The 130,694-nt window shown below is 40.6% G+C and overlaps 2 protein-coding genes across 5 annotated transcripts; one reads left to right on the forward strand and one right to left on the reverse strand.

Moving 5' to 3' along the window:
* Window positions 1–6,701: 6,701 nt before the first annotated feature.
* NEMP2 (nuclear envelope integral membrane protein 2) lies at window positions 6,702–30,201 on the forward strand. Of its 2 annotated transcripts, none has more exons than XM_057746785.1 (9): window positions 6,702–6,932; window positions 15,497–15,612; window positions 19,785–20,016; window positions 20,154–20,226; window positions 21,287–21,380; window positions 22,190–22,304; window positions 23,956–24,181; window positions 27,052–27,228; window positions 27,954–30,201. In XM_057746785.1, exons 1-9 carry the CDS (start codon window positions 6,824–6,826, stop codon window positions 28,093–28,095), a joined length of 1,284 nt encoding a protein of 427 aa, XP_057602768.1. In that variant the 5' UTR covers window positions 6,702–6,823; the 3' UTR covers window positions 28,096–30,201. The 2 variants fall into 2 exon arrangements, with proteins under 2 accessions (XP_057602768.1, XP_057602769.1); XM_057746786.1 differs by lacking the exon at window positions 6,702–6,932 and adding an exon at window positions 14,191–14,241.
* A 4,417-nt stretch (window positions 30,202–34,618) lies between these two features.
* On the reverse strand, window positions 34,619–110,108 carry MFSD6 (major facilitator superfamily domain containing 6). 3 transcript variants are annotated; one of them, XM_057746369.1, is made up of 8 exons: window positions 110,027–110,108; window positions 109,357–109,695; window positions 81,302–82,886; window positions 55,312–55,409; window positions 41,391–41,552; window positions 40,385–40,483; window positions 38,865–39,145; window positions 34,619–36,879 (listed from the first exon to the last, which is right to left on the reverse strand). In XM_057746369.1, exons 3-8 carry the CDS (start codon window positions 82,831–82,833, stop codon window positions 36,676–36,678), a joined length of 2,376 nt encoding a protein of 791 aa, XP_057602352.1. In that variant the 5' UTR covers window positions 82,834–82,886; window positions 109,357–109,695; window positions 110,027–110,108; the 3' UTR covers window positions 34,619–36,675. The 3 variants fall into 3 exon arrangements, with proteins under 3 accessions (XP_057602352.1, XP_057602353.1, XP_057602355.1); XM_057746370.1 differs by lacking the exon at window positions 110,027–110,108 and having other exon boundaries at window positions 109,357–109,732; XM_057746372.1 differs by lacking the exons at window positions 109,357–109,695; window positions 110,027–110,108 and adding an exon at window positions 108,806–108,933.
* Between the last annotated feature and the right edge of the window lie 20,586 nt (window positions 110,109–130,694).

Genomic DNA, 130,694 nt, shown 5'->3' on the forward strand with positions numbered 1-130,694 from the left:
GAATGCTTTAGAATGAGGATATTCACTAAACAAGACCAATAGAAGGAAAAATACATGATTTATATGAGTCAATGTATAAATTTGAGTCAATGTATAAATTTGAGTCGATGCATAAATTTCAAAAAGAAAACACATTTATCAAAGTTGAGAATAATGCATAAAACTCATTTATTAAGTCAGCATAAAATTTCAGTCTGCCATTTTCAGACACTCATGAGGGCTTTTGGAAGCTGTCAAAAATATCACCCCAATCAACTTTTCCTTGTCTGTTGCTCTTCCAGTTTTTGTCTTCTATGAAACCACCTCCCATCATCGTGGCTGCAGATGCCGAACATTAACTCTACCCAGTTTAACAAGGGCATGGGCCAGTCACTTGCTAATGGGACCAGCGAGGGAGTCAGCTGAGAGGGTGAAGGTGAGAGCTTCTAAGAAAGACCTTACTTGTCTCTTCAGGAGACAGAAGGGATAAAGAAGACGTGGCACATATATACAATGGAATATTACTCAGCTATAAAAAGGATTGAAATTGAGTTGTTTGTAGTGAGGTGGATGGATCCAGAGACTGCCATACAGAGTGAAGTAAGTCAGAAAGAGAAAAACAAATACCGTATGCTAACTCATATATATGGAATCTAAAAAAACGGTACTGATGAACCCAGTGACAGGGCATGATTAAAGACACAGATGTAGAGAACAGACTTGAGGACAGGGAGGGGTGAGGGGGGAAGCTGGGACGAAGGGAGAGAGTAGCATTGACATATATACACTACCAAAGGTAAAATAGATGGCTAGTGGGAAGCTGCTGCATAGCACAGGGAGATCAACTCGATGATGGGTGATGACCTAGAAGGGTGGGATAGGGAGGGTGGAAGGGTGGCTCAAGAAGGAGGGCATATGGGGATATATGTATAAATACAGCTGATTCACTTTGTTGTACAGAGGAAACAGGCACAACAGTGTAAAGCAATTACATTCCAATAAAGATCTGAAAAGAAAAAGAAAAAGAGAGACAGAAGGGGAAATACTGCTCCTGCTTTTGGTTACAGTTGTGTGAGGACCTGATATCAGTGCCAGTGGCAGCTTTTTTCAATTATGAGGAGAAAAGCTTGAAAACAAAGTCCAACAGCTGAGAGTAGTGGAGTACAGAACTGAAAGCATCCTGAGACCTTGATAGGATGCTTAAGCTGCTGAATCAACCTGCCCTGGGACTTCCATGTGACATAATAAATGTCTACACTGTTTTAAGACACTTTTACTTGAAAATTCTGTTATTCATAGTTAGAAACATCCTAACTAATACATACTCTGATAATATAGGTAGACTTCTTGACCCAGTCAATAGGACAGGATGTAAATCAAAGCAAACAAAGGTATTTGAGTTGGAGGGAAAGTTACTGAAATATCCTAAATAATTATTAGTTTTTTCATCCAGCTTTACAGACTTTGCTTAACACAAGCAAAAATATATGTAATTTCAGGCAGATAGACTCTATCAGCAAAATATGATTAATAACGTTAGTTAGCAAAACTTAGAAGTACATTAGTTGAATTATTTATACTTTCCACAACCTCTATTGAAACATAACTAATCTAGAAATTATGATTTTGTTATAGAAACTGCTCAGAACAGACAGACTTAACCTGTGTCAATTTTCTTCAAAAAATAAAGTATTATTTAATTATAAATAAAACATTATAAGTTTCTTCCTAACAGTTAGTAGCTTACACTCTTTCCACACCCATGGTCACAATAACATCCTAGAAAAATGAGGGAGTCAAAAATCTGTGTGACAACTCCATAATACACTTGGGTCTAGCCAGATAAAGAATACGAAGAGATAGCAATCTTGGAAACAGAGGCTATTGAGATCTGACTTAAGAGAGGGGAGGGGGAAGAGAGAGAGCAGAAGAACAAAATCCGAGACTGTTATATTTATCTCCGTCTCCCAGCCTCCACATACCCTTTTTAAGAAAGATTTGAGTTCTTTCTAAAAACACATGAAAGAACATAAGTTGAAGAATTTTTCTGAGTAGACTTTGACCACTGGGGACATTCTGAAGTACCTGCTGGGAAACTGAAAGCAAGAAGAGAAAATCTCTGTTTTAACTGAATTGAAGGGCTCCTTGAATTACACACAGATCTTTTACATGGTCAATAAATGACTAATAAAGGCAGTTAAAGAACTTAACTAAAAGGACATCTGCAATTTATAGCTTTCCCTGAAAGAAGAAAAGACTTTCAAACAGAATTTTCTCACTATAAATTATTTTCATAGAGATTACTCTGGTGGGGCGGGGGCGGGGGGCACCTAGATTGTAGGGAATGGCCAATTAAGGAAAATGCTTCCTCACGGTGAGTTGGCAGAAAAGAAAACTTTGGCAGAGGTTCTTTAGGAATCAAGTCAAGTGGAGTGATGGGATTGGTTGCTGTCCAGGTAAGAGATAAACTAGGATCCCAGTGCTGGGAAAATGTATTTACATGCAATTCTAAGCTTACTCTCTGCAATTTAAGCCTGTCTCTTTTCTTTGAAAACATAACAAATAACTGGTGACTATTTTTCTGTATCCTAGTTCCTTAAATTAACTCTTAGAAAGCTGCAACTCTTCAACCTCCTTTTTCTCAGATTAACCAAGAACTTCAATCTTTTCCCATAGATACAGTACGATTTTCCAGCCATTATCAACTAATCATCAATCACTTTTGAATATCTTTTTCCCACCACTTTTACAGTATGGTCAAAAGACTGTTTGCCTTGGAATCATAAACATGAATTCTCAGGACACACTGTACCTACTGAGTAAGACTCTTTGGAGATGGGACTCTACGCCAAAATTTGAGAACCACTACTTTAAAGAATTCCACAGCTCTCAATTTGAATGGAAAGATTTGAATTGAATTCGACCAATTATCTTTTATCAAGGACTTTAGCAATTTAGTTTAGAGAACATTTGATGTATTTCTTTTTTTTCTTTTCTTTTTTAAATTTTTTTTGGTTGTGTTTGATCGTTGCTGCATGTGGGCTTTCTCTAGTAGCAGTGAGCAGGGGCTACTCATCATTGTGGTGCACAGGCTTCTCATTGCGTTGGCTTCTCTTGTTGTGGCTCTAGGCACGTAGGCTTCAGTAGTTGCAGCACTTGGGCTCAGTAGTTGTGGCTTGAGGGCTCTAGAGCACAGGCTCAGTAGTTGTGGCTCTCCAGCTTAGTTGCTCCATGGCATGTGGGATCTTCCGCGACAGGGATCGAACCCTTGTCCCCTGCATTGGCAGGCAGATTCTTAACCACTGTGCCACCAGTGAAGTCACTGATGTATTTCTTAATTACATTTATTCTAATCCCTGCCAACATCATTTATTCATACTTGAAAGCTACCTGTCTTTTAGTTCTGACATGAATTATTAAAATTACTGAACTAGTATATGGCAAGTCAATTTCAAAGTATTTCATAAATGAAACATGCTAAGAAAAACATAATCCAAGTCAACGTCTATTTTTATTCTTCTCTTTTATGGAGCAGTCTTGAACAGACTGTTTTTTTCTCTTGATATATAAAATTCTAAAAATGGAAATTTTTAAAAGGGAGAAATGATGACATAACTTCTGTAATATTCATAGCATTGGTGGGTATCGTTACAGTCTTTCTAAATCTTTATGAAAGAACCCAAAGTAGTAGAACTTTGCCTATTTTCTTCTAATTTATTTAATTAAATGTTCTACCTACCTAGAAACCAAGTGAAAGTTCCTAAAAATTTCTGTCATGAGCTAAATTTTACTTCTGATTCATAATGACTGATTATAACCCTATGACAGTTACAGAAAATTAATTAGTTATGAAGAGCAAGAACTCTAGAAATAAAAATGCAGAGGCTGAAATTTGAATTGTAATCTTTTTCACATCATGTGGAAATAGTCAAATGGAAATAAAGAACTTGGGTCACTAAAATAATATTAAGGAAGCTCTTTCTTTTACATTTTTTAAAATAAGTATATGTCATATTCTAGCAATATGAATTAATAAAATGCACACACAGTAGTTTAGCTGTGATTACAAACTTGCCCAAAATTCTACTTACTGTCAAGCATGAAACTTGTAAAACTCAAAATTTAGTCCTAATACTTTTGAATCACTTGGGGTACATATTAAGAAGAGGCAATTGGAGCTCCATGCCAGATGGACTGAATCGATCTCTGGAGGCTATGCTCTGGGAATCTGCATTTACAACATTAAACATTTACATATTACCCACACCACTAGCATTCCGGCAAGAGTTCCAGCTTCTTCCCTGTTTATGAGATCCAGATACCCCAAGTGGCAGTGCTTCCGTTTGTCTTACAGATGGACTTGGGGTGTTTCCCAGAAACCCATAGCTGAAATCTGTAGGCAATACAACTGGGCAACTTCTTCAAAGAGATAAAAAATTTTGTCCTTTTTCAAGCATCTCTCTTGGTGTAGAAATGTATGGGCTGCTGTGGAAATCCAGTTACAATTAATTGTCTTACATCACCTGGGCAAATTTAATGGCGACCCCCAACTACAACTTTCTCACCTCACTGACCCACTGATCAGCAAACATATTCTCTATTTTCTAACAGAAAGATAGAAAGTGAACCTGTATAATAATCCCAGGAGGCTTTGAACAGAAGATTCTGCAGGTGTCCTGTTTTTATGGGATTTGGTTTTGGTTTGGTTTGTTTAATCAGTAGAGTTCATCTCCTAGAAAGAGGCACACAAATGCTGCTGTAATTTAAGAACAATAGACGGCACTGATCACAGATTGTTAATCCCATCTGCTTCTCAAGAGAAGGAAGCAGTGTCCCATGATGATGTCAAAGGACCAATGAGTCTTCCTAAATCTGACCATGCTCCTTATTCTGTCTTCCTGGATTTCTTTCTCTACGGTTCTTTTGTGTCTTTTTTTTTTTTCCTTCTTCTCATTGCCATTGTCACCACAAAGCTTATCAATTTTCATTTGAGAGAAAAGTTTGGGAAGGTTAGGTCGGATTTCGTCATGGTCCCCCAATGACAAAACTATCACCTTCTAAGATTCTGTTATCTCTGGGAAAATATTCATTGCTATCGTATAAAGAGGAATGGGGTGTTTTGATTTAGCTTCTTTCCTAAGAAGCTAAAGGTATTTATGAAGGATATGCTACATGAATCGCACTTTAAATGTTAAATACACCACTTCTTTTATTCCTCTACCTGATACAGCTGTAGGAAAACACACTTACTCAAGAATATACCTGGTTCCTCTAAATATATGCAGTTTATTGTATAACTGTATCTCAATAAAAGTTCTTTAAAAAAAAAGAATATACCTGGTTCTTTTAGCCACGTTTCATAGTGCCATTCAAATTTAAACTAAATTAGAATGAATATGGTTAGGGAAAAAAGAAAATGTTGTGCAAGAGGCAAGTGGGGTCAGAGTCTCTGGAGATAGTCTGCAGGATCAGACAAGGTGGGAGTTCAAGTAGTAACAGTTTGTTGGTAAAAAATCATCCTCCCCAAGAGTCTCTTACAAGGAGATTTCTGAACTCAAGAGTTCTTGATAAGATTTCTGAACTTTCGAAAAGCCATATATGAGTGTGCACACAGCAGCAGGGGTTTGAAGGCAGTTGGTTAAATCTTACTTTGAAACCAGGGAAAGTCTAGTGAGTTCCACTCAGACCTTTGGGGAAAATGAGGCTAAGCTATTTTTAGAGGATGATTTCTGCCACAGTTGGCTTCTCTGAAGTACCTTAGCAGAAGCCCAAAATTAGAAAAGAGGAAATGACCTTTTGTTCTACTGAATGTTTAGTATGAAATATTGAATCATATTAATGGGTTTTCAAGGCCTGAGGAGGGCCTGTGCCTTAAAAAAAAAAAAAAAGCAGCATATTAGTATTTAAGACTGCAAGATCTATACTCATTATCGATATTAAAACCACTCAAGATATTTTTCCAGTTTTATTGAGATTGACATATAACATTGTATTTGTTTTAGGGGTACAATAATGATTTGATATATGTATATATTGCAAACATAAATTTATCTAACATCCATTTCTTTACATTTACACTTTTTTTTAATGATGAGAACTTTTAATGTCTACTCAGCAATTTTCAAATATTCGTTACAGTATTGTTAACTGTAGTCACCATTCCATCCCCAGAACTTATTTATCTTAAAACTGGAAGTTTGCCCCTTTTGACCACCTTCACCCAGTTCCCTCACCTCCCCACCCCCTCCCTCTGGCAACCAATCTGTTCTCTGCAGCTTTTTAAACGCACACACACGCTAATTTTACGGGATATGTTACACTGGTGAGGTAATGTTTTACACGCTCTTTATACTGAAATGTGAAAAGCCAATGCTATTTAAGCAACCAAACTGCCAATGTGTTACTGTTACGAGCAAAAAGGAAGATGAGAAACAAAAAGGAAAAATAAACTGATTTTTTTTCCTAAATAACGGGGTTGCTGAGAGGCCCTCGCCTTCCTGGGGTGTCACTCTCGGAAGCTCTGGAAACTGAACCCTAAAACCTCCCAGTCACCGGTCAGGGCCGTTTCAGGCACAGTTCACAGACGAGGGGTCTCCCGCCCGCGGCCTCCAGGGCGAGACGGGGCGGGGCCGGGAGCGGCGGGCGCGAGCTGGGAGGCGGCGGCCCGACTCTGCCTCCGCCGGGGGAGGCGGGGCCTCCGCCCTTCCCGCGCGCAGGCCGCGCCGCCCCCCGGGCACCTTCGGGGCCGCGGCCATTTCCGCTGCTCTGGGCCGAGCGGGCCCCCCCTCCCCCCACCCCGGGCTCGGGCCGCCGCCGCGCCGCCCGGAGCGGGCCCCCTGGCGGGATGCGGCCGCCCCCGGGCGCGCGCTGGCTGCTGCTCTGGCTGCCGCCCCTTGCCCTGCTGCCCGCGGGTGCGGTGCGCCGGGAGGAGGAGGAGGCGGCGACGTTGTCAGGTAACCGCGGGCGCGGGGGACGGGCGCGCACACGCTGCTCGGCTCCACGCCCCACCTCCCCCTTCCCCGCTCTCCCCGCCGGGCTGCGGGGCGCGGACGGCCGGGGGCGGTTCCCTGCCCGGCTTAAGGTTCCCTGCGCGGGCGCGGCCTCCCTTCCCGCCTGCTTGGGCTTTCCTCGTCTCTGCTGGCACTCGGACACTGTGATTTTAGGATTAGCAGCAACTGCAGAGTTCATTCTGGCCCAGTTCCCTCTTTTTACAGAAGCAACCAAAGCCCAGAGACGTTTTGACTTGTCCAAGGACACACAGTCGCTGTTACAGATGATCCTAGTCTCCCGACTTTCAGCACAGGGCATTTGTATACATCAGCTTAGGCTGGAAATATTATTTCTCTAGCTACAGCTTTGGACTCAAGACTAGGGAAGGTAAAAGCTTTGGCTTTAGAATTGAACTGAAAGTCCGCTGTCCTTACAAGCTCTGTGACCTTGAGTGAGTCGTGCTGCTGGTCACACGTGCAACACGGATAATAATATTTCACAGGATTATTGTGATGTTTAACGTGTGCACAACGCGTGGTACAAAGGAAACAAGAAATGGTAGCTATTCATGTTGTTATGAGCTATCTGTGGAGTGCTCTCAAGAGCCTGGCTCAGGGCAAGGCAGGAGTTCTAACTCCAGAACTGCTACTAATTTGCTATGAGCTTAACTTTTCTATTTCATTATTTTCCCCCATTAAAGCGTTTAAACGATTTCCTGGAATCACTGTCCACTAACTTCTTTTCATCTTATTGCCCACCTTTGGTTGCAAGGGAGGCAATGAAGTGTGGTCTTTTATCTGGGCACAACTGCTCCCCTCCAGTAAAATCAAGATTGTTTGTCTAAGGGTGAAGGCAATTATCAGATTCAGCTGGAGCTGCCAGCTCCTTGGACTCACAGTGAGGTACGCCTTGGGGGACTATTCTATACCAGTTTTCATTGAACTGACACTTGTTGAGTGTTTACTATGTGCTAGGCAGTGTTAGAAGTGCTTTAACTGCATTATCTTATTTAATACCCATAGTAGCCCTATGGGGTAGGTACCATTTATATACCCGTTTTACAGAAGAGGGAGCAAAGGCTTGGTAGTAAGAGAGGTAACCAGTATGTGCTGATGAAAAAATAAATCACAGATCTAAGAAGGAGGGTTTCTGAGCATGGCGGAAGCCAGAAAATTGTGAGTAGCCCTGGACCAGCATCCCAATCCGTGATTTCTAGTTAGTCATTACATTCAGCCACCCATTTGTAGAATTACCTTGGTCCAGGCACGTGATCTTTATGGGCCGTAGTTTTCTCATCAGTTTTCTCATCAGTAAAATGAAGACGTTCTATTACTTAATGTTCTCCAATATTTTCCTTACCTTTTATTTGCCTCAATGAACCCACTGTTTTTCAGGTTTTTATATTACCACATTTAGTGTTAACAGTGTCAGCTTCTTTATTTTGTTAATCAAATCATACATAAATGCTTCTGTTCTGCCTGAGACATGCAGGATGCCCACTGAGCTGATAAAATTCTAGCCCAGAGCTGAGAAAAATGGCAACTTCTGTAGCCTTATAGCAACACTTGCCCTTCCAGATGGGCTTTACAACTCACACTGTGAAACATCCTGGATACTGTGGTGTGCCAGTGACACTTCTGGTGTTGGAACCTCTGGACTAGACTGGGTCTGAGAACGATTGCTGCTCTAAAAGTCTCCGGTTTTATGAGGAACCCTGAAATCAAACAGCTGGTACTTCCTTTTCAAAAAATAGGGCCCAACTATAACATGAAAGGCTTGGATTAGATGATGCTTCCTGTTCGTAAAATTCTGTCTTCAATACACACACACCCTTCCATGGAATGGAGAACATCCAGACTGAAGCTATCTTTCTGGCTTCCTATTTGGTGGAAGATCAGAGGCAGTTGATACAGGAGGAGCAGAAAGTTGTTTGGCTGAGAGGAAGAGAAACTTCAAGCCAAGAGTCACCCATAGTTTGCAACCAGTGGGTGAGGTCCCTAGAAACCATGTGGTGTCCTGAGATGAAGTTCAGGCCCAAGAATGAACCATAGCAGTAGGCCATTTGAAACCACAGCTTTCAAATTCATCTGTGGAGAAGAAAATCAATACTTGAAGTTAAATTCAGACCTGAGTGTGCATTAGCGTGTGATAGTTTCAGTTTCATTCTCTATGCACATTCTTGGAAAAATGAAAATCAAGATTCATATTCAAGCCAGGTTAGAAAAACAACTGGGGTTAATAGAGAAGTTCCTTTGTAACTTTGATACTACATGCTAATTAATTTTAATTTACAAAATAATACCAAGAAAAATCCTCCCTTGAACTCTCAGGAGTTAAGGTTTGTTGCTTTTTGTTTTAACTATTCTCCCTGCCTTTCATTATCCCAAAAGGAAAGCAGTTATATAGGCCAGATGGAGAAAGTGGCAGTCTAATTTAACAAGTGATTTTATTATTCTGTTATAATTTCATCTGAAGTTATTTTTTCCCATAAGGGCCATGTAAGGTTAAATTTTCAGAAGGAACATTGATGAAATATTTTTATGTTGGAGATTGTTTAAGATCTGCTAAGATTTGAAGAGTGTTTGTGCTTTTTATTTTTAGCATATTCTCTAAGTAAGTTTAAGTACTACCTGCCCTTTTCTGAAGTTTTGGCTGAATATTTTTACCTTAAAATAAAAGGTAAGTTTAGTTTATGACTAAACTCTTTAACTTAATTATATCCTTATACATTTAGGAAAACTAATAAATGACAAAAGTAGTACAAGAGAGTAATTTTAAATTTAATTTCAGTTAAAGCAAGTGATGTACAGCTCTTTTTTTTATATATGATATGTAGTCCTCTCATTAGATTAATAGAATATTTTCAAATTGAGTGGTATTTTAAATGAAGTAAGGGATCTCAGTGGTAAAGGTAACCCTTACTCAAATCCTTTGGTAATGTAAGCAGCAGTCCCCAGCCTTTTGGGCACCAGGGACTGGTTTCGTCAAAGACAATTTTTCCACGGACGGGGTGGGGGGTTGGGGGGGTTCAGGCAGGAATGCGAGCTGCAGGGAGCGGCAGACGGGCAGATGAAGTTTCCTTCGTTTGCTCCCTTGCTGCTCACCTCCTGTGCAGCCCAGTTCGCGGCCCAGGGATTTGGGGACCCCTGATATAAAGGATTGCGCCTTGTCATAGTAGTTTGGGCACAACTGTCCAGAAATACACTGTTCTCTTGAAAGGTTCAAGAGAGCCTGTGGAGGACTGCAGGTAGTTACGGAGAGCCGTGCTGGGGCCGGGGCTTTGCTGGGGTAGCCACAGTGAGGAATGCCTGCGGGTTGGTCCTGCACGTGCTCCTCGGGGTTTGGGGAAGGCGGCAGGGCTGGGATGGCCCACACCTGCAGGCCCTTCTCCTGACCTAAATCAGGCTTGAGGAAGTGAATACCTAGGTTATGGGCGCACCCTCTGGGCACAAGACATATGTCAGCTCCAGGGGGAAGCAGTTGCCCTTCTAGGCAGGTGGTGGTCTCTTCTAATCAAATGAATGATTAGTATTACATTTTTCTGAATCCCTAGAGATTCCCTTTTGTTTTCTGGATTGCCTTGTGAGGGGATGTTATTGATATTGTGATATATGGGGATTTGCGCAGATCTACCACCAGGAAGTTCCAGTCCTGGCTGAATGAACTGGCAAAGACGGAGGCTGCGTGAGTAAGTGATGTCTGCAGACCTGCCAGCCCCTTCCTAGCCTTCAGTGTCAGGGCATGAACAGGTGAAAGAGTTCACCTAGGCAGTCAGGCTGACTACAGTTTCTGTGTCCCACTGTCAGGTGGAGATAGAGGAAGTAGAAACTGAATAATGAAATGTCTCTAGAAGAAAATTACTGAAGGGAGGAGAGGCCTAGGAACGACATAACCTTTATAAACAATCTAAGATTAAAAAATCTGGTTCCCTCTAGGAAGGCAGTAGGCCAGCTCTGATGAGAATCTTGACTAGTCAGTGTCACTGTCTCAATGCTGGTTCAACTAGCCCGTGGATTAGGAGTCCCGTGAACTCAGTTGGAGCCAGGGTTGTGGTTTCTTGTGGCTCTGAGTTTCTAGTTCCTCAGATAATTAGGAATTCTTGTGTGGGTTGATTGAGATGCAGTCATCTCAGGAGACAGGTGGTAACAGTGAGGGCAGCTAGAGGAGACCACGAAATTTGTTCACCCCTTTCTATAATGTCTCATGTATTGTGTGAATTCAACATCAGTTTCACCTCAAAAGCCAGAGGTCGCTCTGGAGAATTCCAAGGGAGACACTGTTTGCAACATGCTTTTAGTAGTGTTTCTGTAGGTGCCAGGAATCAGGGTGACCTGCCTCTATCTCTGCTTTCCTTAATCTGGTTAAAGACCAAGGTAAAATCCGAGCAAGTTCTTTCCTTCTAACTGGGAGGTCCTTACACGCGGTACACTGATGTACCATACAGAGTGCAGCAAAAACAAGCTGATTGCCACTTCCTGATTCCCCCTGCCCTCCTCTACCTGATGAGGAGAGAAGAGGGTTCCCAGCCCAAGGGATATGAATGGTTACAGCTCTCCACCCTCTAGCTAAGGGTACGTTGATGATGGGGTGGGGTAAGGGGGAAGGTGTAGCCTGCAGGTTCTCTGGGTGATGGCAGTGCCCCAGGCTGGACAGGTGACCACATCAGGTTGCTTCAAGGGCAAGACCAGCACCCCCTTTTATGGTGCTGGCACTGGCCAGGCTCTTACAAAGATTGGCCAGGCTTTCAGTGGGTCGGCTACACATCCCCAAATAACCCACCAATCTTCTCGAATTACAGCATACACATAAAAGACAAATATTTACATGCTGCGGATCTAGTAACGAACATGCTGTGTCCGTAACTTCATGGAGAGAGAGTATAAATTAAAAAATACATATGTAATATGAAGAGAATGCAGCAGAGGAAGAGGAGGGTGGGTGAAAGGGGCTGGGTTGTGCCATTTCAGACAGTGGGGTCAGAGAAGCCTTCCTGAGAAGGTGAATTTTGAGCAAATGCATGTATTATCTATCGGAAGGAGCAAGCTCTGCCAAGATCTGGGGCAAGTGGGTTGCAAGGGGAGGAAACAGCATGTAGGAAAGCTTAGGGCAGGGGCAGCTCAGCATCCTGAGGACAGGACAGTTGGTGTGGCTGGAGAGGCCAAGCAGGTGGAAAGGACAGAGGTACCGGGGTCCTAGGAAGGGACGGTGGGTTTTATTATGGGTGCCATGAGAAGTCATTGGAGAGCTTTGAGCAGGTAAATGATGTGCTCTGGTTGATGTTTCTAAAAGGTCCATGTGCTGATTAGAGGACAGGCTGTCGGGGAGAATCGTAGGGGCGATTCTGGAAGCAGACCAGCTAGAAGTACCTTACAGGAATCCAAGTGCAAGAAGACTGCGGCCTGGACAACAGAGAGGCTTTTATTCCTAAATTCAAGCTATTGCACTATACCCAGATTGTGTCATCTTGTTCTTATCTGAAGAGTTACAGATGTCAAATGATTTAGGAGACAGTATTAGGACCAAAATGGAAAAAAAAAAACAACCCCTCACTGAAAGGCAGCGTTTGTTTGCAAAGCTCAGGCTCCAAAGGGTTTTTCCTCAGACCGCTAACCACAGGGTAGTTCACGTACTTACGGAAATTGATTCATTCCTTGAAGTAGTGGAACGCTCTCTAAGAGGGGATGCAAGGAGGGACCCTGGAAGGACCACAAGAAAAGCCCCTGCAGTGAGCGCACGTATGGTGTTAGGAGTGACCCTGAAGAAAGAACGGGCTGCAGTTAATGTTCTCATAGTGGTCTGGGCTGCTGGGGTCTTCAGCCCATAGACCTCACGCTCTTCACCTGCCCCTCTGCCTCAGGGTGCACTCCCTTCCCAGCGATAGGTAGGAATCGCCTCTTTCACTGGGGACTCCCAGCATAAGGTTCGCAACTCTAGCTGCCCAATTTCACCCTGTTCCTGCTCAGAGAGCCCACGGGGGGCTGCAGGAGGCAGAACGTAGGATACCGGAGGGTGCGTCCAGAGCTGCCCCTGCTGCTCACTAGCTCAGGACTTTTGTTGTGCATGGTGTGTTCTCATCGCAGTTGCTCAGGCTCTTCCAGGATCCACACTGCCTCCTTGCACATTCATTTTTTGTACAGCCAGCTGCAGCCCCTTGGTGTCCCGGCAGGGTCCTCTCCCCTGTGTGGCCCGTGGCCAGGAGTCACTTGCAACTCAGGTATACCCAAGAAGGCTCCTCAGCATCTGCTGCTTTGTGTGTTGGTAACACTGTTCTGCATTCTCCTTTTCCCCTTGTGTATAAACAGACCATGCAACAATGTACTTTTAATTTTTGTATCCTGTATTTAAAAGAGAGCCTCTAGAGCTTCCTCCTCATGCCTATTTGAGATCTGCCTTTTAACCTATATTCTTATATTTGCATCTCAGACTCTCAAACTTTGCAAATTTTGTGGTATATTTAAAAACATGTATCACATTAATCAAAGAGTAAATATTAAATGGCTTCACAGGGTCACACTGGAGGGTCACAGTGGTTTCCCACGAAGCAGGGAAGTCACACGAGGATGCAGTGACCCTGTGAAACCCTGACTTTTATGCAGTTGTATTTTCAGAGATGATGGGCATTCACAGTGTCTGTAGCTTCACTTTTCTCCAGCTTCATGCTAAGGATGTCTCTAGGCAGGACCCGGACCTACCTGGGCTTATTTAGTGTTATTCCCTAGATGGATGTAATTGTGGACTAGTTATTACTGATTACCCAATCCTTCCCCAACTTTGGTGTAGCAGGTTGTTCTAGCTTCATTTCAGGTTTTTCTGGAGAAACAGGGGATCACACTCTCCTTAGAGGAGTCGGGGGTTGGGCGTAAGGCCCATTTCTGTTTGTGCCCATAAACATTCCCTGTTGCTATTTCATATCTGACAGATGTGGTTATACCCTATCCTGGGTCCAGAAGTATCTGTGACTTTTATCTCACTTCATTTTAAATTCAAATACAGCAGCAGCCGCAGAATAAGATGAACCCCGTTCCTTTGTCATTTTCTTGTGGCATTTACTACAGTTACCATCTGCAATGCAGCACCTGTCTCCGCCCTCCCTGTCTGTCTCTCGCTCACTCTGTCTCTCTCATTACATTGTATTTTATATTACATGCTATATATTATATATTTTGTTTGTATTACACAGAACACACACACATGGATACTATATCTGTTTCCAGCCAAATTCCTGTGCTTCAGACCTATCCATCTTCACCAAGTCCCACCAACCACAACTCAGTACGTCCAAAACGGAACTCATCCCCCTTTTCCCTGCACAAGCTTGCATCTTCTCTGGTGTTCCTTGTGTGGGTAAAGGGCCTCACCCCCTCCCCGCTCTCCAGAACCGTCAGGTCACCTCTGAATCTCTAGGTCTTTTGATTCCACTTCCTAGGTGCTCTTTCACCTGTTCTTTCTCCTTCCTACCTAGTTTGTTTCTTGTTTAGACGGCTTCGGGAACCCCCACGGTTCTGCTTTCGGTCTTCTCCCCCTTTAGCATTTTGCTTGGCTTATTCACAGAATGCTCTTGCTAAGACACCGCTGTGTTCTCTGTTTGCTCCGGCACATCCATCCCCTGCCCTGCCCTCGCCTGCTCCGTGCCTGGAAGCTGGCCTCTGTGGGCTTCTTTGCCTTCGGGCTTCCCGCTGGGTTTGGCCAATGAGGGGCGCTGACGGGAGGGCAGGAGCGAGCTCCCCCTGAACTTCTGGCAGGGTTTGCATCCCCTCAGACTGCTGCCCCCTCAGCTCCAGTAGCTCCAGTGACAACGCGTCCCCCCTTCGTCATCCCAGGCCCGGGGGTGTTGAAGGCTTTCTGCTCTTGTTGGTGCCTGGGAACCTCACGGTTCCTCGCTGTTAATGCCGTAACACTGCCTACGTCTTCACTGAACTCGTCTCAGTTAAAACCGTTTGGAATGTCAACAGTTTCCCGATGAGACTTTGATACTTACCTAAAATTCTTCAGTGCTCCGCTTTTGACGTGAAGTCCACACTCCTTGGTGTAATAGTAACCACGGCTTAGCTTTCCAGCTGCAGGTGTTGGAACGTCCGTGTGTATTCCCTACACTCCGTCCTCGTGAGTGGCTGAACCGCTTCCATGATTTCCCTCTCATCTCCGTGGTTCTGTACACACTTGTCACCGCCACCCCTTACTTCTGTCTTGTGGCCTCCAGCTCTGCTTCAGGGCTCCCCTCACATTTCCTCCTTTCTGGGAAGCCTCTCGCAATCCTTGCCCTCTGCTTCAAGACTGAAGACGTGCCTGTTCTCTGTGCTCTTACAGTCCCTCCATCTGCCTTAAGAGTATTGATACGAGACTGTACTCTTTTTGTCTGTCTCCTACTAGGCTGGAAAGACTAAAGGACTATAATTACCATGTAGAAGAATTTATTGGCCGTAGACTATAAAAAGAGCTGTCATTAACCCTGTGAATAAAAAAGAAAGAAGATGAGATTTTGAGCAATTACATACTTAGGAAATATATTCTCTTTTCCATTTCTCAGTTCTAAGATGTAAAGCTTTGAAGGAAATGGATTTAATTAAAACTTCTCAGTCAGACTGTTACTGCTACAATCAAAATTCCCAAGTGAAATGGAAGTATATATGGTCAACTGTGCAGGTAAGAGCCTACTTTAAAATTATGACTTAGGAACAGGGAGTGAAAAGGTACTCGTTCAAGAGTAGAGGTAGCTTTTGTATGACACAGAGCTGTGTATCAGTATGGAAGCTGCCTGGGGGATCACACACAGTAGCAAGGGGACGGGCGTGGGAGGGGACGTCAGCTCTCCATGCTCTTCATCAGCCCTTCTGCAGCCACTCCAAATAAATATACTGCCTGAGGGAGTGCAGTGTGCTTGCTGTTTAGACATGGCTCAGGACAACCTCTCGCCTGCTTTCCAAAATAATTGCTATCTCAAACCCCTCTATATAGAAATTCCGAAGTTGCCTCTGATCCCAGGTATGGTCAAGATAGTAGCTACTCTCAATAGCCTAGCATTTTCCTTCATTCAGCATTTAATGAGTATTTATGAAGCACCTATTAAGTGCCAGGAATTATTCTAGGTTCTTAGGATCCATCAGTGAACAAAATCGATTCTGCTCCTGTGATGCTTACACTCTCAGGAATGGGGGTGGGGGTAGAGTGGGGTTAGCCATAAACGTAGAAGAGAAGAGAACTGTAAAACCAGTAAGTGCTATGAAAAAAGAAAGTGTGCAGTAAGATAAGAGGAATGAGGCGGGGGGGCAAGTTGCAGTATCGAAAAGAGTGCTCAGGGTAGTTCTCACTGAAAAGACGTCATTTGAGTAAGATTTCGGTGGTGTGCGTTCCCCACCAGGGTGTCTGAGGAAAGAGTGTTCTCGGCCGAGGGAAGAGCTAGGACATCCCCGTTATCAGGCGGCACAGGGTGTTGCTTTGTCCCGTTACCCGTCGTTTACACCACTTTGGTCACTTGGTGAAGGTGGTATCTGTCGGTTTACAGTTCTAGCACTGTAACGTGACTGTTTTCACCTCTGTAATGAATGCATATTTTGAGGGGATAATTTGAGACCATCCCTCATCACACTTTTACCCCCTGGTTTTATTGTCCGCTGATGATGCTTGCCTGAATCGATTACCATCACTGTGTTTATCAAACGGTGGTTTTCTGATTCCACTCTTCCTTCTGCGTTCGTTGGCATCCTTCTGTTAGCAAGAGTTTTACCTCCCCGGTTGATTTATATTCATATAGTCGCATGGATTGCCAATTCATTCACTGGACTACAGTTCATTACTTTTACTATTTATTTTGATATTCAAATTGTCCTGGATTTGGCCAGTAGGAATCCCTTTGAACTAGCTGCTGTGTCCTTTAACGTGTGCCTATCGTTATTTGAGCACTTCTTTACCTTCTGGTAAACAAGATGTTCCCAGGCTTATCCTGCAATTTCTCAGCCACAGCTCTGGAGTCATGCATTTTCCCCAGGAGCGTTCAGTACTAGGTATGTTCATTACTACCGGGATATCATGGTCATGTGTGTATATTCACACACATACACACACAGCTGTGCACGTAGCTGTTTCTTCCTTCCTTCCTTCCTTTCTTCTTTCTTTCTGTCTATCTATGTCTGTCTCTCTGTCTGTCAAAAACCATGAATTCTGATCTCTCCCATACCACTGGGTTCACTCTAGTCTTTCTCCTTTCCACTCTCTCTGACTGTGAGAAACCTGATTCCCGTTATCCTCAATATACTGATTCATTTGCCTAGTCCCAGGGTAGTTTCAACGTTGCTAAGCCACACCATTGTGGAAAACAAACCTAGTATCAAGAGCTCAGTATTTGTTTACAGTGCGTTTTATCTTTAGTTTGGGGGTTACAGTCTAAATACTGCGCTCAAAAGTTACTTGGGTTAATTCATTCCCACCCATCCCCCTTCAATGTGGTTGTATTATCCATTTGAAATACATTTGTTTTTATTTGTTTCCATTTCAGAATTTTTCCTCATCCTGGTTGATTTTATCATCATTATTTTTTAGTGTGTAGAATATTAATATGGCTCAAAAGTCAAAACTACCCAAAGGTGTTCTCAGGGAAGTGTCACTCTCCCTCATCCCTCTAACCAGTTCCCACCCAGCCTATGTAGGTAATCCATCTTGTTAGTTCCTGGTATATCTTTCCTGTGTTTCTTTTTGCAGAGTAATCTGTGATGGGTATTTATAGGTGGTGCTTAAAGCCATAAGGCTAAGGAGTGAGTTTAGATGGAGAAGAGGAGAGGACCAATGATTGAGCCTGGGTCAGTCTGATACTAAGAGGTCAGGGAGGAGGAAGGGGCCGGCAGAGGAGTGAGAGAGAAGGAGCAACAAGTGAAGGAGGTGCCCAGGGAGCCCCTGGAAGTGTGACAACGTGGAGGGAGTGCCCAGCAGTGCCAGGCGCTGCTGATGGATCAGAGCGGATGACTAGGAATGAATTGACCATTTGGTTTAGCAACATGGAGGCCACTGGTGACCTTGTCCGGGGCAGCCTATTGGGAATGAAAGCCTGATTGAAGTGGCTAAAGAAAGAAACCGGGACAAGGAAGGAGACTGTAGAAGAATTTTATTGCAGTGGGAAGTGAGGAAAAGGGGTGATAGCCGGAGGGCAAAATGGAGTCAATAGAATTTTTTGTGTGTTTTTCTTTAAATGGGAGAAACACCAAAATGTTTGTAAGCTGATAGGAATGGTCTAATAGAGTGGGAAGAAGTACTGGTGGGATGTCCTTGAGTAGCAAAGGTGGTTCGGACCCAGTGCACAGGTTGGCGGCTTGCCTTTAGAATGGAGCATGTAAATCTCCTCTGTGGCAGAAACTTCCTCCGGAAGTGCAGAGGCCAGGAGCAGAGCATATGCCTTGACAGGTGGGTGGATATGGGGATAGGAGCCTGCCCAGGTTCTCTTCTGATTTCTTCTGTTCTCACTAAAGTAGGAAGGATCATCAGTCAGGAGAGAGAGGGGAGGAGTCGTTGGGGTATGGAGGAAGGAGAAGCTGTGAGGTCATCGCTGAAGACAGTAGAAGAGCGACTGGATAGGAATGTATGGTATGATTGCCTGCAGCCTTCCGGTCCCACTTCAGGTGCACAGACACGGGTTTGAAGTGAGAGCGCTGAGAGTTCTTCCAGCATGATCGGTGGTGTAAATGCAAAAGTGGAAAGGTGGATGGTTGAATTTTGCAAGTGAGTGGGCACAAACAAGTTAAGGGTACATATAAAGGAATGCTTTATAATAATTGGCCATGGAACTTAGCTGGAAAAGATGGTGCTGAGGACATCAAGGAGCAGAGGAAAGAGGCTTGATCCATGGTGGGGTCAATGCTTGCTGGGGTTGGGGTGTTAAGGGAGACACACTGGAAAGACAGGAGGTGGTGGTCAGCTAGTGGGATGCATTTCATGCAGCCTGTGTTTGGGACTGACAAAATCCAGCGTGTGGGCATGATTAGCTGAGGTAGGTGGAGGACAAGAGCACTAGAGGGGAGGAGTTCAAGGAACCAAGAGGACAGGCATTTGGTGTGTATATTGTGTGTATTTAATTCCAGAGACATATGACAGGAAATAGTATTGGAGAGAGAGCATCAGTGAGCCAGGAGCTAAAGTCCAAGGGAATTGGGGTGTAGGTAGACAGATAGTGGGTGCTGTCACTGATGCCTCGGATTCAGAGCTGGGGTTCTCTCTCCCCTGTTCAGGCTTGCCCTATCCTTGGACAAAGAAGAGAAATCGAGAGGGAAAAAGGCGGCAGCAGAATTGTCCTTCATCGATCCCTGGGCTGTTGTCATCCGCTTGGCATTGTAGATGGTTCTTTGCTGTGAGACTTGAGTAGGACTTAGGGTTGGGTTCTGGTCCTTCTTCAGAGGGCATGGTGAGAGAAGCCTGAATTACCTATGCGCAGCTGATCTGTAAGATAGAAATGCTTTTTCTCAGTCATGGTAGAAATGGTAGAGATATAAACCCTATTCTCATTAAGTTTATAACCAAATAGTTTGCTACCTATTATTTTCTATCTCATCCATTTTCACATGTCCCTTGGCCACAGTAATCTTCTGGAAGACAGAGTTAAATCAACCACAACTCAGGGGAAGAAACATCCGCTTTCAAAGTGTCTGTGCTCCAGTGTGTGTTAACTAAACAGAGATCTCTGGGTCTATCCCTGGGATCAGAACATCACCAAGTACATCTGAATGTTCTTTACTCAACCAGTTTTGGGCTCTCTTTACTCCTTTGCTGGTGATTTTAAGAAGCTTATAAGAAGTTTTAACTTCTGTGTTTGTGAATTTGTTCTTGTTTTGTAGGTAAAAATTACCAGTTCAGGCCAGCTCAGTATTGTATATACCACAGAAAGATATAATTGCCAGTATCCAGAAACCATTCTATCTGTTATCAAATGTGTGATTCATAACTTTTGGACACCAAAGGAATCTAATGATATAACCATAACCATCAATCCATATGGGGAGACTGTGTGCTTCTCTGTGAAGCCTGCCAGGAAGATATTCATCTATACAATAAGTGTGAATCGAAAGAGTAAGTCTGCTTTTATTATGCTTGATTTTCTGGATTCAGTTTTTCTGGAGTGACATTTCAATAAATTGAATTTTTTTCACTAGCACTACATTGACAGAAAATCTTTGTTTGTTGTGTGTCTGTCTTTTTTGCTCCAGTCGTGGATTTCAAACTCTTCCTTGTGTTTGTGGTGGGCATTTTCCTCTTCTTTTATGCAGAGACCTTGAGTCGGTAAGTATTCATTTTTACTTTCTTAATGTTGTGAATCAAAAAGAGTAGGACATTTTTGACCCTGTGCTAAATATTTTCAAACTAGTTTGTAGTTCTTGCTTTAGATTTTGCAAATGATAGGTCTGAAGATAGTGTTTGAAAGCTTTTAAAACCAATATAGTGTGGTACATACTGGTTACAGAGTGCTTTCACATGCGTTATTTTGTGTTACGTATCAATATACATTATTTTAATTGATTTGATTCTCAACAACTATGTGTGCTCTGGATTATTGTTCTCATTTTATAGGTGGGAAAACCAGCATCCATCATCACATGGTTAGTCTTGTCAGGGCTGAAATTTATACTCGGGCTTTCTGATGGCCCATGCCTTCCGCTTACATTTGTACCGCCTCCTAGATTTGTGGCTCTGATACAGAAGGTTAAATTTCACATGTTGTCCCCATACTTTGTTTCTTACAACATCTGGTGAAAAAGGAATTTCTTTCCGATAATATTTTACTTCTTAACTTGCTATTCTGGACATTGTTAATTTTTGAGCTTTTCCTTATGGCTTAAGAAAGTGTGTTTAATGTCCTCCATGGTCTTAATAAATTGGATATTGCTTACATAGCCTGAAAAGTAAAGCTTGGACTCAGAGTAGCTGGGCTGCAAGCTTGAATCCTCCAACAGGCAGATACTGACTTGGGAAAGTCTTTAACTTCTTGGTGCCTTAGTTTCCCCCCATGTAAAATTTAGACATGGATAGCTGTTTCACAGGGCTGTTGTGAGTGCATGGAAAGCTCTCAGACAAGTGCCTGCTACGTAATAGGTGCTCCAATAATTGGACCAGATTCTAAACACAGATGATAACTCAGACATTCTGTTTTGAGTTAGTGGCAAGTTATTTACCATAAATTTCAAGTAGACATTTCATTTTTTAAGAGTAGACGATGTAATTGAAGTTGTCATCTGAGTTTTTCTTCTTAGTATTCTTTATGACTTCTGTCAAGTTAAACATGTTTCTAATACTGAAATTGCGACTTGGCATTTAAATGGTTTTTATCTGCTTGTCTTGACAGAAGCCCTGTTTTCTTTTACTCCTCGGGGACTGTGCTAGGTATTCTAATGACATTAGTCTTTGTCCTGTTGCTAGTGAAAAAGTTCATTCCTAAGGTAGGTATACCTTGTACAAATGAATAAAAAATGAAAATCATAAACATGAAAAATTGATTAAAATTAATTCATGTTTGTTATGACAGTTCTTAATTCAAACCCTATTTCTACATTGTATAAACTGGCTTAAATTGTATCTTTTCCAAGAGATTCCATTTTTATTTGTTACTATGTGTAGGCTTAAGTATTAAGTTTTGACTATACTTTTTTTGAAATCCTTTTATTTTCTAGATAATACATTTCTCTCATGAGTGATGGGGCTCACTCTGTGCTGAGTGAAAATTTCTCTTGGCATAGCTGAGGAATGTCATGATGCTAAAACCATCGGGGCCTTGAGTAAGAGCATTGCTACATCTAAGAATTTCCTCATCATTATTAGTCCCCCAGGACACCTTCAGTAAGAGAATGCCCTGCACTCAGTTGAGGATACATATAGATTCGTTCATGATGCTAATGTTGTAGTTACTCTGATGAAAGCTGGCAACACCAGCATTATTCGGAGATAAATTTATTCTTTAGAAGAATGCTTCTCCAGCTGTAACGTACATGCAAGTCACCTGTTGAAATGCAGACTCTGATTCAGGAGTCGGCAGTGGGCCTGAGAGTCTGCATTCCAGCAAGCTCCCAGGTGACATCGAAGCTGCTGGTGCCTGGACCATACCTTTAACGAGACTCAAGAAAAGTATCTTGAATTGACTTCAGTGCAGTTTGATATAGACATTTTGAATACAGAGGGTTTATTTTTTACTTCTATTTTTATGAGAGTGAATGAAGCAAAAACTGTGTCATTTATTTTCTTCCACACACAGTATAGCACCTTTTGGGCTCTAATGGTTGGTTGTTGGTTTGCTTCAGTTTATGTTGTGTGGCAACTGACGGAAGATCTGAAGTGGCTGTGGTATGAAAACAGAACATATATATTAGGTAGGTAAAACTTCAAAAAATATGGTCTGTTATTGGTAAAGCTGAGAAGCACAGCCAGGGGCCTTCTTTTGATACAATGTTTCTCTCTAGCATCCAAATTTTCATTTTGAACTAAGGAGAAGAATGGTTAAAAATAATATTTTATTTTATTCCCATAGTTGGTGATTTCAGTTCATTAGTTCTCGTTTTAGGCTATTTCTCTGATATCCTTCCTAGTTTTCTATACTAATGACCAAAAGAGCAAAAAAGCATTTGCCCTTTTTGACTGCATATGCTTTTGAGTTGTGGTTAAGTTCTAACCACATCTAAATTGTAATGAAAAAATTTCTCTAAAATGTGGCTCTTTATTTCTTTTTCTTAACTCATTCAGGATGAAAGGTGAGAAATCCTACATATAAATGACTGATGAAAACTTGACTTTTCAGAAACAGAGACACTTGTTCTTCTTGTTTGATGTTATTTTAAGAAACAAACAAACCAAAAACCCCCAACTTTTTAAAGTGTTTTATTTGGGAAATAATAGAGAACGGGAGAATCAGTTTTATTCTTACCTCATAGTGCCAAATTTCTCACATAAGTCCACCCACCCAAAACAAAAGCAATTAATTTTTTATTTCACTTGAAGATTTTATGGTTTTAGCCCATTTTTCTTTTTATGCTAAAGTATTTTCAAAGTAAATTATTGCTATTATGGTATGTTTCCTTAAATACTTCACTAAGCATCTCTACAAGGCCAGAGCATTTTCCTCTATAACTATTAAACCTAAAAAAGTTAATAGTTACATAAAATTATCTATTATCCAGGCCATGTTCAGATTTCCTAAACATCCTTGATGCTTGTTTTGTATAAGGTAGGACATGGTCCAGAATCACATTTTGCATCTGTTGTGTCCTGTAAGTCTCTTTTAATCTATAATAGGTTTTTTGTTTTTGTTTGTTTGTTTGTTTTGTTTTCCCATCACAGTGATATGCTGAAGAGACCAAGTTAGTCATCCTATAGAATGTCCCACTTTCTGGATTTCTCTGATTATTCCTTTGTGGTGTAATTTAATTTGCTTCTCTCTCTGTATTTTTTATAAGCTGGAAATTAGGTCTTGAGGCTTACTTACATACAAATGAAGCATTTGGCAAAATACATGAGGCAATGTGCACTTGACATTGGATCACAGCAGGAGGTACCACAGAATATCTCATTGTCCCTCTTCTAGTAATACAGAAACTGAGCACTGGATTGCAAGGGTGACAGCCCGATCCCTGCACTGTAAAGTAATGTTTTCATTTAGTGACTAGAAAATTAAAATTAAAAATAATTTTTGTAGCAGACTGTGACATACAGTGAGGCTTATTCCTGACCAAAGCAACTGCGGTAACATTTGCCATCTAGGACTCTGGAACAGAAAACAGGTATACTTACATATTCATATTACAATAATTTATTATTATACATCCTTAATATTACAAAAGTCAGCCTAGTATCTCACACGGAAAGAATAACTAGCCCTAAATGCATTTTTCAACTTCACTGGAAAAAAGAAAACAAAAATGAAGGTTTTCTGGTATATTCTTAGCTCTACGTCACGGCTCTGCCGGGGGTTTTCCCATAACTTTTCAGTTCTGTGTTGTATTATTTTATATTCTTCTGCTTTTACAGGCTACGTCTTGATAGTTGGGTGTCTCAGCTTTACTGTTTGTTACAAGCACGGGCCTCTTGTGGAAGAGAGGAGCGTGGCCCTCCTGGCGTGGACGCTGCGGCTCCTCTCCCTGCTCCTGGTCTACGCTGGTGTGGCCGAGCCTCAGTTCGCTTACACAGCGGTGCTCCTCATCCTGTCATCCAGGAACCTGCGCTACCCATTGAGAGCGCTCGCTTATGTGAGGCGGTGCGTATCTTTTTTTTTTTTCATCATAAATTTGACATTTTGAGCTCTGGCTTTATTTATTCTTTGGGGGAATTTCTTGGACACGTCATATTTAATCTCACAATTAACTTTACTTCATCTGGAGATCTCCCTCTGATTGGGGGCAGGAGGGGGTTAAAGAACATAAGCATCTGGTCCCATCTCCGTTGCCAGCTGTTGTTAATCTTTCAGAGGTGCACCACCAATGACTAGGTAATGACAGCTCACCCAGAATTCACTAAAATCAGTGGCAAAATTACTTGGGCTCAAGGTCACCTAAAATTTCTACTTTCATTCTGCATTTCCTTTCTTTAGAGCCCAAGACTGCTTTTAGGGTATTTGTTGTGCTTATGAGATAAGAGGGAACAGGAATGACTCACAAAGGATTGAAAGTTATGATTCATATAATCAGGACTTTCTTTTTTTCTTAGGTTTTAAGGTAAGGCTTAAGCCTTTTCAAAGTACAGAAAGAAAGATGAGATCGCTTCTGTTGTCACAGCTTTATGATGTCCTCAGTCAGGGAGCCTGAGCACCTGTTTTCGTGTCAGGTACACAGGTGAAGGAGATGGTCCTGCCCTTGAGATGCACTTGTTGAGATGTAGGCGTACGTTGCCGCAGCTCTGAAGTGTTAAAGTAGGCTTGCCCAGGAACTATGGCGTGTAGAAAAAGTTCAGGAGAGTTCCCGGAGGAGATGTTGCTGGGCTGAATCTCAGTGAATCAAAACAGCCTGATGAATAAATGTAGGAAGGGCCTTCCTGACGGGGAGAAAGCCCAGTTTGGTACCATCACAAGGCCAGCAAGCAAGGTGGGTGTCGGCCAGGTCACAGAGGCATCGCAGGCTGTGCTGGAGAATCTCATCTGATCCTATACACTGTGGGGGCAGCTGACCGGTCTGCATTTTAGTCAGTGCTCTCTGACTGCTGCCTAGACAGGAGTTAGAAATCAAATGCCTGGGGCCCCAGAAGGTACTGAGTAAATGATTCTGAGCAGAGGGAAGGCAGTGGTGAGGACTGTGAAATTCCACAACGTTGCCTCATTGAAAAGGCATCAGTTACACTCAGTTTGAACGGACTGTTGTCATGTGGGATTATGAGCTTGCCTTGCCAGATCTTCTGGTTGCCTAGAAAAGGGGGAATGTGGATTAGAATGTAAATTCTTACAATTTTTAAATGTTGGCAACTAATGTGAAAGTAAGAATACATTCAACAAGCCAAAATCAAAGCTGAGACCATGAACATTCATCAGGTGGTGGGATGGGGCCCATCTGTCTAGTGGCACAGAGGGTGGAGGTTACGGGGAGGTTCCAGGGCAGGACACCTGTCGTCAGACATCTCAGTGGTCCAGGCAAGAGGTGATGAGGGCCTGGAGTAGGCAGTGAGATCAAGGCTGGAAGAGAGAGTTAATAAATATTTACGAGATAAACTTGGCTGTGAGGAAGGAGATTCTGGGGTAACTGATAGCTCCCGGATCTGATGACTGCATGTGTGATGACGTCACAGGGTTGAAATGCACCAGCAACAGTGCAGGGCCCCTCTGCAGAGGGCGATGGCGAAGCTGAAAGGCCGCAAGGTCAGAGGGACTGATGCTGACTGCTTCCCTCTGACCTGTCTCAGAGGCAGATGGTGACTGGGGTTCTCAGAGGTCCCTCTGCCATCCTCAGGCCTCTGGTCCTTTGCCAGGCTTGTGGCCTGAGGAACCCAAGAGTGAAATCCTTCCACTTTCCCTTTAAACATCCACTGCCCTGCCGAGAGCAAAGTGTGTTCTGTCACCTGCACAGAGTGATCCTTTCGTGCATTTGCTGTGCGTTCTCTTAACAGGAACATAATGATCGAAAGGTATTGTGACTTCCTCAACTTTTCATTTTGCTGGTGAGGAATTTTGCTGTGACGGAATGGCCCCAGTTCACACACTGGGTAAACCTCAACGTCAGGGCTGTGTCCCAGTCTTCTGCTCAGAGCCCAGGAGTTTTCCTCTAGGGAGACAGCCTAGGTATTCAGAAAAGGAGAAGGAAACAATGTCGGTGGTTCCCTAATCCAGCTCTTCAACTACCAGACAATCAATAAAAGTTTAAAGATTTTTCACATCCCAAACCTCAAGAAAATATATGTTTAAAACACCTCCTGGTAGTGCTGATGCTTATTTATATTTGGGGATCTCTGGTTAAATTTTAAACCACCTAAAAACATTTTTTTTAACTCATTGATAAATATAACATATGTTAAAACCTTTTCATCATTCCCATTTTTATGAGATTCTTCCCTTTAGGACTTTTTTGGTTGGAAAAAAATCCAATCATGAGCCCCTCATTCTGTAGCAAAGGAAGAATTATTATAAATTACAGTATGTACACAGCCCTTTTACAGTGTTTACTTCCTCTAAGATGAGTCAGAATCACCACCACTAGATGGAGGCGATATCCCACAAATCTTCCTGGCTTCTCTGTTTAGACTGAGTGGCAAGTGATTTCTGCTAGGTCTCCGTAAAAGGACATCTCAAAGGCTTGCTGCTAAGACAATCAGCAGGGCCAGCATAAAGAAGCCAGACTTTTAATTTTCTGATTTGAAGTCACCGAGGAAGAAAAATTCAATTAACATCTCTATCAGAAATTGATCCTCAGACGCCGTAGGACATTATTTCGGATGGTCCAGAAAGAGGGGCAATGTATTGTTAGACCCAAACTACACATTCTATAAACCTCAGTCATAATAACAATAGAGGAAATTAACTGTGATATAGAGGAAGTTAAGAATTGTTACCGTTACTATCTCAGAAATGTATTTTTATAAACCTTAAGTTGAATTGAGCGATCAAATATGGCCAGGAATCTAGCAACCAAATGCCGCCTCTTTTAGGAAAATGAAGAAATGGTTTACATCAGAAAAGCTGGTGGTTAAGTTTCTCACCGAAGACGAATACAGGGAACAAGTGGATGTCACAACGACCGGCGCCCTAGAGGAGCTGCGCCAGGCCTGCCGCAGCCCCGGCTTCCCATCCTGGCTGGCCGTTTCCAGGCTCCAGGCGCCTAAAAAGTAAGCCCCACTCAACTGCCCACACCACAGCTTGGGTTGGAGTTATCGTGAAAATAACATGATGGTTTGGATCAGATACTTTAGGCTAGAAACAGGCGACTTGCCTGGGTAACAGGTGACGTGGAAGCTGTCAGAGCGGGTTCTGCTTCAGTGCTTGCTCTGCCTCACCCCGTAGAACTGCCGGTGTCAGAATAGATGTTGATCCGATATGTTTTATAGGGAACGCCATAAAGATAACTCATAGGAGAAGGGAGATGGAATGGGATGTGTCACCTGCTTCTCATCCTAGGGGGGCGGAAAGTCATTTGTAAAAGTTCACCAAGACGTCCTTGCCCCAATGTCTTTCCCCTACTGCTTTCCCTTCTTCATAGCTTTGTCCAAACGATGGTGTCCTCAAAGATTGACGGGGGAAAGTATTGACCCTAAAATAATGAATAAAAAATACCTTTAATAAGAAAGAGAGAAAGAGGGAATTAGAAAGCAGGAGTGGGTATATTTGGCAAAACCGGGTGCTTCTAAGTCTGCCTACTTCTCGATCCATTCCCTGAATGTCTGAAGAAGGATCACATAAGCCATTCCTGTTTTACACCCACTGTGCAAATGCCATCCTCTATTGATGCAAAGTCAAATTTAAATAATGGGGATAAGCAGCCAGGGAACATGTTATCTTCCAAATAAGCCTTTCTGTGGTAACATTAACTTTATTTAAAACAAACCCTTACTAGGTTTGCAGACTTTGTTCTTGGAGGAAGCCACTTGTCACCTGAAGAAATTAGGCTGCATGAAGAACAATATGGCCTCGGGGGTGTCTTCTTGGAAGAGCAGCTCTTTAACCCGAGGATTCCTGACGGTCTGCCTGCACATTGACTTCATTCTGGACAAGGAAGTGGGTAGGGGCAGGGATTCCATTAAAGGTTGGCAGAGCGTCCTGGGGAACAGTGGCAGAAGTATCTGCTGTGGAGAAAAATCAAGTCACACTGGAAAGGAAAACTAAACTGTATTGAAGATAACTGATCCTCCTTGGCCAGTTCTGTGTATTGTACTGTAGGTGGCCACCAAGATTCTGTGACGGCCATTACCACTTCCTTGAATGAAGACTTTCATTAGGAACAAGGGAACCATGTTGATCTTAAAGGGACCAATTAATGTGAGTAGGTGCCTTGTCAACTCCGGGGCATTAAATCCTCTCAATCTCCAGAAACTGTGTCAAAAGACTCTGCATTGCTCTTCCTGCGTGTTATCAACGTATGTGCTGGAAGAGACCTGAGATGTGCTGAACCAGTATTTCCCAAAGTGTAGTCCACAGGATGCTAATAAGTGTTAGTAGGTAAAGGGATCCTGAGGTCAACTAAGATACACGATTACACAAATGTACTGCAGAACTTCTCAGAGCCTTTAATAATGCTAATACACATTGTGGATCTCCTAAAAGAGGAGAAATTGTATGCAGCAGTCTCTGACTTAATTTGACAACGGAACCCTTTTTCATGAGATTAATATTCCTCAGAACACATGTTTAGAAAATGCTGATGGTGGAGGAATGGAAGTTTGGGAAGGTTAAATAACTTGTCCAAGACCACAGAGCTTTTTAGAGGCAGCCCTGGGACTAGACTTCCAGCCCTACTGTTTCCTGTGACTCAGGTGGAAGAGACCTTTAGAAGCAAGATGAGGGGCCATCTCTCCACAGCCTTGGGTCTCACGATATTGGTGACTTATGTTTTTACTTTTTAATAATAGCCAACTGTTTGATAACTGCAATAAAGAGAAACATTTTCTAAGGTTATATTTTAAATTTTGATAAGAATTTCATAGATATATATAAAAATTAGAAGTTAGAATTACTTTTTATATTTTTTTGTATGTCAAAATTGAAGGCATTTAACTTCAAGTTGACTGGCCTATTTTAAAAACCTGTTTAATTATATATGTTTATAACAAATTCCTACAAAACAGATTTGTGATCTTTCTTAAAGAGAATGAATCTTTTTTTCTTGATTCATGATATTAGACTCCAGAGTGAAATGAGGGACTGTGAGCTTTGACCCTGACGAAAAGAGGCCAAAACATAAATCTGAGAACAGATCTGAACATGGCAAAGCAATCTAAGGGTTAGGATGTTGCTAAGTTGATTCTCTTTAAGAATCAAATGCAGGCCCTTTTGCTGTGGTGGGGCCAGAAAGAGAAGCAGCATAAAGAATGAGGAATCTCCCTTTTCTAAAAGGATTATAGAGGAGGGACATACGGATCATTTGGGCACTGCTTTCCTGAGCCAAATTTAGTAAGAGTTTTTCTAAATTGCTGAATAAGTGTGGCTGCCTATTTGGAATTTTTTAGATTAATTTCCAAATGATATTTCCTCTTTGAAACAGTGTGTCCGTGTTTTACAGGTCTCTATTTTTGCCAGACACCTTTTTAATATCAGGAACTTTGCTATTTTTGTGAAATGCACTAAATTTAATCTGTGCTTTCACATAGACTTTGATATAAAAAAAAAATCAAAGTATATTCCATTCAGATTTATGAAGACGGTGACTTTTATAAGTGTAGACCGTTTTAACAGCATTTTAGTTACAGTGTAAATCTATAATTTTTATTTTTTTGGAATTCTATTTATTGGTGCTGTTTTATAAACGTACATGTCAGATGTGTTCATGGTCATGCTCACCAAGAGGCAGTGTGTGTACTACAAGTTGTGTGTGTGCGTAACGCATGCAGCCTGCTGGCCTTCCCAGGGGGCATCCCAGCCAAGATGGCTCCTGGGCCTCACATTGGCCAGGGTGAACAGGTGCTGACAATAGAAAGAAGCAGATCCTGGTGGGCCAGCAACCTCAGTGTAGCTGTTTTTATTGTGATAAAAATAGCTAAAGGAGGAGAAAATCAGTCTTTGGGGATATTGTTTTTCATGTTTATTTTTGGAGTAAACTGTGGATTTGTCAGTTTCTGTTATGTAGGTGCTGTGAGAAGCTAAGTAATTAAAAGCATTACTTGTGATATATTGAGTGTATTTCTGTTGCGTTCATTTGAGTTGGGGTTTGTTATAGCACTGATCACAAGTCTAGTCCCCATCAAGCGATATGTATGACAGCTCCTCAAAGAGATCTGTTTTCTCTCCTTCCCTTCTTCCCTTCTGTCTGTCTGTCCATCTCTACCCCCCTCCCCACACCTTTTTTTTTTTTTTTAATTAAAGGCCTTTAAACTATCTAAATGACCATTCAGTAAAATGGCTGTAGCCTTCACAGGTGGTTGACAGTTGGCTCTGTGCCTGACTCCCCAGTAGGTGTGCAGTTCTGGAGCACAACAGAGCCTTTGTTGTGTTAGTGCTTCCACGAGGTGCCTCACAGAAGCTCACTGTTGTTAGGAAGGTGGAGTATTTGACACCAGAACATGCGGGTGAGATGTAGTGTAGGTGGCTGTGCTTAAACAATCATATCATTCAATGTTATTTTTTAAAGATTTAAAATGCATTTTACATATTACAAAAAAATGCTTTGTGAATTAGTTGTATAGTTTGCCAATAATACTTATGGTTGAATTACAGAGGAGTGTAACTCAGTTTTGTGGTTTCATGCCTTACATGTAGGTCTTTTAACCATTTTGAGTTTATTTTTGTATATGGTATGAGGGAATGTTCTAATTCTCATTGTGGCTGTCCAGCTTTCCCAACACTATTTGTGAAAGAGACTGTCTTTTCTCCAGTGTTTATTCTTGCCTCCCTTGTCATACATTAATTGACCATGGGTGTGTGGGTTTATTTCTGGGTTCTCTGTTCTGTTCTGCTGATCTATATGTTTGTTTTTGTGCCAGTACTATGCTGTTTTGATTACTGTAGCCTTGTAGTATAGTCTGAAGTCTGGGAAGGTTATACCTCCAGCATTGTTCTTTTTTCTCAGGATTGCTTTGGCAATTTGGGGTCTTCCATGGTTCCATCTAAATTTTTGGATTATTTTTTCTAGTTCTGTGGAAAATGTCCCTGAGAGTTTTGATAGGGATTGCATTGTCTGTAGATTGCATTGGGTAGTATGGCCATCTAATTAGTGATGATCCTTCCAATTTAAAAGCATGGGATATCTTTTCATTTCTTTGAATCATCTTCATTTTCCTTCATCAGTATTTTATAGTTTTCAATGTATAGGTCTTTCACCTCCTTGATTAAGTTTATTCCTAGATACTTTATTCTTTTTGATGTGATTTTAAATGGGATTGTTTTTTCACTTTCTTATTCTGATATCTCATTATTAGTGTACAGAAATATTTTGCATTTTGTGTATATTAATCTTGTATGCTACAACCTGCTGAATTCATTTATTCTAATAGTTTTGGTATGGAGACTTTAGGGTTCTCTGTAGAGTATCATGTCATCTGCAAATAGTGCCGGTTGCACCTCTTTCCTTCTGATCTGGGTACTTTTTATTTTTCTTGTCTGATTGTCATGTCTGGGACTTCCAGTACCATGAGAGCAGACATCCTTGTCTTGTTCCTGAATTTAGAAGGAAGCTTTCAGCTTTCCACCATTGAGTATTATGTGGGCTGTGGGTTTGGAGTAAATGGCCTTTATTAATGTTGAGAGATGTTTCCTCTTTACCCACTTTGATGAGAGTTTTGTTTTTTCCTCAGCCAACAAAAGACCCTTTACTGAATCCTGAGTGTGAAACTCTACCACTTAGTGCATTCTGCCCTCTCCCCATGAGATTCAGTTAATCTCTTGATTTGCATGGAACGTTGGTATGTCTGCTCATTCTTGCTATTGTATCCATTTTGGTGTTCCAATGAGAGTTTTTACCATGAATGAATGTTGAATTTTGTCAGATGCTTTTTCTGCATCTGTTGAGAGGATCATGTGATTTTTGTCTTTCCTTTGTTAATGTGCCATATTACATTGATTGATTTGTGTTATGTTGAACTTGATCATGGTGTATGACCCTATTTATGTATTACTGGATTTGGTTTGCTAATATTCTGTTGAGGATTTTTGCATCTGTATTCATCAAAGATATTGTCTTCTGACTTTTTTTGGAGTCAGGGTAATGGTGGCCTTGTAGAATAAATTTGGGAGTGTTACTTTCTCTTTAATTTTTTGGAACAGTTTGAGAAGGACATGTATAAGTTCCTCTTTATGTTTGGTAGAATTCCCTAGTGAAGCTGTCTGGACTTTTGTTTGCAGGGTGTTTTCATTATTACAGATTCTGTTTCACTTCTAGTGATAGGTCTGTTCAAATTTATTTCTTCTTGACTCAGTCTTGGCAGGCTGTATGTTTCTAGAAATTTGTCCATTTCTTCTGGGTTGTCCAGTTTGTTGGTGTATAACATTACTTGTCATTTTTTCCCTATCCTCTTCAACTTACGTTTGATTAATTTTAACTTAACTAACCCTTAACTAACTCATATCTCCAACCACTTAATGCTTACAACGCTTGTTGGAACTGAATGCCTTATTAGACAGCTTACTAGGTACAGGTAAACATTAAACAAAGCACTGTCGTTTGGGAACATGCAATATGGTTATAGACTTAAATGTCAACAAAATACTAAGAGAGAAATGAGACACCACTCCTCTTGCCATGGGCTATTTGCCACACAAAAATGATGGCAGTATTTATGGAGTGTGTACTGTGTGTCAGGTACGTCATTTAGGTATCAAAAGAACCTGTAAGGCAGATACTGAAATCACTTTAATTTTACAGAGGAGGTCCCTGAGGCCCAGAGAGGTTACTTATATAAGTTCTCACTGGCAGACGTGAGACTCATCCAGACAGTGGGGCTCCAGAGCAGGCACTGCACGGTCCTTGGTTTGCCATCTAAAAACTGGGACCTCCCTGGAGCTACGGTGGGGCAGGTGGGAGCCGAGTGAGAGTAAGGTACCTACGTGGACTGGCTCATCTCTTCCACATTCTAGACATCACCAAGTTTCCACTTACCCCCCCCTTTCTCTCATCCCTTTATCCTGTCCCCATCCAGGCACTGACCTCTTTCTTTATATGCCTGCTGGTTTGGAATTCTTGAATCAAGTATGCTTAGAGCTTTGCTGAAAGGGCACAGACGTGGTTTGGGGCTTCAGAAGTAGCTTTGTCTTGTCCCCCTGCACCCAAGGACAGAAGAATTTCTGAAGGGAGAATCACCTTTCACGTCCTTATCTTCACAGAATAACATTAATTTTAGGGTCCAGCCTTTCACAATGAAGATGAGAGCCCAGAGATCTCCCAAAAGTGATCTCTTCCTCTGTTCCTGCACTGTCCAGTATGGTAGCCAAGAGCCACATGTGGCTGTTTAAATAAAATGAGAAATCTGATTCCTCAGGTGCACTAGCCACATTGCAAGCAATAAATAGCCACCTGTGGCTCGTGGCTGCCACACCGGACAGTGCTGCTCTGCAAAGCGGTTGCCTCAGAGTACTGAGCAGTGGATGTGCCTGCTGGCCCTTCCCGACTCCCACAGCACCCGTCTTCAGAGTCCTGCCAGTCTCCGAGCGTTCTCTACACGGAACCTTCCCAGTCACCTCCGGAGTGGCACTCACAGCTCACAAAGCAGCAGGCGTTTGAAGGTGTATCTGGGAATATCTAGCGATCTTAAATGGAACTACAACCATGCAATGTGAGTATCAGACACACACGGTAAGGGTTAAGAATGGCCAGGGCTGGTTTCAGGCTTGTTCTACCACGACAAAAGCAGGGCTTGGCCTGGGGTCAGGGAAGGTCCTGGGTGCATCTGCACTTGGGCATCAGGCGGGTTTGAGTTTGAATCCTGGCTTTGTGACGTTGGTCCCATAACATAAGCCCAGTTAGCTCCAGAATCCTCCTATTTAAAGAGGGGATAGTGATATGTATCACATCGGATTGTCTTAAGGACAAAACGATAATGTCATCAGCACACAACAAGCAGCCAGTAACAATGGGTGTGTTTCCCTGTTTCCTGGAATCACTGCTTAACTCCAGACTGGCTGCAAGGAACACCGCTTAAGCAGCGGTCACGGCACCATCAGCAGCCTCCAGCCCTGGCAGTTCTGGAGGAACCGCAAATCAGAGGGAAGCACTTAGCTAGCTGTCTGCTTCGTGTGGCCCGTGACAAGATTAATAAGCCAGTCAGGCAGCAGTATTCTTCCTATGAATTCCTTAGGCTTTTCATAAGGTTTATTGGCTGGTAGAGGTACGTGTGTTATTGTCAGCTATTATTCTACTTAAGGCTTTGAGTAATAGTTTAATAATCAGTAATCTCTTTGGATCCACATGAGCTCAGTGCTTTGTGTAATTCACTTTTTCTACAATTATGGGGAAAAAAATAAGAAACAAGTCATTAAGGCAGCGATTACCAACCTGGGCTTTGTGACCTCCCTGGGTATTTCCAGGGGATCTCAAAAGGGATTATAAAATTCTCAAATCAGAATTTAATCTCAATTCACTTTAATTTTTTTTAAGTGGCATTTTGAGGACAGGAAGAAGTCACAAAATCCACAAACGCATGAAGGTGTCTGCTCTGGACACCTGGAAATGACTGCACTATTGAATCAGCTCTCACAGTAAATGTCTCATAACAAAGGCTTGTAGAATTTGATCTCATTCATTCCAGAGTGAAGGACTTTTATTTGTTTGGTCACATCATTATCATTTAAGAAATACTTAAAAATGGTATTTATTATTATTTCAACATGTCAACTGTGCATTTCCAAAACAGCAGGCTTTTCAAGAAGAATAAATCAGAACTGTAAACACAAGATACAGAAGTTTTTTGACCTCCTACAGTCAGTTTCACAAATCCACATACTGTACATCCATAGGTGAGGTTCAGCCTGTCACCCTTTTCTTTATGTCTATAATTACCTAAGCATAATAAATACATCTGATTTTTAAAGGTCACTTAAAATGAGTCATGATAATTTACAGTACAGTACATTTCAGTTCAAGTGCAAAAATAACTATTTGCTTAATTCTATTTCTTCCCATTATTTTTAAGCTGTGTTCTGTGGTGAAGCTGGATACCCAAGTGTAGACTTTCTTCTCCCAGATGCGGTTGTGGGCAGAAGTACGGTGTCATGGAGAAGCCCTCACTTTACAGCCGGTCCTGCCTAATCAGGGTCAGAGAGTCAGGTGAGTTGCTCATTGTTAACTCTTCTTTCCTCTCTCCTGTGTTCATCCACAGTATTGTACACACTATATAACTGACCTTCCTTCAGCTAAAGCAGTGTTCCCTGGTCCACGGCCCTCCCCCAAGGCTTCCTGTAACCTCGGCTTTCATTTTTAGCAGCAAGCTTTATGCGTGAGTCACCCAGCCCCTGTCCTGACTATAGTTGTAATATTTACAGTAGCATGCCCATATCTGAACCGTCCAGTGTCTGACTGTGTCTTCATGGGAAAGAATATACTGAGATTTGTTTCTTTAGTCATTGGAAAGTGTACTTACTTCTCATTTCTGTCCTTTCCATTCCTGGTTTCCTAGTCACCACCTTTTCCCCTCACCAAAAATAAAACAAAAACTGAACCGTTATGTGATTTTAAAAAATTGTATCCCTCCCCCAGGCACTTAAATCTTATACTGTTATTTGTAAGTCGTACTGCTTAATTAAAGAAACCCTTAGGAATTCAGTGATTTTGTGTGTCTGTTTTATTCCATCAGCTCATTAGAGCCCAAATCACTATAAAGTTGTAAATAGTGATAGAGGCTATTTACAGTATCAGTAAATTTAGTAAACCCTTGTCTATCAAGCCACATGATACTGGGTTGGTTTATTTTAAATATTCCCTCCTCCGGTCTTAAAGCCCATTTAAAACAAAAGGCATTTTAAAGCTCAGCTTAGCTTGCAGTAGTCAGGAACAGCTTTTGCTGCTCAAAGAATTGACTATTTTCATTATATACCATACACATATAAAAATATATTTGCTAGAGATATGCCAAGTTTCTGATGAAACTTTTTCCTTTTCTAAACAAAAGCATAGATGCCACTAACTTTTATGTGATTACTTTTAAAATATCTTATAATTTTTTTAATTGTTCTCTTTAAGAGAAACAAAAGTATAGATGTATTCTGTTTCTTCCCAGTTTGCATTAAGAACCAAATAATTAGAATAAATAATCAGAAGAGGGAAATTATATCAGCATTCACCTTGAAACACTTTCTTTCCCTCCACTCATTTAGTGTAACTGCTGGTTTCAACTCTTACTGCCCTGGCAGAGAAGTCCTGTAGTTCTTAACCTACCAACCCAAGAACGGAAAGTCCTCACGGAAAGCCATTTTCCTTCTGTGACTCCAGTGGGACGATAGAAGCTGACCTGTTTCTGCCAATATGTACTGTAGCGCCTGTGTGTGCGTGTGTTTCCATGTTGATGAGTTCAGGTACTTAGAAGCGTATGTGGTGCTGTGCTCCTCAAGGTGAGGCGTGTCCGAGGTTCGGGGCACCTCTCCCTCTGTCCGGGCAGAGGAGCCCAGTTCCATGCGGGGTGTGAGATGAGCAGGAATCCTCAGTGTCCCCCAGCGGCAGGCTGCGCCTGCTGGTTCTCACTCTCCTCCACGCATGGGTCCACACTGGGGTGAGCGGGGCTGCTCTGCGTCTGAGATGCTGCTGCTTGAGGGGATGGCTGGTTTCTAGATGGGTCAGAAGGAGCCTCACGTGGTCCAGGATGGGCTCCACCAGTTGGAGAATTTTCCCGATTCTCACTGGTCCCCTGGAAGGAAAAAAACAGGAGGTGCCCCATGGTCAAAGCCAGCAAACTTTTTATATGCTTTCAAGTAAGGTATAGGAAACATGGGGAGATCACCCTGAGGTAACCACTTCAGGAAACAATAACAGAGGAATAAGGATGGAACGTCTTACCTTTCATCTCCTTTCCTATGTGCAACTGTCCAAGCCGCATGAAAAACACAGACACTATAAGCAGACGTATCTTGTGGATAAAAGAACATTACTACCAAAATGCCTGTCACCCCTAGGAAAACAGTTTACATCTGCAAGTATTTACTGGGCCACCACCAGCCATTGTGGCAAGTCACTGGGCAAGCAGCATGGAACCGAAACTCCGCCACTTGATCAGACCAGAGAATTCAAGGCTGGAAAGCACCTCGTCTAACAGGAAGTGAGGAAGGTATTCTTGGCTTCGGAGACAAGGCCAGGAAAAGAAGGTCCTGAAATTGAGTCCTCACATATAGTTGGGATTTTAAAGTACACACTAAAAGTTAAATAAGACAGAACATCCACGTAAAAAAAGTAATGTAAACAAGCACTTCTGTAACCAACTGGTTTGAGTAACTGAGTACCGATCACTCCAGCCCATCACCTGCAGCATGTCTGTAAAATGCCACACTCCTGATTTGTAAAAATCAGGACACATTTCTTTTTTGATGGATTTTCCTCTGAATTAGTACCCATCACTTCAAATGGCTGAGCACCACCCCCAAAAAAGTTCTATTTCTATAATTGATTCTAAAATGTAAAAGAAAAAATATTAGTATGACTTCCTCATAAGAATAACTAAGCCATACCAGCCAGTTTTTATTAATCTTAACATACCAGAAAAAAATTTTAATGATACTTAAGCCTAATAGGCTTCTTTGAAAATGAGGCTAAGTATCCAGAGTAATGAAAACACTGCCATTCAGGCAGAACTCATCTTTCCTCCGGCTTCACCTCCCTGCTCCACATCCTTTATATGCTCCTCCCACCCTGAGAGCCTCCTCCTTGAGGTGTGAGCAGAGGAGCTGTGTGAGTTTATTATCTTGATAAACCAGCAGGATCACACACAGACTACACTGCATTATGGTTATCAGTGAAGAATCAGATTTGGTTTAAATTCTAGAAATACTGTATGTCAGTTTATGAAACTGTGATAAATTTAATTAAGGTAGTTCAAATTAAGGAAATTACTCAAACGACTCTTTAAGCCTTTCCCCTTTATTTTTTTTTCCTCCTGTGTCCTCTGAAGCTACTCTAGACATAGAGCTGACATGATTCATCAAGTGAAAGGGAGTGATTAATAAAAACACAGGGAACTAGACGCATTACTTTGGCCAAACTGTTCATAGAAGTCACACTTAAACATTTTCCAAAAGTATTATATAGCTTCAGTTGCAATTACCTACCGTGTTTTTATCCATGTGATTCAACTCTACTCAGGAGAGATCACACCTCTAGGGACAAGAAAAATCACCCTTTTTATCTCTCAGGTGAGCCCACTAGCAAAACCACATTTCCACTGAGTTAGGTGTCCTGTCAGACCCATATAGGGGCTCAGAGTATTAATTAATTGATTAGATATTTATTGAGGTCCTAGTATACAGAATGTCCCCACTAGAATTTTTAAATTACAGAGATTTATATATATAATCCACCAAGGCAAAAACCCATATAACCACACTGTAACTAGTGTCCACCAACACAGACATTTTAAACAAATATACAAAATCAGAATGGATTTATTTTCTTTCTTTCAAGAGGCACTGTCTTCTCTGTGAGGCCTTCTTGAACCCCATCAGGCAGAATTTTCCCTCTATGGCACCTTTTATACCCTCTATAACGCACTTGTCACAAAGCACTGAAATTACTTGTCTGCATGTCTATTTTGCCCTCCAGACTTCCCATAAATCTTGTTGAATGAATAACTGAATAATTCAAACAACTGAGCCTGCTTAAGGGAGGGCAGCAGAGGAACTTTACCTGTAAAGGCTGTATCTCAGAAGCACGGTTGTCTCTTGTTAGCTGCATCATCTCTTTAATTTGGTAGAGTGCGTAGACAAAGGTCACCCAGGGAGAGGAGCTGACCCCCCAGGCTGGCTTGTTCACATCCTCCTGTTCTTCCTGGTGCTTGGTTTTCTTGGGGGGAATTCTGGGCTCAATGCGTGGCATAACATCTTCTGTCTGTTGCTGGACCAAGTCTATGGTTGCTATGGGAACAGGACTGGAAGGAACAGGAATCCTTTCTGCCAACATCGTCTTGTCTGGAGAGAAAGCCATGTTTAAATCACTTGTCAGAGTTTTCTACATATTTAAACAGATGAATGTATGTATAAATAAATAAAAACTGAACAAACAAATGGACAACCTCAATAAGCCCATTCTAGTGTGCTTGGGCATGTTGATAAGTTGCTGTGTACCAAGGGCAGCTTCACTACTTGGTGCAAGTACTAAACAAATGAATGTGAGGTTTACCTTCCAGGGTCTCCTTGTAGGGTGCTTAACAGACATTAACTTATATTTATTTATGAAACGTATTGTTCACTTAACACATGTAACATCTGTGGGGCACAGGTTATAGTGAATGTTGCCTTAGGCCCACTTGCAAGATTGAGATTTTAAAGATAAGCATCAAAATAGGAAAAATCACTTGGTAGCTGCTTTTATTGGCTTTTGACTGAAGGCATGGACCAAGCTGTATAAGAGATGTGATCTAGTTAAGAATATAAAAGAACAAGAATGGAAAAAGTCAGTGTTGGTCTTTCCATCTGAGTAACTTGCTGGAATTAAAATCTGCCTCTGAGGTTTCTGTAACAAGGTTGTTTTTCTCTTAACAGGAGCAATTCAGGTACTTAAGGCAAATGCTCCTCAAAGGACAGGACACCACAGCAGGTGAGCCCTGTTCCAGGAACCAAGATCTGGGAGAGAATATCTGTTTTAATGGTTGGCCTTCTTCATTCAAAAAAAAAAAAAAAGTTGATTCCACCAAAAAGTTGAAAGCTTGTTCTCATCCACACGTTATACTGGATATAACCTTCCCATGTAATACTTTTAATGAAGGCCATGCCTAATCAAGGGAAAATTTTAAATTTAATGTTTAGACGTTTTTATCAAATGAAGGTAAAAGCACAGAGATTAATACCACTTCCCATCCCTAACAGTAAAATTACCGTATAATCCTTTATGTATTTGATTTAAATTTTAAATCTCTTTAGAATACCAGAGAAATTTAAAAGCAATGCTTTCCCCAGAACCTTGTACCATAGAACAAAACAAAAGCAAGAAAACCCCAAGCTACTTAAAACAACCAGGATTCTTTTCAGCGTCGCAAGTGGCTTCTCTCCAGCAATGGTGCACGTGAGTCCACTGATCCACCACGGAGGAAATCTAGCCACGCAGGGCTGTTTACACTCCGTCACCACCTCTGGGCTTCTGAGGGGTATGTGTAGAATGCCCCACGGCTTCAAGCTGTAGAACCACTGAGGAGCAATGAACATGTTTACCTTCCTCCTCGTCTGGCACTGCCAGCCACTGGATCAGGGCGAAGAGCAGCAGGATCACCAGGCAGGCCATGCCAATTCCTCGGAAGGTTGCCGCAGCCCCTGTGGAGACACACAGCACACTGGAGTAACTCCCAGAAAGACAGGTAGCCCTCATCCAGAAGTGTCAGTGTTCTCAAGTTCAGGGCAAAGGCAGCAGAGCAGAGAATGGTAAATGGCCATGAGCTTCACACGGTGGGAAAACACAGGCCTGGGTGGGTGTCAAGAGATGCAGATGCTGGTATTGGATATCTGTCCTTGATCACATTTTAAAACCGCATTTATAAAATGAAGGACTGTCTCTGAGTGCTTTTTTAAAATTCGGTGGTGCTCTCTTCATAAAGACCATTTACCTAACTATACATTAAACCCCCTTATTAATCTGTGATTAGAACAGCCGAGCTCAAGTAGTGCTATAAATTCAGACATCTCTGAGCCCACCTTCTAGGGATCTGAGTAGTCAAGATCCCTGGAGCAGAATAATGCCTTCTCTACCTCAGCCCCTGTATTTTCAGTAAGAGAGATCTGACAGGGCAGACAGACTGTGTTATCACAGATGCAGTGACGTTACAAAGGCAGCACACAGATTTTTTTGGTTCAAAATCTCCTGGCGGAATAAATGATGAATTCTCTTTCCTCTAGCATGATTATCAGCAGGTTTTGGTGCTTTACTTCAAACCAAAAGCACATGTGCTTATTCACTGGTTTGGCTCCTTTGAAGTAGCTGTGTAGCATCGCATTAAGCTGTTGTCAGAGAAGCGAGCACAGCTACAGGCTGGCTCTGATCGTCTTTACTGAAGCACACTGCTCTGCAATGCTGACTACCGTGAAAGCTAGAAAGACAATACGAACCCTGGAGTTTAGCTTCTGGCAATCTTCAGTAACAATTTGAGTGTTTATTGAGCTGTTGCTAAAAAAAATTGTAAGTTTTCATCAAAGAAGAAAGGGAAAAAGAGAAGGCCATTCTTACCAAAATAATTGACTAATACGCCTCCGATCATGGCTCCACAACCTCTCCCCAAACCCAGATGAAGGCCCTGCAGGATGCCCTGAGCAGATGTCCTCAGCTCTGGGGGAACCGCGGCGCTGAGATAAGAAATGCAGGCTGCCCAGATGGCCGCGTGTGTCACTCCTGGAGAGGAAGAGGAGCGGACAGCGTGACTGATCAGCACTCCTTACTTACTCTTTTTTGGAACATGAGTTATTTACTTAACTAGATACATATATATACACACACACACACATATATACATACCTAATAAAGATATATATTTGTGGTAAAACATACATAACAAAATTTATCATTTAATCATTTTTAAGTGTATGGTTCAGTGGCTTTAAGTACATTCATGGTGTTGTGCAACCATCACTACCATCCATCTCCAGAATTTTTTTTATCATCTCAAACTGAAATTCTGTACCCATTAAACAATACTATCTCCAGGCCCTGAGAACCACCATTTACCTTCTGTCTCTATGAATATGACTACACTGGGTACCTCATGTAAGTGGAATCATACAGTGTTTGTCCTTCGGCGTCTGGCATATTTCACTTAGCACATGTCTTCAGAGTTCATCCATGCTGCAGCATGTGCCAGGACTGCCTTCCTTTATAAGGCTAATGGACAGGCAGCCTTGTAACATTTTGTTTATCTGTGCATCTGTTAATGGACACTTGGGTTGTTTGCACCTTTTGGCTACTGTGACTGCTGCTGCTGTGAACATTGATGTGCAAGTATCTGAGTCCCTGCTGTCAGTTCTTTTGGGTATATACCTAAAAGTGGAATTTCTAGGTCATAATATATTTAACACTTGGAGGGACTGTTTTCCACAGTAGCTGCATTATTTTACATTCCCACTAGAAATGCACAAGAGTTCTAATTTTTCCATATCTCACCAGATGTTATTTTCTGTCTTTCATAATAGCAATCTTAATGGGTATGAAGTGGTATCGGATTGTGTTTTTGATTTGCATTCCCTAATGGCTAGTGATATTGAGCATCTTTTTATGTGTTTATTGGCCATTTTGTAAATCTTCTTTAGAGAAAGTCTATTCAAGTCTTTTGTCCATATTTGAATTGGGTTGTTTGGGTTTTTTGCTGTGGAGTTGTAGGAGTTCTTAATCTGTTTTGGATATTGACCTTATTGGGTACCTATTTTGACATTAAGAACAGATATATAGATCAATGGAACAGAGTAGACCCCAGAAATAAACTCATGCACCTACAGTTAATCTACAACAAAGGAGGCAAGAATATACAGTGGAGAGAAGACAGGTGGTGTTGGGAAGCTGGACAGCTACACGTGAATCAATGAAATTAGAACACTCCCTCATACCATACACAAAAATAAATTCAAAATGGTTTAAAGACCCAAATGTAAGATATGACACCATAAAATTCCTAGAAGAGAACATACACAAAACATTCTCAGACATCAATCATAGCAATATTTTCTTAGGTCAGTCTCTCCCAAGGCAAAAGAAGTAAAAGCAAAAATAAACAAATGGGACTTGATCAAATTTAAAAGGTTTTGCACAGCAAAGGAAACCATCAACAAAATGAAAAGACAACGTAAGGAATGGGAGAAAATATTTACAAATGATGCAGCCAACAAGAAGTTACTATCCAAAATATATAAACAGCTCATACAACTCAATATCGTAAAAACAAACAACCCAATCAAAAACTGGGCAGAAGACCTAAATAGACATTTCTCCAAAGAAGACATACAGATGACCAACATGCACATGAAAACATGCTCATCATTGCTAATTATCAGAGAAGTGCAAATCAAAACTACAATGAGGTATCACCTCTGACGGGTCAGAATGGCCATCATTAAAAAGTCTGCAAATAATGAATGCTGGAGAGGGTTGTGGAGAAAAGGGAACCCTCATACACTGCTGGTGGAAACGTAAATTGATGCAGCCACTATGGAAAACAGTATGGAGTTTCCTTAAAAAACTAAAAATAGAGCTACCATGTGATCCAGCAATCCCACTCCTGGGTATATATCCGGAAAAGACAAAAATCCTAATTTGGAAAGATACATGCACCCCAATGTTCATAGCAACACTATTTACAATAGCCAAGACAGGGAAGCAACCCAACTGCCCATCAACAGATGATTGGCTTAAGGAGATGTGATATATTGGGGGGGGGGGAGGATATTACTCAGCCATAAAAAAGAATGAAATATTGCCATCTGCAGCAACATGTATGGACCTAAAGAATATTATACTTAGTGAAGCAAGTAAACAGAGAACGACAAGTACTATATGATATCACTTACATGTGGAATCTAAAAAATAATACAAATGAATCTATCTACAAACCAGAAACAGACTCAGACACAGAAAACAAACATGGTTACCAAAGGTGAGAGGGAGGGAAGGAGGAGGGACAAATTAGGAGTATGGGATTAGCAGATACAAACTACTACACATAAAGTAGATAAGCAACAAGGATTTACTTATTATAGCACAGGAAATTATATTCAGTACCTTGTAATAACATAATGGGATATAATCTGAAAAAATATATAACTGAATCACTTTGCTATACATCTGAAACTAACACAGTATTGTTAAAATTTTAAAAGATTTCCAATTTTTTTATTATAATTAGCACTATGATTAACATTTTTGGAGATAGAGCTTTTTACATACTTTACTTACATTGGCTATAATTCTACAAGTGGGGTTAATGATTCAAAGAATATAATAGTTTTTTGCCCTTTAATATATAGTTCCAGCCAGTTTGTTTTCCAAATAGTGTAGAGACTATTTACAATGCCTCATTACCAGTTTCATTATATCTTCACCATTTGTTGCCAGGGAGGCAAGGGTGACGATAACAGGTGAAAAAATTTTGGTCATTATTTTGATGTACAACAACGGTGCATTGTATGAATTTAAATCTTTATTAGAGCACTGCTTTAAATGTAATAGGAAGATACTGTCATAACAGGATTTATAGATAGCTGGAAAGGATTAAGAAATCATCCGGTTCTGGTTTGCAAAGCAGAAATAGAGACACAGATATAGAGCAGAAACATATGGACACCAAGGGGGGAAAGCAGGGGAGGTTGGGATGGGATGAACTGGAAGATTGGGATTGCCATATATACATTACTAATAAGAAAAAAATATCAAATTGTACACTTTATGCAGTTTATTGTATATTAATTATATCTCAATAAAAGTCCTTAAAAAATAGATTCTAGTAAATCTCTTAAAACCTAGAAAAAAGAGAAATCATTCAGTTCTGCCTAGATTAAGTCTTGGACTTGCTTCCTGAAAAATAATCTCATTTAGAGATAGTATCATCAGAAATCTTTAACCTGTGTTTTGGAAAATTAAACTGAAAGATTAATATTCATTTAAGATTTAATCTGACATTAGTCTGCTTCTGGCCAAAATGGAATAACAAGGACTGGATTTACTTCCTTCCTGAAACAACCAAAAATGGGACAACGTGTATTAAACACTAGTTCCCAAGACACTGGATATCAGCAACAAGGACAGTGATCTCTGAGCGAGGGAAACAGTGAGGAGCCCTAGCTTACTGCCTCGTCAGGGTTTGAAAGCCGCAGGGCACAGAAGGGGAACCAGCGAGCTGAGACAGAGCTGACAGTCTGGGGAGACCAAGGCAGCTGGAGCACCAGGTCAGAGTACTAGAGAGGAGAAAGCTTCACAGAAACTCCAGAGATCTGCAGATGGTTTCCCTCAAGTATTCAGCAGAGCACTGATTAGCAAGAGCATGTATAGAAACTATCCAAAGCCAGGGAAAGAACCGCCCAAAAGCATTACAGAAAACATTCCTCAGAACCCATACAGGGTGGAAATAATACCTGTTTTACCAGCCAAACTGAAAAAACTCATGATTCCTGGGATTGACAGAGTACTCAAAAGGGTCTTGTATTAGTATTATGAAAGAGCCCTGGTTTAAACACTGCTCTGGTCCCAGCTAAGCAACGTTTAAAAGCAAGACTCAAGGGGATCATACTAGTTCCAAGTAATCTAGTGTCCCAGAGCAAAGCGCAAGAATATTTGCAGGAATACAAAAATATCCAGCACCTAGCAAGGTAAAATTCATGACGTCGGACATATAACCAAATTACCAGGATGATTTTAATTAAGTAGATCCATAACAGAATAAACACTATTTTCACTGGGTACATTAGATTATATGCCCTATCGTTAACTGAGAAATATCAAAATAATTTTTCTTATATATGTTTCAGTAATAATTCCAAGTAGGTTATTTTTTAAATAGAAAGATGGAAGAGGCGATATGCACACTTAATTTCCACAGAATTCAAATGAAGTATTTGCTTTATCTGACTAAACAACTGCAATACCTTAGATAATGCCAGCCTTCTCAGAACTGAATAATGCCTGGATAGAGTCTTAATTGTAAATGTTGACACAGTAGTACACAATTAAAATATCATTATCTATTTTAAAGAATATATTATTAAAGATGCTGCTAACTCCAGTTCTTTTCAGACATGCATATTTTTTCATTAATACTAAGGAAAAAACTTAAAAATATTCTAAGAAATAAAATGAAAATTATTCAAAATTAATTAGATTCAATAGTAACATCCAGCATAGATTTGGGGAATTACTTCTTAAAGATGAGTCATCAAAGACCTGAAACCACATCAAATGGTTGTCAATTAACTTCAATGGTGATGCCAAGTCTATTGTTATGCCTATTTTTAAGCAATCAATTACAGGATTTACAAGTAGACAAAGATGGGTCTGTGTATTTATGTGACCAAAATAGTAAGAAATATATTTTTGCTATAATTCTAGATCAAATATAATTCTAGCAGTTATTATCTTAAATGTGAAGGCTTGGACACACAAAATTTTCCAATAGTAGGGTTTCTTTTTTTTCTTTTTTTTTTTTTTTTAATTCTAAGGGTTTTCTAAAACTTTGAGTCTTCTAAGATAAAGCATTTTCCATCAGGATGACTTAAATTAGGATACTTTTAAACTATTGTTAAAATTTGTTGGCTGGTATTAAGTGGCAGTTATAAATGATTCTCTATGGTGAGGAATTCCAGTTTCCTTATTGCTTTTGGGGACTGATTAGATAATTGGAAACTACATTCTTTAAAGCAACTCAGGGTATTAGCTGAAGGGAAAAATACTAAGGCATTCAGTAAAAAATTTTTCTCTGATACTAAAAGCAAAAGCATAAAAGCCATTCTGCCTGTATGTTCCAACATTTTCCAGGGCAGATGTAGAATTAAAATTGGTTTCTCTGAAATACCTTATTTCAAAGACTATACTTTCAGGGATCATTTCTATAGTTTGAAATACCTTATTTCAAAACATCATGTAAATGGAAGAATCCATATTACTTTCTAGAATAGACCTAGCAAATCTGAATACACAAGAGGGGATTGGGTTGATAACAATACAAAAGACGATTGTGGAGCTGTGGTTCTTGTTCTTAAACTTGAATATGCAACCTAGTAATCATATTAATAATCTGAAACTCTTGCCAATATTTTTACTACACTTGTGTTCTGGTCCTCTAATTTTAAAATAATAAATCTAGAAATCTTAAAAAAAAATCCTACCATTTTCCATATTTGTAAAATTGTGTTTTAGGTATAAAACAACTTTAAAATTTAGAGGGTAAAAGATATCATAAGCAGGAAAAAGAAATGTTTCTACATTCTTTCCTTTTTATTCGAGAATCGTGAAAAAGAAGTAGATGATTATTCTCTACATGATGAAATAGATAAGCAAATGTATTCAGTGTTGTTGGTAAATGTGTTTACACTAGAGCTATATATTTTTAAGCCTTTTAGTAGGAGATAACTAAGTTGATGGATCAAACAGTAAGAGTGAAAAGATGTTACCTCCCCGACTGACAACAGTAACAAAGGCACATGAATGGACTCTCCTCGCAATACGTTATTAACTCTTCCCTGGCTGCTCGTCACAAAATTACCAATAATTTTGAATGGCAATTCAACACCAAATCCCATAACAGGTGCTTAATAAATATATTTGAGTGGCAATTCAACACCATATGTTAACTGACAACAAATGACTCTTGAAGACCACATGGGTCATGGAAACAAGCTTCTCAGTCCTTTCTTACCTTTACTGGGGTCCCTCAGGATTACCTTCAAGGCGAACAGAAACACAGAGATATTTCCACACTACCTACTGCCAAGACCTTAACTGTTTTGTAAATACACTACATTTGAATAACCTAGAACCATGAGAAATAATTATGATTAAATTTTTCTCATTAATAACGTTATTGTAGCGGCTTACTCTACCAGGAACTGCGCTAAGTATTTTACACAGATTATCTGCTTTATTCTTCCTAGTAATAAGTACCATTTTCTTCTTCTCCATTTTCCAAAAAGGAAACCAAGGCACAGAGAGATGAAAGTGACACAGACAACAGGGTAGCGGAACAGGATTTGAACCCAAGGTGTCTAAGTTTGGAACTTCAGTGCTTCATTCCTCTACTATACATCCTCATAACAACTATTAAAAGTATTCGGTAATAAACGTAATCATCTAATTTGAGAGGTTTCCGTGATAATGTCAAATAATCCATCAATTTCTTTAAAATGCACATCTTACGACCTTCTTCCCCTCCCTTCTAAATGAGTTCACATCACAAATAACAGCAAGTTCTTCATATGCCCCAAATGACTCTTTACCTTATACTAGTCAATATTCTTAACCTGATTCTGCAACATGAATTTCAAGATTTTTCAGTCTTAGCCCACAAGATGCCCTATTGCAATACATGGCATGTACGGATACGAACAAGAGAAAAATCCTTTCTTCCCAAGAAGTCAGCTGTTCTTTGTACCATGCTGCTTGGCTTGGGGAAATCACATCAGGATGGCTGGGAGAGGTGAGAACTGACAAAGTACTGGGGAACTAGGATTGTTTTGTTTTGTTTTGTTTTTCTTGCTCTGCCACTGACTTGTGCTTACCGAACAAAACATACACATGCTCTCAGCAGTGGTGCACTAAATCAGTGGTGGCAAACCTTTTCCACGGATGGATCAAAGCATACATTTCAATTAGTTCAGGGAACCTCTCAAATGCTGAGATTAAAAAAAGTTTCTGAAAGATCAACAACCTGGTAAAAACCAGTAAGAGACGTCTTCAAAGAAAACACAAGAAAACAAAAAACAAAACGTCCACTGGGCAGGCAATAAAAGGAGTCGTTATGGGCTAAGGTAATGCTACTGTTGTTAAGAGATAAACCTCGGAATCTCAGTGGTTTCACCCATTAGATGTTTTCTTTTCTTGCTCATATAAAGTCCAGTGGTCAAGGGATAAGAAGAGTAGCAGCTCTGCTTTACACAGTCATTCAGGAACCCCGACTGCAGAGACTCTGCCGTCTTCCACACCTGGTCACCCTGGGCACCGACACCCAGCAGAGGATGGCACATGGGAGATGTTATGGGCTGGCTTCGGAAGTGACACATCATTCCTGCTTACGTTCCACTGGGCAGAATCAGACATATGCTCATACCTAACTGCAAGGGAGGCTGGGAAGTGGAGTCTAGTGTGTGTCCATGAAGAAAAAGAAATAGCGGGCGAACAGAAAGCTAGTGTCTCTGCCAAAGTCAGGGCCACCAACAGCAACAGACCTTCCAAAAAGAGTAGAGGACCCCACAAACAGCAATGGACCTAGCAGAAGCTTCATGAACCTTCTGTGTGTCGCAGGAAAGACTTTATACACGACACGCAAAAATCAGCGCTCCCACACCCACGCATGTGCAGCACCGCAAGGATCTCCTTCATTCACTCGCTCAGCAGCACTTACTGAGCACCCAGACCACGTGCCAGAGCCCCTGCTCTGCACTGAGACTGTGACGATGTACAGAACACATCTTTAACTATGACAGGGCTTACAGTCTGGTGGGTGGAAGGGGGCAGGATTTACCTGAAGGAGGAGCAGACTGAGCTCCTTGAGGAGAACAAACATACCAGGACCTGGTACAGGGCTTGAAACATAACCGCAGCTACGGAAAGGAGAGCTGAAATGAAACTAGGTGGGCAGTGGCCTGCGGGCTGGGGTATGAGGAAGAAAGAATTTGTGGATAAAAGGTACCCTGGGTAACAATGGAAAAAAAGTCTCACTCCCATGTATGAGTAAAAATAGAAATGAAGTTTCTATAAGCTTCACCTTGCAAGTGAAAAAAAGAAAGACACGTAAGTTGCTTCAAAAAAAAAGGTCCATCACTAATACAACATTTGGGGGGTTTTTGTGAACTTTACCCTTGGCATACCTTAAAACAGGTTTTAGGAGACCACCACCCCAAACTGCCTGTGTTTAAGGTCAGCACTTAACAACACTATACGCTGTATGCTCAGTTTCCACACAGCAAGCCACACATGAAAATTGCTTTTACAGCAAAGCCAGTAAAAATTTCACTTCCGCAAAGATAACTTTAAAAACACTGTGCAATGACTAGTCATTTATGGCCATGCTTTAATGCATAACTGCAATTTAACCTCTTAGAGTTGAATCTTCTAAATGACATTTTCCCTGATCCTGATTTTTATTATATTATATTTTACTTTTATTGCATATTAGTTAACATTTATTGAAGGCTAACGATGTGCCAGGTAATATGCTAAATACTTCGCACAGATTAGTTTATTTGATGCTCATATCAGCCTATTCTGTAGCACTGAAGTCTAAGAGGCTTAGAGTGGTTAAGCAGCTTGTCTAAAGGACACAGAGCTCACAGACAGGGGAGCTCGTATACAAGACAGTCTAATTCAAGCCTAAGCACTTTATGGTTTCCAGCTTACTGCATATTTTGGTAAGCTGTCTCAAATAATTTATAGAATGAGGTGGGTGGGGACGTGATTAAGTAAATGATTAAAACACACGGATGTTTCTACAAATATGCAATGGATGGCAGGGTGGTACCCTAGGGGAAAAGCTGTCACATTAAAGACTCAACTTTTAAATTTAGTTTTCAGCTTTCCTTCGCATATTTATAAGCCTCTGAGACAGAACTTCCTGTGTTATTCAACAGCCTTAATAATTAGAAAATATCAACTATAGTACATTTTGCAGGGGACTGTGAAATCAAACAACAAGCATTTATAGTACATCTTCCTATGCGCATGCTTCGTTGGAGAATTCAAAAAGTGTAAGGCATTAGTCTTTGCACTTAGGAGTTAAAACTAAGTCAGGAAGTAAAACTAGTACTTGTTAAATAAAATAATTGGGTAACAATTAAGTGCTAAACTGTGTAACATAGTCTATAAGTTTGAGAACAATTCAGAAAAGGAAGAGCTAAGTGTCAGATGCAATTCGCCAGAAAAGGATTCTTGGAGCAAAAGACATTTAAACTGAATTCTATGGAGACAAAATAATTTCTACTTTGAAGAGAGGTTATATGAGGACGTTCAGTAACTGTGAAGCATGGTGGTGACAATAAAGCTGCTCTACTGCAATCTGATAAGAATATTCTGATTTTAAAAAATTTTTAGTATTTATTTATTTGGCTGCGGCAGGTCTCAGTTGCTGCGCGCAGGCTCCAGACCACGCGGGCTCAGTAGTGCGATGCGCGGGCTTAGTCCTCCCGAGGTATGTGGGATCTTAGTTCCCCGACCAGGGATTGAACCTGCGTCCCTGCACTGGAAGGTGGATTCTTAACCACTGGACCACCGGGGAAGTCCCCTGATTAAAAATCAACTTTAACAGTGACATCAATGACTTCTGTATGCCAATTTATCCACTGAAATACTAAGTGCATTTTGTATATCTTATGTATTCATGCAACAAGCTACTTGTGTTTCAAGGGTTAAGTTGGACAGAAAATTTCCAATATGTATGATAACAGATTGGAATCATGGCTAGAATTTCCACTGTCAGATAAGGGCTGCATAGTAATCTTTTCATAATTCCCCCATGTTCTTCCAAAACATGAGAAGAAGGGAAACATGCTTCTCGCTCGGCTGAGCAGGCATACTAAATAAGAGAGTAAAGCTTCATAAATGTCAGTTCAAGCCTTCCTCCTGGTGACATTAAAAAACTATTTTTCATCAAAATCTCAACCCAGATCCAGTGACCAAGCATCCTGCAGCGAAGGATGCAACACAGACCTCATTTTCACCCTTCAGTGCTTGAGCCATTAATTGGAGTACCACAAAAGGACCTCTTTAGTTACAGCAGCCCTGGTCTGGCTTTACTCTCCTTAAATACATTTTAATAGCAAGAATAATTTGGATCACATTCATCTCAAAGTCTTGCAAGGATTCACAACCAACACCCACATAAAAATGAGCATAACAGATTTGACCTTGATTTTTATCAAAAGTGTATACTCCTGATCGCAATCAAGAATATGTTTAAATGCTTCTGGTACAGAAGTAAAGGAGAAAACCTATGGGTTTTTTAAATGGGATCTTTGAAAGAAATATAAACTATCTCACTCCCTCCACTGCACCCAGCAATGCTTTTAGGTACTTAGACCCACTGTCTCTTTTTAAAAATAACTTACAGGCTCCTTATGAGTAGGAAATACATCTTCTGCTCCTTTATAAGATGGCCCCAGTTGCCTACTGAACAACATGTTTGCTGCAAAAGGTGAACTGCTGCAAGAGACACTGGCTACTAAATGTGAGAAAGATCACGCAGAAGAGATATCCTCATAATCCCCAACAGTATCCAACAGTCTTACCTCGATCCTGCAGTAGATACTCACATACCCTCCTTCCTAGGGGCCTAGAGAGGAAGAAGTGTGCTTCATCCCCATCCCACCCACTAATTATTACCAATGTGACCTGAGAAACAAATGCTGAGCTGATGATCAAGAGCTTCAAGGAATGAGGGATAACAAGGAATCCTCCTCCATCATTACAGGCAACCCCGAAGAGGAAGAGATGAGTAGCCGGAGGTGTAGCATAAAGCACATCCCTTTGTCTCTTCCCCTTCAGCTGCTCCACTAGGTGGTACTACCTCTCATGGTATTGTGGGGATGAGGCAAGGGTGAGAGGATGAAGAGCTAGACCTCATCTCTATTTTTTAAGACCTTCTGTATGGCTGCCGGACGGAAAATCAAAGACTGGAAGTGCTGACTCTTCAATGTCACGACCATCAGTGATGACAGACAACCTCCCACTCCCCCACCCTCCACCTCCTAAGGCTGGGTCTTTGGAAATGGTCAGGTAGCAGTTCCGCTCAAGGGATTAAGGGGCATCTATCATGACAGTGGGGCTGTCCTATAATTAAATCATTCTGTGTTTTGTCATCATTTCTTGTTTTACTGCATCCTAAGTAGAGCCGCCTTAAGCACAGGGACTTTAAAGTCATTTGGACAGCCTCGTAAATTTGGAAGAGTCCAGACTGGAAAAACAAACCTGTTCAGTCAGAAGTATGTTTCTATGACACAGGACTTATTCCTCATGGATAATCCACTGTTTTCCATGAGGTGGGCATGGGTCAAACAAAGGCAAGGGAATTTTTGTTGTACAGCCAAAACACGCAGCACTCACTTCTGCCAGGGAATGAAACCATCTCCTCCAGTTTTGGACACAAAGAGCTCTGTGTAACGGGTCACAGAGCTCTCTGTTAGATGAGAAGACGGCACATTTACAGATTCCCCCTTTTCACTTGCTTCAGATCAGTAACTAGCTTCCTACCAGCACAGGGGAAATAAAATGAAACACAGAGGAACACACTGTAGCCCACCAGGGGAAGCAGGGTGACTGCCCTGAGGGGCACATAAGCACATATTATAAAAGTATGTCCTGGGTCAGCAGCTTTGGATGACAAACCCGTTTACTCCTAGCTACGTCCCCCCCCCGCCCCGGTTCCCTGAGATGTCATTCCGCTCTCCATGGCTGTGCTCTGGCACGTGGCTCTTCTCCATGCCAAAGCGTCCGCTTCTCTTTAGGCCCGTGGGTGGAGTCCTAGTCACCCTTCAAAATCCAGCTCATCTGTGATTTCGTTGGGGAATCTTTTAATAATATCTTCATCCTCCCACTCTCCCCTTCACAAAGCTAATCATTCCCTCCATGGAGCTCCTTCTCTGTTATCTGGCATTTTTCTGATTCCATCTAACACACTGGGTAGCAAGTATGGGTTTACACAACTGGCTTCCAGAATAGACAGTGAGGCCTTGAGGCCTAACTTAATATATTGTTTTTTAATTACATTCCCAGCACCTAGCATGCTGCCTGACTCTTGGTGGCTGTTTAACATATCTTTGATAAATTAACAGGAAAAAAGAATTTTTTGTTCTGCAACAGCATTTGTTTTTTTCCGTCTTATAAAATTCCTCTCTTGTTATGTCTTCTTCTTTAACCATTTTTTAAAAAAGCTTCTCCCTTTTGCTCTATTTTCTTAAGACGCTAATGCAAACCATCCTTTTTCATCTACGTCATACTAAATTAAAAGGAGAGAAAAAGGTATATGCATATATTATTACAATAGGTACCAGTATTTTGTGGGTTTTTTTTTTTTTTTGGAACAGTCTGCACACTGTGTCATACCAATAAGCAAAGCAGGTAAGTCAGGCAAGCATCCTGCCTCAGAGAACAGAGTAGGAATTAGAGGTGGCAGACCTAAGAACTATATTGCATATACCTTGTTATTGCACATTTCTTTCCTGCAGTTCACATTTTGTGCTTTGTTTTTGTTAAATGACACAATACTGAGATGTATGCCCCACTTCAAGACTCATCAAGAGTTCTAATTACACAAACAATAATTATTATAAGACCAAATTTCCACTTTCTATATATTTATAAACAAAATCTCTTTTTATCATTTATACAACTGTATCAGACCTGAGAAAAGCACCTTTAAAGTGTGTACATATTTGAATTTTATAATTATAACATGACTATAAATTATGTCTTTCAATTAGAATAGGGTGTTTTCTTTTTCATTGCCACAATGGGCTTTGGTGAGTAAGCCTGCATGTTGTACATTTTGTTTAGATATATAATTGTGAGTCTTTCATCTTAGGTATTATGATAAAGAATTTTGTTGATTGTACTGCATTTGCATCCTCAGCATTAGGGAAAATGATAATAGCAATCTATAAAGCTAATGAAACTGTATATAGTCACAGACTAGCTGGTACAATTGATGATTTAGGAGCCTGGGTGGCCCCAGAAAACCTCAATTCCAGTGATGTTGTCCTGAACCTTTATTTTAATCATAATGCCGATCACCAAATGGTTTGGCTGAACTGCTAACAGAGCTTCTCAGGATACTGTCTGGATTATATGAGCTAATGAATAGAAATCAATGTTTGCACTGCTCTTAAGCCACATGGCAAGAAATTTTTTTCAAAGTTACATGTTGAAGGGAAACAGTCCAGTGAAGCAAAGAGTAGAACTCAGGTCAGGATATTTGAGCAAAGATTTTAAAGGTTCATGGGAAAATAACAGCCTGACTATAAAGCTTTAGTTACAAATCACTAGATGTGATCAAAGGAACTAAAGAAATAAAATAATTATGGCAACTTTTTCTTTTTTTTTTTGCAATAAGTATAGATAACCTACAAAAACACAAAAATCTTTAAAATATAAATCCTTTTATATTTAAAACCACCTTTGGATGTGTACACCTAACAATTGTACCTAAGAGTTTATTGCAGAGTTCCTCTTTCTTTGTTTAATCACAAGGGTGTGGGAAATAATCCAGCTTTGTTTGGCTCAACAAACACAGAACACTCAGAGGAACTGAAGAACCAGCCCCGCTGATGCAACCTCTTCCTTCACAACCACTTCAAACTCATATAAAACTGTGTGTCTGCCCTTCCTTTGTAGAGCCAGATGCTGAAGGCCACTGAACTTTCACGTAGCCATAACTCAGGTAGAAAAATAATTCTAACTCCAACTGTTAACTTACCTTGAAGAACTTCCATGGGGAGAACAGTCCAGGCATTTTCCAGGTAGGAAATATAAATATAGCGAGCCGTGTTGCAGGCCAGGCCAATGTACAGAACCCTGAAAAAAGCAAAGGAAAATAAGTTGAGGCCCTGGTAGTGATACAAAACATGCCAATATCATCTGCCCCAAACATCCATCACCCAGCAGACAGTGTTCCAAACTCAGGAGGGGGCAGGCTAAAGGACAATTAAATTTAACCATGAACTCTTAGGAATAAGAAGACTGCTTCTAACGTAGCTGCTCTCAGGCTTTTCAAAACGCTTGTTAATATAAAAGCGAACATCACCCTTCCTGAAACTTAATTGGTAGCAGAGATGATGCTTTTTTAAGATAGCCTGGGCACACTGCCATCGGTAATGACATTGCTGGCTTCCTTCCAGGTGGCTGTAGGGTAAATATGCCTGGGATTGTGGCTACTTCACTACGATGGGGGAAGGACAGGATAAAAATGAGAAAATGTGAGTATGTGGCCTCACTTGCAATACCCAAGACATCAAGCAGTTTCACAAGGAGACTCTCAAGGTCATTGAAAACTATCATCCAATGATGAATAATAAACTATATGGAAATCAAATACTTTCCTATCAGTTCAATTGATACAAGTTCATTATTTTAAAAAAAAAAAATCCATGATATCACATGGTTACAAAATTGATAAATATATATCAGCCTCTAGCTTTCACCGTCACAATCGCCACCACCTAAGTTACGAGTAAAAACAAAATAAACAAAGGCCTAAAGTGGTGAATCCAAGTATAAGGCTATGATCTCTCTCATTCTCAGCTGGACGGGCTGGTCTGGAAGCAAATGGTGGCTGCTTCTCCTCACAAAACACAACCTGAGGGATTTCTTTTTCTTGGTTGTTTTCCATTTTCTGTTAATTTTCCCAACCTTAATACTTTTCTTGTGTTCTAAACCCAAATGTATGAAATCTAGATGGTAAAAGAAATAAACCAATTTGACAATCAGTGGTATTTTCCTAATCTTGCTCAACTGTATTTTTATACTTAAATCATTCTTATCAACAGTGTTCTCTTTTTCCAACACTGGATCAAGGAAAGGAAATGCTCTGAGGCAACCAGCTGGTATTAACTGCAAATATGGAACAGGAAGAAATATAGGGAAAGACAAGAAAAGCGTTGATTGGGGGTGGGGATGGGACAGGAAATGGCTATTAGAAGGGATTTAGGTGACCTTCAATAATGAAAAGGTCTGGGTTATCATATTCTTTGCACTGATGTTTCTTTTTTACTTCTATGGTTTGAGGAAAAAAGTATGTTTCAAACCTGTTTGATAAAAAGTTTGCTGAACAAACTTGCTATAAATCTATCAACCAAGGTCCCTCTGCTAGGAAACAACAACAAAAAGCCCACAGGTAATTAAAATGCAAAATACACTATACAAACACACAAGTTACACAAATCTGTTTGCTTCCAGGTTTTAAAGCAGCTCTGCTGATGACATCAACTTAGTCTAACTCATGGTCAGCAAACATTTTCTATAAAAGGCCATACCATAAATAGGTCTTGTAGGTCTTTTGCAACTACTCAACTCTGCTGTTGTAGCATAAAAGCAACCATAGACAATACATAAATGAATGAGCGTGGATGGCTGTGTTCCAATAACATTTGAATTATGAACACTGAAATTTAAGTGTCATGTAATTTTCATGTATCACAAAATAGTATCCTTCTTGTGATTTTTTTCAACCACTTGAAAGTACAGAAACCATTCTTAGTTCCTAGGCCCTACAAAACAGGCAGCAGGCCAGATCTGGCCCCTGGCCATAGCTTGCCAACCTCTGACCTAGCTCATTAGTTCTTATTAACTCTGGCTGTACATCAGACTTACTCGGGCAACTGTTAAGAACTACAGATATCAAGGCCCACGCCACTCTCACTTAACGCATCTTAGGACTGAAAGCTCCCCAGGTTACTTAGATACTGAGGGGGAGAACAACTGATCTAGCTCATTCCAAATAGCTCCCAGTAATTCTTGCCCACAATCCCATCATAAAAAGATCTGGTAATACATCTTCTTTGTGTTCATATTGCCTGTCCTGAACCTCTCTTTTGAGCCCACTTCTGAATCAGGGTTACCATGACAACCACTATTCAATCCAGGCCACAGTCCACAGGTCCTGGCCCTAAGTAACCCAGAGCCAGTTGGCCCAGTTTAAGAGATAGGCTGTGCTATGCCTTCAAACCTCTAACCACGTGGACTTCAGCCACTGGAGTCTGTAACTTCTCAGACCCTTAGGTCTCAGATTGCCACCAACAAGCGCAGTGGCTATGGCTTGATATATCTTTCATTTCTTTTCCACATTTCTAATCTCACAACTGATAGTCCTTTGGGACCAAACAGGTGGAAGACACAAAATAAGCAGTATCAAGGACAAGTTACTTCATCTCTTAGAGCCTCAATTTCCTCATATATCAAGTAGACAATAACATCAACTCTGCAGGCTTGCTGTGATAATTGCCACACAGTGAGTTGCCCATAACAAGCACTCAATAAGAGGTATTATTATTACTATTATTATTATTTTAAAGAAAAGTATCCAAATACCCTTCTTTTTTCTGATAAAACTTTTATTCCAGAATTCCAACCATTCTGGGGAAGCTGGGGACAAAAAAATCAGCAAATGTAAAATGATGAACAAAAAGGAAGGCGGCATTTTGGTCTATGAAAAGGGAAAGAAGCAGACACATATTTATTGAATAATCACTGAAAAGTATTGCAGCAACCTAAGAATCTCTTTAATATCTGTAAAGGATAATTAAACTGCCATATTAGTCACTGTTATTGTGAATAATAACACAACAGAGGGGGCTGAACTGTGTTCCCTCTGAAATTCATATGCTGAAGTTCTGAGTCCTAACCTCCAGCACCTCAGAGTGTGGCTGGACATGGACACAGGACCTTTAAAGAGGTAACTAAGGTAAAATGATGTCATTTGGGTGGGCCCTAATCCAACAAGACTGGTGTCCTAATAAGAAGAGATTAGGACAGAGACAGACACAGAGGGAAGACCAGGAGAAGACACTGGAAGACAAGCCAAGGAGAGCAGTCCTCAGAAGACATACATCCTGCCAACACCTTGATCTTGGACATTTAACCTCCAGAATTGTGAGGAAATAACATTACTGTTTTTTTAAGCCATCCAGTCTGTGGTGCTTTGTTATGGCAGCCCTAGCAAACGAATACATGCACACTCGTGAAATTAAGGATTTGCTAATAAAAAGGAATTTATAATCTGTTTTACTAGATCATCTTCTGGACAATCAAATTCTTTATGCTGAATATAGAGCTCATGTTTGGGGTCCTTGAATTTTCCTGAGCATTAAGAGGTCTGGAAGTACAGAAGAATAGTCTGAAAAATGCCTCTCAGTGAGATACAGAGATCTACAGTGAAACAGCCCAGAAACAACATAACTGCTTTCCTACTTCACAACAGGAAGTCAGTAAGTATAAAAGTAGACAAGAAATAAAGACAATTTTAGAACAGGTGGTATAAGAACACAATTGATAAGGAGCAAATGATTCAGCAGAAAACACGACACCATGGAAAACCCAAATCACGCGTCAAACTCCTTGATTCTGTATTTGAGCAAAAGATAATGGTAGGAGGAAAACTAATGAGTTTCTAATTTCTTACAAAACCACAACCCACAGTATTGACAGGATACGTTGATTGGTGATTATCCTATAATAACACTGGTACTCTTTTTTTTTTTTTTCAGAAAGACAGTATTCAAGATAGAGATACAATTAATTGTGAGTCATCCTGCAATTCCTAACAGAGTGTGGGTTAATTACGATGCCCTGCTTTTCTAATTTAAACCATCTACAACATGGCTGAACGTCCCCTGAGAACATTTCTAAACCACAAAGAACATGAGTTTTGCTCAATAAACATTAACTGAGATACCACTATGTACCATACACTCTGCTGAACTAAAGGGGAATAAAAATGAAGAGAAATCCGCCTTACCTTCAAGGAACTTAGTCTAGAGGGGAGACAGGCACAGAAGCAAATAAGTTAAGTACAATACCCTAAGAGGTCTGCACAAAGTGCTCTGACCACACAAAGGAGAGGGCCTTAGCTACCTCTGGGGGTTCCAGGACACCTGGATTAGAAACGGACAAAGGAGGAGGGAAGAGCATCCCAGGCAGAGGGAACACTAGAAAGCTTAACCATAACCTCTAGCATTTGCAGGCACAGAGGGTATTTGAAAGATATAAGAAGGATCAACGTCTAAGGATTTATGAAGAGATGAGTGAACTTTTCAAGCCCAGATCCAATCTGGAAATTATTCTCTATTCCAGAGACAATACAGGTTATAAGCAGCAGAGAAAGACTTAAGTAGGATTACCCTACAACGCTCTCAGATGAAGGAGACAAAAGAGCAACACCACGCAAAGAGAACCCATTCTCTGCCGAACGAGTCACTGGCAGCAAGCATGTTGCGAAGCCTCTCATGGAGAAATAGAAAATTCCTCAAAAAGAAAAAACACTGGACGAAAACAAAATACCCTGGGTAAGGATAGTTTTTATCAACCAGACGTGGAGTATTTGCAGATGGAGACTGAACACATGCTCAACCAGTGGTACAAGCCCTCAGACAAAGACGCAGTGTTCCAACACAAACAAGTGTTGTTCCGGGGCTGGGCGGAGATGAGGACAGACTAGCAACAAACCAGGATTCAGAAAGTAACATTTTGACAGGTTACAGACCATTGGGACAATGTCCTCCGCTACACCTAGCTAGAGTTTCATTGGAACACCAGTTCCTAATGGGAAAGAAGTGGTCACTAGTACCAGATACTTGGAGCACAGTCTACTGTTTGCCACATCTATGAATCAGCTTAGGTTTTCTGTATGGTAAACAGTACATGGGCTCACCCTTAGGCTGGGTTCCATCATTCCCAGATCATCCTTTTATGGTCTATATAAACTTGCCAGTAAAAAAAAAAAAAAAAAAATTCCTTCAGATACTATTACAGATGTCTTTCTAGAGCAGGCAGACATCAGCTGCTAATTAAGATCAGGATTCTGGTGCTTAATACAAGCGTTCAGTGTAAGCAGTGCCCTCCTCCCCAAGAATGAAGCTTATTTTCAGCATCATCACCGATTCATACCGACAACCTTACAGTAAGATGATGCTTGCGACTGTCAGCTTTAAAAGGTAGGAAAATATAAATCCAAACTGTTTAGAAAATAACTAAAAGAGGAGGTTTAAGCCTTGAAGAGTTAAATTTTAGTCTAGAAAGTTCCTGTTTTCTCATACCAAGCCCCCTCCTCCCAACCAACCTCCATGATGTAATGTCACTGTGGGTGTCCTCCCAGAATTTCTCTGCTCCTACCTAGCAGAATAGGGTTTTACTGTCACTGTCTGGAATCTTTTGTCCTGCTTCCCCTTTCTTGTCCTCTGTACCCTGCGTCCCATACCCAGGGCTGGCTGGCTTGATCGGATCCTAGCTGGCATTCCTTGGAATTCCCACCTTAAGCAGGAAGCCCAAGCTACCATCACAGGACAATTCTCATGCCACAGTGGTAGCAAAAACAACCAGACAGAGAGTGAAGACATGACCAAAAGTCAAAGACCTGAGCAACAGGTGGCAGGAGCTTCCACACCTCATGCCCAGTGCTTACCTAGAAGTGACAGAGCTGATGACACACCTCTTCCTTCTTCCGACAAGACTCGGGCACTGGTAGCTCTGACTGTGAGAGTCCTATCCTTGAAAGGGCTCATCCCTTCTAAGAAACCTTCTCAAATGTCCCCAGGTATAACTGATCCTATCTCAACCTGTTCCTCTGTTATACTCTTTGTTTCCATTAGAGTACTTGCCAAAGTCTACACACAGTTACACACAGAAGACTGCGAGTTCCTGGGAGGCAAGGACTGTTCCTTTTGCACCTTGTACTCAAAAGGAGCCTGCTTGCTCAAATGCTCAGTGAATTACAGTAAAGTAACTGAATATAATCTTACGTAAATGGATAAAACATGAGGACAAAAAGAAGCACTATTCTCATGAAAACAGTGTTTCTCGCAGGGCCACTATCATTTTGGATGGTATCATTCTTTATCATATGGGACCCACCCATTCACCCCAGGGATGTTGAGGATCCTGGCCCTTGGGTGCAAAATGTCAGTCTCTGAAAAAACGAAAATGCACCCTTGCACATTTCTAAACACCTCCTATTGGGAACCACTAGATAAGTCCCTTAAAACAAAGGCTTTCTGGTCACTGTGTCATAAAATATTGTGTGTGTGTGTGTGTCCATATTTAAGTTATATTCATATACAAACAAATCTAGAAGAAGGCAGACACCAAACCATGATCCATGGTTATCTTGGAGACTTGGGATTACAGACCATTCATTGTCTAAGGAGTATATTTCTGTAGATTTTGAGTTTGTATAGTGAGCTCTGTACTTTTTTGATAATCATATAAAAATGAAGATTTAAAAGATGGGGAAAAAACTGTCAAATCAGGCATGGGAAAGCAACCATTAAAAACTTAGGTTAAAATAAAAAAAAAACAATAGAATTCTGTACTCAGATTGTTTTTAAAGTATCTTTATGTCTGTGTCACACACTAAAGAAACCAAAACTGATGGAAATCATAAACCCCAATAACAGAATCGTTTTCAAGGAAAAGGTTTGGCCCTACAACAAAAGATTAGCAAATGTTTTTATATTTTTGTGTTTTAAAACGTATAAGCTGTGGGGACTTTCCTGGTGGCACAGTGGTTAAGAATCTGCCTGCCAATGCAGAGGACATGAGCTCGAGCCCTGGTCCAGGAAGATTCCACGTGCTGCGGAGCAACTAAGCCCGTGAGCCACAACTACGGAGCCTGTGCTCTAGAGCCCGCAAGCCACAACTACTGAGCCTGTGTGCCACAACTATGGAAGCCCACACACCTAGAGCCTGTGCTCCACAGCAAGAAAAGCCACCGCAATGAGAAGCCCACGCACCACAACGAAGAGTAGAGTGGCCCCCACCTGATGCAACTAGAGAAAGCCCGTGGGCAGCAACAGACCCAACGCAGCCAATAAATAAATAAATAAATAAAATTTTTTAAAAAAATGTATAAGCTGTGACTATGTTCCATTTTATCATTAATTCACCAACCACTAGCTACTTGACGCTGTCACCTAAAGCGAGCTGAGAGTCACTGCAGAATAGTAAGTACAACATTCTAATCCTCACGTCAGAGAAGAAGAGTTACATATACACGTATGCACTTACGTGTGAAGAGATTATCTCTGGAAGAAGACACTAGACCCTCATATCACTGATGGGTTCTGCCAGGGGTGGGGGTGAGGGGGGTGGGACTGTGGGACTGTCCCAAGGGTGGGAGAGATACTTTACTGGATATCTTTTAGTATTCTTGAATCTCTTCCCATGTGTATACCTATTTTCTCAAAGAATAGAGATCAGTCACTGTGTTTTATGTCACTATAAATAGGCACAGTAAATGATGTATGATGTTTGACTCATGGTTCTCCAACCTGAAGGGATCATTTTATGAGTTTCTACTTTGGTTTAAAAACAATACAACATCCTAGCTTAATTAATATTTTATATTATTTCTATCTTCTGAATCTATTATGAGATTGGGTGTAAGTCAAAGAGTCACACAAACAGTTAAGAAAGGCACATGAAATACTCAGTACTGCCATGGTCATGTTCTTGCTAGACAAAGAAAATCAGCAGTCCGTAGAGATAAACTTAAGAAAAGTATTCATTTGCTTTAGGAGCCACTTGGATCATCAGAAAGTAGTATATGTAATACAATGGGAACCTGTGAATCAAAACTGCTAACAAGAAAAAAGATCCTATTATAAAACATCTCCTCCGGTAGCCTATCTGGCACAGTGCTCTGCCTAGCTCTCTGTCCTCTGGCCACATGAATTCACAATGGACCCACTGGGCCACTGTCCTCACCCATCCCTACCTGTGACCTGATGTCCTACTCCTCCTTCAGATCCCACTCAGCTCCTTATATGTGATCACAGCATCACGTGCTTCTCCTCATAACCCTTATCTCAGCTGTAACTGTACAGCAACAATCTGACTATATGCTCCACGCAGGGTGGTGTCTATGTCATATTATGTTGACTCAAGATTTATCTCCTGTGCTTGACACACAGCAGGCACTCAATAAATACTCATGGACTAGAGGGAAAATATAAGTATTTTAAATAGAACATCACACAACAAATATTAATTGAACATACTCTGTGCTAAGTGCCAGGCATATGGTAGTGAACAAAGTATAAATGTAAACTATGCACATACTACACTTGTAATTATATGTGTATGCAGGCACTATTATACTGGTAATTATATATGCATACTTGTAATTTTATATATATATGTATAATAAAATACTTGATCATGGTATAGGAATAAGTGATGGATATGTGAAAGAATGAAATGACTTATAAAAGAGGCCTAGAATAGGATAATAAAAAAAAAATGGATGTCCACATTTGGCAATATTTTTGATTAATGTTAACAGACTATGCTTGAAGATAAATATTCAGTCATTTATGTGGACAAACAATAGTTCAATGAATAGCTGACTATAGCTTTTTGGGGGCATCCTGAAGCACCATTCAACAGATCCTCAACACGTTCGCAAGCAGATAACAAGGATCTTGGGTACCCACAGGCCTATCTCACCAGAGTAAGAATTAACACATAAGCAACAAAGCTCAAAGAGTCAGTGGCATTGCCATACCAACCACAGCATAGCCACGGGGATCGCCAATAGAGACCCTGGAAGCCACCAAGCCACCAAGCTTCTATCGCCAAACAGATGTAGCTGGTCACTGGCCCATCTCTGTAGAACAGAGTATAAGAACCATGCTGTGTATCAAAAGAGTAAATGGGGGAGAAAGAATATTCATTTAGCTGTGTATGTTTTCTGCAGCTACTAATATTTCCTTCTATTTTTTCTGCTAGAAAAAGAAAAGGTAAAAGTGAGGTCTCAGTTTCTGCTGGTCTTAAGTCATTCTTTATTTTGCTGCCTTCACATCTTTCCTCTCCAAATGACTGATAAGCTAAGAGTATACTAATGGTAACCATCAGCCAGGCCAAGGTGCTGGTTCCTGGCCATGTTTACATTTCTCCACTGCTCTTTCAGTTCACCTGTCTACCTTTTCTTAGCCTGTGTATAGCTCTAGGCAGAAAAATAAGTATGTTTAAAGCAAAACAGAATCCTGATTAATGGAACCAACCACTTGAAAGATACAGTATACTGTTTTATTGTTATACTTTCTATTTGGCTAAAAGGCAAATGACCATACACACATACATTATACACACACACTCACATATACCATGATTTTTTTTTAAATTTTTCTATGAGATGGCCTGAGGTATACATAAAATACAAATTCTATAATTTCCAGATCAGAATCATTGACATTTGCCATAGCAATTATTTTGAAAAAGGCCTCAAGAGTTTTAGTTGAGCCTAAGCTAAATTTGAGGGAACTAAACAAGTTCATCACAATTCAGACTGAACGACCATCATGACCAAGCCAAAACGACACAATAATCCTACCGTTCTTGACTTTGGCCAGACCACAGCAGGAAGTGGGTACAATTAGGAGATCACTGACAAAAAAAAAAAAAAGTAAGAAAGAAAATAAAAGAAAAGAAAAGGAAAAAAAAGGAGTCTGAAGAATAAAAGTGGAGAGTCTGGGATGAGATGTTCTGGGGAAAATCCCTGAAGGAATTAGAGAAGCAAAGTTGTAGAAGGGACATTCAAATATGTGAAGTGCTTTTCTGCTGAACAGGGAATGGGCTGTGTTAGCCCAAAGTCATACCTGTGAACAGTCAGTACAACAGATATTGTTTTAGCTGCTAAGCAGAAACTAAGGGAATGCAGCATTCTCTCTTTTCAGCTGGACTTGATCCTGGAAGATGTGGACCTGCCTGGCACCTCTGGTGTAAGCCTAGAAATGAAGTCTACCCTACAGGCGACAGAGCTAGTAGATGGAGAGACCAGGCTCTGATCACACCATGTGAGACCTGGTTAAAGCCACACCTAAGGCCATTTGCTAGACTTTTCAGTTAGACCATACAATCCTTGTTTTGCGTGAGCCACTTTGGGAAAGGTTTTCTGCCACCTCAAGTGAAAGCATACTAAGTGACACAAGATCTTAGCTATCCTGCAGGTGGCAAGTTCCACATTACTGGAAGGGGCCAAACAGAGGCTCAGTAACCATCTGCCAAGGATTAGAGGGAAGTGACCCGAACTGGGATGAAGCTAGGCCTGCCTGACTGTATTATTTTGCTAGGGCTACCGTAACAAATACCCCAGACTGGGTGGCTTAAACAACAGAACTTACGTTCTTATAATTCTGTAGGCTCTAAGTCTGAGATGAAAGTCTTGGCAGGATTAGTTTCTTCTGAGGCTTCTCTCTTTGGTTTGTAGATGGCTAACTTCTCCCGGTGTCCTCCCATGGTCTTCCTTCTGCATGTGTCTGTGTCCCCATCTCCTCTTCTCATTAGACATCAGGCATACTGGGCTAGGGGTCTAGCCTATTAACCTCGTTTTAATTTACATCTTTATACACCCTATCTCCCAATGCAGTCACATTCTGAGGTACTGGGGCTTAGGAGTTCAACTTATGAATTTTCAGGGCACACAATTCAGCTCACAAAAATGATCTCCAAGGCTACGAACAACTCCAACATGAAACAAAATTTAGCAAAGAGTGCCAGTTTGTTTTACTCAAGAGCCATCTACTCTGTGGACCAGAAATAGAGCCTGTGATACCAGTGGCAGCTTCTTTGGGCCTCTAAAGTCAGAGTGAGTCTGCACTCTTAGAGGAGGACTGTTGGCATTTTATACAACCCAATCTGACTGTATTTACTCATATACTTTATCTAGGCGATTGTTATTTACTTTCCCAGTGGTTGATGTAAAATGAAAGGTTTTGACAAACAGTGCTAATTAATGCGTTTTCACAAGAGAAGGCATGGTGGGGCCTACGCTGCCCCTGGGCTGAAGTGGGGGGGACCCAGGGCACAGGCATTCTGGAAGCGGACTTTTCTCAGGAATGGTCCTAACTGCCTTGGTTATACTACAGGGGTTTTGAAAAGTTCAAATAAGTATGTCAAGAAAAACTGCAAGACACTGTGTAAATGTGTAAGCTACCATTAAATACCATGCAAATATTTCACCAAGAGCAGCCAAGTCTTTTACAAATTCTGTCTGAGCCTGCACATGGAGAAATGTCTAACGTTCAGGGTTTAACTTCCTTTCAAGTCAACTGGCATTGGAGAAGCAAAATTCTCTATACAGATCCCAGTGACTGCTATCATAACTCACATCCCCTACCACCAGCTAGACTGTCTGTTGTCATGGCATGGCCTGGATGAGCTGGCATGAATGGCTTTGTGTACACTGCTGACCTATCAGCAAAAACCATTCAAAGCCTGAGTCCTTGGAGGGATGGGCAGGGAGGGGTGAGATCTGATGTGTGGTTTTTCACATATTGAAACCAAGCAAAGTAAAAAGTTAGATTATCAGAGTCAGAACTAAACAGACACAACATCAAGTCCAACCCTCTTATTTTATAGACAAGGAAATAGAGGTCCAGAGAGGTAGAATGGGGTCACGGTTAATAGGTCAGTGAAGGTCAAGGTCCCTGACCCCTTGCCCCACAGCTCTTCTGGGAGGTAATAACAATGTGCTGTGTTCCTACTCCAAGGTCCCTGCATGAAGTCAAATCTAGACTTGGGCTTAAGGAAACGCCTCTGGGTTGGACCAGTGGAGACAAGGATTGGCCATGTTAGCAGTTATGCTTCTGGTAGCAGCTGTGCACTTGGACGAGGGAAGCTGGGTGTATGTTTGAGTTGACTTTAGAAAATGGTTCACATTTTAAACTTCAATGAATCGTTAGTAGGAATGAGGTAAGAGGAAAGTAGAAAAACAAATGCCACTGAACAGCTGTCCAATATCCTGGATCACAAAAGAAAAATTTACCCAGGAGCAAAATTTTCTTTTCTGAGATGAAATGGACCCAATGACCATTTCTACTGAGGTAGCCCCAGAGACCTCAGGTTTCAATGTTGTGGCAGGACCCAGGGTGTGAGCCAGGATTTCTGCCTCCACCTGTGGGCTAGACAAGGGCTGCTTTAAGCAAGCAGATTTTGAAATCCAATAATCAGAAGTTGACTGTATGGCGTGGGTTGGGTAAGGCGCAGAAACTATGAGGGGTGCATACCCCCGACCCCGACCCCTGACCCCACACACAGTGAACAGGACTGTGAGAAAAGAACAGAGACAGGCGCTCCAGGAGGCTACGTCTCGGGTAGATCCGACCACATGCACAGGCTCTGTTCACCACTCCTGCACGTCTCTTAGATGAGCCTGGGAAGTCTCCAAGATGGGCTCACCCCACGGAAACAGGAGGGAAGGAGGCAGGGCACAACCTCTGAATGAATGACATAGCCTGAGGACATAACATAAACCGATTAGAACCAAATGGGTCCAAGAAGGCGGACACGTCAACTTCCAGGCGCCATGACAGTTCCAAGGCTGAACACGAAGATCAAAAAGTGGGTGGTGGCCCAATTCTGGAATACTCAGCCCACTCATTAGCCTATGAAATCACCCACCCTCGCAAAAACTGACAACCCTCATACCCTGATGCCTTTCTCACCTTCTGAGATGGCCCACACTCTGTCTGTGGAGTGTGTTTCTCTCTAAATAATCTTTAAACTTCTTACCTATCACTTTGTTTCTCACTGAATTCTTTCTGTGATGAGACATCAAGAACCTGAGCTTCACTAAGTCCTGAAACCAGGTGTGTGATCTCAGTTGGAAGATCTTGGGTTTTGGCCGGGTTTGAGTCCCAGCCACGTGGGTTCGAGTCCCAATCTGAGTTTAACTGGGTTCGAGTCCAGGCACGTGGGTTCAAGTCCCAATCTGAGGGGCAGGGTTTCACCACCAAGGGCACTTAACGGCGCCCCGACCTCCTCCATTCCCCCATTCCTCAGGTGGCTCCACAGAACCCACTGGGAAGAGTCTTAACTACTCCAGCAACACTGGGTTTTGGGTCATCTCCCTCTCTTCCTCTCTTTCTTGTACTTTCACATCCAGACTTAATTCAATGTGATCCCAATTCATAATGCAAAACACCTTCCCTGAAGTGACAATGAACTTCTGGATTTTTCAGGTCAGGAAAAAATAGTGCAAATACAATTACAATAAGCCTCAAACTTGTCAACTAATAAATTCCTATGACTATAAATTTTGCCCTGTTCTTTTTTAAAACAGGGAACTTAACTGAAGAGTAGATGTTGTTCAAGCCACATCTATCCCCTCTTTTTCTGGCATTCAGGAAAAAGAGCATCAACTTCAGTGGTCTTGAGCCCTCTGCTTGCTGCAGGCCCCTCCCCATGCCCATCCCCCACACTAACAGTTCCGTAATAATTCTCCAGTTCTTTAGCATTTTCCCCTCTTAGTATCTGACCTATTCCTGCCAGTAATTTCTGAAGTAATAAGGCAAGAGTTATCATTAATTCTATTTTATAGCTGAAGAAAGGTTCATAAGCCCTGAAAGGTTAATAACCAAGTTGCCAGGGTCATGCAGCTAAACAAACCACAGAATCAAGACTCAACCTAGGTCTCCTGCCCTCAAATCCCAGGCCCTTTCCATAGTCAGCAGAGCCCTCTCCACCATGAGCGTAAGACTTTGAGGAAAACTGAGGGAAATTTAAAAGGTGCTCTTTTTCACACACAAAACATTGATGACCATTCTACCTTAAAAACCTTGTTTCACAGAGATCTGTTATAAGCTTCTACCTGTACCTGAAACAAAATGTTAGGTTTCTAACAAAACCTCATTAACAGTACCAAGAATAACTTAATTAATAGTAATAACTTAATTGATAGTAATGAAAGCATAATAGTAATTAATGGTAACTTGATTAAGAGTAATGAAATAGCAATCATACTAGTCTTCATCTGCTTTGATGAACACCGACATTACTGTCTGATCAACTGAAAAGAGCACGGGCGTTATCAGCCACAGTGCGATCTCTTATAAGGGCAGTAATCCCATTATGAGGGCCCTGTGCTCATGACCTCATCTAACTTTACTTCTCAGAGGTCCCAAGTGCAAATAAAATTACACTGGGGGGTTAGGGCTTCGATATATGAATTTGGGGGGGACACAATTCAGTCCATAGAAACCCACTTCTCTACCCTAATACCCACACTCTCTAACACAATTAAGAACAGACCCTGGGGCTCCACAAACCCTGACTGCAGGTTCTCAGAGGCTCCACCCCAGGCCCCTTGGGAGTCAATGTGGTTTTTTGCAAAACGGAGGATGTCAGGCTCTCATCAAACCACTTGTAAAACAAATATAAGAAAAAACTTAACTGTTTTGCAAGGTGGCTGTAATCAAAATATTGACGAAAACTGTACAAATTATAAAGCCTACAATAATATCATTTCCTTTTATTTTTATTAGTGACCTAGAAATTGCAAATGGAAACAATGATTTTCTAATTTAGCCTAACTAGGACACTGAGTGTAAAATTTTGTTCCCTATAAAAGATACAAGAATCTTCTTTGTATAATAAAGTATATTCCAGCTATGAGTAGCATTCCTGAGGTAAGGCAATAAAAAAATCCTACACTCAGGCATTTGTGTTAAAAATAACAATAATTGATTTGTTTGCTGGTCTAGTCTTGGTTTGTTTCCTTTCTCGGTTTAACTGCACCTAACAGATAAGCACTAGGGACAGAAAATCACACCTAAGCCATTAGGCTCTTTTGGGCATCATAGTCCCTCTGGTTCTGTGTTTCTCCAGACCCACAGAAATGCAGGGGCCACAGTCCTAAGGGTGAATGGAAGCTCACTCTAGGATGAAGGCCTTGAGTTATGAATGAATAACATTAAGAGAATTTTAAAGATACAGCCATGAAGACTTCATGTTCTGACTTTAGAATATAATTTTCATTCCCATCTTAGAAGCACTGAATTTGTCACTTCCCAAAAGACCTGTTCTAAAGCACTGCTTCCAGAAGTAACACTGAAAGCAACATGCTTCTTGTTTGAGGTAGACGATTTCCCCAAATAGATTTACTAGCTGAAGGGAAGGAAAGGGAGCAGAGTAGAGGAGGAAGATGGTTACAGAAGCCTCAGATCATGGGATGGACCTAGCTGTTCTACCTACATGCCAATGTTTCACACAGACATCTCTAGCCTCATCCTCTCTCCCAAGATCTAGACATATAAATACAACTTCCCAATGGGCATCTCCATCATCTCATAGAATTTCCACAAGTCCCACACTCCAGAACAGATACCCTTTCCTGGGTTCCCTTGCTTGGTGAGCAGCACCACCACCCATCTGGTATCCAGTTCATAAGATAACTCTTTCCCATTCCACCTACACTAAGCCCTGCCCAAAAGAACTCTCAGTTTTATTTGCTCTACTCTATTCCAACTCCCAATGTCTGATATGCCTAAATTAACACGTCTGTAGCACCCAGCTTTTTGGTTTATGGCCATCCACCCCCTACCAGAACGTGAACTCCATGAAAGAGGGACCTTGTCTGCCTTGTTCAGCACTGTATCCCAACAACAGAACCTGGTCATTTAATAAAGTCCTCTTTAAAGAAATACTGAATGAACACAATTCTTAGTTATGAATTAACTCTTTCTATATGATACCCAGTCATCATTAAAAACAGTCTTTGCCACTTATATTCGGTGTGAGTTGGTTTAATCACATTACTCTCTTCTTAACACTGCTGGAGGGTGGCTAATCTGGAGGAATGAGAGTTTCATTGGGGGTAAAAGGGATAATTTGAGAGAATGGGGCATTTTAAAGGAATGGAGATGTTACCAGGAAGACACAGGAGGGTACTTGCGGCAGGTGAAAAAGTCGTACCAGCCACTGGTCACTCAGAGCAGAAAAGAGTAAGATGAAGAGGTGAGACTGGGTTGCATAAAGGGACAAAATGCTGGCCAATCTAAGTGTATGTGCCTATGAATCTATCATGTCGCTGAGAACACAGGCTTTGGAGTCTGAGTGGCTTGGTTTTTAATCCTCCCTCTGCTATCGACTAGCTGTGTCACCATGGGCAACTTATTTTACCACTCCGAACCTCCCCTCTCTAAAACGGACGCAGCAATGCCTAACTCACAAGGCTGTGACAAGGATAAAAGGAGGGCCTGAAGGTAAAGCATTCAGCACAGCGCCTTGGTAAGCACTTGTATGTATATGTGCTGAAACAGCAGTATAACAACCACTATTATTTTTATTAATAACAATATATCCTATTATTAATATTATACTGTAATTATATTTTTTGTTAAGGTTGTAACTTTTTAATTTAAAATTTTTATTTTTTGTTTATCCTCTAGCGTCTATGGCTATTCTGAAATTTTGAAGTTGCTAAAACAAACAAACAAACAAAAAACCCTCCATCTGGGATTGGTGGAAGGCACTAAATCAGCAAAGGGCATGCATGAGTCACCAGCTTAAGACTCAAGCGAAAAAGAACAATTCATAATTTCTCTGAAACTCAGAGAATGAAGTAAAACAATACTAAACACTCCTCCACCCATGTAAGTGTTTTAAAGAAACATCAAAGTAGAAATCTGTTCATGTCACCTCTTGCCCGAAGTCACCAATGGCTTCCACTTCTCTTAGAAAAACACTCTCTCAGGGTGACCTGGAGGCCGTGCATGAGTCCTGCACACCACTCTGACTTCTATTATTCTTCACACTTGTGGTTTCTTCATCGTCACTGGGTGGCTTCTGTTCAAATGCCACTCTGCTCAGATGTCTCTTCCCCGGAGAGAGCCTCCCGGCTGACTCAAGCTGAAACAGTCACCTCTCCTCGGTCCTGCATGAATTTCGCCACGTATCACTCATCATTATCAGAAATGAAATCCCCTGTTTACTGTTTACTGTCTACCCCAATAGAAGGTTAGTCGCACAAGGACTGGCCTTTGTCTATCTTATTACACATTCCGTATATCCCCAGGACCCAGAAAAATGCCTGTCGCCTAGTGTTTGCTTAATAAACTATTTGTTGAAGGAATGAATTAATAATAACAATAATACTGGGTTGGCCAAAAAGTCCTTTGGTCAACCCAATGTCTTCCATGACATCTTATGGAAAAACCCAAACAAACTTTCTGGCCAACCCAATAATACTACCTATTGTTTACAACTGAGCACTTACGATGTGCTATGCATTATCTCATTAATCTTAACAATGCTATGAAGTTAGATACAAATATTGCCACCGTTTTACAAATGAGGAGCCTGAGGCTTAACAAAGCTAAACTGCTGACTTACCCAAGGACAGACATACAGTGAGTGTGGGATTTGAACCTAGGTAAAATGCACACATGTGCACACAGACACGCACACGCAAACATGTGTGCACTCTTTACAGGTGAACTGGCAAAGAGAAGAATACAAGAAAACAGGATAGCCTCCAGACTACCCAACACTCCCACCAGGGCTTGGGAAGATGACCAGAGTCAAAGCTGGAACAGCTTCCTGCTCTTATTCATTCCCCTAAATGGAGTGAAATGCTTGGCCAACATCCACAGTTATAAGCCAGGACCATGCCAACCCTCCAACGCTGAGGAGTCCTCACCGTGTCAGCAGTCCACAACACACAGTTGCATGGTCCAAAGATGTGGTCCCCAGACAAACATAACCTAACATTGATTCTTTCTGAAAATGTCTGAGCTTCCATCTACACGTTATCTTTTTAAAGGAAAGAAGTTAACAAGTTCCTGTTTGTTGGCCTACAGATTACTATTCAAAGATGTTGTTGTCAACAGAGAAAAGGCAAAAAAAAAGATGATTAACACTTGAGAATAAGAATGGAGTGGTATCCTTCCTTCCAGCTGGAAAGTTTTTGGAGGGGTATGCGATGAAGTAAATTCTAAGAAAATTTCTTTTCTTATCTAATTTTCCAAGTATCCTAATGAAATTATATAATTACAGTCTAACAAATATTCCAAGGGTAAGTAGAAATACAGTTAGCCAGATTGCATAGGTTTTTGACTTGTACAAAAAAGGCAGTAAATTCACACTGTATGACTCAAGATAATTACACAGTTGGTGTGAACACATACTTGGACTCACTGCCAGCAATAAACTTTATGATCTCTGGGACATCACTTGGCTTTTTGGTACCTTGGTTTCTTTTAATGTATAATAAAATCAATATTATAATTACTACCCAAATCAGGGTTATTGGGTACATTTTGATATTAATTCCTAATGAGGTATTATAAATTTGCACCTGATCTCATTTTAAAGAGAAAGAAATAAGACCTAAGGCCATGATAATTATGTAAAGTAGACTTTTAATCACTTAAATTTATGCTACTTAGGGAAAAATATATGGGCAATATAAATATTAGTGGCACAAAATCTCAATGTTCACCTGATATATGTGAATACAGTATGTCTCTTTAAAACATATACAGCTACACACACACACACACACACACACACACACACACACACACACACAGTTGGTCCTTTTATGGGAGGATAATTGTATTGATTCACTAAAGTAGACCTAAGCTTCAAACTATCTTCCAATATAAAATACACAAAAGGTAGGGAATATATGTATCTAGCACCAAGAATGGAAATTATGACTATTTTGCTATATTTCCTTAAAAAAAACAAAATGTTACAGATAAAGTGGGGGCTCTCCTTGTGCTCTTTGTTCTTTATCCCAGTCCCCTTCTTTTTATGTCTGTCCAGAAAGCTAGGGCTAATTTGAACTCAGAATATATTTTCCCTCGATAAGTTTACATGTTTTTTCTATACAATTAGGTATATCCATAAAAATATGTATAATTTTTGAAATGCACTGTTAAAATTTCCAGAAGTGTACCGAACTGTGTATCATTCTGAAATTTACTTTTTTCCATTGAGCATCATGTTTTTGAGAGCTTTCCATGCTGCCATATCGATCTAGTCCGTTCCTTTTAACTTCTGTATAATATTCCATCTCGTGACTATACCATATTGAAGGTACCCGTTCCCCAACTGACGATTATTCTCTTTCTCCCTGTTAGAAAGCCGCAGTAAGCAAGTAAGCATCCTTGTACATGTCTTTCTGCATGTGTGTAAAAGTTCCTCTAGGCAGGTGTACATCTTAAAATGTGATTTTCAAGCCATAGGACATGTCCACCTTGCGCATTACCATGGACTGCTGAATTGGTCTCCACAGGGGATATCTAGGTCATGGATGTGTAGGAGCTGTCTTTACTCTTGTCTGGTGCACACCTCAAGGATCACCACCACCGTGGCCCATGAGATGGTGAGGGGGGCCACCTGCAAACACAAAAGCTACAGCTTATATGGAGTTCGTCCTGCTCTCTTTAACTCAGGGAGCACTTCGTTCAACGCATCCACCAAAGGTGGAAGAGAAAACAAATCAGATATGACACCAATAACTAAAAGCCCTGGTTTCACTTACACTGCCTTGCAACAATGCCCTTTTGCTCTGAACTATGAATAGCTCAATTATCAGTAATGCTGTTATTAAGTCAGCCTGGTAGCTATGATATAATATGGTAATATATTTCTTAGCAAAGATGTTCTTTTCAGGAGGCTATAAAAGCCAAATTACTCCCTTTCAGCTCTTGATCATAAATTCTTCTACTATTGAGACTCTACATCTTACAGATTAATAATGAGAATCTATACTTGAAACAGCTCTAAGAGACTTTTCCTGTAAAAATGAATATCAACATTTTTAAGGTAAAGTGGGAACGGAATAGAAAAAATAGAAACCTACCCACATATAAATAATAATAGCTACAATTACAATCATTCTGTATACCGGCTATTACAGAGATGGTAGCTTATAGTCACCAAGCCCTAAAAAACAGCACAAAGGAGAATATAAACAATCTGCAGCCTTAACAACCTGTATGCTTATAATATTATACTAAGTCACTGTATTTATATCAGCTCCAATGGGTCTTGTACTTATAAACCACATAATGTATCAGAAGATTGGCTACGTAATAAAAAAGCAACTGAACTCCTAATATATGCAAGTCACTGTTCTAAGCAATTGCTGCATTTTCATCTCATTTAGTCTTCATGAAAAAAATTAGGTAACAGTGATACTCCTATTTACAGATAACAAAACAGAGATATAAAAAGTTATATAACTTGTCCAAGGCCACAAGGTTCCAAGAGGCAGAGCCAAGCTCTGAACGAGGCACCGACTCCCAGCCTGTGCCTGTAACCACTATGTAACACTACCTCTCATGAATAAGGACAGGGAAGAAACCTTCCCCTGGAAACAGCAGCTACTCCTTTCTCTCTTTTCTAACTTTCGATCTCTGCTCCTCATAGTCCCTCTCCCTTGCTTATGCCTCAGGTCCACTTATAAACAGTCCTACAGGGCGCCTGGCTCAGGTGATGGCATTGGAGGGGTGCCCAGAAAGTCATCTGCTCCTGAAGCAAGATGTGGAAACAGGTACGGTAAGGATCATACAACACAATTCCCCCTAAGCATTAGGATACTTAAAGCAATAAAACATGGACCAACATTTCAATAAGATCAGAGAAACTCAGAATAAAATCTTGGGGACAACCATAATTGATTTTCCTTACCCCATTTCTCTTCTTCCACCACAGATTTCCTTGTTGATCTTACCCATGTTTCTGGTTTTAACTGTCCCAAATCTGTATCCCAATCCTAACCGTTGTTGAGCTCCAAGTTTTATAATACTCAACTGTCTGCTAGACATTCCCATCTACATGTTCCAATTTTAAGCGAAACAAGCCCAACGCTGGATTCTGACTGCCTTACCACCCTCTCCCCATTTCTGTATCTCCTTGAATTTCCTGCTGGAATTTGTGGAACCACTATTCCCAAGTTGAAACATGGGGGTCTCTACGTCACTTCCCACATCAAACTATTCCCCTGATTTTAGCTCCCAATTCATTCCTTCCCTCAATTTCTGTTGCTACTGCTGCAGTCCAGGCCTGTATCACCTCTCATCTGGACTACTTTGAGAACCTACTTAGTGGGCTCCCTGCTTCAAAGTTACCCATCACACTGCAAATAAATGACAATCTGTGGCCCTTCCTGCTCTGAACCTTGCTATAATTCCCTACTGCACACAGGATAAAGCTTCTTTTCCTAAGCCCAGCATTCATCTCGCCTTCAATCTCCCTGTCTTTTCCAACTCCCATCCTTTTAGTGCTCATCCTTGTATCCTATTAATCTGGGGTTCTCCAGGCCTAAATAAACTGTTTTGTTCAGCTAAAGTTAACAAATATTCAGGGTTTTGATTTTTAAACAAGACAGAGTAATACTCCTTTAGATCATGTATAAGTTCTAACTTCAAATTTACTATGAGAAATGAGCCTTAACATTTTTTTCCATTATGGTAAAAGTCATTTTTTAAATAAGAAATAGTGCTCTGTTAAGAAATGAGAAGCGAGGGTTTCCCTGGTGGCACAGTGGTTAAGAATCCGCCTGCCAATGCAGGGGACACGGGTGCGAGCCCTGATCCGGGAAGATCCCACGTGCAGCGGAGCAACTAAACCCATGTGCCACAACTACTGAGCCTGCACTCGAGAGCCCGTGAGCCACAACTACTGAGTCCTCGTGCCACAACTACTGAAGCCCGAGCGCCTAGAGCCTGTGCTCCGCAACAAGAGAAGCCACCACAATAAGCCTGCGCACCACAACGAAGAGTAGCCCCTGCTCACCACAACTAGAGAAAGCTCGCACACAGCAACAAAGACCCAACACAGGCAAAAATAAATAAATAAAATTATTTTAAAAAAAAAGAATTGAGTTATTCTATTTCCATTCTATTCCTTCACTGTTGCAACTGTCATCAGAAATTCTAAGCAGCTAAGGATTGTGTATAAGTTAGGATATAATCAGGGGCTTGGTTAGATGGGTGGCGGAAGAGCTGAGAAGCCAGGGTACGGTGAGGAAGCTGCAGACAGCCTCCACAGGTCTGGGTCAGAAGGATGAAAAGGTGAGGGCCATGTTACCAGAGCTCAAGGTCACCCACAGGGGCAGAGCTACAGGTGAGATGCAGCAGGTATCAGAGATGCCGCCTGACAGGGCATAGAGGACTCCTGAGTTGAGAGGAGACAGGGCTGAGAGTCTGGGAGCAGGGCTGAGTACCACAGTAGAGGAAACTACATGGAGAGAGGGCTGCAGAGACCTGCAGAGGGTTCCCCTCCAGTCTCCAGCTGAGTACTCATCAACACCTGCGTGTGAGGAAACCACCTGCGGCCAGGGCAAGAACCACATGAAAGGATTAGAGGCAACAATCTCCAAAATGCACCCAAGAGCTGCGAGAGCTAGACTTTTTCCCCTTCCTCCCTCCTTCTCATCCTCCACCTGTGCCTCTCACCAGCCTGGTGGTTACCAACCCTGGCTGGAGTGACTGGGCACACCCCGAGAGTCTGATGTCATTGGTCTAAGTGCAGGTTGAGCATTAGGAGTTTAAAAGCTTTCCTGGCGAGTCTAATGGTTGAGCACCACTGCAGGAGGTGAACCCAGCAGACCAGGTCCTGGGAAAAGCAGTCTGTGGAAATCAGACCACGCCATGCGAGGCCAGGACAGGACCTGAGAGCCAGTGGATCCAGGATCAAACAAGATGGCACAAGAAGGGGGAGGATAAGAAGCAAAAAACACATAAACACGATCCTAAATTCTTCACTGGCTGGCTCAAATTCAGCTTCCCTGATTCCCGCAGCTGCAGAGTTTCCTCCCTCTTATATAATACTGATTGCTATTCCTCCAATGACAAAATGTTAACATGTACTACCTCCCAAGTCCTCTCAGCTGGTAGCCAGCGTCTTGCTGTCTGCTCTGGGTTTTCCTGCAGGGCCCACCAGGGGAGTCTGTGTGTCCCTCCTCTTGCTAGCTGCATCATGTACTTCCTTCTTTCCCGAACTGACCGGCTAGCTCATCTGGATACTTAGCGACTATTAAGCAGTAATTAATGGCTGATAATGGTTAATATGTTACCCCTTCCAGATAGCATTTGCATGACAAAACTAACTTTAAGAATTTCAGGGCAAAGTCAGAGTTGCTTGAGTAGATTTTTGTGTGTCCCTTACAATGTAAATAAATTTGAAGCACATAATATAGGTGATGGCCTAATATTGAATAGTAATGATTTACAAATTTACAAATGATTAATTGCAATGTATTTTGATCCCAACCCTACTCAAGGCTGCTGAAACATTCAGCAAGGTGAGCACAGCCTTAAAATACATTTACATCTCTAGTTAAAGAAATCTAGTCATTGTCATTACATAAATTAACCTAGAAATTTACTTGCTGTAAATTTCAAAGTCCTGTGGTTTTAAATCAAAAGAAATTTACTTTTTTTTAGTGGAAATAGTAAACATTATCCTATTTGCCTGAGAAAGCCAATTTGCAAAGGGGACAAAATCCAAGGTCAAAACCAGAAATCATTTACTGTGTGTGTGTGTATGTGTGTGTGTGTGTGTGTCCATGTGTTTAGACTCATAGATATGTTATTCGAAAAACTGGGCCCAAACTGCAGGGTTGTCATAATAGTAAATGGTTCAAAATTGGACATGCTGTTTTCAAAACTGTTTTCTGGTATGACTGTTTCTTCCTTATGAATCTATTTATATAAAGAATGTGTGACAGTCCACTTCTGACTACATTAGAATAGTTACAATTGTTGTGGTAGTGCTGACTCCTAGAAACAAACTCCCATCAGACAGTCACAGAACAAGGGAAAACACATGCACGCATACACAAGGGCCACACAGACCTCTCCCTTATGATCCTACGAGGAAAACATAAAGGCTGTGAATTCGTAAAAAGATGACTCATCTTCATCCACTAAAGCATGATATTCTTCCAATGAAAAGTTCAAACTACCATCACTACATTTTTAAACTCCCAAATCTCAACCACCACCACCTGGGCTCCAGAGACTCTCACCCAAAGAAACGTACTCATTCTCCCTGAATACGTGGGCATGCTCTCACGACAACTCCCGGAATCCTTTAAACATATTTTAATGGAGAGAATAAAAATCCAAAAGAGATAAACGACCACAAACTGATGAATCCCAGTAGGATTCTGGGAGCAACAATGTGACCACAAGAGCGTTCTTCTTCCATCACATCATTTAAAGAAGGAAAAAAGATGCTTTTGTACGTAAAACTAGAAAATTAAAGTTAAGCGAGCCATGGGTTTTTACGTAATGAATAACTAGTACTACTTAGGAAAGAAAACACAGTGTTAGTTCATGTAATTACCAAAATTAACAGCAAACCCGCTAGAATTTTATCATGAAAATATATCTCTCAGACAAAAGGCAAAGACAGAAAAGAAACGACACTAGTTTTCTTAGCAGGTGAGAAGAACCTAACAATTACTTTGAAAATAAAAACTATCTCTGTACTGAGTCAACATTCAATTAACACCGCTGAGTGATTAAATCATGACGTCTAGGAACTCCACTCATGGTAAGACCTGAGTACCTTTCTGGGAATAAATGGCTGTGGTTTTTAAATACACCATTAGCTGCGGTGAGATCTTGCGCGTACAACACAACCAAGCTGAAGAAACTCATCTCTGTGAGTCTAGTTCATCATGGTCAATCCACACAGCTCCGAGAATGTAAACATGGCCTTGACAAGGTTAAAGGATGTCCCCGACCCTTAACATCACAAAGCTCTTTTCTGATTGGTCCCACTGAGTGGGCCTGGGGACTGTGTGTCTCTGGGAACTGCCAATACAGTGCCTGACTTCGTGACAACAAAGGGGTCAAAGATTTGAGAAAGAGGAGGAACAGGACACAGCCTCCCAAAGCAAAACCAAACCAAACAAGGAAAAATAGTCACGACTGTATGGGGAAAGGAATGATTCTAGGTTAAAACTTCATATTAGAAAATATTTTCTTCAGTTAGTCAAAGGGAAATTAAAGGAAAAAAGATCAATGTTTCTCAAATCTTGTATCTCTCTCTCTGTTGTAATTTCGTGTAGAAACAGCAGATTTGAAGATTACCACATACACACAAACACACATGGTTGCTTTCTTTTAGTTATGGCAACTTCACATTTTAGGGACAGACATGCTGTACTTTTCTATGAGGTGAGAAAGCATAAGTATAGCTGGCTTTACATTTCAGAGCCAGCAGCAAAGTAGAAAGACTTATAAAGAGCAAGGTACTATTCAAACAACTTCAGACAAACATTAATGGTGAGAAACATGACACAAGAAACACTAGGCATTTACGGATGTTTTGCTTAAAAGGATTACATGGGAAATTTTAGGCAGAAGGAAGATTTTTAAATGTCCCATGTCTTCATGGCAGACAAAAACACAGAGACTCATGTAATAATCAGAAAAAATTATGTAAGATTCTCTTCCCCATAATATCATGGATTAGGGATTATGGTGGGTCACGTCACAGCTTTATTAAATATAATGGACATCTTCATACACCATATATTCAAGGTCTTTCTGTGTCAGCAAGTGGCTGAGAATAACTGAAGGCTGAAAAAACATAACCCTCTTTATCCACTCAAGCCCTTCTTCATAAATGCCTGAGACAGGTGGACCCTTCAAGGTCCACGGAATAATACAGTTGACTAAACTGGTGTTCCTATACCTGAAAACATGTAAGAGTCTCTTAGCATACAGAGCGGAAACAGCACATCTTGTTTGTTTGAGATAACTCAACTAGGTTCATCACGTCCTTCCTTTTATTTCTATTTGAAAGAGAAAGAGCAACAGAAATTCCCATTCCCACCCCAACCCTACGCCCAACACAAATTACAACATCCTTCAATGTGCTCCAAGGAGCTATAAACTATGAAGAGATAAAGTTCAATGGCTGAGAGGCAGCAACAGGACGCATGTTCTTACCTGATGTGGCCAATCAGTTCAATAAGCTTGTGGCTAAAAAAATACGCCGTCAGCTCAGACACGTGGCTCAGGACTGAACAGACCCCAAAGAGGGTTGTCGTTCCATTCAGGTCCTCCAAATGCCAGTAGAGAAAGGTGAACACAAAGCCGTACCCAAAACCCATGAACCAAGCCACGAACAACACGGAGCCATACTGCACACTGCAAAGCAGCCTGATTAAGTCCCAGAAGTTGAAGGCCTGTGAGTGGCTGGTGGTGGTTGGTGTCTCCTCAGAGGACTCCGTGGAGCTGTTCCTCTCCACCTGAGGGATCTCCACCTCTTTCCCTTTATCTTCACTGTTTTTGAAGTGGTTATAGCGGAACCGGAACTGAGTAGCAACGATCAAGGCCATGGTCATGAGGACCCCAAAGACTATGAAGACGATCTGGTAGTTCCGGTACTCGGGAGGCTTACACCCCTTCCCATCGATGAGCACGTCTATGTGGGTGTAGTCGATGCCGATGCCCACGGACAGCATGGCCAAGCCCCAGCCCAGGGAGCCCCACATGCGCTGCAGTCCGTAGCGGTCTCTGTGCTTTCCCAGATACTGGAGTGTGACCGTGTCCACAATCGTGACGGAGGAGGCGCTGAAAAATTCTCCGATTATGACAACTACCAAGATCACCAAGAATATAGCTTCCACCTCTTGCTGATCATAAACAAGAGTGACTTGGTCAGAAGGTAAAGATCTGGTGGTAGTGACAACAGAAGTGGTCGTCTCCCTGGTTGCAGTACTTGGGTTCAAGGTCAAGTTCATAACATGGTCAGTAATTTCATCAGTCTGAGGCTGTGGAGTGGGCGCACTGGTCTTGTTTGGAGCTGTCGAGACGATGACAGTTTCCATGACACTGGGCCCTTCTAACATCTCCAGCCCATCGTAAGGAAGCAGGTTTCTTTTCTCACGAATTCTTGGTGATGCGGTAATGGAAGAGACAATGGAGGAATTCGTTGGCAGGATAGTGAATGGGTGACTTGAATTGGTGGGACGAGCCGTTGGGGGGATCTTTGGTACACACCTCAAAGTAGCAGGTTTGACAAATCCGATGCCCAGGTTGAATAAAACCCAACACAAAAGAGAAAAGAGGAGGACAATTTTGCCTTTTTTAAAGCGATCTGCAACTACACCCCAAAAGGGGGCACTGCAGAATTCAATGAAGTATCGAATACCTACCAGCAGCCCACTCTGGCTTGGGGACATTCCCAGCTGCTTATAATACACAGGCAAGAGGGGGTAAAGAGAGCCATATGCAGAGTAAAAGAAAAAATAAAAGACCTTGGAAATTAGAAGGTCATTGTTTATTTTAACACAATGTTTCTCTATCCAGTCTATTTCCTCCTCCGGAATAGCAGCTGTTTCAGAGGGGGAAGGCGTTTCATGTGAAGGTGGTTCTGGGTCCCTGGAAATACCATTAAAAGGATCGTCAAGCACATATTTTCTCTTCTGTTCCTCTTCATCATCAGTTAAGATGGCAACTTTATCATCTGTCGCCATGGCTTCTCACCACCACCAGAAAGTTGATGACCTTCAAGATTTTGGTTGTTGATCTGCAAAGTAAAATGTAAAAGAGGGCTTAGTATGAAAATGAGAACTTTTAAACATAGAGCTTCATCTTGCAGGAAACTGAAGAGTTTCAAACTACAACTAAAAATAACCGTGAGCGAGAACTATCACCATTTATCACTTGCAGCCATACAATACTGATGACAAAAAATAGCTTTCAAAAATCAAGTACTCTCTTTGTGGCCACTGACTGACTAATTACATCTTCTAATGGCAGCTGTATAGCTCAGATTCATTCTCGATCTTTTCACTGATTCCCAGAGAAAATGTACAAATGATAGGGATTATGTCTAAACCAAATAGAGGGAATTGAAAGTAAACAGTATTTACAGTTTCTTGGTTTTACTTTTCAAACAAATCCACTGCACTATGAAGTTTGGAATTCTTAGAAAATAAAGGGGGACTTCCCTGGTGGCACAGTGGTTAAGAATCCACCTGCCAATGCAGGGGGCATGGGTTCAAGCCCTCATGCTGCAGAGCAACAAATCCCATGCACCACAACTACTGAGCCTGTGCTCTACAGTCCATGAGCCACAACTACTGACCCTGAGTGCCACAACTACTGAAGCCCGCACGCCTAAAGCCTGTGCTCCACAACAAGAGAAGCCACCGCAATAAGAAGCCCACGCACTGCAACGAAGAGTAGCCCCAGCTCTCCGCAACTAGGGAAAGCTCATGTGCAGCAACAAAGACCCAACGCAATAAAAAATAAATTTATAAAAAAAAGAAAAAGAAAAGAAAGGTAGCTAAAGCCGTTCAGTTTCTAGAGAGAAACAGAAATAAGCTCTTAGCCACAACCACAAATGTGATGAGAAAGAGGGAACCAACTGCACGTTTGCATCTCTGTCGGTCACTACAGCCATGATAATGATATCCTGGTAAGGAAGTAGTCTTTATGCTGCTTATATCATATACATTTTCCAGATGTGCTTTTCTCCCCCCTTTTTTGGTTGTGCCATGTGGCTTGCAGGATTTTAGTTCCCCAACCATGGGCAGAACCCGTGCCCCCTGCAGTGGCAGTGCAGAGCCCTAACTACTGGACCACCAAGGAATTTCCAGATGTGCTTTTATGGATTGCAGTTTAATAAAATGTCAGGAAAAAAATAGCAGACAGCATTTATTGAGCATGTATTCTGTGCCAGGCAACACTGAAAGATCTTTAAATGTATTAATCCATGTTCATTAAAATATCCCTATTATCTTCTCCATTTTCCAGATGAGCAAAATGAGGCACGGTGAGTTTAAATAACTCACGTGTGGCAGAGCAAGGATTTAAATCCTAATATTCTGGCTTTAGGACACACGCTCTAATACACCACACTAAACTGCCAAATACCACATTTTGGATAATAAAGTGCTATTAAACCTTTTGATGAGACAGGGTGTGTCATATGACAGATAAGCAATATATCAAAGGCATAAATATATAGGAACTGTACCACATTCCACCAGAATTCCCCCTTCTTCTATTATACAAACAGTCAAAAGGTCTTGCGTACATCAAGATTTGTCAAGTTGCAATGAATATATTTGGATGTAGAAGGTGTACACGTTAAATACTTATTAATTCCTTTTCTCTTCTTTACTAGCGAGAAATAACTCCACTTGCCACCCATTGGACTACATCCTGCTCTCCCTTTTCCCAAAATGAAGAATATATTTCTGAAGATCTTCCAGAATCATGCTTGTAAACATTTAAAATCTCTACATAGCTCCTAGGCAAACAACAGAAACATAACTCAATGAGGCCTGTGTAATGAGTCAATTTATCTTTTACCCCCAAAGTCAACTGTCAACATAGCTATAAGCTTTGAAAGTGTTCACGTATTCCCTTTTTTAGGTTAAATTTTTTTTATTTGAGGTAAAATTCATATTAACAAAAAATTAACCATTTCAAAGTAAATAATTCAGTGGAATTTAGTACATTCACAGTGTTGCGCGACCACCACCTCTCTCTAGTTCTCAAATCATATTCTTCTTAATGATAAGAGGAAACCCTTTTTTTTTCTCGCAAAACTTGAAGGAAAAGCAAAATCCAGTCTTTGGCTGCCAGGCTAAAAGACTTTCCTCAATGTTCTCTACGTATTTTTCTCTCATCATTAGTGCTTCCACCTACCCAAGTCAGCAGCTTCAATTCTATTTCATCACCTGAAAAGAACAGTAATTCTCCTTTGGACTTATTTTTTAAATTAATTTCATTTTGAGCTCAAACTTGAAAGAAATGTTTAAAGGTATAAAAGTGATATGACACTGCCGGGTAAAAATGGCAGATTGAGTGCATCTGGTTTTATTCCCTCTATTCCAACCCAACTAAAATGACAACACACACACACACTTTTTTTTTTAATAAATTTATTTATTTATTTATTGGTTGTGTTGGGTCTTCATTGCTGCACACAGGGGCTAGTTTCTCTAGTTGCGGTGAGTGGGGGCTACTCTTCGTTGTGGTGCGCGGGCTCCTCATTGCCATGGCTTCTCCTGTTGTGGAGCACGGGCTCTAGGCACGTGGGCTTCAGTAGCTGCGGCACACAGGCTCAATAGTTGTGGCACACAGGCTCTAGAGCATAGGCCCAGTAGTTGTGGTGCACGGGCTTAGTTGCTCCGTGGCACGTGGGATCTTCCCAGATCAGGGATCGAACCTGTGTCCCCTGCATTGGCAGGTGGATTCTTAATCACTGCACCTCCTAGGAAGTCCCCACACACTTTTAAAGTCACAATCCAAGCTGGGAAAATTAAAGGGTTCATTATAGCAATAAAATAAAATCTTGGAAGCCAGAACATAGACAACGCGTAAATAACTGTATATCGGAGAAAACTGAAACCCTGGTTGACAGTGGGGAAAGCCAAGAACTAATACAATGTATTCTTCAGAGTCCCTCAGAGGCTCATGGGTTGGCCATATTAGGTTTATCTGCAAGCATGAGTGTGTGTCTGTTTGAGGAGGGCGTGCTGCTAACAACAGAGTTAATGGAAAGCCTGGATCCCAACTCAGAATGCCCAGTCTCCTTCTCTACACAGCTAGCCAAACAACTAGAGGTTCTTCCCTCCTGAGAGGATAAAACAGAGGTTCCTGAGTCATAGAGCACCAGGAACAGTTGAGAGTATGGGGTGCCACACTGAAAACAGGGGGCATTAAGAGAACATACACAACCTAGATTCAAGCCCTGGCCCTCACCCCAGCCCCCAGCCCACTTCCCTCACTAGGTTCCCAGAGGCTGGCAAGGCTTTTACTCTGCAAGGCATTCATCCTCACAGAGGCTGGCAAGAACTGGAAGGTTCTTCCCTGGAGAATCTAGCTAGCCCAAGAGAAATGACCTCTCAATCCTGATATGAAGCCTCCCCAACTAAATAACCCAACCAAATTCACTCCACACAGGAGTTCAGAGTCTTTTCAAGACCTGCCACTAAATATGAGCGGTGACCGAGAATTATAAGACATTTGAGGAAAGTCTCTTACAGGAAAGATAGAATGAAAACAACCAGGAAAATAAATCAATGTGGAGAAAACAAAGCTCTTTGAGGACGAAAATATTTCTTAAATATACTATTAATACCTTCAGAAATAGGAAAAGAAATGCAACTATGAAATAAAATATCTATTTTTTAAGGAGGAGGAAGGAATAAAAAGAATGCTTGAATGAAAAAAAGCTATAAAAATGCATTATAGAAATAAACACAAATGAAAAATTAAGGGATGATGTGAAAGAAAAATTTGAGGCAAATTCTTAGTAAAAAAAAGACAATGACAAGAAACAGATACCTCAACCACACATCATACAAAAATCAATCCCAGATGAATTGTATACCTAAAAGTAAGAGATAAAATAACATAACTTTTAGGAGAAAACACAGAAAACATCTTGAAGATCTTAGACGACAAGAAAAGATTTATTAAATAGGACATAAAAAGTGCTAAGCATTAAGGAAGAAAAAAATAAGTTGCAGTACATTAAAATCAAGAGCTTCTGTTCATAAAAACGCAACACTAAATACTGAAATGGAAAGCCAAAGAGTAGGAGAAGGTATTTTGGTGAGGATGAATGTCATATATATTTGACAAAACAAAGTAACTGATCTATATAAAGAATCCTTCATAAAATTTATAGGAAAAAAGCAAGTAGCCCAATAGGAAAAATGGGTAAAAGACTTGAACAGGAACTTCACAAAGGAGCTTATGCAAATGGTGAATAAATATATAAAAAGATGCTCAACTTGACTAAAGTAAGCAGTGAAAGCAAATTAAAACCAGAATGCAATAACGTAACATACCCCCAAAATGGGTAAAATAAATAAGACAAATAATACCAAGTGTTGGTGAGGATGTGGAGCAACTGGAACTCTCATACATGGCTGGTGGGAATGTAAAGCGATTCACTAATAACTATTTGGGAATAGCTATTCAACCTGAATATACAGCCTGTGACAAGTCTTAGATGTGTATATTAAATAGTAATATATTCACCAAATGATATCTACAGAAATGCTCACAGCAGGACAATTTTAAATAGTCCCACGCTGGGAGTAACACAATACATAAATTGTGTTACATCCATTCAATGAAATGCTATACAGCAATAAAAATGAAGAAGCTGCAAATACATACATACATTTGGGAACAGCTATTAAATCTGAAAATATAGCCTATGACAAGTCTTAGATGTGCATATTAAATAGTAATATATTCACCAAATGATATCTACAGAAATGTTCACAGCAGGACAATTTTAAATAGTCCCACACTGGGAGTAACACAATACATAAATTGTGTTATATCCATTCAATGAAATGCTATACAGCAGTAAAAATGAAGAAGCTGCAAATACATGCAATGACAAGGATAAATCTCACAAACATAATATGGAATGAGAGAAGCAAAAACCAAAAGAACACACACTATATGATTCCATCGATACAGAGTTCAAAAGTTGGCAAAATTAATTTATGGTATCATAAATCAGGGTAGACTACTGCTTCTGAGAAGATGAAGCAGACATACTTTTCCCTATTACTCCTGCTACGTAGAACTAAAAATCTTGGACATTATATATAAAAGAAATATAGAAGACTCTAAAAGGTAGGCAGGAGACGGAAGACCAGCTAGGGAACTTGGTACCCAAAGAACAACACAATGATGAGTGGGGCTAAAGAATTCAGGAACATGAATGAGGATGCACTTTAAAAAAGGGGGGGGAGGCTCTCTAGCCAAAGGACTAGGAAAGAGCAGCCTAGGAAAACAGAAAACTATAGATAACAACTGCTCTATCCAGTTAAATACCACAGAGAAAGAAAAGTGTGCCCCACTCCCACCTCACTAGTAAAGGCCAAATGGGGGACCTAGACTTCCACCCTCAGCAGCTATAACAGAGCACCCCAACCCCTCAGCTGAGTTGGTGTCAGAGAAAGTCAAGTACAGAGCTGAGACGTCCATCACTGCCAGTGTGGTAATGAGGCCACATCCCCACAGCAGTGTCAGTGCAGGCCACAAGGGGAATCTGGACTTGCACCCCCACCTGTCCGAGTAATAAGGCATCCTTTCCCCACTGGGGGTGGTGTCAGAGGAGGCCCAGTGGAGAGTCAGGACTTTTACCACCACCCAGCAGTAACAAGGTCACTCCCCCCACCTCCACTGTGGTGTCCAGGGGAGGCCATGTGGGGAAGAGTAAAAAGGCACTCCTACCCCTCCCAGCCAGGGAGGTACCAGTGGACACCTAATGATGAGCTAGAACACCCATCTCTACTGCAGGTGTCAGCACAGGCTGAGTGGGGAACCTGGACTTCTACCTCCATCTGACAGTAATGAGGCAGCATCTCCCATTCCCTTGCCAGAGCAGTGTCGGAAAAATCCAGCTAAAATAGAAGGCTTAAGTAAGATCCAGAAACTCATAACATAAAACCCAAAGTGTCCAGGTTTCAATAAAAAACCCCATCATACCAAGAATCAGGACGACCTCAAACAGAATGAAGACAGACAGTAGATGCCAACACCAAAATGAGAGGAATGTTAGAATAACCTAAAAAGGATTTTTTCAACGGCTATCAAAAATGCAACAAGCAATTACAAACATGCTTGAAACAAATGAAAAATATAGAAAGGTGAAGCACAGAAATAGAAAGTCTCAGCAAAAAATATAATACATTAAAAAGAACAAAATGGAAAACTGCAAAATACAATAACCAAAATACAAAAAACTCAATGCATGGACTCAACAGCAGAATGGAGGCGAGAGAGGGAAGAGTCAGTGAGCTGAAGGAATAATAGAAATTATATAATCTAAACAACAGAAAGAAAAGACACTGAAAAAAATTAACAGAGCTTAAAGGACCTGTGGGACTATAACAAAAGGTTGAACATCAATGTCATCAGAGTCCTTGAAGGAGAGGAGGAAAAGGGCAGTGCTGAAGTCCTCAAAGAAATAAAGGCTGAAAACTTCTCAAACTGGCAACACCAGTTTATGTCTCAAACTGACATAAAACTACAAATTCAAGAAGCTGAATGAACTCTAAACAAGAGAAATCCACACCAAGACACATCATAGGCAAACCGTAAAAACCAAAGACAAAGAAAAAATCTTGAAGGCAGAGACAGGAATCACAATTTACCAACAGGGGAAAAACTATTCAGTTGATAGCAGATTTTTTACCAGAAACCATGGACACCAGAAGGAATATAATACTTTTTAAATGCTGAAAGAAAAGAATCCTGTATCCAGAAAAAAAAGTCCAAAACCCAGAAAACTACAGACCAATTTCCCTTATAAACACAAACACAAAAATCCTTAACAAAATGTTAGAAAAGAAAATTTGGCAATATGTATGTAAAAAGAATTGTGTACTATGACTATGTGGGATTTATTCCAGGGATGCAAGGGTGGTGCAATATTTGAAAATCAATCAATGTAATCTACCATATAAACAAGCTCAAGAAGAAAAAAGCATCACTGCACTATTACTTGATGCAGAAAAAAGCATTTGACAAAATTAAACACTCAATCATGAAAAGTGTCAGAAAAACAGGAATAAAGGGGATCTTCCTCAACTTGATAAAGATCACCCACAGGTAACATTACACTTAATGGGAAAGACTGACTGCTTTTTCACTAAGGTAGGGAAGAAGGGAAGACTTCATCACTCTCATGCAACCTAGTGTTGGAAGTTCTAGCCAGCACAATGAGGAAAGAAAGGGAAACAAAAGGCATATGGCTCAAAAAGGAAGAAACTCTATTTGCAGTTAGTTGGCATGATTGGTCTATGCAGGAAATCCCAAGAAAGCTACAAAAGCTTCTAGAAAGAAGAAATATTTCAATGTAAATTAACAAAACATTACAGGACTGTATGCAGAAAACTACAAAATGCTAATAAAAGAAATAAAAAATTTAAATAAATGGAGAACCATACCATGTTCATGGGTTGGAGCGTAGCACAGTAAAGACCTCAATTATCCTCAAATTTATATGCAGGTTTAAGACAGTCCCTATCAAAATCCCAGCAAGATTTTTTTGTGGATATAGGCGAGCTTACTCTAAACCTTATCTGAAAAGGAAAGGGAACTAGAATAGCTAAAGCACTTTGAAAAAGAAGACATTACTTAGCCACATACTAATCATGAGTGTGTGATACTGGCAGAACAGACATATAGATCAATGGGACAGAACAGAGAGCCCAGGAATAAAACTATACAAATGTGTCCAAGTGATATTTCACAAAGATGCAAAAATAATTTGATGGGGAAAAGGTAACCTTTTCAACAAATGGTGCTGATGCAATTAGACATCAACAGGCAAAAAGTGAATGTCAACCTAAGTCTCATACCTTATATGAATACTCACTCAAAACGGATCACGGATTTAAATGTAAAATGTAAAACTATAAAACTTTTAGGAAAAAAAACCTAGGAGAAAATCTTCAGGTTCTGGTGCTAGGCAGATGGTTTTTAGCCTTAATACCAAAAGCATGACTCATAAGAGGAAAAAAGGAAAAATCACTTTATCAAAATTTAAAACTTTTGCTCTGTGAAAGACTCTATTAAAAAAAATGAAAAGACAAGCTACATACTGGGAGAAAATATTTGCAAGCCACATAGTCAACAAAGGGCTAGCATCTAGAATATGTAAAGAATTCTCAAAACTCAACAGAAAATACGCCAAACAATCCAATTAGAAAACAGAAAAGCCATGAAGAGCCATTTCACCAAAGATAATATATAGGATACACAGATGCAAATAAACACATGAAAAGATGTTCACTGTCATTAACCATTAGGAAAATGTAAATTAAAAACATGATATATCACTACACACCTATAAGGATAGCTAAAACTAAAATAGTAACAACACCAAATTCTGACAAGGATAAAGAAGGACTAGATCACTCATACATTGCTGTTGGGGATGTAAAATGGTACAGCCACTCTGCAAAGCAGTTTGGCAGTTTCTTATAAATCTAAACATGTGACTATCATGTGACCCAGCAATTATGCTTCTGGGCATTTATCCCAGAGAAGTGAGAACTTACTTTCACACAAAAACCTGTACATGAATGTTTATAGCACCTTTATTTGTAATAGCCAAAACCTGGAAACAACTCAGATGTCCTTCATGGATAAATGGTTAAACAAACTGTGGTTCCTCCATACCATGGAAAATTGTTCAGCAATAAAAAGGAATAAATGATTGCCACATACAATAACCTGAATCTCCAGAGAATTATAAAGCGAGAAAAAGCCAATCTCAAAAGATGACCTACTGTATGATTCCATTCATGTATCATTCTCAGAGTGACAAAATTATTGAAATGGAGAACACATAAGTGATGCCAGGGTAGGGAACAGAGGTGGGAGGTAAGTGGAGGTAGCTACAAAAGGGCAACATGAGGGATCTGGTGGTGATAAAAATGTTTTGTATCTTGACTGTAGTAATGTCAGTATCCTAGTTGTGCTATTATACTGAAGTTTTGCAAGATGTTACCACTGGGGGAAAGTGGGTATTGGATAAATGGGCTATCTCTGTATTATTTCTTACAATTGTATGTGAATCTACAATTATCTCAGAATAAAAAAGGTTAATTAAAAAAATTCAAGATAGTAGTTACCTTTGGGTAAGGTAGTAGCTAGAAGGAGTTCTGGAGTCCTGATAATTTAGGAGGTTTTTTGTTTGTTTTTTGATCTGGATCTTTATTAAATGGAAGTGTTCACCTTATAAAAAAATCAGTAAACTATACTACTTTTCAACCAAAAATTGACCTTAAAAACTTAAAATATGAAGAGAAAAAGAAAAGGGATAAAAGTAGGAGAGAAAAGAGAAGACAAACATTGGATCACTCAGAGAGTATCTAAAAAAAAAAGAAGGAACTCCAAGACAAAATCGAGAAAATTAAGATATGGGAATTTTTTTAATTCAAGAAAATATCTCAGAACTGAAAGATATGAGTTGTCTGAAATGACCAAGGAGTACTTAACACAGTGGATAAAACAGACCCAAGCCAAAGCACATCATCAAGGTTTCGGAACACTAGAACAAACAGATGGCCCTACAAACTTTCAGAGAATAAGATGTGTCACATACTAAGCATCAGGGACCAGAATGTCTTCAGACATCTCAACAATAACATTGGACCAAATTACCGTTCAAGTTTATAGGTGAAAGAAAGACATTTCACATACGCAATTGCCAAAAAAAAATGCACCTCTCATATACCCTTTCTCAGGTTGTGCACTGCCAAAACAAGGGAATAAAACAAGAGAGAGTAAGACATGGAGTTTAGAAAATAAGAGAACTAACATGGGATAGAGGCAAAGGGAATACAGCATGATGGTGACTGGAGATCCCAGGATGACAGCTGCACACCAGACACAAAAGGGCAGCCGGTATAGCTGGGGCAGGTCTGCAGGCTTCAGGAGAAGCTCTGTCAGCACAGTGACAATGACAGAATACCAATACATCTGAATGTCCTAAGAGGAAATTTAGACCATTGGTGAAGAGTTTAGGGATGAATTACTGGTATGTACAGTGAAAGGTGAACAAAACACTACAAGAAAACAAAAAGTTGCACAGGAAAAGAAAAATAATCATAGTTTACTACACATCTCAGCTGCAATCACACAGTCATACTAATATAAGTAGTGACTACTGAACTAACCAAAATTGCCACGTAAGTATATTGGGGAGATAGGGAAATGAGAAGGCTGAATGAGCAGAGAGAGCCAGGGCAGGATGGAGAGTAACTCTGTATCTTCCATAGTGGGAAGACAACGGATAATGCCTACATTTAAAAATCATGAATTAAGAATATAAGCTTTTTATTTCAAAATGCATTGGTGAATATTAAAATAATCACCTTAAAGGCAGAGAATGTAGTTGCCTCTGGGAGGGAAAATGAGGAGGGATGTCCTAAAAGCCTGATTTAAAAAAAAAAATCGAGTCTTGTAAACTTGCTCATTTTTTAAAAAAAGCTTTGTACATGCATAACTCAAAAAATAAAAATCAAAGCTAAAAAAGAAATATGCAGTCACTTGAGCGCTCTCTTGGTAAAAGATAATCAAAAGCAGCTACTAGTATCTTTCTATCACAGACTAAAAATAGTTTTCAGAATTGTACAGAACCAATTCTGACTGCATGAATTCTAGTCAGGTGGCCTTTATTTAATTATCCTCCATAAATTAACTGCTCATTCTATAACAAGTAGGTCAGAGAAGGACATAAAGTTGCCTTAAAAAAACATAATTCCTAAATTGTTCAAATGCTGATGAAGAACTGATGCCCAAATGCCAATTCAAAGCTGCAAAATATATTACATTAGGAGGGTGATTTAAACCTTGATGAGTGACTTTCCCCTAAACCATTCTTTCCTCTCCATCTGATTCAAATGATTTTTGATTATCATAAGGTTATGCAAGGTTTCTCCCATTACATGAGCCCAGATGTTAAGTAGTTCTCAAAGTATCAACGAATGCAAAGCAGTGAAGAAAATGTTCCTGTAATATGACATTCAGTACCTTTTAGAAGAATGTCACATTCAGTAACTTTTATATGAATTTCAAATCTAAAAATACAAACAGGGCTTCCTAGGTGGTGCAGTGGGTAAGAATCCGCCTGCCAATGCAGGGGACACGGGTTCGATCCCTGCCCCAGGAAGATACCACATGCCATGGAGCAACTAAGCCCGTGCGCCACAACTACTGGGCCTGTGCTCTAGAGCCCATGAGCCACAGCTATTGAGCCCATGTGCCGCAACTACTGAAGCCCACGAGCCTAGAGCCCGTGCTCTGCAACAAGAGAGGCCACTGCAATGAGAAGCCCGCACACCATCAGGAAGAGTAGCCCCTACTCGCCACAACTAGAGAAAGCCCGTGCACAGCAACGAAGATCCAACGCAGCCAAAAATAAAATAAATAAATAAATACATTTTTTAAAAAATAAAAAAAATAAAAAATAAAAATACAAACAAACAAAAACTTTTAGCTTCACCTCAGGACATCAGTGTTTAGACTCAATATTTTCAGGTCATATTTAGACACTGATGAAAAGGAACTAAAATAATCACGTTGTGAATACAGAAACAAAATAACCTATAACAACAATCATCTGTGTAATCAAAGGATCAGGGACAGAAAAGAAACAAATGAACCCCCCCCAAAACCTCTACATCTTAATAAAACTAAAATATGTCCCAAAGCAGAGCATGCTTTGGTTACCTTAGATTACATTTAATTTGCCATAAGGATTGACAAAATAAGTACACGGAACAGTAAGGATATGGATATGCTGGATCTTGAGAAGGAAAGATGGAGATGGTGGAATCAGGCTTCTCGACTTCAGGCTATACTACAAGGCCACAGTGATCAAGACAGTATGCTACTGACACAAAAACAGAAATATAGATCAATGGAACAGGATTGAAAGCCCAGAGATAAACTATGGTCAACTAATCTATGACAAAGGAGGCAAGGATATACAATGGAGAAAAGGCAGCCTCTTCAATAAGTGGTGCTGGGAAAACTGGACAGCTATATGTAAAAGAATGAAATTAGAACACTTCCTAACACCATACACAAAAATAAACTCCAAAGGGATTAAAGACCTAAATGTAAGGCCAGACACTATAAAACTCCTAGAGGAAAACACAGGAAGAACACTCTTCGACGTAAATAACAAGATCTTTTTTGATCCACCCCCTAGAATAATGGAAATAAAAACAAAAATAAATAAGTGGGACCTAATGAAACTTCAAAGCTTCTGCACAGCAAAGGAAACTATAAGCAAGACGAAAAGACAACCCTCAGAATGGGAAAAAATATTTGCAAACGAATCAACAGACAAAGGATTAATCTCCAAAATATATAAAACAGTTCATCCAGCTCAATATCAAAAAAATAAACAACCCAATCAAAAAATGGGCAGAAGACCTAAATAGGCATTTCTCCAAAGAAGACGCACGGATGGCCAAGAAGCACATGAAAAGCTGCTCAACATCACTAATTATTAGAGAAATGCAAATCAAAACTACAATGAGGTATCACCTCACACCGGTTAGAATGGGCATCACCAGAAAATCTACAAACAGTAAATGCTGGAGAGGGTGTGGAGAAAAGGGAATGCTCTTGCATTGCTGGTGGGAATGTAAATTGATACAGCCACTATGGAGAACAGTATGGAGGTTCCTTGCAAAACTAAAAATAGAACTACCATATGACCCAGCAATCCTACTACTGGGCATACACCCAGAGAACACCATAATTCAAAAAGACACATGCACTGCAATGTTCATTGCAGCACTGTTTACAATAGCCCGGACATGGAAGCAACCTAAATGTCCATCAACAGAGGAATGGATAAAGAAGATGTGGTACATATATACAATGGAATATTACTCAGCTGTAAGAAGCAATGAAACTAGGACATTTTTAGAGACATGGATGGACCTAGAGACTGTTACACAGAGTGAAGTGAGTCGGAAAGAGAAAAACAAATATTGTATATTAACACATATACGTGGACTATAGAAAAATGGTACAAATCAACTGGTTTGCAAGGCAGAAAGAGAGACACAGATGTAGAGAACAAATATATGGACACCAAGTAGGGAAAGCGGGGAGGGTTGGGGGGGGAGGATTGGGATACCAAATTGTACACTCTAAATATATGCAGTTTATTGTAAAAAATAAAAAAATAAAAAGTTCAAAAATAAAAAAAATAAAAATAAAAAGAATATGGATATGCTGGGTGAAGAACTTAACCTGTTTACAAATCTAGGGGAGATTTTGTTTATTTAATAGTCCACCAACATGAACCCACAAAGCTAATATTTTGTTTTAAACTTCTGAATCTTAAACATTTTTTAAAAGAAACTTTAAAAAAGAGAGAAGACATTTCAAATTATATACAGAAATGAATCTGTGAACTTCCCTGGAAAACATTTCTATTATAGGTTTACAGTTAATCCTACTTGGATAAGCAGGACTTTCGTTTGCTTTTTAGAAAAGCATAAAAGTTTTCTCACCTGGCACTCTCCAACGAAAGTAATCAACACCCTTGCTGTGAACATACATTACACAGCCTTTTAAAACCTGGGACGGCATTCTACTAGTATCTGCACTGAGTCATTAAAAAATAGCAGGTATTTCTGAACTACTGATGAGAGGTGATGCAATCATTTTTGTTAAAATTGATAGCTTTCTTCATTAAATATTTAAATTAAAGCTGCTTAAACATATATTGAGTTATCCATAAATATATGAGTATGGAAATGGATTCAACTTTTGAAGAAAAAAAACCTTAAACCTGAATATATTACTTGGAATAATAATTGCCAAAGGTCAGATTTACCAACACTATGATAACGTGTGGTCTAATGTAGCAATGACATAACTACCAGTGACAGGAAACAATCCCTGGATTACACAGAAGGGACATTCCTCCTGGCACCATTGCTATCACAACCCAACGCTGCCCAGCGATCAGGACTGAAGCTGCAAAATGGGCAAGGCCACTTCTTGAACCCTCAGAGCTAGTTCTACTCTGTCTCCTCTTACTGCCCACCCTCTATGCCTCTGAGCAATGTGACTCCCAGAGCAGAACTCCAATCATCGTTGCAACTTATTCCCAACACAGACATAGAGAAACTCCTCTAAATGAGCTTTGCGTCCTGGTATTCACACACCACACTGTGAACATTCAGTTCAATCCCCAGCATTTTCCAGAACAGAGCTTTCCTCAGAGGCACAGTGCTCAATTTCAATTCCAACAGACCCTTTTTCAATAAGGATTGCTTTAGCATCTGCTACACATTTAGCCGATGTCACGAAAAAGAAACATAAGGTTGGTTTTTTAACAGTTACACATACTACAAGGGCATTAAGGTGTGCAAAGGTGAATGACTATTTTGGAATCTTCCTCTTCCTTCTGGAGCATTTCAACATGGCTCCTTTATGGCTACATCAAATTGTGAAAACATCAAACTCGCTCTTGTGTTGTCAGCCTTAACTCTCCTGTGTCCAGCTTGAGCCCTGCAGGCACTCAAGGCTCCCCACAGCTGTTAGCGACAGCATTCCCCCTGGACTGAAACTCTTCCCAGAGCCTAGAACCGCCGTCCTTGTCACTCTTGGTGGACCTTTCCCAAGCTCACAGCAACACTTGTCTGCTAGGCCACAGATCAATTCGGTGGTTAATTCCTAGCCTGTGCCTTGTCCCCCTTGGACAACAGTTTTGTATTTTAATAAGTTTTCAGTGGGCTATATTATTCTCACTATTATTGCTAACTACAACACAGCACTTAACCAATACTTGCTATGGGCTTAAAATGTACTAACTCATTATTCCTCACAACAGTTCTCTGGGGTAAGCATGACGACTTTCCCCACTTTACAGATGAGGACACTGAGGCACAAGGGAGGTAAATAATTACCCCAGCATCACACAGGGAAAACACAGCAGAGCTGGGATTCAAATCCAGACAGCCTGGGCTCTTAGCAGGTACGGCCTCTCACCCCACTGTACAGCTACTAGACAAAGACTCAGTCTTGGGTCTTGAAGACTTTATAGTCGACAAGGTGAGCCCAAACACAAGGAAGAGTTAAATGACAAGTCAGAAGAAGAATACAAGAGAAGTCACAGAACAGTGCATAATTAGCAAAAAATGTTACAGATAACAGGCATGCTTCTGGAGTTCAGAGTAGAGAGCCCAAACTCCAGATGGGAGCTGCCCAGAGAATGAGGGACTTAACTTGAACTGTGAAAGATGTATAGGGTTTGCCTTAGACAAAGGATGGGAAAACTACTCCAGGATGGGGGAAAGAAAAGACAGCAAGAAGTCCTTACAAAGTTAACACTGGGGCTGAAGGGCAAATGAGGTGAGCAGACAGCAATAGATCACAGATGCCCTCAAGTATCAAGCTGAGGGATGACTGAATAGAATACAAAATACACATTGCAGAATTATAGTGAAGATAAAGACATTCTTTTTAATCCCACAAATATAAGTTTAGCACAAGCCATTAGATGGGATGCATGCTTGGTGATCAATAACTCAAATGGTGTAAAGATACAGTCCCTGCTATCAAATCCAGTGGTGAGAGAGAGGCAGGAGTCTTTCCACAACCACAACCTACTGTGCCAAATGTTAAAATAGGTGCATGCATGGGCGATAAAGGAGTCTCTGGAGTGGGGCATGAGGGGAGTCTTAAAGGATGAGTAAGAGTAACCCACAAAGGAGGAGCAGAGGAGGTGCTGATGAAGAGATGCCTTCTGGACGATGCCAGGGTTCCTAAGTGGGGAGTGAGAGACTGGCAGAGATCGGGATCCTAGCTCTGCTGCTGTTGAGTTCTGTGGCCCTGGGAAGACTTTTAAGTTCTCTGAGTCTTACTCTTCCTCATCTACAAAATGAGGAATATAATAATATTTTTCCATTAGGGTAGCTGTGAGGATGAGGAAGGATAATGCATGCTGAACTCTCAGCACAGTGACTGACAGGTAAGAACCGGTGTGTATTATTTATTTTGAGCGTAATGGGAGCCACCAAAGAGAACTGAACAGGAGAGCAGAATGGCCACACCTGTACTTTACAAAGATCATTATAGCTTCAGTGTGGAAAACAGAAGGGCAGGGTTCTGCTACTGCAACCTCTACTGAGGACTTCCTAACATCTGACCTTTTATTGTAGTGTAACACTAATTGCAAATACTAATATCCAGTGATGGAATCATTTTAGACAGTACTTTATGAACTGAATGTAATGCAGTCTTTTACAACATGTGGAAATAGAATAAATTTGCAGTGTTTTCCCCACTCCTTCCTCTACTTCTGGAGACTGCTCTCACACCTGAGCTGCAGCAGGACTTAGGGCTGACTTCATTACTCTTTTTATAAATATTTCCTATTTGCCCAACCAGCTTATAAACTCCTTGAGGGAGGAATCCAGTACTTAGCATATTGCCCTTTACTCTTGTAAGCTCTCGATAAACAGTGGTTATTTTTGACAAACACCTGATGGCAAAATACACATAAGATGTTACTAAAGTTTAATGTGGCAGACATCAATTTTAAGACATGCAGAGAGATGTCCCAGTTGCTCTCCCAGCTTTGAGAAAGCAGTGCCTCCTTGAGCCTCCCTCTCCTCATTGTAAAATGGAGATTAAAAAACACAAACCCAAGTCAGCTAACTCTGAGAGGGGTTCTAGGGCTTAAATGAAATAATGTATGAAAAAGCATTTTTCTAACTCAAAAGCAACATAGGAACAGCCGGCGGCAGTGGTGTTTGTGATCTTATTCCAGGGTGTGATACTTCATCACAATGCTTGGTCTTATCTTGCCATCACTCCAAAAGCATTCTTCCCGAGTGTTCTAGTCATAATCTCTGGCACCACCTTGAACTCCAGAACCTGCCTAGCATTTTATCCATCATTGCTCATGTATTTACATCCATATCCACTTCCATGACCACAGCATAGCTGGGGCGTGAGGAGGGGGTGCACAGGCTCATTGGAGAACACATTGTTGGATTACGGACCAGAGTGACAAGTAAGTATCCCAGGCAAGAAATAACTATTCATTTAAAATATAGCCCCCTTAGGAAACTGAGACGAAGCGAGAGAGTAGCACAGACATATATATACTACCAACTGTAAAATAGATAGTCAGTGGGAGGTTGTTGTATAACAAAGGGAGTCCAACTCGAGGATGGAAGATGCCTTAGAGGACTGGGGCGGGGAGGGTGGGGGGGACTCGAGGGGGGGGAGTCAAGGAAGGGAGGGAATATGGGGATATGTGTATAAAAACAGATGATTGAACCTGGTGTACCCCCAAAAAGAAAAAAAAAGAAAAAACCACAAGCAAAAAAAAAAAAAAAAAATATATATATATATATATAGCCCCCTTAGAAACATTTTAATTATATTTGTAACATAATAAATGTGAAAACAAGGAGATGAAAGGCTCTCTAACCTTATTTCCCTTCACCTGCTAAGATGGTAAAGAGAACAAATTACTTTCATGGTGGGGGGGGCCTGTGGAAAAGACTTTAACCCTAAATGTGGTTTCAGTAATAAAAGCCAAGTGAGTTTTTGCTTTCACTTTCTGGAAGACACATTTAAATGTCAATAAAAAATTTGTAATTTAGGTCCTTAGACTTTATCAATCATCATGGAAGCAGTTTTCTATTTATTTGTTTTAAGCTTTTGATTAATGTTGTGCCAAGAGCTTACAGTGTAAATGTGAAGCAGGCCCCAGAACCCCATTTCCTTCTACCTCTCAAATAAACTTCCTGTCTTAAGACAAGCCCAGTGTGAGGAACAAGTAACAGTTCATAGTATAGCATGAAAAAGTTTTAAAAAATTTTTTATATCTCGTGAGTTTCTCCAACCAAAAAAAAAAAAAAAATCCAATAGGTATTCAAAACAGGAAGCGAAATTAACTGAATATGCTGCTACTGACACTGCATTTATTTGTCAGGAAGAAAAACAGTGTAAGGATTTAAGGGGGTCACAGAAGCTTTGTAAAAATAGAACCAGTGCATAGTCACCTCTGTTTAAACCAAGATCAACAGCCAGACACCACAATGAAATTGTTTGTTTCGAATAATCAAACTCCCGAACAGGCTGGGTTTCCAATATTCACTGTACTTCAATTGCTGAAGCCTAGAAACCATTTCCCCACTGAAATAATATTACAAATAGTGGTGGTACTCAGATGACTGAACCAAGAGTGCTAACCTAAATGTTACAAAGTGCATAACTTTTAAATTAGGGGAAATTATACTTTTCAATCTGGAATGCCAGCAACAGGTCTCAGAAGACAAGACCGCTCAGAGCTTCCAGCCCCCTCCTCTCCAGCCAGGAGCCACAGGAGGGCATGGAATCACCGGCCACCTGCTTCCTCCAGGGCAACAGTTCTGTGGGAGCTGTGGAGGTACTGCCAGCGGTCTCTGAAAGCACTGAATAAATGTGTCATACATACATGTTCCATTCATTTTCAAACGTATATTGATGCCGCCATCATACATCTATTTCTCTAATAAACGTTTATGCAGTTCCTATTACCTTTCTAACATCATGCAGTTTCTCAGATAGGGAACCTTACGAGCACAATTATTTTATGTGGGAGGCTGAGAACTATGTCAACATGGGAACAGGGTTCTTGAAACACCTTCGAGGTAACAGAACAGGTACCAGGTTACAAGAGGAGAGAAAGAGGGAAGGCTGGAACCCGGCCAGCATGAGCACCGGCCACAGTGAAAACAGGAGCCGAAGGAAGTCAACTCTTGTCATTTGAAAACTGTCTCTATTATCAGTTTACTATTTTAATGATTATAAACACAATCTTTGTTTCTTTGCCAAGAAGCTAACAGAAAAATCTTTTCTTTTTCTTTTCTTACCTTTTCAAAGCATAAAACAAAGACTTTTTTAAAGGTTGATATTGAAAGCTGATTTATTTACTTAAGGTTTTAGATTTTCCTCTATAAATTATTGCTTGCTATACTTTAGAAGTAATTTATACAGAATACATGTGAGTAGAAAAGAAATTTAAATTCTATTAAAACATTTTTTGGTTTATTTTTAAACCTAGTTACGTGTGAATGCTTGTTATATACACACAGACACACACTCAATTTTTTTTCAGATCTTTTCAGAAAAGGACGTGGGCAAATACAATTAGTATAGGACTATGGGTCCAAAATCTAAAAACACTAGGAACACAGGAAAAGTAGATTGTGGAAAAATAAGAATTATAATGAGAAATAAAACTACAACTCCAGGAATTAGTACTATAACATTGGGTTAGAGCACCAGTACATGTGTTATGTATGTAAAATAATGTTATAGTTATAATGGGTGCTTGATAAATGCTTATTCAATAAAAGACTGGTATTATTATGTGGCTATTCTGGCACTATTAGACACTGAGAAACTTAAGAGTCTTAGAGTGTACAATCTGTCTATAAGACAAGGCATTCTAAACAGAAATTTATAGGTTCTTCTTTCTCAGACATATCTTTTATGAGTTTACAATCTAAATCAAAATATAGACCTCAAAGTTTAAAATACATTCTTCTATAAACATGTAGCTACCTTCAATGACTTTTCTTTACATCCCCTAAGCACACTATAGCCTAAAACAATCATTTATATCCTAAGCACATTCCAGCATATGCAATCTAAAATTATCTTGTTTCTTATGCTGTTAGGACTCTAATAAATTGAGAGGTACCAAGTGCTATCAGTTTCTTTCAGAAAAAGATTTATTACCTAGCCCATTAAAGAAACAAGATACTTCAATAAACATGCCATACAAATACTTTTGAAAATGAATGCTGGTAAAGATGATGATTGATAGGCACTCTCATTAACGGAGAGTAGAAGTATAGTCTTTCTAGAAGGCAAGAATTTAAGTGTATGGATGTTTATCACAATGATCAAAATAAAATAAGCGATCAGTAATAGAAACAGTTAAACAAATTACATGTCCACATGAGCGAGAAACAGAACCTTATATCCACAGGATGGAAAAACTGAACTTAATTAACAGAACTTAAATAGAAGTGATAGAATGTGGGGAAGTGCTCATGATCTGTGCACCACATTAAGTGAAAAAAAAAAAAAGTAAGATGCAAACCTGTATGTATTGGAGGAGTTTATATTTGTAAATCTATGTACTTCATACAAAACATACTTTAGAAAAAGATTTAAGGGACTTCCCTTGTGGTGCAGGGGTTAAGAATCCGCCTGCCAATGCAGAGGACACGGATTCGATCCCTGGGCCGGCAAGATTCCACATGCCACAGAGCAACTAAGCTTGAGCACCACAACTACTGAGCCTGCGCTCTAGAGCCTGCGAGCCACAACTACTGAAGTCCACGTGCCTAGAGCCCGTGCTCCGCAACAAGAGAAGCCATTGAAGAGAAGCCATTGCAGTGAGAAGCCTGCACACTGCAATGAAGAGTAGCCCCTGCTCTCCGCAACTAGAGAAAGCCCGGGCACAGCAACGAAGACCCAATGCAGTCGAAAATAAATAAATAAATAAATTTTTAAAAAAAGATTTGAAAATAATATAATGTTAACTAGGGGTTATCTCTCTGAGAAGTAAAATTAGGAGTTACTTTAATTTTTTTTCTTTGACTTTACTGATTTTTTCTCCAATCAGTATCACTTTTTTTTTTTTTTTTTTTTAGATTTTTTTTTTTTTATTATTTTATTTTATTTTTTTTGGGGTACACCAGGTTCAATCAACTGTTTTTATACACATATCCCCATATTCCCTCCCAGTATCACTTTTAAAATACATATTTAAAAGGCATTCTTTGAAATACAAGGTACCTGAGTGATAAGTGGGACACTTTTGATCCTGTAGTTTCTGAAAGGTCACTGGGAGCTGCTCGATTGAAGTCTGCCTATCCTTGTGCTGATCCTGCCCACCAGGAGGAACAACTCAAAGGGCCAGTGACAAGAGCCCTTCGAGCTACAGGGAACCTCATGAATAGGAAATAAAGTTTAAATGTGTGTCATTTTTACCCCTTTGAAACTCTTTTATGCAAACCCCCTCATAAAGGTGAGTCCATCTGTCCATGGACTCACCTTTGGGGTCCATCTGTTCATCAGTTAAACACAATTCCACAGAAGTCATTTTGAAAGAGAAGAAAGAAGGCACTGACGATCGCTACAGAAGCTTGGCTGTGGTGGAAAGATCAGTGCCTTTCTTTAAAAGTCATAGTGTGCATGTCACTTGGTATGGTTCTGCTTTAAGTGTTTAGTGTGGGGGCTTCGGGCTTGGCTCTGTTGAGAGAGGCCTTGTTTGCCTCGGGCCTAGTGTGTTCTACCTTAACCTCATCCCTAAAAAAGCCCAGAGCAGTTAGAAGAATTCACCACATGGCTCACAGGAACCCACCCCTCCTCTGCTCTGGGGCTCAGGGTTCTTCCAGAAGTCCTGCGCTCTGCTGGCCCCATTTTTGCTCCCCACCCCACGGTGGCCACGCGGGGAAAGTGAGGTGGGGGACACGGAGGTCTCCCTACATAACCACACCAGGAGTCAGCCACCAGCCTAGGCCTCGCACTCACTTTCACTGGGCACAATTAACCCACAAATCAGGCTTGTGGAGACAACATCAGTTCCTCTTTCTAGTTCTTCTTTTATGCCCCACAAAGCCACACCAGAGCTCCCTCAGCCACCGCTGACTCACAGAGTCCTGTCTCCTTCTCCCCCAAGTTCCACTCTTTGGTCTCCTATCAAAACATTTCCTCAGAGTCATTCGGAGTTGGACTTCCCTGTTTTCTACCTGCACAACAGTCCCTGAATTTGTCTCCCCTACTCAAATACAGGCCACAACAAATGTCAGAAAAAGATGTCTCAGCCATCCTTTACTCAATCTTCTTTTATATCTCTGGAACGTGGTTTTCCTAAGAGCCGAGATTTCTTCCTATCTTTGCCCCATTCTCTCCCATTCCTAAAATACAGCAGGACCACCAGGGCATAAGGTAATACAGGCCAGTCACTCACATTTCCAAACCTTAACATCTCTTCAACACAATCATCAGCATATCTATGGCTCGGCCATATTTACATGACACTGCACAAAGGCAGATGAAAGCTACTTTTAATACACAACATTTGGGGCATTTTTTGTTGGTGTTGAGGTAGGATTTGTGTGTGTGTGTGTGTGTGTGTGTGTGTGTGTGTGTGTCTGCGTGCTACTTAGAGCCACAAACTAGCAACCAGAGTTGCAATAGCTGTAGCAGACACATATTAATATATAGGTTCAAAGTTTAGGTGTTCCACATTTTTTATTTGTTTTGGTTTGGTTTAATTTTCTATTTGGGCTCAGCACCAATAAATCATTATCTTAGCAAATGACTCAGTTTCCAAAAGCAGCCCAGCCAACTAATTCAATTTAAACAATGCCATTTTACAAAGTAGTAAATACGTATCTTATAAATATAGTGAAGGAAAAACAGCTACAAAGCAAATGTTACTGAAACCCAACAACAGGGCTAAGGACTGGATAACATGTCATTCAGGATTCTGGACAACAAATCAGGCTGACACAGGCCTTCTCACCCTCCAAAATGCCAGTAAAGTATAATAAATGGCTACAGACAGCTAATGTTGGGTAATTAACCATGGAGGAATCATATCCAAATGGAATGTTCTTGATGGAGGCATTAAGGGTGTTTTCTTTGCCCCACGCAGAATTCACAACAGATGTGTATGTCTGCATTTCTCAGGAATCCAAAATGCTGTGCCCTGGGAAATGACACATTCGTTCTGCTTTGAGGAAAAGGTTTTACCCAAACTGGCTTTGTACTAGGGTAGGATTTTGCACTTGATTTTGGGTTTAAAGAGAATCTACTGAGCAACAAAGTTTCCTAAATCAAGACTGAGATTTCCCACCGCACAAAACATAATTAGAACCTTAAATGAAATGTGGGATGACACCTAAAATTGTCAGAATACCTCTTCTGCACAATAATTTTACAATTGCCTTTTTCTCAGGGCTGTCTATTACATTTATAATGAACCAACCTTATTCACTTTTCCTTCGTGTACAAAACACAAGGAAGAATGTGTTTCCTTCATTCTGAAAAGTCTGAATGTATTTGATTCCAGAATCAATTTCTAAGTCTGAGCACGGAAATGTATTAATTTTTAAGGATTCTAAGCAATGATTTTTATTAGTAATACATAAAACTAAGCAGAATTGTGGGATTGTATTTGTACATCTGTATGTATATATACACATCAAACAAGATGATGTACATGTATGTATACGTATCTACACAAATATGGGTGTGTTTATATGCATCAGACTAGATTAACTTGACAACTTTCTGCTCCTGAAATTATGTTACTAAAAATAATTACACCTGAAGTTATCCAGAATGCCATAATTTCATGAAATGACACAATAGGTAAATTTATTTCTCCTACTCCTACCTTCTACATAAAGAACATTATGCTTCCAAATACAGCCACCACTAGCAAGAGCAGGAAGAAATTCTTACCACCCTATCCAGCAGATAAATTGGGGCATGTGCACCAAAGCATTCTTATTGGGGAGGAAAATAGGGGGCGCTGTAGAACACGCTATAGATACTGTTAGAAAAGGTAAAACTTAGTCATCCAAGACTTGTCACCCTTTGCTCCTACACCTACAATTCCCAGAATACCACTTTCCCCTTTGATCTCCCGAGTCTCATATTTCACTAACACTACAGAGTTTAGGCACATTCAATTTTTTTCTTATTTTTGATTTTTATTAAGTGACTCAATTCTACCCTTTTCCTCTTTTTATGGGGGTGAGTCAAAAATTATCCGCACTCCAGTTATATTAAAACTACTGTAAATTCTACAGCCATAGTGTGGATAATTTTTGACTCACCCTCGTAGTTTCTATAATAAAAGAACAAATCTTTGTTGCTAAAAAGAAAAAGTTTTTAAAGCCCAAAATTAACTTTATAAGGTAAAAAGTAAAAGCACCCTCTTCTCATTACCATCTGAACCCATCTCCTTCAGGAAGCCACTGTCAACAGTTTGGACACAAGGTACATGTGTGCTTGTATGCAGGTTTGTATATAAATCTCTACTGAATTTCCTTTTTTCACTTACCATATCATGATTTTTTTCCCAAGACAATGTGCCAATGTATCAGATACATTTATATCTATTGCATTTAACCCATTCCCTACAACGAGACTGCTAAATCAAGATTTACTGAATATTAAAAGCAGTCAAACAAAAAACCTGTCAGCCTAATACTAAATATACCTGGTTATATTCCTTTTTACACTTGCCTTCAACCTAAAAATGGTGAGAACAATTGGGTAAACATACATGTATAAATATATATGCACTATAAATATAGATTATCTTACATTTATCTTAGATAAATGTTAACATATGTGATGTATGTATATTGAAATGAAATGAATTTTCCAAGGCAAGAAGCAAAGGAAGGCACCTGCATAGGTGGTAAGGCTTAATGGATTCTGAATAGGGAGGGATGCCATGTGGAAATTTCCTGGGCTTTGGAGTCAGAGACACGAGATCAAATCTCACTCCACCTCTTACTGATTATATGGTTTGTGTAAGTTCCTTAACCATTTGAACTTTCTTTTCATCCCCCATAAAATGGGAAAAGACTTATCTTTTATATCAGAGATATAGAAAGTAAGTGTTTAAGATGGTGTCTTGAATATACTAAGTGCTCAAAAAGTGCCTTATTACTGTTAATAATCGAGAAACTATATATGCTAGACTTGGTGAACCAATACCTCATATCATCAAATACCTGCAAACCTTACTGTTTTATCTTTGTGCTTTGGTTTGCCTTCACGTTTTTATATTTATCTTATTTGTAGAGACACAAAAAGTGCCTTAGAAATAAATTACTGTAAACATGCTTAGTAGCTTTAATGCAGTACTGAAATATGATCCTTTCTCCTCCTACTCCCCCAGGGTGTCTTGCACTGTGGGCTCAGTAGCAATGCCCCAGCCTCCTCCTAAAAGCAATCCTAAGTTTTACTTACAACCTGTGATAAACACCAGCCACCTGACTACCACAAAATAACTGAAAATATCTTCCATGTCTGCTGATGCTTAGAAGCTTAAAGTGTCAAAAGCCAACCTTTCCAGTGAGACGTCCACCTATCCTCTCCTTTTACTTAACAAGGCCATCAATGATGCATACACCTTTAGCAGACTAGTGGCCATGTCTTGGGGAAGATATGCTTTGCAGACACCAGGGGCCTACCAAAAACACACCTGCTTTTATCACATATTGTTGGTCAACTGTACATCCACGCACCCTATACGTTCATTCATTTTGAAGACGTTAGATTTCCACAAAATCCTAAACTTCTAGAACAATTAGGGGGAAGCTCAGCCACTGTACTACCCAACCATCTCCTTTTACAGATGAGAAAACTGAGGCTCAGGAAGATGCGACATGCTCAACTGCATACAAATATTTCGACACCAGTTGGGATTAAAACCTCAACTCTTTGAGGTTCTTTCCTACTATACTAACAGGCAAGGTTTTATCTGTTCCAGTAACTCTGTAAAATGTTTATTAAATATTTTCGGATGAAAGGAAATGTCTGTGGTTGCGAATGTGTGTGGGAGAAGAGAAATGCACCGTGTGCCGACCTTAAGGGTAATTAATCCACCTGCCTGTCCACGTGGGGATGGGATAAATTAAGAGGAAAGTTGCATTTGGAATTTTTCCCCATTCAACTTAAATTCATAGGGGGCTGTGTAGGAAATAAATAGGGCCCAAAAGGACTAGAAACCCCTACTGTTATCTCAAAATGGCTCTAGGGACACGTTAGGCCAAGTTGAAGTAAAGAAGAACGGGGGTGGGAAATTTCTCCTAGGATGGTAGCACCCCCGTTCTTCTTGGAAAGAGGTATTTTTTCGTATTTATTCACCTGGGGAAGCAGACGCTGTCAATTTCCTCCTCTTGCCACACAAGGGGCTACGTCCCTGGACTCGGACTGCCTGGTGTTCTCGCCTGCCTCTTTCTCTCGAGGATGTTTATGGCAAGGGCACGAGCGGGGCAGGGCCAAGAAGCGCCCGGACCCTGGGGCCCAACCCGCACCCCAGCTGCTGCCGGCGCCGGCGAGGGCTTCCTTGGGCAGCGCCTTTGTTTTCCCGACTCCAGTTACGTTTGCGGAAGTGCTGCCCGCGCCGGGCGCACAGGGGTGCCGGCTGTAGCCGCCCCCAGCACCCCAAAAGATGACAACCCACTCGGGATCCAAGGGGAGGCAGACAGCAGCGGGCGAGCGGGGCTGGGAGCGGAGACACCCCCACCTGCCCTGGCTGCGGGCCCCTCCTCGGAAGCCCCCTCGGCCACCGCAGGTGTGCGCGCCGAAGGGGGGCTCCCCGCCCTCCGGCCCGGCCCGGCCCCCGCGGGGGAGGCCAGGGTGGGGCTACCCGGCCGAGCGCGCCCCCTCCCCCGCGCGGGCGGGCCCCGACTCACCTGCGGCGGGCGGCGGCGGCGCTCAGCTGCGCGGGGCGCGGGGAGCCATCTCCCCCGGGCACGGGGCGGCGGCTCGGGGCGCCGGGGTGGCGGCTGTCGGCACGGCGCGCACCATCTCGGGCGGGTCGCTGGGTGCTCGGGGGCTGCGGCGGGGCGGGGCGCGGCGGGGCGGAGGGATGCGAGCTGGTGGGGAGACCCGGCGCGGCGAGCCGAGCGCACCGGCCGACGCGACCTTCTCTCCTCCTCCTCCTCCAGCCGGGCCTCCGCCGCTCGCTACCGGCTGGACCCGTTTCAGGGCTGAGCGCCGAGGACCCGCCGCCAGGTGCAGCGCTCCGCCTCCTGCGGCGCCGGCGGATGCGTCGGCGGCTGCTCCTCCCGGCCTCCCGCCCGCCCTGCCGGCCCCTGGGGACCGGCCGCCCAGCCCTCCCGGGGACGCGCGCCGCGAAGGGGGTGGGCAGGCTCGAGGATCCGTCCCCTGGTCCCCCCACCCCGGCTCCCGGCTGAGACCCTCCCCCGCCCCAGGCAAAAGATGCAGGCCTAGCTCCGGGCTTGGGGGCGGAGAGTAGATGGCCGGCTGATTGGGGATGGTAATAATAACAACAACAATAGCCATCGCTTACTGAGCGCTTATGAAGTGCCAAGCAGAATGCTAACGCTATTAATGCGATACCTCAGCGTCTTTAGGCCAGGCGTGGCCGACTGTCCTCAGTCGACCCGGGAGAGAGGAACTGGGCAGGAGACGGGAGGCAAACGACCGGGGTTTGAGGACTCACAGCGGAAGGGCTGAGACTAAAGCACGCTTTCAGATTAAGTTGCTACTGAGTATCTGGCACCTTGGTGAAGAGGTAACCATGTCGCATCAGTAACGCAATTATAGTTGTATTTCTAGTTAGACATGCAGAGAGGGTGGGGAGAGTGGAGTTGGCTGTAAAAGGTATCATTCCTTCAGCAGGTATTTTTGGGTGCCTGTGATAGGCCTTTGGATCCTGTCCTCAGGGAGTTTTTCCTCTTGTTCTGGGAATAACAGCAATATTAATGGCAGCTAGCATCGATGAATATGTCTCACGTATGAAGCACTGTTTAAGTACTATTTAAGTTTACCATAATCCTAAAAGTATAGGTACAATTATTCTCATTTTTTACTATCTATTTATTATTATTATTTCTATTTATTACTATTTACTCATGTATTACTATTTCTCATGAGGAAACCAAGACTGACATTTAATGTGACCTATCTAAAATGACTAAGGAGTGAAAGGGTGAGAAGTCTTTTATCTCCAGGGTTTAAGCTCTTAACCGTGAAATGATACTGATGAGAATCTTATAGTCCTTGAAGCTTTAGGATTTGAGGCCCCTCTTCGGGAAGAATAAAATAAAATTACAGAGTCACTGTGGCCCCTCCTGGAACCTGTGAAGGGTCCCTGAAGTTTATGCTCCATAAGCCTCATGATAAATCCACTTGCAATACTGATAAAAGCAAAACAGTGAAAAGCAGTGAATGCTAAAGTTTCATATGAAAGAAATTAAGGAGGTTGTTGGATTCTGAGAATGACAGATTTTGGTCTGGTGTGGCCTGGAGACAGCTTCCCACTGCAGTATCTGGAAATGAACGGCTCATAAAGTACCCAGTTGGTCTCTGAGCTGTCATAAGAGAATTATCATTCTTCTCATCTGTCCAGATATTAAAGAAGCAACCTTTTGAAAAAGAAAGAAAAAAGGAAGAAAGTGAACACGCTCCAGGTCTAACATGATTCAGATTCTCTCCTGTACACAGAGGAAGGCAGGAAGAACCTTGGGGGGTCAGGAGGAGGGTGGTTCTTAACCTACAGCTGCTCAGAGGTGGCTGCATGTCGAAAAGTGAAGCCAAATCATTCTAGAGCTTAAAGCTGGTTTCAGATAGGACAGGGTAGCCTCAAGGGTCATCACAGCAGAAAATGTTGTTTTAATTGGCCTTGTTAGGGCAGGATTTTTTTCCTGGTAGCCCCTTCCCTTTTCAGTATAACTAAAGAGATGATGCAGCTATGCATAAAGAAGTGACTGCCACTCCTCCCACATCTCCCTACCCCCTGTGAGGTAACTAGTGGGTGTGGTGTGGGAAAGGAGCGTCCAAGTATACCAGGAGGCAAGCTATCCCAGAGGTCATTGCACTGAAAGGCTCCAAGACAAAATTAGGGTGTTGAAATCACATGGCTCATTGAATCCATTTAAAATGCAGAGTAAGAAGTCAGGAGATAGAGAGAGAGTAGATTAACACACAGGCTAGGGTACAAGCAGGTAGTATATTTTATGAAATATGTGTGGAACCTGTGCCTCTGTCTCCTGCATCCGCCTTCTCGTGCTGATGGTGTGATGACAAGGACCAGAGCTGAGGCTGATCCTGGCAGTCAGAGGGCACCTGGGGCCAGAGCCAGCACACGCTGTCTCTGTGGAGAGACAAAGGAGCGAGGATGGCTGGCCACAGTTCCAGCTCACCAATTAGCCTGATGAGCAGCTGTGGGTTTTATCTGCATTCCTCAGGCAGAGAGCAAATGGAGGCTGTGTAGCTGTCGCCAGTGGGTGGTCGTTTGAAGCCTGCCTGAATATTGAGTGCGAATGTGCCGCGTGATTATTTACCGTCTCGAGAACATTTGGTGCCTGCTTGGCACTTCCAACCGCTCCTCTCTGTGTTCCGCTCATATGTGCACTACTTATTCTGTCTCACAAACGACTTGCTCTTATTTCATTTCATTTCTTCTCCTTGTAATGTTTGTTTCTCTTATTTCTTTGGCAGAATTGATTATTCTTGAATAACAAAGCAAACGTATTACAGTAGGTAATAATGAGAACAAACAGCTAACACTTATAGAGGACTTACCTGTGCCAGGTACTGCTCAAAGCCTTTTTTATGTATTCATTGAGTTAAGCCTCACAATAGTCCCATATGCGTAGGTACTGTTATCACCCCATTTTACAAATGAGGAAATTGGTGCATATAAACATGAAGTAACTTTACCAAGTTGACACCACTTGTAAGTGATGGAATCTACATTCCAACCTAGGTGGTCTGGCTTCAGGGCCCCAGCTCTCAACCAATCCCTCTTCCTGGTTCCTGCAGACGCTTACAAACATGTATATTCACATGCGGCAGGTTGGGGATTTTAAGGCAAGCGGCATCCTCCACTTTTCTCTCTCAGCCACATTAGGCACTGTTGACCATCCCCCACCTTGAAACGCTCCCTTCCTCGGACTTCTGTGACCCACAGCCTTGGGTTTTGCTTTTGCTTTCAAGCCACTCCCCTTTGTAGGCTCCACTTTGGTTTTGTTCTAGGCCTTTCTTTCTTCTCTTTTTCCTGTGATGGCTCTTACCCTTTCCCTTGGCTTTAATCATGGAATATTTTAGCTTGTCCCCAAACCTCTCTCTCTGGGGCAGCTTCTCTCCTGAGTGCCAGATCTGTGTGGCTGATTCCAGCGTGCTGTTTCACAGGCACCCATCTTCTGCCCCTCCCCCACTGGCTTTTACTCCTGGGTCCCCACACATCACCCACCCAGTTATATAAGGTCCTGTAGTCACCGCTCCCTCCACCCTTACCCCCACACCCAGCATATTAGATTCCTATGCTGCTATAACAAGTTACCACAAAGGTAGTGCATTCAAACAACACAAATTTACTACCTTACGTGTCTAAGTCTGAAGTCCAACGTGGGTTTTACCAGGCAAAAATCAATGTGTCTGCAGGGCTGCAGTCCATCTGTAGGCTTTGGAGGAGAATCCACTTTTTGGACCTTTCCAGCTGCTAGAGGCAGCTTGGCTCATGGCGCCTTCCTCCATCTTTATGGCACCTCACTCTACCCTCTGCTTCAGCTACAGGTTGCCTTTTCTGACGCTGACCCTCCTGCCTCCCTCTTATAAGATCCCTTGTGATTACACTGCACTCACCTTGATGGTCCAGGATAATCTCCTCCTCTCAAGAACCCTAACAATCATATCTGCAAAGTCCTTTTCGCCATGTGAGGTAATATAGTCACAGGTCCCTGGGATTACGACACGGACATCTCTAGGAGGCAATGATTTTTGCCTACCACACGCAGTAAACACCAAGCCCTGTGGAGTCCACCTTTCAAAATATTCCTGGAATTTGACCTCTTCTCTATATTCCTGTGCTGTGCTAATCCATGAGGTTGTCTCTCCTCTGCCTTATGACAGTCACTCCTCTGGCCTCTCTGCCTCAATGTGTTTTCTCACCCAATCAATTTTCGCTATTGTAATCAAAGTAATCTTTAAGAACATCTGACAGTGTAATTTCTTTGCAGTCCCACAGGGTTGCACAACACCATGGGGCACCGTTCACATTGTGTTGTGCCTCCTAGATGTGCTACCAGCAGACCTTAACTCTACTAAAAACCCATCCACAGGAATTCCTTGGTGATCCAGTGGTTAGGACTCAGCACTTTCACTGCCGGGGCCCAGGAATGCTGCTGGGGACCTAAAGATCCTGCAAGCTGTGCTGCGCAGCAAAACAAACAAACAAACAAACAAAACACCCAAGGGCCCCTTTACTGTGACAAAGAGATTCAAAAGTCCAGTAGTTAAATAGGATTAGAATTTTTTCTCTCGTGTAACAGTCCACAAGTAGGCAGTCCAAGGCTGGTAGTATGACTCCACCATCCGCACAACACATGGTTTGCATGTCTGGTCCAGGGTGACTGCTTCGAGTCTCAGCATTTCCAGCAAATGGGCCAGGGAGAGCATCAGCCCTGTCACTTAAATGGAAGACCTCGCATTTGCGCACATCATGTCCACACGTAGCACCTTGGCTGAAACAGTCACATGTCCGCGTCTGAGTACAAAGGCGGGAAACATAGTCAGCTAAGCAGCCAGAGACCCAGCTAAATTCCACTGCTACAAAAGAAAGGGAGAATGGATTCTGGGTATCCACTAGCAGTCTTCCACAGGAAAGAGAACAAAGTGTTATGCAAGATAAAAATGGAAGAATGTAATTCATATGGGAAGATAGGGAAGGCCTCTTTGAGGAAGTAACAGTAAACTGGACCTGAGGCATAAGTAGGAGATGACCAGCAAAAGAGTTCTGGAAGGACCTTTCCCCACAGAAGGAGCTGACTTGAGGCAGCAAAGTGCTAAGCTTTGGTGACTGGAGCAGAGTGATTGGCGGCCTAAGGGGAAATGTCAAGAGATGAGGGTAGAGAAGTAGGCAAGAGCCAGGTCAGGCAGCAACCTGGGCATCCTGTCAAGCATTCCGAATTTTAAGTTACGTTCAGTGAGATCCATTGGAGAATGTTTAGGAGAAGCGACTTGTGCCCTTAAAAGATCACTGTGGCTGCTGCGTGGACGATGGTATGGAGAGGGCAGAAGTGGAAGTGAGGCTCAGTCGGAAAGTAACCTGCGGTGAGGGGAGAGTTTAGCAGTGGCTTGGACCGGAGTGGTGAGCAGTGGAGATGGAGAGAAGTGGATGGATTTGAGAGAGCGGTTTTGGAAGTGTACCAGCACACTTGGTGATGTATTGGGTGTGGGAGGCAAGGCAAAGGAGGTGTAAGAATGACTCACAAGTTTCTGGCTCAAGCAACGGGGTGGATTGCGACAACCTTTAGTGAGAGGGAGAAGACTGTGGGAGGAGCAGGTTGGAGGGAAGAAAGGAAGAGTTCACATTTTGGCATAATAAGTTGGAGATGCCTGTGAGACTTGCCGGTGGAGCTGTGAAGCAGTCAATTAAGTCTGTGAGTCCAAAACTCGGAAGAGAGGGCCAGACTTGGCAGTCAGCAGCACTGAGGTGCTGTTTACAGTCACGGGAATGAAGGGGTTACCACGAGAGAGAACATACTGAGAGAACCCTGAGAAAAGCCAACATTTACCAGGTGGTATAGGAAGAGGATCAGCCACAGAAGAAGGAGGAAACTCTGGAGACTGTTGTCAGTGAAGCCTAAGAGAAGTGTTTTTTCAAGCAGGAGTGAATGGAGAGCACTCCACCCCTTCTTCAGATCCCAGATAAAGCATATGTCCTCCACAGACTAGGCTTGCTACCCCTCAGTGGCCTTATGTGACTTCTTTATCATGAGACTTATCAAATGCTGTCGTAATGACTTGTCTTCCATGCAGGACTGTGGGCTCCTTAAAGAAAGGGAACATACAACCACTATGGAGAACAGTATGGAGGTTCCTTAGAAAACTAAAATTAGAACTACCATATGATCCAGCAATCCCACTCCTGGGCATATATCCAGAGAAAACCACAATTCAAAAAGATAAACGCTGGACTTCCCTGGTGGTGCAGTGGTTAAGAATCCGCCTGCTGATGCAGGGGACACAGACTCCATTCATGGTCCAGGAAGATCCCACATGCCTCGGAGCAACTAAGCCTGTGCACCGCAACTACTGAGCCTGTGCTCTAGAGCCAGCGAGCCACCACTACTGAAGCCCGGGCACCTAGAGCCTGTGCTCCACAACAAGAGAAGCCACAGCACCGAAAAGCCCCTCCCACTGCAGTGAAGAGTAGCCCCTGCTCATCACAACTAGAGAAAGCCCGCACACAGCAACTAAGATCCAACGCAGCTAAAACTAAATAAATAAATAAAATAATAAATAAATGTTAAAAAAAAAAAAGATACATGCACCCCAATGTTCATTGCAGCACTATTTACAGCAGCCAGGACATGGAAACAACCTAAATGTCCATCGACAGAGGAATGGATAAAGAAATGTGACATATACATATGTCATATATCACACATATATATGTCATTATACTTATATATAAAGATATATATAATGGAATATTACTCAGCCATAAAAAATGAAATAATGCCATTTGCAGCTACATGGTTGGACCTAGAGATTATCATACTAAATGAAATGTCAGAGAAAGACAAATATCATATGATATTGCTTGTATGTGGAATCTAAAAAGGTGATACAAATGAACTTATAAAACAGGAACAGACTCACAGACTTCGAAAACAAACATGTGGTTACCAAAGGGGAAATGTGCCCGGGAGAGATAAGTTAGGAGTCTGGGATTAACATAAACACACTACTATACCTAAAGCAGTCAACAAGGACCTACTGTATAGCACAGGGAACTCTACTCAATATTCTGTAATAACCTATATGGGAAAAGAATCTGAAAAAGAATGAATATATGTATATGTACAACCGAATCACTTTGCTGTACACCTGAAACTAACACAACATTGTAAATCAACTCTACTCCAATATAAAATAAAAATTAAATTGAAAAAAGGGAACTTGTCTTATTCAATATTTGTATCATTTGTATTATTTTATATTATTTGTATTAGTTAGCTTGTAACAGTCCACATACAGTGGTTTAAACAAGATAAATGTTTCTCCCTTATACAGAAGTTTAGGTAAATAGGTTTCTCAGTGGTGTGGGGGACCAGGGGATTTATGTTCTTTTGATCTTATTTTCTGTCATTTTCAGCATAAAGCTTCCATCTCGAGGTCCAGCATGGCTGCTCCACCTCTTCCAATTGTGTTCAAATTCCAGTCATTAGGAAAGAGGAAAGGTAAAGGGGAAGGCATGTTGCTTCCTTTTAAGAACATCACCCGATGTTCAGATTAATAAATTGTACATATTAACATATTTCCATTCCAGTAGCAGAACTGGGTTGCATAGGCACATCCAGCTGCAAGGAAGGCTGAGGAATATAGTCTTTAACTAGTAGCCATGTGCACAGATAAAATTCTATTATTATGAAAGGAGGAGAGAACAGATAATAGATGCAACTAGCAGCCCTGACAGGTCATTGTAACTGTGTCACAGAACCTGACTGTGGGAATAGGCTTGAACAAGCATAGAGAAAGGTGTAGAAAAATAAACATCAAGCTCTTGACAGTGATTACCTCACATGGGAGGAAATGGAAGGGAGGGAGAGGTGATAAGTATTTGTTGAACAAACTGATGATAGTAAGTGGATGAACTCAGTGGTGACAATATTAATGAGGCTGGTTCTTTTTAGCTCTCCCTACCATCGCCCTTCTTTCCTTGGCACTGGCTTCATGGAGAAAGTAGGACTTCTACTGGACTTAAAAAATGACTTGAAGTGTAAATAGGAGGAAAGAAGACTAACTTATAGAAATCTTGTATTCCGATATCTTTTTGCTTAATTCTCTTGAGTTTTCCAGAGATGGATGATCATATCAACCTACAAATAATGATACTGTGGTCTCCTTTCCAATATTTATACCTATTTTTTTAAATTTTATTTCCTTGACAAAACAATGATAAATATTCACGATGACCAATAGTTGTCCCCTTCTCTTACTACCTTCTTTAGTATGAGTGCCTCTCTTGCTTTACCACTGAGTATGATGCTGGCTATTGCTTTGAGATAGATAATTCTTCATTAGGTTACTAAAGTATCCTTCTATATATGATTTGATAAGAGTTTTAAAAATTAACAATAGGTGTTTTAATATAATTTCCTTCATGTATTTTCTAAGATGTTTTCTTATCCATTCCAATCCAGTTAGACATCATATGTTATTTTTGATCTTCTTATCATGGTCACCTGAAATGATAATAAATGTACTGTAGTGGAGCAGAGAGTTAAACCCTGGAGATATAAGGAAGTATAAAATCCAGTCCCTTTCTTCAAGAGGCTTGTGACTTACTAGCAAAGACCTGGCTATAAATAGATGGATTATAGTAGAAGATAGCTTGTGCTATGAGTGGTACACAGATTAACTTTTCAAAAATATCACTTTCATAATTTCTGGCCTATTGCATAAAGTTCCAGTCTTTAACTACCTTCAATCAAATGCTAAGTCTTGCCAACTTTATCTGCTTGGTATTTCATTAATACATTTCATCTTATCCATATCTACACAGCGTACTCTAAGGCCCTAATGCAACAATCTCTGAAATGACTTTGCTGTTTCCAGCCTTGCACATCTATCCAAAACAAACCAAAGCACCTAAAATGGATCTCAGTTATGTGATTTAAAAAAAAAAATAAAAAACTTATTTTGGGGAGTTCTCTTGTGGCCTAGTTGTTAGGATTTCAAGTTTTCACTGCCATGGCCCAGTTTCAATCCCTGGTCGGGGAACTGAGATCCCGCAAGCCATGTAGCAAGGCCAAAACAAAACAAAACTATACATACATAGGGTTGGCCAAAAAGTTCGTTCAGTTAATGAACACATTTTCAATAAAGTTCTTTGTGAAAATGAAAAATGTGTCTTTTAGTTTTACTTAAAATCTAATGGATTTTTTGGCCAACCCAGTGTGTGTGTGTGTTTGTGTGTGTGTATGTGTGTACACACACACATTTTTAATTTTCAAAACTTTTTATTAGAGTATAACACGTACAGAAAAGTGTGTAAGTCATAAGGGTAAAATTCAGTGAGTTATAATAAATATAATTAAAACGTGTAATCACCACTGATAGCAAGAAATTGAATATTACCAGCACCCCAGAAGGTCGCTTTGTGACTCTTACAAATTACTACCTCTCCCTTCTCCCTAAAGGGAACCATCATTCTGATTTCTAACCCCACAGATCAGTTTTGCCAGTTTTTAAACTTTATATAAACGGAATCAAACAGTATGTAATCTTTTGCTCAAAATTATATTGCCATGTGTAGTTATTGTATTTCCAACATAAAAAGATATCACATTATTTTTTTCCATTCTTCTGTTGATGAACATTTGGATTATTTACATTCTTTGGCAATTATAAATAATGCAGTTATGAACAGTCTTGTTTTTTGTGTACATGTTTATGAATTTTATTGTATATACATAGGAGTGTAATTGCTAAATCACAGGATATGAAGGTTTCTCACTCAAGTTAATAGCAAATAGTTTCTCAAGGTGGTTGCAAGAATTGATACTCCTACTGACAGTTTTCTTATTTCATATCCTGGCACTCACTTGGTAGTTTCAGTCTTGTCTCTCTCTCTCTCTCCTTTTAATCTTTTATGTTGAAATAATTTAATACTGTCACAAAGTGAGAACAATGATCCTATGTACCCATAGTTCGATGATTAAAATGGAGAAATTGACATTGCTGCCAACATCCTTACTAAACCCCAATCCACATCCTCTTTGGATCTCACCAGTCTTTCCACCAACATCCTTTTTCTGTTCCAGGATCTAATCCAGGATTCCGTATAACATTCATGTCTCCTTAGTCTCCTCCAATCTGTGAAGATTCCTCTGTCTTTCAAGACCTTGATACTGGTCAGGTAATTTGTAGAATGATTCTCAGTTTAGTTTTACTGATACTTTCTCATGGTTAGAAGGAGGTCATATGTTGGGGAAAGAACGTCACTGAGGTGATGCGCCCTTGTCAGATCATATCGGGGAGCCCACACATCATATATCCCATTACCTGCGATGCTAATCTTGATCCTCTGAGAAAAGGCGTGATGTCTACTAGGTTTCTCCACTCTAAAGTCACTGTTATTTCATTTCTAATCAACAATATTTGGGAAGAGACACTTTTATGCTATGCAAATATGCCATTTTCTTTCTTTTTTTAAAATTTATATTTTGGCTGCATTGGGTCTTTGTTGCTGCATACAGCCTTTCTCTAGCTGCAGTGCAAGGGCTTCTCAGTGCAGTGGCTTCTCTTGTTGCATAGGCTTTAGGTGCAGGCGGGCTTCAGTAGTTGTGGCCCATGAGCTCAGTTGCTCCGTGGCATGTGGGATCTTCCTTGACCAGGGATCGAACTCATGTCCCCTGTATTGGCAGGTGGATTCTTAACTGCTGAGCCACCAGGGAAGTCCTGCCATTTCCCCTTAAACCTTTATTCATTCACTTTAGCATTCCTGGGTTGTTCTTGCCAGCAGCTGTTATTACTGTGATGTTATAATGGAGATTTTCTATTTTCCTTATCACTTCTACATTTATTAATTGGAATTCTTTCATACAGAAAAGTGTTCCCCTCTTCCCCGCTTACTTATTCAATCATTCATTTATAGCAGTATTGACTCATGGATATTTATTTTATTCTTTCACTTAAAATTCAATATTATTATTTTTAAAATTCAAATTGTTCTATATTTTGCCATTGGGTGTTCTTTCAGGTTGACTTCTGTGTTTTTTTTTTTTTCAGGGTGGAATTTGAGTATATTTTACTAATTTCAGCAGAATTTGAAATGTAGAATCAGGATAATTTTGCCATGAACTTCGCCAATATATCTTCTAAAATCAATTCTCTTATTAGTTGCTTCATAAACTCACTTTTTAAAATTGTGGCAAAAAAATATATAACATAAAATTTACCATTTTAGGCATTTTTAATTGTACAGTTCAGTAACATTAATTACATTCACATTGTTGTGCAAGCATCACCTCCATCCATCTTTAGAACTACTTTATCTTCCCAAACTGAAAGTATGGACACATTCAACTTAACTCCCATCTTTCCCCTCCCCCCAGCCCCTGGAAACTATCATTCTACTTTCTCCATGAATTTGACTACTCTAGATACTTCATAAGTAGAATCATGCAATATTTGTCCTTTGTGTCTGCCTTAGGTCATTTAGCATTATGCCTTCAAGGTTCATTCATGTTGTAGCATGTGTCAAATTTTTTAGGCCGAATAATATTTCATTCTATGTATATACCACATTTTTTAAAGGTTTTATTTACTTATTTTCTGGCCATGCCAAATGGCTTGTGGGACCTTAGTTCCCTGTCCAGGGATCAAACCAGGCATCTTAACCACTGGGCCACCAGGGAATTCCCTATACCACATTTTTAAAAATTTCTGCGGGATGGCCATCATCAAAAAATCTAGAAACAATAAATGCTGGAGAGGGTGTGGAGAAAAGGGAACTCTCCTGCACTGTTGGTGGGAATATAAGTTGGTACAGCCACTATGGAAAACAGTTTGGAGGTTCCTTAAAAAACTAAAAATAGAACTACTATATGACCCAGCAATCCCACTACTGGGCTTATACCCTGAGGAAACCATAATCCAAAAAGAAACATGTACCATAATGTTCATTGCAGCACTATTTACAACAGCCAGGACATGGAAGCAACCTAACTGCCCATCAACAGATGAATGGATAAAGAAGATGTGGCACATATATACAATGGAATATTACTAGCCATAAAAAGGAATCAAATTGAACTATATGTAATGAGATGGATAGACCTAGAGACTGTCATACAGAGCAAAGTAAGCCAGAAAGAGAAAAACAAATACTATATGCTAACACATATATGTGGAATCTAAAAAAATGGTACTGATGAACCCAGTGACAGGGCAAGAATAAAGATGCAGATGTAGAGAACAGACTTGAGGATATGGGGTCGGGGGGGTGGGTGGAGAAGGGGAAGCTGGGACAAAGTGAGAGAGTAGCATTGACATATATACACTACCAAAGGTAAAATAGATAGCTAGTGGGAAGTTGCTGCATAACATAGGGAGATAAACCCGATGATGGGTGATGACTTAGAGGGCCAGGACAGGGAGGGTGGGAGGGAGTCCCGGGAGGGAGGGGATATGGGGATATATGTATACATACAGCTGATTCACTTTGGTGTACCTCAAAAGCTGGCACAAGAGTGTAAAGCAATTATATTCCAATAAAGAGCTTAAAAAAAATTTAAGAAGCACTGCTATTAGAAAAAAAAAAAAATTCTGTGGGGATTTCCCTGGTGGCGCAGTGGTTAAAACTCCGCGCTCCCAATGCAGGGGGCCTGGGTTCCATCCCTGGTCAGGGAATTAGATCCCACATGCATGCTGCAGCTGAGAGTTCACATGCCACAACTAAGGAGCTGGCAAGCCACAATTAAGGAGGACACAAGCTGCAAGTAAGACCCAGCACAACCAAATAAATTAATTAAATATTTTAAAAATAAAGTAAAAAATGTCTTTGTCTCTTTTTTTTTTTTTTTTTTTTGGCACACGGGCTTAGTTGCTCCGCGGCATGTGGGATCTTCCTGGAGCTGGGATTGAACCCGTGACCTCTGCATTGGCAGGCGGATTCTTAACCACTGCGCCACCTAGGAAGCCCTCTTTGTCTCTTTGACATGCTTTATTTATTTACTTATTTATTTATTTAGGAGCTTTGGCATCACAAGATGCTCCAGGCACGTCTTATATATTGCCTGCCGCAACACTAAAATCAACTCCTTCTTCAAGGAGCACTGGTTCTTTTTAATGGACAATGGTATTTAGAAACCAGCTGACTGAATTCAATATAATTAGGGGGACTTCCCTGGTGGCCCAGTGATTAAGAATCCACCTGCCAATGCAGGGGACGCGGGTTCGATCCCTGGTCCAGGAAGACCCCCACATGCCACAGAGCAACTAAGCCCGTGTGCCAGAACTACTGAGCCCGGGTGCTACAACTACTGAAGCCCACGCTCTGCAACAGGAGAAGCCACTGCACTGAGAAGACTGCGCACGGCAATGAAGGGTAGCCCCCTATCGCCACAACTAGAGAAAGCCCGCGCACAGGAACGAAGACCCAAGCAGCCAAAAATATTTTTTAAAAAATAAATAAAATAAATTATAATTAGGATATTACTGCTTCTAGGCCCAATCAGTGGACAGAGTAGGAAATGTATGTATGTATGGATACTAACCCATTTAAACATACATATCTATATTTCTGTACCTATCTAATTGTATATATACTTAAAAATAAAATAAAACTTGAGTTCATACTGATACCTCCAACTCCAAACCAGCATTATGGGGTTCATTCTAGCATTCCCCCTTTGCTTATTTATAACTTTTTTCTATCAGTGAGAAACCTGATTTGCATTGTCTCCAATATATTTACTTATTTGTTCAAACCCAGTATACATCTCAAAGTAGTTTCAGAATTGCTCACTAATGCCCCTATAAGAAACAGTTACCAACGAGACTACAGTGTTCTGGAAATGTTTTTGAGCCCTATTCTATCCAGTCAAAACAGTTTTCCAAAGCTACTTAGGTCAGCTTCTTTCTTACCCAAATGCAAGTAGAGTCATTTGCCAAAATTCTGCACTTCATCTTGAGTCTCCCTCCTATATCCTGTCTGTTTTTTATCTGCATACCGTAAAATACACTGATTTTTTGTGTACTTTTACGAGTTTTTTTAAAATTCAGTCACGTTTCTACCAACACAGTAACATGAAGACCAGCTTTGTCACTTAAAAGATGCCCTTGTGCTGTGCCCCTTTGGAGTTAATTCCCCCACCAGCTCCTGGCAACAACGTATCAGTTATCTGTGCCTATAGTCTGCCTTTCCAGAATGTCATAAGATGGAATCGTATAAAATATAGCCTCTTGGATCTGACTTCTTTCACTTAACAACATCCATCCGTATAAGGTCCTTCCTTTTCATTGCTGTGTAATGTTCCATAGTATAGAATTTTATCCATTCACTGATGGAAAGATGTCTGGATTAGTTCTGGTTATTGGTTATTATTAACAAAGCTTCTAAAAACATTTGTATACAGGTTTCAAGTGACAAGTTTTTAATTCACTTGAGTAAATACCTAAGCATGGGATTGGTGGGGTACACATTAAATGTATGTTTAACTTTATAAGAAACAGCCAAACTGTTTTCAATGTATCTGTAACATTTTGTATTCCCACCAGCAATATATAGCAACACTTTGCCAGCACTTGCTATTTACAGTGTTTTAATTTTAGCCCCTCAGATGGGTGCTCAGTGGTAGGTCACTGTGGTCTTCATTCGCCTTTCCCCAGTGACTAAGAAATTTTAGTATTTTTATATATGTTTATTTGACATATTTCTCTTCTTTGATAAAGTGCCTGTTCAGATCTTTTGCCCATTTTGATTGGGTTATTTATATTCTTGTTGCTGGCTTTTGAGGGTTCCTTATATATTCTGGATACAAGCCACCTACAAGATATGTGGATTGCAAATGTTACTCCAAGTTCATGGCTTGTCTTTTCATTCTCTTAACAGTGGCTTTTGCAGGGCAAAGTTGTTTAATTTTTGTAAAGTCAAATTTATCAACTTTTTTATTTTATAGGTTATATTTTTGGTGTCAGATTTTAAAAACTTTGCCAAATCAATAAAATTAAAGGTTGGTTATTTGAAAAGATCAATAAAATTGGTAAATTTCTAGCCAGATTGAACAGGATATAAAGACAGAATATACAAACTACTATTACAGAGAGAGAGAGAATCACAACCAATCTTAATAAAATAATAAGAAAATATTGTGAATAATTATATGCTAATAATTTGTCAACTTTGATGAGATGCACAAATTCCTTCAGACATAAACTATTGAAGCTACTTCAATAAGAAATAGATAACATGAGTAGCCAAGTATCTATTAAAGAAAATGAATTTGTAGCTTAAGACTTTTCCACAAAGAGAAAACTCTAGACCTATGTGTCTTCATTGGTAAGTTCTACCAAACATTTAACTAAGAAATAACACCACTTCTATACAAACACTTTCAGAAACTGAAGAGGAGGGAACTCTTCCCAGCTCAATTTATGAGGCCAGCATTACCCTGGTCCCAAAACCAGACATAGATATTAAAAGAAAACTATAAACCAATATCCCTAACATGGGTGCAAAAATTCTTAATGCAATTTTAGCAAATTGAATCCAACAATATATTAAAAACTGTAATACAAAAGTAAAAACTGACCCACTGGGATTTATGTCAGAAATGCAAGTTTGACTCAACATTTAAAATTTAATCAATATAATTCATCATGCTAACATAAAAAAAGGAAACAATTATTTCAATAGCTACAGAACAAATATTTGACAAAATCCAATGTCTATTCAACATTGTACTAGAAGTTCTATTTAATGCAATAAGGCAAGAAAAATAATTTTAAAAGCATCCAGATTAGAAAAGGAAAAAAGTGAAACTGCTTTTATTCACAGATTACATGTTTGTCTAATGGAAAATTCTAAACAATTTACGATAAAAGCTGCTAGGACAAATAGAACTAATAAGCGAACTATCAAGTTTGCAGGATACAAAAATCAATTTGAAAATTGGGAATTCCCTGGCCGTCCAGTGGTTAGGACTCCGTGCTTCCACTGCAGGGGGCATGGATTTGAACTCTGGTCAGGGAACTAAGATCCCACAAGCCAAGAGGAATGGTGGGAAAAAAAAAAACAATTGTATTTCTCTGAACAAGCAGTGAACAAGTAATTCTAATCTATAAGACGTTACCATTTACATTACATCAAAATATAAAATACTTATTTTTAACCTATTAAAAACTTTTAGTTGAAAAAAACTCTTTAGTGTTAAAAATTACTAAACATTGCTGAGAGATATTAAAGAAAGCCTAAATAAATGGAAGTTATTCACCATAATACTAGATTAGAAGTTTCAATATTGTTAAAATGTCAATTCTCCCCTAATCTACAGATTAAGCACAATTCCAGTCAAAAAATCTCAGCAAACTTTTTTGTAGGAATTGACAAACTGAATCTAAATTTTACTTAGAAATGCAAGGGATCTAGCATGCAGAACAATGTTGAAATAGAACAAAGCTGAAGGACTTACACTATCCAATTTCAACACCTATTATGTCTATGGCAATCAAGACACTGTGGTTTTGGTATAAAGACAGATATAGAGACCAATGGAATGGAATGGAGAGTCCAGAAATACTCACCTATACAACTGATCTTCAACAAAGGCAGTTCAATAGAGAAAGAATAATCTTTTCGACATAGGTGCTGGAAAAATTGGATCTCCATATTTAAAAAGTGAACCTTGACCTTATCTCATACCATGCACAAAAATTAACTGAAAATTAATCATAGACCTAAATATAATAGATAAAACTATAAAACTTCCAGGAGAAAACTTTAGCTACATTTAATTCGGCAAGTTTTCTTAAATAGAATATAAAAAATGCAAACTATAAAAGAAAATAATAAATTGGACTTCATCAAAATTAGGAACTTTAGCTCTTCCACACACAATGCTATACAAATAAAAAGGCAAGGCATAGAATGGGAGAAATTATTTTCAAACACATATCCAACAAATGACTTGTATCTAGAATATATAAGAACCCTCACAACTCAACAATAAGACAAACAACCCAATTTTAAAATGGAAAAAAAGATTTTAAAAGACACATTACCAAACAAGTATATCAATGGCAAATAAGCCCATGAAAAGATGGCCAGTATCACCAGTCATTATAGCAATGTTTTCAACTGGGTGCAGACAGGTTTGATCATCACAACTGAGGTGGAGAGTACTGCTGGCATGCAGTGAGTAGAGGCCAGGGATGCCGCTAAACTGCCTACAGTGCGCAACACACAAAGAATTATTTGGTCCAAAATGTCATTAGTAATAAGGTTGAGAAATCCTACATTAGAGAAATGCAAACCAAAAATACCAGTACACATGTAGTCGAATGGATAAGTAGTTTTAAAAAAGAGCATAGCAACTGTTGTAGAGAATATGGAGCAACTAGAACCTCATACAATGCTGGAAGGAATACAAAATCATTATGATACTTTGGAAAATAATTTGGCAGTTTTTTAAAAAGTGAAGCATAAACTTACCCCCTGCTAATCTACTCCTAGGTATTTTCCCAAGAGAAATGAAGGCATATGTTCATATAACGTATTACACATGAATGTACACAGCAGCTTTATTGGTAATAGCCCAGAACTGGAAACAACCTAAATGTCCATCGACTTGTGAATGGATAAATAAATTGTGGGTTTTGCATCCAATGGAATACTACTCAGCAATTAAAAGAAACAAACTACTGGTACATGTATTAATGAATATATAAACACACATGGGTGAATATCAAAAATATGTATTTTGCGTAAAAGAAGCCAGACTCCCCCCAACCCCCCGCAAAAAAGAGCCCTGTATAAGTCCATTTATAAAACTCTTAAAAATACAAACTGACTCACAGGAACTGAAAGCAGATGGCTGGTTGCCTGGGAATAGATGTGGGTGGGGAAGGAAGGGGAGAGAGGGAATAATTATAAAGGGGTATAAGGAAATTTTGGTGGATGACAGATACATTTATTACCTTGATTGTTGTGATGCTTTCAAAAGCAGTTTATAAAAACTTATCAAATTGTACACTTTAAATATGTGCAGCTTATTGTATGTCAATTGTAAGTGAGCAAAGCTGGGGCGGCATGGAGGTTGCAGCTCACGTTCTGTGTCAGTGAGTAAAATCACCCCTTCCCTCCTGGACCACATCTTATTTCATAAGCCGAACACAACTTTGCAGTACTGGACTGAAAGGCAGTCAGTACCTTAGAGTATTCTTGCCTTAAAACTCTTCCTAGTAGGAGTGCCCCATATTGGATGTTACCAAAGACCCAAGATACTGTACAGCAAGTCAGTAAATTTCCCTCCCTTGCTGTTTATTTTTTGTAAGAAACTCTCAATACTAAGGATAATCCATGCACGTTAAGGAGCCAGAAAAGTACAGCTACTTATGGACACCTTCCACATGCTTGCTGAAGCATTCTTCCAGAACGTCTAGTCAATGCAATAAGAAAATAAAAGGTGGGCTATACATGCTGGAAAAGAAGAAACAAGATCATAATATTTATACCGCTTGATTATATACCTAGAAAATTAGGGAGAATCAAACTGAAGAATTATTAGAATTAATAGTAGGTTTATATAATATGACAAGGTACAAAATTAATATACAGAATTCTGTATTTCCCAAATATCACTTAAAGAAACCAACAATGTAGGATGGGGAAAAAAATGACTCCATTCAGACAAGAAAATCTTCACTATCCTGGTCACTTCCTCGGAATATTTTCGAATTCCTCTGTATACTTCTTAAAGTGTTTCTTGGGAATCAACTGAAATGTATTTATGGTCATTACGCTTTTCTGGAGAAGCTATCACTGTAGTATCCAAAGTGTCATCATTTCCCTTCGATTCACTGTAATGCCTTGGTTTCCACTTCATTCAGTGTTCTGCCTGCCATAAGCCATGGCAGGGTCCGTCTTATATTTTGTTGTCTGGGAATTTACTAATGAGTTGATTTACACAAAATGTAAATACAGGATTTTTTTTATACTGGATATTTTTCTATATAATGAAAGTCTCATTTAATTCAGGAGAGCTGTGTAGGTAAAACAACATATTTGTTTTTCTACATCGGGGCTTGGGAGCGGATCCTTCAGGCTAGGAACAATGGCTTTTGATGTAATGGAGCTGTCATGTGGAGAGGCTAAGATGCAAAGGAAAGTTCCAAAACACATGGGAGAATGTTTGCTGGAAAATGACTTGGCTAAAACCCGACAATCTTACCAGCATACTACAGGTTGATGAATACTAATGGAGCTATGGATGTCACTGACTGATGAACAGCTTCTTTTTAACTGAGGGATCGCTGTCTGCCTGTTGAAAGAGGCCAGTTTGTTGTGGAGTTCCTAAGGTGTAAACATTTCTGGCTAGTGCCATGAGATTTGTTTGTCTGTTGTATGAAAAACTGGTGATCAGGAAAAGCTCTTCATTTTACGGACACAGAAAGAAAATAAAACTCAAGATGCATATTTTTAAATTTTGAAATTAGATTTGTGTAAATAGACTTCTGAACCAACATCGAATCTGGATCAATGCAACCATAAGATTCAAGTCATTTCTACTTAATCATGTCACTGCCCTAGAGTCATAACCAGTTAACCAGTATATTGCTTTCCACCTCTGAAACTATTTTTAATGGAAGATTCTTTTTCAGTTATCCAGCCTTGTAATTAAATAATTTTGAATGAAAAAAAACTAACATATTTGTAATTATAGGTTTAAGTTAACTAAATAAGATGGAAGAAAATATTTGTGTACTCACCAATTTGTACAAATAGAATTTAATATTTTTGCTATATGGTATTTTTAAACATATCTCAAAATAAAAGTAGGAAATAAAATATTTTGATTATATAAAACCAAATAGTGTTTATTATTAAAAACATCCCAACTATTTACTGTGGGGTCCCTGAGTTCTGAGGGCACTGAGTTCCCTCACTGTGTGTAGATTACTGAAACTTTTGAGATATGAGAGTCTCTTTCATTAAATTAATGAACTGATAATTGGTTATCTTTAAGGTCTCTTTAGCTAAAAATATTTGTAATTGTATGTAATCTGTATATCTCAAGTGTTTTCATCTTCTTCTTGCTTTTAAAATATTGTGCAGTACTGATGAACCCAATGGCAGGGCAAGAATAAAGATGTAGATGTAGAAAACAGACTTGAGGACATGGGGGAGGGGAGGGGAAGCTGGGACGAAGTGAGAAGGTAGCATTGACACACATACACTACCAAATATAAAATAGATAGCTAGTGGGAAGCTGCTGCATAACATAGGGAGATCAACTCCATGACTGGTGATGACCTAGACGGCTGGGATAGGGAGGGTGGGAGGGAGACGCAGGAGGGAGGGGATATGGGGACATATGTATAAATACAGCTGATTCACTTTGTTGTAACAGCAGAAACTGGCACAACAGTGTAAAGCAAGCAATAACACTCCAAAAAAAAAATTGTGCAGTAAATGTTTCCCTTTGAAGCCAAAAGCCCTGTGCTTTTACTATGTGTTGCTATTGTTGACAATTTGTTTGTAACATCAATATTCTTCTGTGTAACCTAATTTTGAAATGTTATTACATGGCTCACAGAGAATGCAAAAGGAAACATAATTCTACCTATCTTAACTAGATTCAAAGTTGAGTCTCTTTTAAATTTAATATTGCCAAAATAAAATAGGGGTGATGTTAACATCCTTAAATACCAGGTCATTATTTTTACCATTGATAATATGTAAGTAATGAAATATCAATAATTTAGCACTTTTTCAAATAATATTTATTAGGCATTCAAAGTTCTGGTAAAGTCTTTATTGAAATGGAGTGATACAGAGCACAGAAAGAACGAGCCATGGTATTACGGATCTGGCAGTCTCAACAAAGAAGAAAATATATTTACAGTGTATTTCAAGAATGTATGTCACATTTACCCTTGAACAGCATGAGTTTGGACTGTGTAAGGCCATTTATGCAGATTTTTTTCCAATAACTGTACTACCTGTGTTTCATTTTACAGATCTTTAAACTAAATATGAGGAAAAGTTTGTATTTGATTAAAGATCCCAGTATGTGGAATAAAAAGAACTAGTGTTTGAGTCCCGATTCTATACAACTGTTGCAGCTTCCCGTCCTCCTGGTGTGTCATTTATCAATTACTTTGTTTTTCAGCTAGAGATAGCAGTACATGGATTTTCAACTGCATGAGACGTCGGCGCTCCTTCATCGTTCAAGGGTTAACTGTATTTGAGGAAAAGTACATGTCTATATTCAAGTGATCCTCCTTAAAATATTCTTCCATAATATCACGTGTAATACTTATTTGTAGATGA

The sequence above is a fragment of the Hippopotamus amphibius genome, chromosome 8 (genome assembly GCF_030028045.1).
Source record: "Hippopotamus amphibius kiboko isolate mHipAmp2 chromosome 8, mHipAmp2.hap2, whole genome shotgun sequence".
Classification (NCBI taxonomy): Eukaryota; Metazoa; Chordata; class Mammalia; order Artiodactyla; family Hippopotamidae; genus Hippopotamus; species Hippopotamus amphibius.

Excerpts from the sequence above, each read along its gene's own strand:
- NEMP2 (XM_057746785.1), top strand. The coding sequence starts at position 6,824 with ATGCGGCCGCCCCCGGGCGCGCGCTGGCTGCTGCTCTGGCTGCCGCCC. Across the intron at positions 6,933-15,496 it reads GGAGGCGGCGACGTTGTCAG|TTCTAAGATGTAAAGCTTTG; the intron begins GTAACCGCGGGC and ends TCCATTTCTCAG. Across the intron at positions 24,182-27,051 it reads GCGCTCGCTTATGTGAGGCG|GAAAATGAAGAAATGGTTTA; the intron begins GTGCGTATCTTT and ends CGCCTCTTTTAG.
- MFSD6 (XM_057746369.1), bottom strand. The coding sequence starts at position 82,833 with ATGGCGACAGATGATAAAGTTGCCATCTTAACTGATGATGAAGAGGAA. Across the intron at positions 40,484-41,390 it reads CGTATTAGTCAATTATTTTG|GGGCTGCGGCAACCTTCCGA; the intron begins GTAAGAATGGCC and ends GTGTCTCCACAG. Across the intron at positions 39,146-40,384 it reads AGTGCCAGACGAGGAGGAAG|ACAAGACGATGTTGGCAGAA; the intron begins GTAAACATGTTC and ends CTTTCTCTCCAG.